The 144,179-nt window shown below is 44.5% G+C and overlaps 3 protein-coding genes, 1 long non-coding RNA gene and 1 other non-coding gene across 13 annotated transcripts; 1 reads left to right on the top strand and 4 right to left on the bottom strand.

Moving 5' to 3' along the window:
- Positions 1 to 30,422: 30,422 nt before the first annotated feature.
- On the bottom strand, positions 30,423 to 32,531 carry LOC143442887 (uncharacterized). Its single transcript, XR_013111471.1, has 3 exons — positions 32,385 to 32,531; positions 32,160 to 32,295; positions 30,423 to 30,563 (listed from the first exon to the last, which is right to left on the bottom strand). It is a non-coding gene; the product is annotated as an uncharacterized LOC143442887 (long non-coding RNA).
- A 48-nt stretch (positions 32,532 to 32,579) lies between these two features.
- Emp2 (epithelial membrane protein 2) lies at positions 32,580 to 64,734 on the top strand. The gene is made up of 5 exons (XM_034506692.2): positions 32,580 to 32,716; positions 52,864 to 53,026; positions 57,831 to 57,930; positions 60,638 to 60,784; positions 62,041 to 64,734. Exons 2-5 carry the CDS (start codon positions 52,949 to 52,951, stop codon positions 62,226 to 62,228), a joined length of 513 nt encoding a protein of 170 aa, XP_034362583.1. The 5' UTR covers positions 32,580 to 32,716; positions 52,864 to 52,948; the 3' UTR covers positions 62,229 to 64,734.
- Positions 64,735 to 81,488: 16,754 nt separating this feature from the next.
- On the bottom strand, positions 81,489 to 126,277 carry Atf7ip2 (activating transcription factor 7 interacting protein 2). 7 transcript variants are annotated; one of them, XM_076937409.1, is made up of 11 exons: positions 126,155 to 126,277; positions 117,593 to 117,747; positions 114,120 to 114,238; positions 112,032 to 112,166; positions 110,173 to 110,271; positions 108,515 to 108,675; positions 102,122 to 102,195; positions 100,509 to 100,570; positions 99,495 to 99,561; positions 87,052 to 87,203; positions 81,489 to 83,257 (listed from the first exon to the last, which is right to left on the bottom strand). In XM_076937409.1, exons 2-11 carry the CDS (start codon positions 117,735 to 117,737, stop codon positions 83,186 to 83,188), a joined length of 1,086 nt encoding a protein of 361 aa, XP_076793524.1. In that variant the 5' UTR covers positions 117,738 to 117,747; positions 126,155 to 126,277; the 3' UTR covers positions 81,489 to 83,185. The 7 variants fall into 7 exon arrangements, with proteins under 7 accessions (XP_076793524.1, XP_076793525.1, XP_076793526.1 ...); XM_076937410.1 differs by lacking the exon at positions 126,155 to 126,277 and adding an exon at positions 125,750 to 125,947; XM_034506858.2 differs by lacking the exons at positions 81,489 to 83,257; positions 87,052 to 87,203 and adding exons at positions 91,024 to 92,582; positions 93,717 to 93,802.
- Positions 98,700 to 98,804, bottom strand: LOC117712123 (U6 spliceosomal RNA). Its single transcript, XR_004607198.1, has one exon. It is a non-coding gene; the product is annotated as a U6 spliceosomal RNA (small nuclear RNA).
- Positions 126,278 to 131,020: 4,743 nt separating the features above from the next.
- Positions 131,021 to 138,402, bottom strand: LOC117711894 (large ribosomal subunit protein eL39-like). 3 transcript variants are annotated; one of them, XM_076937404.1, is made up of 3 exons: positions 137,617 to 138,402; positions 134,923 to 135,005; positions 131,021 to 131,603 (listed from the first exon to the last, which is right to left on the bottom strand). In XM_076937404.1, the coding sequence occupies exon 3, from the start codon at positions 131,572 to 131,574 to the stop codon at positions 131,419 to 131,421; it is 156 nt and encodes a 51-aa protein (XP_076793519.1). In that variant the 5' UTR covers positions 131,575 to 131,603; positions 134,923 to 135,005; positions 137,617 to 138,402; the 3' UTR covers positions 131,021 to 131,418. The 3 variants fall into 3 exon arrangements, with proteins under 3 accessions (XP_076793519.1, XP_076793520.1, XP_034363716.1); XM_076937405.1 differs by having other exon boundaries at positions 137,622 to 138,402; XM_034507825.2 differs by lacking the exon at positions 137,617 to 138,402 and adding an exon at positions 135,133 to 137,589.
- Between the last annotated feature and the right edge of the window lie 5,777 nt (positions 138,403 to 144,179).

Genomic DNA, 144,179 nt, shown 5'->3' with positions numbered 1-144,179 from the left:
CAACTGAGGTATCACCCCAGCCCCAGGATGAGCAAGAGGGTTCCATGCAGAGGGAATAGCAGGTACAGGCTGGATGGCTGAGGAAGAGAATGATTCTCTAGAAGGCAGGCCCAGCTACTGTGAATCTGAAGCTAGGGAAAGGGGCAGTTTTGGCAGAGGCACCCAGGGAGGTCAGCGGTGTCTTTCTTTTACCCAAGGGAGTGAGGAAATACAGACAAAAAGAGCCCTAGGACTTTACTGGGAAGAGATCTGACTTATGGGAGGGTGGGTCACTGAAAGGCTATGTCCAGCCAGCTTGCGCTCAGTCTCTGCCATACCTCCAACTCAACCACAGCCCCATTCTTCCTCTTCCTCCCGGAAGCCTGCCCCTCCCCGAACCTATTGTTCAGAGAGACCCTGAACCCTTTGGCCTCCCAACTCTTAGCTTTGAACAATTGCTGGGGTAAATGTGGTCTGGAGCTCACATGGGTTGTAGCATAGTTTCAGGAAGGCTGCATCCTGACCACACCAAGAGCAGGATGCCGTGCCCTGTATGAGGGCTGTGGACCTGGATGGGCAGTGAAGGATGGAACCTGGATGAACCCATTTGCTGGAGGGCTGAACAAAGACTACAGTTTCCCGTGGCTGAGCCTGCAGGGGGAGGAAGGACCTGGGGATACAGAAAGGTGCCACAGGAGACTCCAAAGGGACCACATGGAAGATTTGATAGGAAACGGTCCACTTTAAGTTGCCTGGACGAACAACAGCAACTAAGAATGGGTTGACATTCACCAGGCTCTGTGGGCTTTTAACTTGTATAAAGTGTTTACATGTTTGTGTATGGGTATGGGCATGTGGAGGTCAGAGGTCAGAGGTTACGTATCTTCCTCAGTCACTCTTCACTTTGTCTTTGTGAGACAGGGTCTCTCGCTGAACTTCTTGGTTCAACTAGGCTGGCTGGCTAGCCCCAGAAATCCCACCCACCAGTGCTGAGATTGTAGGTGTATATAATCGTGTATGCTTTTTAAAGTAGGTGCTGGTGGCCTGAACTCAGGCCAAGGAAATCTCCCTGCAGCCTGGAGATGGTACTTCTGTCTGATCTGAGACCATCACATCGTAAGAGTCGGAGAGATGAGGCTGGAGTAATGGCTAACATGCGTATTGTTCTTCCAGAGGACCAGTTTTGTTTCTGGCACTCACTTCCAGCAGCTCACAACTACTTATAACTGGGGGATCTAATGCCTTCTTCTGGCCTGTCTGGTAAGCTGAACTCACATGCACAGACACACACATGCAAATTAATATATATTATACACAAATGCCTTGTGCCTCCCACATCTTCTGTCTCCCTAAGGCAGCACCTGTCCAGGGAAACAGATGTCTCATCGCTGGTTGCTGCAGCCATATCCTGCTGGATACACACCACCCAGGGCTCACACTCATGGAGGAGACTTGCTCTGTAGACATAGACATAGGAAATAGGGTTAGTTAGGGTGCTGAGCTGGCCAGGTAGGTAACAAGTCTGATGACCCGAATTTGATCTTTGTGGCCTACATGGTGGAAAGAAAGAACCAATCCCACAGGCTGTTTTCTGACCTCCACAGTGTGCCATAGCATATGTGCACACACTGAATGAATGAATGAATGTTAAAGGAGAAAAGAAGGGGTGAATACTATTAGAAAGCCCTGTAGAAATGGATTCTAACAGGTTTTTTAAAACCTACATGGACACTAATTCCCAGAAAGGAGACAACCATGGTGACACAGTAAATTGCGTGCAGAAAATCTATATATGTGCCAAGTGTCATATCATCTGACTGTCAACTTGGGAACTAGCTAATGTGCAGCTTCCTGGGCCCTTTCTTCAGTGGGTTCAAGCCCAGGGATCTTCCCTGAGGGCCAGGAATCTTTGTCCCAGAGGTGTCCCCTCCTTTTTGGGAAACCTGTGCCATACCGGTTAGTCATCTCCTGAACCACACTTTGGAAAATGTGACATTTGTCCTTGGACACTCAGAATAAGCGTGGTACTCTTGCAAGTGATGCTGATCTGAGAGTTCAAGGCCCAGGTTTCATCCATGATTCCTATTGACCACAGCCAAATCTGACCAAATACACCCAATTTAAGAATCTTGCAGCTGGGCCCGAAGGATCATACCTGTAATCCCAGCATTCAGGAAGCTGAGGCAGGAGGATTGTCCATGAACTCCAGGCTAGCCTGAGCTGCACAATGAGATCCTGTCTCTCTCTGGAGGGTTCAGCCAAGGCACACACATCTGGCCCTAGCAGCTTTAAGGGAGGATCCAGCCTCTCCCTGCAGCTGAAAGTGCCAGGCCTGAGTGAAACCAGTCTCCCTGCAATCACAAAACGTTGAGTGAAATGGCTTGGGCTGGGCTTGATATCGGAGAGGAGAAATTAGCATTCATTCCTCCCAGAAGCCCAGCAGGCCACAGCTCACCACACAACACAAAGGGTTGGTTTGTGAAGCTTTGTAGAGGTGTTCAGGGTCTTGCTGTGGCTGCGTGAATTCAGAGGCAAGAAAGGAACTAGCTTGTCTGTCACTGGACAAAACACACAGAATTGCAGAGGAATCACATTGGGTGTGTGAGCTGGAGATCCAATCTCAAACTCTGAGAGCAGTGGACTGGACTCACAAGGCTACACCCTTGGTATTGTTCTGTGTTATTCTCCCGTGATCATCACCATGGGTCACCAGATAAAGCTGCCAGTGGAGGAGCTGGCACCTGGGTACAGAAGAGAACTGAAAGGCTCATCATTTGTTTTTGAGATAATATCTTGCTATGTAGCTTAGGCTAACCTCAGACTTAAAATCCTCTTGAGTGGCAAGATTGCAGTTGTAAGCCACCATGCCAAGGTAGAAGTCAAGATGTCACGGGGCTGCCTCCCTTTAAGTTGTCTCTCTGATCCTAGCCACTCTTGTGACCCTACCTTAAGGTCTACAAGTCACTGATTCTTAGTATTTTTTAATTTTATCTTTAATAGTGTGTGTGTGTGTTGTTGTTGTTGTTGATGGAGGTGGAGTTATAACAGTTGAGAGCCACCACATCATGCCAGCTTGAACAGGATGCACTAATGAGCTCCCTCTCCTGATCCTCTTCCCCCTCCCTCAACTGTGAGGTTGTCTCTCCTAACAACAATTATTCTGAAGGCTATTCTTGTGTCAGCTCCTTTCTGAGCCTACATTTGATACTTGTAACATTTAGGGTTCACATGATCTCAAAAACAAACAAACAAACAAACAAAAATACCCCAGGGGGGTATTGGAATCACCCCATCTCACGGATGCGGAGACAGGGTACATAAAGGTGACAACTAGGTTTTTAATTTAGACTCTTTTATGTCCTAGAGAGCTTTGTTTCAGAGGATCTGGGTCTTGACACCCAACCTTGGTCAAACAGCTGGGTGTGTCCGAGTTAGTTTGGAAAACTTTTGGCCCTGAGGTAGAAGGCTCGGCTATCCAATATGGGACACTCAGCCACACAGCTATTCATTTGGAATTGCCATGCACTCTAAGTGCTAAGTAAACACCAGGTTTTCAAGTGTTATTCTTCAGCTAAAAAGAAAAATATTTCTGTACTTTTCTTGCTATAATGATAACATGTAGGATATAATGAGCTAAAGAAAACATACTAAAATTAATTTTGAATCTTGGGATATAGCCCAGATTGGCCTTGAACTTGCTGTGTAGCTCAGGTTGGCCCCGAATCTTTGACCCTCTGGCCTTAGGCTCTCAAAGTGCAGGGACTGAAGACAGCTTACGCATTTGCTTATTTGCTGTGACTATTAGAAAATATAAAATGACATTTGTGATGTCACTTTCTTCCTGGGGACATCTCAGTTGTTCCTTCACCCCATGGCCCTGGAGCTCTGTATGGAAAATGTCCTAACTACAACCCTGGTTGCCTTGAAGTGACAGACAGCATGGGAGAAAGGAACACAGTCCAGGTTAGAAAGACAACACCTACATTGTCTTTGGCCATCACTTAATAAGAAGGAACAGGCGTTGGGGTTACGAGCCAGTGCTAGAATGCTTGCCTTGTGTATGAGAGGCTAGAAGAAAATTAAAACAAAGAGGCTCAGCTGCTGTAAGAAGTTTCTACACTCTGAGCGACTGCCGACCAACCCAGTACTGGTGTTATAGAAAATTCTCTGTTCTTGTCTCTTCACACAAAAGAATTCAGTCCAGAGACGCAGGCAGTTTAAGTTTAAGGAGTTTCTTTGGCAAAGTGTTCAGAGACTAGAGTGGGCTGTGCCAGGATGGGGCAGCAGGGTGGGCTCTGTGTTGCGAGTCTGCGGATTAGAATGATTTTATGAATATTTATTAGGTGGGTGGCATATTCCCAAATCAGGTGGACTGGATCACCCTTTTAGAGTGTTTCTTCCCATGATCCTCTAGGAAAGCTTGCTAGGAGGGTCAAAATCTCAAAGTAAATGATACTGTAACAAAGCCGGGGCCTTTGGGGGATACAGACCGTATTCTAGAGCACCTGTGTGGGCGAATGTCCTGGCACTGTAGTTTCTGACATGGTAGGGACAACTAGTTTGCAGCTTCAAGGGTGTTTAACCACGAAGGGGCATTCTGAGCGCCGGCAGACAGCTGCCAAGGTGCAGCTGTGGTTTCCCTTACTGCCTCCCAGCCAGCCCCTCTGACACTCTCCCAGGGCCATGAGTGATCTCCTTGCTGTCTGATATATCCACAAATATGTACATATACACAGAGGGATGCATGTAGGAGTAACTATATATTCTAGATGTGTGTGTAGTGTGTGTATGTGCACACATGTTGATATGTGAATGTTTGCTCAGACACACATCTATAACGGCAAGAAGAGGACACTGTGTGTCTTCCTTTATTATGTTTTACTTTTAATGAAGAATTTATATGTGTGAATGACTGCGTGTATGCATCTTGTCTTAGTCACTGTTCTGTTGCTGTGAAGAGAAACCATGACCAAGGCAACTTATAGAAGAAAACATTTAATTGGGGCTTGTTTCCAGCTTCACAGGGTTATTATTGTGATGGCTGGGAACATGGTGGCAGGCAGGCGGGCAGACAGGCAGGGTGTTGGAGAAGTAGCTGAGAGCTCCTTCTTGATTTGTAGGCAGTAGGCAGACACTCACACACACATACACAGAGAGAGAGAGAGAGAGAGAGAGAGACAGAGACAGAGACAGAGACAGAGACAGAGAGACAGAGAGAGAACTTGGTGTGGACTTTTGAAACCTCAATGCCTGTCCTCAGTGACACACCTCCTTCAATGAGGCCACACCTCCTAATCCTTCCCAAACAGTTCCACTACCTGAGGACCTAGCTTTTAAACATATAAGCCTATGGGAGCCATTCTCATTCAAACCACCACATATGTGTACCATGTGCATGCCTGGTGTCCAGGGAGGCCAGAAGAGAGTGTTGGATCTCTTAAAACTGGAGTTACAGATGGTTGTGAGCCACCATGTGGGTGCTGGAAACTGAATTCAGCGTTTTTACAAAAACAGTGATTTCTCTAACACCTCACCATATTTATTTTTTATTTTTGAAACAGGTTTCTCACTGAACCCAGAGCTCACTAATTGGCTTGGAGTCCAGAGGCTCCTGTCTGCACCTCTCAGTGCTGAGATTACAGTTGTGTATCACTACACACCACTTTTGACATGGATCCAAACTCAGGTCCTCATGTTTACACAGAGAACACTACCCACTGAGCTATCTCTCCAGGTTGCTGTTGCATTTTACATTGACACCAGCATGTAGATGCACACCCATAACTATACACCCACACACATAGCCACACACAGACACACACACACACACATACACACACAATCCACTGAATTTGAGGTGTGGAGACAAGGACACACATGGGAGATAACTAGAAATGACACTGTGGCTATTCTTTGGTGATAGAATACATCCTATTGTTCCTGCAGACATGTGAGTTCAGTTGTCACTGTTCCCAAAGCCTCTGCTACCATGTTCACCAAAGGACAAGACAGCATGAGCAGTTGGTCTGAGAAACTGAGTTCTGAATTCTTCTACATTAGCAAGTACAAGGTCACATGACAGTCTCCCAGGGAAATCCTCAGAGACAGAAAGATGCTTTCAAGATGAGCAGCTATGTTATGGGACATGCTCCAGACTTTCTGATCTACACAGGAGGAAACAAAAGCACAGAGAGGTTTCATGACTCCACCAAAGGCAGCACAGCCTGAAACAGAGGAAAGATTAAACACATCACCTTCATGCAAAGCCAAGATGCCACACAGAGGAGGATCTGCCTACGCAGAGATGGGAAGAAGGTAGGGGCCTCAGAGGGTGGAGCAAGGTCTGGAAAAGCAGGCAAAGAGGTTGCAGGCCCTAGCAATCCCTGCTTCTGCTGTGCATCTAATTATGGGGCTCCAGGTCTGGATTGGGGTTCTCTCCTGGCAGACACAGAAGGGGGCTAGCAGGTCCGTGTGTGATCTGTTCTTCTCCATAAGCCCTGTGATCTTCAAGAGACCTCAGCTGGATCTGGCTGTCCGCAGAACCAGCTGACATTGACTGCAAGCAGACACATTCCAAACCTGGAGGAATGGTAACAGTGTAAGCCTGAGATGAGGCTGGGGAGTGGGGGATGTCGGGAGTCTAGCTAAAACCTGCTGGAGACTGTAGTGTCCTCAGCAAGTGTTTTCAGTACTTACTGGGGGTGGGACACCTTACTTTGTGCAAGACTTGGGGCTGAGACCTTCCTGAATTCTGGCCTCAAAGCCGCGTGGCACTGGGTGGACCCACTCTTTAAGAAGTGGAGGTGCTTTTACCCTCCCCACCCCGACCCTCACCTCACCTCCGCTCCCTTCCTTTTGGGCTCCTTGGGACCTGGAAGGGGTAGGGTCAAGCAACCTGAGCTGCTATCTCTTGAATGCTGGGCTGGGACAGTATCACCACCACACCCCTGTCATCACTCAATCCTGGCCTTCTGAGGCCAGCTGTCCCCAGGCCGGGCCCGCAGACTTGGGGCTCTTGACACTGCCCATTGCTCTTAGAGTGCATTCCTCTCCGGCTGGAATCTGCACCACGAATAAGACAAACATCTCCAGAGAAGAGTAGGCCAAAGTGGCATGGTGGTGACAGGTGTGGCCCTGAGTCAAGCGAATTTCCCCTCCCCCAGTGAGGTGATCCTGAGCAAGAGGAGGTCCGGGGGCCCAGGTACAGGGTAGGTCTTCAGTTCTGCCTGCCTCCCTCAATGGCTCTGTGGCCCAAGGGCCCTTCCATTCCCGATTCCCAGCCTTGGCACTTTACTATGGGGCACAGCCTTTGCCCTGGTGTCCCTTACAATCTCTGCTCCAACAGTTGGCCTGCGGGCAGGCAGCTGGGCCTTGTAGCAGGCAACCCTCATGCACCCGTCTGTGACTTGGTCTATCTCTCCGTTGTAGACCCAGAGAAAACCCGCTTCGGAACCTTCATGGCAGATGGGTATAGAGGCTCAGGTCTGTCTTCCCAGCATTTAGGAGGCAGAGGCAGAGGGATTGTGAGTTCCAGGCCCATCTACCTACACAGTAAAATTCTGACTCAAAAGAAGGAAAAAGAAACAGGAGAGACCGGGAGAGGGAGGGGAAAAGGGAGGGGGGGGGAGGGAGAGTCTTTCATTGTGGTTGGCTGTTGTAGTGGCACCTTCGTTGGGATTGGCTGTTGAACTGATGGTTGAGGCGCTGATGAACTGATGAGGCTGTTGAACTGATGGTGATTGCTGTGACCTAGTAGGGAAGAACTACTTCAGGAAGACGTGGAATTAAACACTGACAGATGGTCTCGAGCCCTTCCCTACAAATGATCTAACAAACTGCTCTACAGAACTTTCCAACAGGAAGCAGTTTCCAGAGCTGTATGGAGCAGTCCTGGCCACTGCCTTTGCCTCTTTTTGTCTCCCAGACCTTGACAAGTACTGGGAACTTAACCAGAGCTTCCTCCTAGGGTCAAAGTATGGGTGTGTCCCTTTTGAAGTCCTGGGAATCCCAAGCATGCTTCAGTGAAGCCAAGGCGCCTGGACTGGTACACAGAGGGGATGTTCCAGAAGAGAACTGTCTCCTTTCCAGTCACCCTACCCAGAGTGCTCCATGCTGCAGACAGACAGATCTGTGTCTTTCCACAGTCAGAGAGAGTATTGAATTGAGGCAGAGACCGGAAGCTCCTGCAGGTGAGAGTGTCCCTCGGGCTGTGACTCATTGGTAAAGTGCTTGCCTAGTGTGCATGACGCTCACTCAATTCCATCCCTAGTGGACCATGAACTGGGTGTAGTAGCACACATCTGAAATCCCAGTGCCCAGGAAGCAGAGGCAAAAGGATCATAAATTCAATGTTATCCTTTGATTTAAGTTGTGTTTGAGGTCAGCCTGGACTACACAAAACCCTGTCTTTAAAAAGAAAAAAAATATCAAATCAAAACTCAAAAAGAGTCACTGAGTGGAAACATAGTGTTGAGTCCAGTTGAGCTGTGGAGGCTCACAGAGCTGAACTACAAAGGCGCAGGACAGCTGAGAGAAGGTGCAGGCCCAGCTCTAGATGGGCCCTGGACAGACAGAGGCAATTCAAGCAGAGGGATTTAGCTGAACTGAAGCCCCAGGGGGAGTAGATTGTATTACTTGGTGTGTGTGTGTGTGTGTGTGTGTGTGTGTGTGTGTGTGTGGTGTGACAGGTCCCTGGGACCATTGTCATCGGTGTGAATGACAGCCTCGTTACTACTTCATAACTGTAATTTTGCTACTGTTATGAATCGTAATTTAAACATCTGTGTTTTCCAATGGTCATTCATGGGTAACCAGGCTTTGGCTTTTTTGGTTTTTTGTTTGGGGGGATTTTCAACTTCTCTGGGTAGATGGAGGACTTTGGTTCAGAGATCTGAGGGTGAAGATCCCACAGCCTTCTTCAGCTATTACTAGTGCATAGATGGCTGCATAACAAGTCCCTGCAGACAGCAGCATTCTACAGCACTGGTGTTACCTCACAACCCTGAAGGCCTCAAGTCTGAGTGCTGTGCGTGGGTGGCTTCAGCTCTTTCCTCAGAAGGCTTCTCGGGGTGTCACTGGGCTGTCCTCTGATCCCTTGGATCTGGAAGCAGATTCTACCAACACGGCCATTAGAGCATAGACTGATGGCACAGGTTCCTCATCCCTGCCTATAGCCTAGACCGATGGCAGAGGCTCACCATCCCTGCCTCTGGGAAGTGGGAGGATGGCAAATTCAAGCCTTGCCAGGACTGCAGCATAAATTCAAAGCCAGACTGGACAACTTAATGAGACTCTAAAGATAAAGTCACAAAAGAGGGCTGGGGCTGCAGGTCAGTGGGGGAGCATTTGCTTAGTGCATGCAAACCCCTGGGTTCAATTCCCACTGTTAAAAAAACAAACAAACAAACAAAAACCAAAACAACAAAAACCCCAATCATCTGACTGTTGGAAGGTTCCACATTCACTACAGTTACCTGCTTCCTCACTTGCTCTCAGTGGGAGCCACTCTCTGTCCCTGGAACCTTCTAGAATTCCTTCTCTTGTGGGCCTGCCATCTTCAGAGTCCTTCTCCATTCTCATATTCTCTCTTTCTATCTCCCCCCTTTCTCTCCTTCCTTCCTTCCCTCCCTCCATACCTCTCTCTCTCTCCCTCTCCCCTTCTCCCTTCCTTCCTCTCTATGTACATGTTCACATATGTAGCCCAGGGTAGCCTCCAGCTCTCAGTTCTCTTACCTCAGCCTCAGGAATATCGTGTAATACCTCAGCATTACATAGCCACCATGCCTAACCCCCTGTGTTCTGCTGAACCTGTATTTCACTTCTTCTCTTCATCAACCAAAGAAGATATTATCTTCCCCTAGTCCCAGCTATACTGACTCAATTGATACATAAAATAGTTCACGTTTTATCCTATATTTTGAATTGCATGTATATATTGGAATAGCAAAGTCTAGCTGTAAATTCGCAGAGTCACTGATTTTCGTGGAAATGGTTACCTCTACTCCCTCAGCATGTGGCAGGAATTTACTGTACTGAGGCAGGGCTGTGGCTCAGGCCTGTAGTCTCGACTGAGACAGAAGGATTGGAAGGTCTGTGCTTGCCTGGACTACAGAAGGAACTCAAGGCCAGAGCAAGCATTGTGTTGAGACCTCTGCAAAGTGGAAATTTCTGCTTTCTTTGGAAACTCAGTTGTGTTATATGTTTTGCTGGGGCAGACAGGTGAAAGGATGTCTTGCTGAAGCAGACACATGAGAGGACTCGTGATGTTTACAAAGAATAAACATGCCCCACAGACAGCGGGAGGAGGTTGTGGCGTTGGTTCGCCTTGCTCTGCCTTGCCGATCTTTGCTGTGACTCACCAGAGAACTTCTCGTGATGTTTCAGCGGCTTCTTGCTGCTTCTGAGGACTCTGGCCGATTGTGGGAGACTTGTGGTTTCTTCTGGATAGAACTGCTGTTGCTGATTCGTGAGCAGTGATTGACTAGTGAACCAGACTGCTGAGAACTATTTCTAAACAGGTCCACAACCCCGTTTCCTATTAACCTTTCTTTTCCACTACCTTTGTGGGGGTGGTAGACCAGAAGGGAGGTTGAAGCATCAAAGAACCCTTATTAAAGTAGGTTTTGAAAAATCTAAGCCTACACCCCTCCCAAAGTTAAAAAAAAAAAAAGAAGAAGAAGGTGGTGACAAGATCTAGCAGCGCTCTCATCTAGGGCATGCAAGGCCCCAGGCTCAGTCTCCAGCACCCAGCAGGGAAGATGTAAATTAAAGAAAGAGAGAAGGGGAGAAAGAAAGAGGAGAGAGAAGAGAGGGCAAAGAACGTGTTTGCCTTAACTAGTTGCTGCTCTGTACCACAGCTCTCATGTTAGTTTTTAAGACAGTGACTGATCTAGTCCAGGCTGCCCTTGAGCTCACAGTGGATGAGCTAACCAAGGATGGCCTTGAATTTCTGATTCTCCTGCCTCTACCTCCAGAGTGCAGGGTTTACAAATGTGTGCCCCATGCAGTTTCTGCAGTGCTGGGGATGGAATCCAGGGCTTTGTGCATGCCAGACCAGTACTCTACCAACTGAGGCCCATTCCCAGGTCTGGTACCAAACATCTCTCAACCTTATTTTTCCTGTCTCTATGTACCCCGTGACTAAAAGATCCCCAACCATCCTCCCGTCTAACCACCTCTGGTTCCTGCTCTCTGCCTTCTGATAAAACATCCTGCTCTAGAGCCACACCTTCACCCCACCTGCAAGCTCCACCCACTCCAGGGATTATACAGGGTGTCAGTGGGAGTGAGAAGCATCTTCTTACAGTTCCACCTCTGCAGCCAGTAGCTGTGCTTCTATGTTCACACTGCCCAGTCTGACACCTCCCCACTAGGGCTGAGCTAGCCTGGGAATCTGAGATTATAACTTTGGACTCTGCATATCCAGTAGCTAGTCACAAGACCCTAGACAAAATTACTTCATTTTTTCTAGGTCTCAGTTTCCCTATTTGCACATCTAGGAGACTGGAGTATGGGAGTTTCTCTACTGTGGTCACCTTTGCATGCTTCAGGAAAATGTAGCAGGAAGCCTTAGAAGCCAGGCTACAATACTGGGGGGTGGGGTCTGGGCATGGTGTACCCCAGAGCCATCCAGGTGTCTGACAACTGTGAGACTGGAAACTTCCTAAAGTAGCCAGGCAGGATCGTGGCAGTCATTAGGGCCATCAGGGAGATGGTTTCTAAGGTCCTGACCCAGCTCTTCTCCCCAGGGCCTGATGGTAGTGGCCAGAAGTGACAGACACTTCAGCAGATGTGTTTTTGTTTTTGTTTTTGTTTTTTTCAACATCTCCCAACCCAGGTGCTACCAATGTGCAGCCAGAGAGTTAAAATTCCCAACTCCTGTAGATTGGGGACAAGAAAGTACCAAGAGGAAGCCAGGCATGGCGATGCATGCTCGTAATTTCAGCATATTGAAGGCTGAGACAAGAGGATTGCTGTGGATTTGAAGCTAGCCTGGGCTACCATCCATGGTGAAAAAAAAAAAGGAAGAGGATGAAAGAAGACGAGGAGGAAAAGGAGGGGGAAGAAGAGGAGGAGGGGATAGTCATGTGCACACTTGTAATTGCCAGTCTGAGCTGCATGAGGGGTGTGTGTGTGTGTGTGTGTGTGTGTGTGTGTGTGTGTGTGTTTGCGCACGCATGCACAGGTACCCTTACCTGTGTATGTATGAATGGCGGCCAGAGATTGACATTAGGGTGTCTTCTCGATCACTTCCCCTTACTTGTTTGAGATCTGGACTTTTTGGCTAGACCGGCTGACTCTCCAGTCCTGGACACCTGCCTTCTGTGGATGGGTTTCACCTCCACCACCACCATCACCCCGACACTGTAACTGAGGTTACAGGTGTACATAGCCACGCTTTCCTCCTTATAAGGGGTCTGGTGCAGTCTGGCATACTGAGGGTTTGTGCCTAAGCCCCGCTGGACCAGGGAGGGAAGCATCCAGTGTCTGTCTCTGTGGCAGAAACCAGACCTGTGTGGCCCCTGAATGCCCCCTAGAATCTCAGGCCCGGATCATGCGCTGTGCCCCCAGCACAGCCCGTTTGACGCTCAGCTGTGCTCGCCCTGCACAGTTTCCTTCCAAACAAACAGCTTCCCCTTTACAGGGGTTATCAGGTCACAGCCAGGTGGGCAGGGCCGGATTTCTGTCCTGGGTCCTCCCCGGAGGTGGGACAGGGGCCAGCCAGTGGGGTTTAGGCAGGGCTGTCCAGGCCCGGATGGTCTTGGCCTGGAGTTCCAGGTGGGGCAGCTTGGGCTGCAGTTATCTGCCCAGAACCACTGCATTTTGAGGAGCTCTGGAGCCACTGCTGGCCAGTGAGCAGGACTCTGCCACTCAGGTTATCAGGTTATCTTGCCTATATGCTCTCTGGGTACCCCAAGTCTTTCCTCATCTGAGTCTGGCTGAGGTTGGTAGTGTTTGTTGAATGAATGAATGAATGAATGAACAAAAGAAATGGACAGATCACCTTAACAACAATGGATGACACTGCAGCAGTTCTGAAATTACGTGTCACTATTCTGAACATGATATGTGACAATTGTAATTGTTCCTAAATGCTTCTATTCTATTCTAAATGTTTCATGGTTGTAGACCTAATTGTGAGCTAGTTAGGAGTATTCCCATTTTACAGGTGAGCAAGTGAAGGCACAGAGAGGTTAAACCACTGGTGTAAGTGTACACATTCTATCCACAGCTTCCTGTGTGGGAGGAGCAGGGTCTTAGGCTCACTGCTTAGTTGAGTGGGAAGAGAAGATAAAGGCTGTTCCATTCCATTAAGTTGTGGCCGCACTCACATGAGGGCAGTGAGGCTGGGGAGAGACAAAGTGTCCCTCAGAAATTGTAGGTTCCTAGCCTGTCTCAGTTTCCTGTCCTAGCATAACAGGGTAACAGGATGGGGTTGTGATTCTCCCGAGGGACAAATGGGTGACATCAACAAATGTCCCAGAAAAGTTTGTGGTGTGTAGGAGGGGCAATGGCTGAGAGTGGGCCCTGACACCAGGAGGGTAGACCCAGGAGACCGTGGTGAACCGCAACCATCCATGGACTTGTCACCTTCCTGTGCAGCCTGTCTTTCTCTGGAGCCCAGTCTCATTTGAGGACTACCCTTTGCAGATCTGGGAGTCCATCCAGCGGGGTCTGTTGTCTCCCAACTTCTCTCCAAAATAGATGGACTCTCCAGACAGTTCCAAGAAACTAGCCGAGAGAGAAGAACATATCCCGACATTGCCACCCCCCACCTCCTGCTCCCCACCCCCACCACACCAGAGGCCTACAAGGCACTGTGGCTGGCAGGGCTGAGAGCCCACTGTGCTATGTGACTGTCGGTGGTGGAGGGCATTCCCTCCAGGCTGCTTTTCCTTTCTCTCCATTACTAGCCCTTTCTGCCATTCTCAGGTTTTGTTCTGTACAAGGCAGAACATTTCCTACCCCAGGACATTTGCACATGTTACTCTGATAGCTGGAGCAGGCAGAAGTCCCATCCTGTGGTTGCTTCTTGACATTGCAGATTGCACGTGTCCTAGAACACCTCTGTACATCAGGACAACCACAGCTTCAGCTGCATTTCACTTAAGTCAGTTCAGCTTAGTTTGTTGAATGACTTAAAAAAAAATATGTTGGCTGGCTGGGTGTGGTGGCACACACAGGAGACAGAAGCAGGAGGATTTCTATGAGCTCTAGGCCAGTCTAGTCTACATAGTGAGATCCTGTCTCAAAAAGAAATTACATCTTTTGTGTGTGGTAGGTGTGTACACCATGGCCTATGCGAAGGTCAGAGGACAATTTACAGGACTCAGTTCTCTCTTCCTACCATGTGGCTCCTGGGGGGATCAAACTCAGGGCATCAGGCTTGGCAGCAAAAATCTTTACCCACGGAGCCATCTTACCGGCTATGTTGATTGACCCGTCTTGTTTGACATTGTCCTATTAGGGTCACTATTGCTGTGGTGAAACTCCAAAGTAACCTGGGGAGGAAAGGGGTTATTTGGCTTAAGCTTCTACGTCACTGTTCATCATCAAAGGAGGTCAGGACAAGAACTCAAATTGAGCAGGACAGGAACCTGGAGGCAGGAGCTGATACAGAGGCCATGGGAGGTGCTGCTTACTGGCTTGCTCCTCATGGCTCACTCAGCCTGCTTTCTTATAGAACCCAGGACCACCAGCCCAGGGATGGAACCACCCATAATGGGCTGGGTCCTCTCCCATCAATCACTAATAAAGAAAATGCCCTACAGGCTTACCTACAGCTCCATCTTATAGAGACATTTCCTCAGTTGAAGTTCCCTCTTGTCAGCTTTGTCAGGGTGACATAAAATTGTCCAGCACAGACATAGACCCCTGAGAGTCTTTCTGTGAGAGCTTTGCCTTCTGTCGCCTCCTAGGGCTGGGCAGAGTTCCTGACATTTGGCTGATATGAGGGTGGGGCATTTGTATGAGTGAATGAATGAAGGGATGGTGGAGCCTGCAGAGAATCTTTCAATAGAGTTTGTCAGAGCGGCATCGAGGGAGACAGGCCTTCTGGGACAGTTCACTGAAGCCCCTCATAGCAAGTGTACTTGGGCTCTGGGGTGACTTCCCCCAGTTTTGAGAGAGGGAAGGCCCTGATCAGCATGCTTTATCCTGCACAGTGCTTTCAGAATGGACAGCCTGTGCTTCTCTTTCTGAGGTGCACAGAGCACCCCCATGAGTGGACAAATGTGCCCTTCTTTGCAGTTCTGAACCTGGAGGCCCTGGGAGGAGGATGGGGAGGGCAGGGAGTGGCAACCCAGGTATCAGACAAGCTGGGTCATGCCTTGTGCCCGTCCATTTGGATCTGGCTGACACATGGGTGGTGTAGCCTGACTGGTTAGGTGAGTGTAGGGTGTGGCTGGTGAGAGTAGAAGCCAGCGAGCTGTGACACTCACACTCTGCAGATGGGGGCCTCAGTACTGACACTGCCTCATGCCCGGTCTCTAGTTCTTATCAGTGCTGACTCTGGGGTTGGGATCATCCACTCCTGAGCCCCCACAGAACCCTGGCATCCTTCCAAGCCCCGAGGAGGTGCCAGGAACAAGGTCACTCCTTGAGGATTTCCCAACAGTGTTATCCTCTGGGTAGAGGGTGAGGTCAGTGTGCAGGGCTAGGTGGGCAGAAGCTTGGTCAAGAAATGGGCCTAGAGGAGATAAGGAGAGGATCCCCAACAGGTGGTGAGAGCTGGGTGTAGTCATTAGGGATGTGGGGACCACAGTCTGTGAACTGTCTCTTACTATCCATTTGCTTAGCCTGTCTGAGTTCTGGTTCCCTCAGATCATGGTATCTACCTCCTAGTGTTGTGAGGATAAGAACCCGGCCTGTAGGTACTTACTATCTAGTAGGTGTTCAAACTTTCTTCATGAGGGGGAGGAGCTGAGGGGCAGTGTGGGGGGCAGTGTGCTTGCCAAGTTTCACTTTCCTAGAAAATGCACAAGATGGTGGAGCAGCGAGATGCCTCAGTAGATAAAAGCACTTGCAAGCAAGCCTGAGACCTGAGTTCAATTCCCAGGACCCAACATGGTGGAAGGATCCAACCTTATTTCTTCAAGATGTCTTCTGACCTCCCTCATAGATAAATCCAGTAAAATAAGAGAAGAATAAAAAGGGAAAAGCACAGCTGGGCCAGTCTCCTCTAGACCAGTGGTCTGTTAAGCTGTTACGCTAATTTAAAACCTGATGGAGAATGGCCTCAGCAGGCCAGGTATGGCGGCCATGCTGCTAATCCCAACACTTGGGAAGCAGAGGCAGGTGAATATCTGTGAGCGTAAGGCCAGCCTTATCTACACAGTGTGTTCTAGGCCAGCCAGGGCTACATAGTGAGACCCTGTTTCAAAATAAATAAGTCAAGCTGTGAGAATGTTTCTAGCTAAGGTATTAACAATGGCTGCCTAGCAGCTAACAGAACATCAGTAGCTTGAAAAGCCAAAGGAACACTTTTTTGTAAAGAGTAAAGGGGGAAGCGGATACAGTATGAGAAGGAAGTGAGTCCCCTATGTCTCCTAACGACCTTTTCACTCACCCTTGGTTATATTAGATGGACCACTATGGGACACACCCTGAAAGAGGGGAGGTGGAAATTAAAGAAACCCCTAACATCCCCTTGGGGATCGATCATTAGACTCTCTTTGACCTCTGCAGAAGGACAGGGTCAACAGAGGCTCTGTGTGGGAGGAGGCCTCAAGGTTCCTGGCTCATTTCTCTGTGGTTTTTGCCTTGTGTCATATGATGTTTCTAGAAGAGGACCCTTGAATATGCCCACCTCAGTACCATCTTCAAGGTCACTGTCTATGCTTCTGTGTGTGAGCCTATGCATGTGCATGTGTGTGCATGTGTACGCTCATATGTCTGGAGGCCAGAGGTTCACTTCAGGGGTCTTCCTGATCACTTTCCATCCTATGTATTGAGGTGAGGTCTTAGCTGAACCCAGGTCTGTCTGTCTGTCTGTCTGTCTGTCTGTCTGTCTGTCTCTCTCTCTCTCTCTCTCTCTCTCTCTCTCTCTGATTGGCTGCTCTGGGGCTCTCTCTGCTCTGGAGTCTGGAAGGTTTCAAAAGACTTGAGCCATTCCCAGTGTGCTCTCTGCCTCCTGCTTGCAGATGAAGATGTGAGTTCTCAGCTCTTCTTCTTTTTTTTTTTTTTTTGGTTTTTCGAGACAGGGTTTCTCTGTGTAGCTCTGGCTGTCCTGGAACTCACTCTGTAGACCAGGCTGGCCTCGATCTCAGAAATCCACTTGCCTCTGCCTCCCAAGTGCTGGGATTAAAGGCGTGTGCCACCACTGCCCGGCTCTCAGCTCTTCTTGCTGCCAGGTTCTGCTCCATCATCATGGATTCTAATCCTCTGGGACTGTGACCCAATTAAATGCTTTCTTTTATAAGTTGCCTTGTGGTGGTGTCACAGCAGTAGAGAAATGACTAAGACCTAGAGCTATGGATATGTACTGCCACTGCTTTGTGCAGTGCCGAGGATTGAACCTGGGTCTCTCTACCAGATGAACTCTTCCTCAGGCCTGTAGTATTGTTAGACCATAACCACCTCCCTCCTTCATAGCTGATTCTTGGTTTTACCTCAACAACAAAACAAAGCTACCTCTGTAATCCCCATACTCAGGAGACTGGGAGTTCAAAGTCAACCTGGCTAAGCAGTAAATTCAAAGCCAACCTGGGCTACACAGCTAGACCTTGTCTCAAAACAAAACTAACAAACAAAACAAGGTAGTCGAGTGTGAACAAAAATCCCAGCACTCTGGAGGTGGGGGCAGAATAATCAGGATTCAAGGTCATCCTGAGATACATCCCAACTTTAAGACTAGCCTGGACTACATAAGACACCGTCTCAAAATACCACCCTGAACCAAGGAGAACCAAAGCAAAGCAGCCCCTTTTCTTTAAAATATGATTTATATCATTTTAAAAGAGATTTTATTTTGTTTTGGTGTGTGTGTGTGTGTGTGTTTGTGTGTGTGTGTGTGTGTGCGTGCATGCGTGTGTGTGTGTGTGTGTGTATTTGTATCTCTCGAACTTGTATTGTGTGCAGTGCCCATAGATGGGGGGTGGGGGTGGGGGAAGCGCAAGCCTCTGGAGCTGGAGTTCTATGTAGTTGTGAGCCACCCTAAGTGGGTGCTGGGAACACAACCATAAGAGCAGCAAGGGCTCTTAACCACAGAGCTGTCTCTCCAGCCTAGCTTATGTCTTTAAGGAAACAAAACAAAACAAACAAACCAAAAAAAACCCAACTAAGCAAAAAACAAAAACAAAAACAAAAACAAACAAACAAACAAAAAAAAAACAAAACAAAACCACTTCACTCTAAAATGAGCTGTTTTCTGTTCGTTATAGAGAAGGCGCTGGGTCTTGCCTATGCTTTACTACGGAGCTGTAATGCTAACCCCAACGTGAAACCTTCCTCATGGTTCCACATAGAAGTCCAACCTGAATGGGAGGAAATCGGAAAGTAAATACAGCCGGAGCTAAACAATGAGCCGCAATTCTGAATGGAGGCTGCTGGCCAGCCAGCTTCTGAGCTGAGGCTGCTGGCTCCTTCAGAGAAAATCCCACAAAGCTGCCAGAGCGGGTCCACAGCACTAAAGCGCTTGTCTCTCACATGGCCCCTGCCCTGCAACCTTGAGCAAGGGAAGCCCTGTCTTTCTCTGGGCTTCGTCTCTCCATGTTAATATTTATCCCGTTCGCTTGGTCACAGGATCCCCGGGGGGGCTCCATATGCTAGTTGTAAAACATGGTCACTTCTGGTGCCTGACTTTAGTGATTGTGCGGTGTGAGGGGCGAGCAGTTGACCACTCCGCTCTCAACCTTACCCAGATGAATCTTTCCCGCCACCCCTCCAGCCTCACTCAGAACTGAGTGCATTCTCTCAGAACTGAGTATCACCTCCTGCCCGACACCTTGCCACTCTGGGGGGAGGTGGGGCACAGGGGAATTTGAAGTAAGCAGAGGATGGGGTTGATTCCCTCTGGGTGCGGAGGTGTGGCAGGTGTCTTAGTCTTCCATGCCCTGTATTATTCTGTGAGTATGGCATGTCCTCCACAGGCTCATGCTTGGTTTTCAGACTGCTGAGCCTCTAAGAAGTGGGGCCTGCTGGGAGTAGGTCACTAGGACCGGCCTTCTCAGAGGGTTAGAATCTCTGAGTTCTGGCCACTGTTGACTTTTCTGCTTGCGAAGAGTCTGTGTCACACACTTCTTCTGCCATTCAACCATGCCCTCATCACCCACAATGAACTGAAACACTGGCCTCTCAAACTATGAACCCAAATGAGTCTTTGCTCCCTTCAGCTGTTTCTGTCCAGTACTGAGCACAGGGATTAAAAACCAAACAGTACAGGGCTGCAGAGTCGGCTCTGCCTGGAAAGCCCTTATAAAATGGCTGGGTGCAGTAGCATGTGCCAGTATTGCCAGCTCAGAGCAGGCAGAGACAGGAGGCTCCTTGAGGTTTGTCAAGCTAGTCTACTTGGTGGCAGAGACATTCTCTCAGCAAGCAAGCAAACATGCAGCAACAACAAACCCACAACGACTACTTGTTAAGACGACTCAGCAAATAAAGGGACTTGCTGCCAAGCCTGAGGACCTGAGTTCTAGTCCAGGGAACAGCACCCACAACAGTTAGCTTACAATAGCCTATAATTCCCCCTTCAGATGTCCGGCACTCTTCTGGCCTCTGCAGGTACCTGCACACACTTGCAGAGCCCATAAGAAGCTGTGACTAGACAATAGATAGAATACTTGCAGAACTTCCTCAAGCTTTTGCATGCACACTAGTCAGCGGAAGATCTTATTGAAATGCAGGTTCTGATTCAACATAATGGGGCTGGGAACGCTGCTCTCCCACGGTGGGGGGAGGGGGGATCACACCTTCACAGGACATGTGGCAGTAACCTGGGTGACGTTTCTCTTAGCTGGCTATCCATCTCACCACCTCCTCTCTCCCTTCTCAGCTCAGGAGAAGGTTTGGGATTTCTAGATGTGAGTGGTGGGCCACTGAACCCCCATGGAGTTAGTCAAGTAGCAATAGACTCTACAGGACACAACGCCCACCAACCTTCCAGATCCAGAGCTGTCCTGGTCCCGCATGCCCCAGTTTGTCTGGTTCCAGGAGCTAACAACGATGGTCCCACTGTTTGCGTTCAGATCCTCTCTTAGATAAAGATGAGCCGTTCTCAGGGCTGGAAAGTCTGGGTTCCCCTCAGTTAGCAGTTCATCTTCATCCCTGTGCCCGGCTTACTGTGTACAGTCCAGCATCTGCTTCACACAGCCCCACCTCATCTCTCTCTCTCTCTCTCTCTCTCTCTCTCTCTGTGTGTGTGTGTATGTCCCTCCCTCCCTTTCAGACACACCCAGTAACCATGAAATTCAGCTGAAGTTAAAGGTAGCTGGATTGAGGGGACGATGCTCCTCCTCCCCCATGACCTGCCTCTGTGGGGATGTGTAGTGACCTCTCTTCCTCCAAGAAACCCTTCCTGCACAGAATTCTAGCTCCAGTGTTAACCCCCCGCCCCGCCATGTCACTTTTGATGCTCAATCACTGTGCCCGTATTTGTTTGAAGGACCAAAGCAAGATTTCCCCAAATGTGGTTCCCAGGGGCTGGGAAGATGGCTTGTGGGTAAAGTACTTGGTCTGCAAGCTTAAGTACTGGAGTTTGGATCTGCCTTAAGCTTCACTTTGAAATCCAGATAGGAGGAGTGAGTACATGAGCCAGCACCCCAGAAAAAGTCAGGGGGAGGCATGTGCCTGAAATCCTGGTGCTGGGGGTAAGAAGAGACAGGGGGATCCCTGGGGCTGTTGTCCAGCTCAGTGAGGTGGAGAGTGATTGGGGGAGACACCAGATCTTCGTCTCTGGCCTTCACATGTACACTTATTCACACATGGCCTTACACACACACACACACACACACACACACACACACACACACACAAGCACACGCACACACAGGCTCCTGAGCTCTGCCCAGACTCTTGGAAGTTTCCCCAGCGTCCTTGGAAAGAGTGGCAAGTTTGTGGGGCCAATGACTCGGGAGCATGTGCGGATGTGTACAGCTTATAACTTTCCCCCCTGCTCTTCCATTCAGCTTGTGTTCTCTTTGTGTCCACCCTATTGTGTCAGTGTTTTTGAACATAAGCTGCCTTAAGCTTCCCTTTGGGATGTAGCTTCTCACGTGATCAGGTGTTGAAGGGACACACCCTGCACTCTGGATGCTGTTGTCATCTCACCCACTGCCAAACACACCTCAATATACAGTTGTCCAGACAGTGCATCCAGAGAGCCTCAGCTGAGCCACTGGGTCTCCAGACCTGCATCCAAGAAGCATCCTACCCCATCAGACATGCCCAGCTGAGAGCCATGCCTTTACATTGGGTCCTAGAGAAGTGTTCATTGCATCTGACCCCCTGTAAATAATGATTTTTCTCTAGACATCCTATCATTGGAAACTTTGAGTTTCTTTGGGTTTTTCTTTTCCCAGACCCAGAATCATCCCAAAGTGTGAATGGAGGCTAGGGACTTATCTCAGCTGGCACAGTGTTTACTTCCTATGCAGGAGGCCCTGGGTTCAATTCCTAGTACCATATAAACCTGGTGTGGTGGTGTTTTCTGTAACTCCAGCACTTTGGAGGTGGAGACAGCAGGATCGGAAGTTCAATGTTATGGTCAGCTACATAGTGAGTAGGAGGCCAGCCTGGAATATATGATGATACCCTTAAACCTAACCAAACCAAACCAAACCAAACCAAACCAAACCAAACCTAAAGTAAGCTAAGTAGAGTGTGAATGGACCACATATTCTAGTGTGCTGCTGTTTCACACATTCACATGTTTCCATCTGAGCTCAGGCTCCCTTGTTCTCCAACTGATGGCAACAGTTGGAACTGATGCCAACTGATGGCCTGACTCTCAAAAGGCTGAGTGTTGGAGAACATGAAGACATATTCAAAAACAATCACATACTTCCAAGAACTTGAAATCTACCTATCAACCATCCATCTATCTGTCCATCTGTCTACCCATCCATCCATCCATCCATCCATCCATCCATCCATCCATCATCCTTCTACCCAAAGATGAATGGGACCTTAATGCTCACTATGCATCATATTATTGACTAAGAGGTAAAAAGATAGAGAAAGCCTCTGCTCTCAAGAATTGCATTTCTGTTGGGACTGAAGATGATACATGTAGAAGTGTGTGTGTATAAGTGAGTATGTGTGTATGTATCTGTGTGCGTGTGCATATCTGTAAGAGTATGAGTGAGGATATGTGAGTTAGTGTGTGTATGTGTGTGTTAGTGTGTATGTGAGTGTGTGTATATGTGTATGAGTGTATATGTATGTTTGTATGTGTATAAGTGGGTGTGTGTATGAATGTATGCATGAATGACTGTGTATGTGTGTGTATGCGTTAGTGTGTGAGTGTGTATGTATGTGTATATGAGTGAGTGTATGAGTGTGTGTGTATGTGTGAGTGTCGTGTGAGTTAGTGTGTATTGTGAGTGTGTGTGAGCATGTGTCTATAAAACATATAGGTAATTACAGGCTGTAGACAGTATTACCATGATTTCACGGTTCAAATGTGGTCTGTCCCCTCAAAGGAAAAAGCGATACATGTTCTAACCCCAGTGTGACATTGTGAGAAGTTGGTGGGACCATTAAGAGGCAGGGCTTAGGGCATGTGTCTGGGGCTCTGCCCTTGGCAGAAATTGGGATTTTTCTCCTGGGAACTCTGACTGGGAACACACCTGGCTCCTCCCCTCTTGCCAGCCACATTTCACCACCTGTCTCGCTCTCTTGCGCAGGCTCCCACGTTGTAAAGCCGGCGACCTAGAAGACTTCACCAGAGTTGAGCTGATACCTACATGAGCTTCCAGTACTGAGGGTCTTCTATGCCCAAGCTACTCCAGTGTTGAAAGACAGTCTCCTTCTGCTGCCTCCGGATCGAGATGGAAAACTCTCAGCTCCTTCTCCAGCACCTGCACACTGACATGCTTCTCACCATGATAATAATGGACTAAACTTCTGAATATATATATATCCCTGAGGTTGGGAGATATATATATATATATTTTTTACAGTTGTGAAAACTGAAGGAATACAACTGTTATGAAAGAGAAGTCTTTTGAATGGGCACGTTGTATGTACTGGCTGCTGGAGACAGAAGCCTGAGTCTAGAGACCAAGGCTCCCTAATCTTGATGTCTAACCTCACCTCTAGGTGGGGTTGGGGAAGAGGCACAGACTATAAACAGAAGTCTAGGAATGGAGTACCAGGCTGCCTGGGTATAAGGCTTTGCAGATCAAGGGTTTAGTTTGCCATACGGGTTTCAGTAGCTGTCTATAAATGTGGGAATAGCTTCACTGAGACAGTATAGGTCTCATCCAGCCCTGAAAATTTTAACCTTTGAACTCTTGACTAGGTTGGGAGAGTGACTCCTCTTAAGAGGTAGAGGCTTCCCTTCTGGCTGGTTTTAGTTAGATTTATAAATGCTGTGATAAAAGCAGCTGATGGGAAGGGTTATTTCGGTTTACACTTCCAGGTCACAGGTCATTGTTAAGGGAAGTCAGAGCAGGAAGTCAGGGTAGGAGCAGAGGCAGGGGGTATAGAGAAAGGCTGCTTATCAATCTCAAACCCACCGTCCCAAGGCAACTACATGGGCTGATCCTCCCATGTCAATCACCAGTAAGACAACCTCTCACAGACACATCCCCAGGCCAATTTGATTGTGACAATCCTTCAACTGAGATCCCCTCTTCCCAAAAGAGTTTAGTTTGTGTCAAGTTGACAATAAAAAACTCACCAGCAGGCTGCCCACACCCAGAGCTTCATGAGGGTTCCTGAGTCCAGCCCAGATCTCACAGTTAGATTTGCCCAGTGAGGTCCTGAGTCGGTTGTTTGAGGGGGATTTCCATGGTCTTATAGCCTAAGAGACAATGTTTACACAAAGCTCTCTAGTGATCTTGGAAAGAAAACACATGTAGCAAGAAAAAGAGTAACAAATGGAACTTTTTCAGCATCAGTTACTGAGTTCCGTAAGAAATGCAGGGACAGAGTTATCCACTGCTGTGGTCTAGGACTTCAGTGTGGGGTGCACTGAAGAGTCAAAGTAAATATAAATTTAGTGAATGGCTAGGGGGAAATATTGTTTCTTTGAGACATTGTTTGACAGAAGGAAAGGATATTGTTTTGAAAAATTAGAAATATTTAGAGAACACAAGGATGCTTCTCACAGGCTGAAGGAAGTAGATTCATGATGGTACCAAAGCTGTCTAGATGGCAACTGTCCACCTCTGAGATGTTAGTGACAAGGACTTTTTTTTTTTTGACAGAATCTCATGTATCCCAGATTCTAGACTAGATACAAACTATATAGCTTAAAATGTTCATGGATTTCTAATCCTACTACCTGCATCTCTGTGCCCTAAGATTACAGGCGTGCACCACCACACATAGCTTATGGGGTGTAGTACAGGCATGCACTACCACACACAGCTTATGGGGTGTAGTACAGGTGTGCACCACCACACACAGCTTATGGGATGTAGCACAGGTGTGCACCACCACACACAGCTTATGGGATGTAGTACAGGTGTGCACCACCACACATAGCTTATAGGATGCAGGGCTCAAACCCAGGGCTTTGGGCATGCTTGATAAAGACTACTAATGAGCCACATGGTATAGGAATAAATTCCCCTTCTCTCTTTCTGGGCCTTTCAGTACCACGCTGTTCTCTGCTCTTTCACACTGGGCCTCCCTTAGCCACCCTGGTCTCTATTGGGGCATGGTGAGGTTGGTAGTGAAGGATGGGACCCCAGAGACCCCTTCTTGATCCCTGCTATCCTCTTCTCTACTTCAGAGAACTTGAAATCAGAGAGCTATGTTGCAGTAGATTTCCAACCCAAGAAGGCCCGACCAATAAAAACACAACTCAAATGATATAGGTACAAACTGCACACCTAGACTGGGCAGATTTACCCCTTCACTTCTCTATTCCCATCCATGAGAACCCTTATAACGTGTGGTTTTCCAGGCCACGTGCCTCCATTGTCCTTCTACCTCTTCCTCGTTGTCCTCCTCTCTCTCCCAAAACTCTTCGATCCACCTCCCCTTCTACTGCTCTAGCCTTTATTCCAAAAATGAAGGTGTGCAGAAGGGTCACGAGTCACCTGTATACTGATTCACTCCTCTTCTGCAGCCCCTCCCAGGAAAGAGGAATTAGCACCAAAGTACAAGACCAGGGCTATCCACAGCAGAGCTAAGCTTTGGCCCTATGGTACCAAAGATCCTGATAGATGTGGGAACCGGAGTCAGAGCAACAGGCATTTTGAGTACATGGAATGACAGTGGGACAGCCCTGATACACATTTTGTATTTCACTGTAAACATGCCTCTTGGATTTGTTTGTGTTTGTAGCTTTAAAATACACAAGCCAGCCCAAGGCAGCATGCTTTGAGGCTATGTCTCCAGGGGATAGGGAATTCTGAGATCATTGTCTTTGAAAATTATCAAACTTCTTTGTCATAAGCAAGCAGATGATACCATAACATTAATCTTTCAGGTTTGATTTCTGAACTTTATGGGGAAAAAAATTATCACAGACAGCCAGTCAGAACCACACTTTGACAGTCACCCCTTATCCATGAAGTGCCCTCCACCCAACCAGGTCTAGAATCCATCCCAACATGGTTCTTGAAGTGCTGATGGTTGGTACGGTGTTTTCCTAGCATGCACGAGACCCCAGTTCCAAAACCAGCACCACAGCCCCTGGGAACAATGATGAATAACTGCAACCCCAGAACTCAGTAGTTAGAGGCAAGATGATCAGAAGCTCAACATCAACCTTGGTTATTTAGGGAGTTAGAAGCCAGCCTGGGCTACATGAGTCTCTACTCAAACAAAACAAAACAAAAAAAAAAAACCAACAGCAACAGCAAGCCCAAGCAAGCAAAAAGCAAAGTCCTGATGATCTCGGGTGCTGTGTTCTGAAGAGATCACAGCAAGGTATTTTTTTTTTTTTTTCAGGATCTTCTGGTAAACAATTTTATAATGCGCAGGTGAAATGAATGGACCCAGAGTGGAAGGGTGGCAGCCCATCTACCGAATTAGTTCCCTTATCTGCAGGAAGCTTCATGGAGATGGGGTTATAGGTATTTCTGCCATTCTATTACAGACAGAAAAAATCACATCTTGCAGGTGTGGCCTGGTGCCCAGCTCACAGGAAGAATCCATGAGACCCAGAGCTCACAGCTTGAAGCCAGTGCCTTGAAGGACTTGTATCTTCTAGTCTCTGCTGGAAACCACTGTCTGCAACCTGCCCCTCCTAGATGGTGGAGGTAGGTGTGTGATAAAGAGGAAAGGGTCTTAAGACAACATAGCACAGCAGTCTCGAGTCTATGTACATCAGGACCTGGAAGGGCCTGTGTTCCTACCTGCCAGTCTTTCATGTGCCAATGGACAGCTAGATGAACCACACTGAGATGAACACTGGGCCTTGGTGTTTTATGGTGTTTTGAAGCAGTGTCTCATGTAGCCCAGGCTAACCTCAGACTTACTACAAAGACTTTCCCCACCTAAGTGTTGATCACACCTCAGATTTTTCTGTGAATTCCTCATCTGAGGATCCATCTTCATCTCTGAGAGAGTAAACAAGAGGTAGGATTGCACAGGAAACTTGGAAGGCCTTTGTTCTGTTCCTGTAACTAGAAGCACAGAAAGCTATAAACCAAACATAAAGCTAATGTTAGGTAAGGCAAACTGCCACAGTGCCACAGCTAGCAGGAGACCTGTGCAGTGTAGCTAAGGAAATGTTAGTCTGCAGAAGGTGACTTAGCCCAGCCCCGCACTTCCCTAAGACTGGGCAGCTTTCAGAGGGAAGTGGCTCCATCAGGTGATAATTGATATCAGTTGTCAACTTGACAGCATCTAGAATCATCTAGAGACAAACCTCTGGGGAGGCCTGTGAGGAACTTTCTGGATTGAGTTAATTGAAGTGGGAAGAGTCACCTTAAAGTAGGTGGCCCTGTCCCATAGATGATTAAAGAGGGAAAAGGGAACAGAACACCAGCATTACTTCTCTTGGTTCTGACTGTGGGTGCAGGGTGACTTGCAGCCAGCTCCTGTTCCAGCCAAGGCGGACTCTGGCCTCAAGCTGTGAGCCAAATAAACCCTTCCTCTCTTAAGTTTCTCTGTCAGATGCAAACAGCAAAGTGATGGACACAACCAGCCTTTGTTCCCGAGTAAAGATGACGTGGACCATGTGTCTCATTCAATCCATGATAGACTCATGACACACAAGAGGTACAGACACTTGTAAGCTGCTGGAGTTAGGATGCTAGGTCTTACATATGTTAATGGATGCAAAGGCCAGGACTGGAACTCAGTCTTCAGATCTGAGTGATCCAAAGTTTATTCCATTCTTTGTGTGTCAGCTACCAAACTATAACAAACTACCCCACAAATAAGCAGCCCCAAGCAACACGTGTTCATTATTTCACAGTCTGCGTGGATCTTGGTTGTGAGCAGGGCTTAGCTAACCCTCTACCTTGGTTTCTCGGAAGGGTTCCATCAAGATGTTGGCCACACCTGGGCCACACTCTGGAGTTTCGGCTGGGGAAGCATTCACTTCAAAGCTCACATGATGTTGGGGTATTGTGATTGTTTATAGGGCAGGCAAATCTGTGATCAGATTTGTCACAGGCTTAGCTAACTCTACGCATTCCTTTTGAGAACAAAGAAGAGCCAACAGAAACATTGACAAGAAACTGACAGGAATCTGAAATGCATCTGCTGGACCATGGCTAGTGAGAGGCTGGGTGGTGGTGGTGGCACACGATTTTAATCCCAGCACTCTAGAAACAGAGGCAGGAGGATCTCTGTGAGTTTGAGGCCAGCCTGGTCTGCAGAGAGTTCTAGTACAGCCAGGGCCACACAGAGAAATCCTGTCTTGAAAAACAAACCAAAAGGGGGTATGGTGTGGAGCAAGCTGAAGATTTTGGTGTTGGCTGAAGCATCTGGCAGTCTTTACCAAGTGGAATCATTAATAAGCCAGCTCACCACACAGAAGAACACAAGCCTAGAAGGCAACAGAGAAAGTTGGCTGGTGAGACAGATGTTACGGTGTTTCGCAAGTTAGTCAAGTGACACACAATACATTTAGTAAGCCCACTAGAAGTAAGTTATAATATCCAGTCTGTTGTTGGGGAGGACAGATGATGAATACCAGGCACCTCAGGCATTTGAGGTCAGCACAGCAGCCTAGACATCAAACTGTTCTCCAAAGAAACAGTCCTGGAATGGAAGTCAACAAGGCATCTGTGAGGTCTCAACGCCCCAACTACGACGCTTGGACTACACTCAACTGTGATTAGTTCCTAATGACACTGTGAACCTAAATCACAACTGCCTTAAAATCTCCATCCTTTGGACAAGACTCCATGCTGACTTCAAGACCTACTCTGCTAGGCTGTTGTGTGGTGGTCTAGAATCGTCTAGGATACAAGCCTCTGGGCATGTCTGCCTGAGGCTTTCTAGATTGCATTAACCGAGGTGGGAAAACTCACATTTGACTGTAGGCAGCACCTCCCAGTGAGACCAGCCGCTGCACACTCCTGTTGTCGTGACTCCCCCATCATGATGGACTGTACTCTCACACCGAGAACCACAATAACCCCTTCCTTCCTTAAGTTGTTTTGTCAGGTATGTCATAGCCACAGACAAGTAACAAACACAAGCTGCTTACGCCTGTGACCGGATTTGCCCCAGGCTTAGCTAACTTTGTGCCTTACTTTGGAGAACAAAAAGGAGCCAACAGAAACATTGACAAGAAACTGAAGGGGTTCTGAAGTACATCTGCTGGGCCATGGCCAATGAGAGATCATTACGTTCTCTACCTCTCTCTCTTTCTCGCTTCTGAGATAGGGTCTTACTACATCTAGCCTGTCTGGCCTGGAACATGTTATATAGATCAGGCTGGACTCAAAGTCATGGAGATCTGTCTACCTCTGCCTCTTGGCGGCTGGGATATGAGGCATGAACCATCAAGTCCAACTGGTCTCTCTCTTTAAGAAGAAAATATGTGGGGTGTGTGTGTGTCACTCTATGTATGTGCACAAACATGTGCACATACACATATGGAGGCCAGAAGAGGGTGTCAGTTGCTCCCCTTTTGTCATCTTCACCGATTCCTTTGAGGCAAGGTCTCTCCTTGAGGATGGGGCTTTTGCTAGGTTAGAAGTGAGCATTCCCCAGCAATCCTCCTGTCTCTGTCCCCATCTGAGCTGCAGTTATAGGTATTTGCAGGGATACCTAGTTTGTTACATGGGTGCTGAGACCTAAACTCCAATCCTCATAACTGTGGATGAAATGCCCTTAACACTGAGCTATGTCTATAGACGGTCTATCTCTTTCCCAACCCTGAGCCAACCCCTCATGTAGCCTTTCTCCATGGCGTTCCATGTCTTCAGATGCCGTCTCCCAGCAAGATGATCCTGTTACTAACTAGCTCTTGACAAATAGTCAAGAAGCCGCAGTGGCATACGAAATGGTCATGCGGATCTCCCCAACCTCGCTGCAGCTCTGGGGCCTCAGGGCAGGAAATCCTGCAACTTACCCAGTGTAGCTCTGACCCAAGGAGCTTTCATTTATCTGAGCCCACTTGGGTACCAGAATGCTATTTTACTGATTTCAAATGGCAAAAAATGTGACAGGAGCCCAAAGGCTTCCAACTTTCACAAGTGCTTTGTTGTTAATTACTCATTGGCTGAATGAAGGAAATCACGTGGTCCAGCCAGGGCTCCAGCTTGTGAGAGAATGTGCCCTGCCCACCTGGTACCTCATAAAAGTTTTGGGAGTAAGAACTCCATGGAACACACCTTCCCTTTCCCACACACCATGTTGAGGTCTCAGGTTCATTATTGAGAGGCCAGGAGTAAGCGTACTGCATATACAGGGCAGGCTTCTGCCTCCCCCTGAAGAGAGCAGTATAAAGGAAAATAACCAGCAAGCACAGGTGAAGGGAACAGGTGGGTGAGGCTCAATCCGCCCATTCCTTTCTTCAGTCCTGTTCTTCCCAATTCAGTACACACCCAACAGCAGGAGGCCACACCCAACTCTCTCGGGGTGAGGTCTTGGTCCTTTGGCAGCCATTTGGCCTGAGGTCTGAGAGCTGTCCTCTCTAGGCCGGCCTGTGGTGGCCACTTGCCATGGATCTTTGCTGTAGACCTTAACCCCTGGGCTTGTAGCCCCTTCAGTCAACACCGCACCTGGCTTCAGTTTGCTAACTCTTTTATTTTGGTGGTGTTTATATTTGTAAGTTTATCTTCTATTTTTGGAGGATGGCTCTGGCTTCCTGTTTGCAACACGGGGCTTCCTTTCAAATAAATATATTTAAACAAACAGGGTGTGTTATTTGGCAAAGAAAGAGTAAAAAGGCAAAGAAAGAGTAAAAAGGGGTCGATGCAGTCGGCCTGGGTTTAAATCCACGTGGTCATTCTTATAGGGCTGTTGTGCAGGGTCATTTCATATCTTCACGCGTCTCAGCTTCTCTGTCGATAAAATGTGGCTGTCTTTTTCAGGGCAGTTGTGTAACATTACAGCTAATATGTGTCAAGTAAGAAACTTGACTAATATCCCGGAAGCCGTGGGTTCCATCCCCAGCACCACAAAAACTGAGAGTGGGGTACACACCTGTCATTCATGCACTTTGGGGTAAAGGCGAGGAATCAGAAGCTCAAGGTCATCCTTGGTTACTTAATAACAAGTTGGTGGCCAGCTTAGGCTACATGAAAACCTTGTCTCAATAGCAACAATAATGAGGTAATGTTGGTAAGGTATTTGATATGTGGCTAATGGTTAGTAAATAATAGTAGCCACTGGAACTCTCCCTTCTTGCAAAGTTTTTGACTTGTTGTTGTTGTTTTCCAGATGACCATGGGACAGATAGGCCTTTGCTCAAAGTAATGTCTCCTGTCCAATGACTTGAGGAATGAGTCTTGATTTGCCTTCACCATGCAAGTGAGATCCTAGACTAATTGCATCAGCTGGTGGCCTAGGGGAGTGACCCTTTGGATTTGGGAGTGTCATGTCCCCCAAGGAGTCTCTAACTTAGACCCAGTGAGAGCGTCCCTCTAGAGAGATCTGCAACTGGAGTTTCAAATGATGCCTGTGAACACTGAGATGCAGTGGCCTGGCTTGGGGTGGTAGGGGTGATGGTATTTGCCACGTGTACCTGTTACCCTAGCACTTGGCAGGTTGAGAGTTTAAGGGCCTGGATCACATGAAAGACCTCGTCTCAAAAAACAATAAGTAAATAAATAAAATAAATCAAGGGCTGGCAAGACGGCTGTCATAGTTAGCTCAGCTGTCAACGTGACACGAACCCAGAGACACCTGGGAAGAGGAAACAGATTGAGCGATTGCCTCATCTGACTGGTCTGTGGGCATGTTGGTGGTGTATTTTCCTGACCATCATTGGGGGCAATGCCATCCCTGGGTCCTTTCCCAGGTCCAGGTGGACCTGGACTATATAAGGTATTGAGCAAGCCAAGGGAAGCAATCCAGTAATCAGACTTCCTCCACAGTCTGCACCAGTTTCTGCCCCAGGTCCCCACCTGAGCTCTGCTTTCCTCAGTGAGGAGCTTCCCTGAAGTGTAAGGTGCAACCAGTGCTTTCCTCTCTAAGTTGTTTTTTGGACCTGGTGTTTATCACAGCAACAGAGACAGAGGATAATAAGGACACTTGCCACTAGGTGGGACAACCTCAGTTCTGTTCCCAGGACCTATGCAGTAGAAGGTTCTCTCTGTGTGCTCTCCATGCACACGAGCGAATAAGTAAATAAATGTAATAAAAATACCGAAAACAGAAATAACTGAAGCGGCAAAATGGCTCCCAGGTGAAGGCACTTCTTGTGCAAGCCCGGCAAGCCTCAGGAGTAACACAAAGAAGAAAGGAGAAAAATCAGCTCTGCAAAGTGGTGGTGGTGGGGGGCGGGAATTGCTCAAGAAAAAGAGAAAGCAAGAATACGATGCCCATTTGAGGCCACAACTTGGATCCTCTACCTCCGACTTCTCGGTAGTTAAGATTACAGGCCTGGCCAGGCTTGGAGAGATTTTAAGACTGGTCCAGACAGATGGTGGTCTTACCTCAGGGAGGGAACTGTGGTTTTTCAGTTATGGCTTGGCTCGTATCTACTCAGCCTCTCCTGGAGGCACGGTGTGAGTGTGGCCTTTAGGCCTCAGGGCCAGGTCCCCCCAGGCCTTCCGTTTCTGTTTTAGGAAACTGAGGCAAGAGAGATTAACCACCTGTTAAGTTAGTAAGAGAGGCAGAGAGAGCTGCTAGTTAAGAAGGGGGAATCTCATGGTCCTGACCCTGCAGTCAAGAGAAGAGGGGTGACATAGATGAGAAGGGTAGCGACGTTCTCAGTAAGAGACTTCCAGCTCCCTTGAACTTTGCGGAGTGCTGCTGGACCGCCCGGCAGGGAAAGGGGCGGGGGGTCCCCTGCAGCCTCTCATGGTCCCGCCCCCTGGATCGGCGGCTCTTGACATCATGGGCAGGGAGGCGGGCTCGGGAGAGGGCGGCGGGGAGGAGGCTCGGTGGCCCGGAGGGCGGAGGACTCCGCGCAGTCCCAGCCCGGAGCTTCAAAACAGCCGGCGCCTCGCCCCACGCGCAGCCCGCCACTGTGTCCAGACGCCTGCGCTTGGTGAGTTGGGGGCGCGCCCAGGGACTGCGGTGACGTCGGGGTTCCGGGATGACAGAGGAGCGGTCTGCCCTCTTTAGGAGTCGGGACAGGCCGGGGGATCCGTGGCTTACAGGGAGGGGTTGGGGTGCGGTCCATGCGACAGCCCCACTGCTCCAGACCTCTGGGGCGCAGACTTCCCCTTTGATGTCCCCAAGGCCACCGTGCCACTCCTGAGTGGCATTCGCCGCCTTTTGTGCCCAAGCGGGCGGGAAAAGTTTGGGGAAGAGTCAGGGCGGATCCCCTCTCCGCCACCGCTGGCCCAAAGCTCTGAAAGTCCAGAGTAGCCCACTTGTCGCCTGTGGTATTCAGTATCTGATTCCCAAGCAGTACCAGTCAGGCAGGACCTGGTCCGCGGGTCCCTGAGGGCCGCGCGCTCCTCCGGGTCTGGGCTCCGTGGCGCCCCACAGCGACGAGGGGCAGTTTCCTTGGGTTCTTAACGGTGTCCCAGCCTGAGGTGTAAGCTCCAAGGATGGCCCTCCTGCCTGCTCTTGACTACTGTGGCAGATCTGTGGGCTTTAAAGGGAAGGAGGGATGGCACCCATGATTCCACGGGAGAAGGAGGTATAACTGAGTGTGCATGCCAACCTTGGAGAAGGACTGAAGCTTCTAGGTTCGGTTCAGCAGGGCCCCACTACTATGAGGTACCTAGAACCTGCAAGTTCAAAGACAATCTAGTGGGGGATGATCGTTGCCAGGTGATAGAGATGGCTGGGATTTTGAACTGTTTAACAGGTACAGATTTAATTGCGGATGATGGAAAGTTTTGAGTCTAGATAGTGGTGGGTGTTACTCAACATTGCTGGTTCATTTCAGGCCGTGTGCTTGTAGAATTACAAATGGTTTACATCATAAATGCTATGTGTATTTTACCACAACGAGAGGCGCAAGAGACACTTCTAGCCGCCTGTGCTTGTGTACTTTGAATCAGAGAAAACCCAAAACCCAGGCATGGAGGCTGCCCACCTCTCCCTGGAATGTGACTTTCAAATAAGGGTAAAGGTTCTGTAGGATGGATCCATGCAGGTGACAAGGGAGACCCAAGGGAAGAGGATGTGGAAGGCCAATAGGGATATGAGCTCCGAGTACTTCCTCCTCCCCTCCCTCCGGAGAGCCTTATTCTGGGCTGTCCTGGTACAGCACACCCTCCTGTTGAAGGTGGAGAAACCTGGCCTAGAGACCTGGCAGAGTTGGTATTGAAGGCTGCTGAGCCACACCTTCTCCCTATTCCCACCATGTCTCCCATTCCCACCAGGAGATACCTAATTGGGCTGCTAGAAATTCGGAGAGTCCTTTTAAGAGGTGTGGGTCCCCACAAGCTATTGGGCAGATAGATACGGGGCCCACAGCCTAGGGAGGCACTAGGGGTGGCCAGAAGGTGCAGAACCTGTTTTTCCTCCAAGGGGTTTTGGATCTTTACCACCTCCACCCCCACAAGAATGGAGAGTCAGAGAGCCGGTCACACAGCCTGGAGCCTTCTCTGTCCCTCAAATGCAGAAGCTGAGGTTGGCCTGTAATCTGGGCAAGGGTGTTTGTGTGGGAAGCTGGGGAGGGAGCCAGTAGGGAGGGGAGGGGAGGGCAGGGCAGGGAGGTGCTGCCTCATCAACAAAGGAGGCCCCCCTCTCAAACTCACACTGCCCCAAGGGATAATTTAATTGTAAATACAGCGCATATCTATTTAGCAGCCCCCCCCCAAACACACACACACACCGTCCTTAAGGTAATGACATCTATCTAGATTCCTCTCTGTCTTATCTTCCCCATAGGTATTAACCACAGGGAGGGCCAGTTTACCAGTGTTTCTTGCTTATGCTCAGGTACATACTGACACTCTACCGCCTGTGGCCTCCTTCCCTCTTCTCACAGCCTCCCTGTTCATCAGTGAGGTGCAATGGAAGTCAGTATTTTGTCACAGTGAACTTACTCCAACGGACACCACAGGAACTATATAAATACCTTTCCAGGGCACATGGAATGGCTTGGGACCTTGAGGCTGGCCAGGAGTCAGAAATCCAGCCACCTCTGGGGGGTGGGGGGGGGAGCTAATTGTATATGTGCATGTTGCAATGTGTGACTGATGCCCATGTCTGTCAGGTGTCAGGTTGGGGCTCTGATACTCTGACACAGGTTTCTTTCTTTCTTTTTTTTTTTTTCTTTTTTCTTTTTTTTTTTTTTTTTTTTGGTTTTTCAAGACAGGGTTTCTCTGTGTAGCCCTGGCTGTCCTGGAACTCACTCTGTAGACCAGGCTGGCCAAGGTGGGACAGCTCCTTCAAAAGCCATGGGTAGCTCAACTGGAGCCCAAAGGTGGGATTGGGGAGCAGAACTCTCTTGGAAGAGTGAATTAAAGTTTATCAGAGAGACACTGGAGCAGGAACGTGTGCTCCTCTGTGCTAGAAGGAACCGGAGTCCGAGCCTGGGGAAAGATGGGGGTCCCTTTTGAGAGGGAGAGGATGGGAAGAGAAGGTTCCCCTGCCTCACCCCATCACTAGTGAGGTCGTGTCTCGTTCCCTGCAGGTGTTATTCTTAAGACCATGATTTAGGTGGAATGTAGCCTGCCTTTTTGCATCAGGGATTGAACACATCTGACTCTTGTTAGAGCCAGGCCCAGGAGAGCTCTATAAATATCAGAGGCAGGGCTACCACCCAGCCAGAGTGCTCACTGGTAACCTGACACGCCAAGTAAGGCTGGTGGCCAGGACAGATAGTGATGACAACGTAGGACCTCTGGATTCTAGAGACACTTGAACTCCACCAGGCAAGCCAACCTGGAGACAGATGCCTGCAAATGGGTGGGTGGGTGGGTGGGGGCACTCTCTGCATTCACTGGTGTGGGCAAAATAGTGAATTTCAGGACTTAAAGAATTTAGAGAGCTTCATTTTTGACAGAGAGTCACATGGTATGAGTTGGTGGCAGACCTAGGCTTCTCTCTGGACATAGACCCCAGCTGAGGAGCTCAGTGATCAGGAATGGGTCAGTGGGATCACAGCCTCATGCCATGAGGGACTCTTGAGGCAGAGGAATGTTAGGGAAAACACTCAAGAACTGGGTCACTTTCCCTAGAGCATCTGGGGGTTTTCAGTCTCGGCTGCTGGGCTCTTGAGAAACTGGCTCATTTTGGGGCAGGATGTAGGGAGGAGGGAGGCTGGAAAGAAACCAAGTAGATGGTCCTTCCTCTTCACAGCTGAGATGCTGTCTTAGTAAGTTCTTGTCTGAACTGAGCTCAAAGCCCAAATTTTCCTTGAGCAGCCATGCTTCTGTATCATGGGGACTGAGGGCTCCTACAGCTGCTCCTTTCTTGCCAGGATTGACTGCACCGGCTTCTAGAAACTTCCTAAGACTTAGGGTCCAGAGCTGAGTGAGGGATCACCAGTGTGGTTCATTTATTAATACCATTCTTGGAAGTCTGGGATGCTAAATAGCAGTTATGACACAGGCTAGAGGCGGACAGCTTAGACCTCATTACAAACTGCTACTACACTAAGACCCTGTGGGTCCTGGAAAATAGACTCAGGTCTTTGGGCTTGGCTTGGTGGCAAGTGCCTTTACCCACCGAGCAATCTTGCTGGCCCTCGACATTTCTTCCTGATGTGCTGTCACCTGTCCACCTTGTCACCTTATCTTTCTTTAAAATGAAAAAGTATTTTTAAACATTGCACTGAGTAAATGTGGCATGAGGTGATTTTCCTCCAAGCGTTATGCATTTCTGCTGGTGCCCAGAATGATTTTAAAATAAAAGGTCTATGGCCTGACATAGAAAGAACAAAGACTGAGAGTATATTCTCCTTGGTTGGCATCTGAAAGAAATCATAAGCAGCACATGAATCTGTAGCTTCACAGATGCTACACGATGTCAAATGAAAGGTGGTATTTTTTTTTTTAACTCTAAACACTTTTTAAAAATTAAAGTAGTTAATAAACACAGGTGATTTTCAAGTTTGGCAAAAACCTTATTGCCCCATGACTGCTTTTTCAGAAGGTCTTTGTCTAATGGGGACTGGAGTGGACACATTTTACACATATTTAGTATAACATTTTAAATTTTATAATTCATACAATGTATTTTGATCATTTTATACTTTAAATGATATATTATTATTACTAGTGTGTGTGTGTGTATGTGTGTGTGTGTGTGTAGTCACATACATGCCATCATGTGCATATAGCAGAGGAAAACTTTTAGGAGTTGGTTCTCTTCTGCTACCGTGTGAATATTATTAAGCAGCAGTCTTCTATGAGCAATCTGGCAGGGGGAATCCCCTGTCTTCCAGGGTGACTATCAGGGGGTGCTGAGTCAAGGTGTACCTGCCAATCCAGAGAAGCTCGTCATATGATGTACTAGGATTTTCTTAAGCTTATGGGGCCGGACCTATTTAGTATACTCCCAGTAGCCGTGCTTCTGGGGACAGTAACTACAATATCCTTAAGGCATTTTGCAGAATATTTTATAGCATTAAGAAAAACAAGTTCAGGCTGACAAGATGACTCATGGGGAAAGGTGTTCTACCACAAGGCTACATTACTGATCTTTGTTTGTTTGTTTTGTTTTGTTTGCATCTCTCTGTATAGCTTTGACTGTCCTGGAACTCACTCTGTAGACCAGGCTGGCCTCAAACTCACAGAGATCTGCCTGCCTCTGCCTCCTGATTGCTGGGACTAAAGGTGTATGTCACTGCTGCCCAGTGCATTATTGAATCTTTTAAATAAAATTATTGGGATGTGGTGACAGCTCCATCAGAAAACAAAAACAAAAATAGACCTGAGTTTGACTCCCAAGACTCACATTAAAAACAAACAAACAAACAAACAAACAAACTGAATGTGGTCACCTTCCTAGTGCTGGCCAGCAGAGATACTGGATCCCCTGGCTTCCCTTGGTTGGCTAACCTAGCCTATTGCTGAGTCTAGACTAGTGAGAGACTCTATCTCAAAAGAAAGAAGTAAAGTGTACTGAAGTCCCCTGGCTTCACACATACATGAGCCACTTGCATCTGCACACACATTAACATATACATAAATACACACACACACACACACACACACACACACACACGATCAGAACATTATGCAAGGAATAGCAAAATGGCGGACTGGGTAAATAGTCCTTGCTGAGGAAGCCTGACACTCCGAATTGGGTTCTAAGAATCCATGGTGGAACAGGGGAACCAACCCTGGGAGTTGATCTCTGACAACACATGTGTGCCCATGGTCACCACACACACATACACACACACATGAAGCACAATAACCAATATATATATATATACATACATATATATACACACACATACACACACATATATACACACACATATATATATATATGAAAGCATGTACTATTTATATAAAAATAAATAAAACTCTCATTACATGCTCTGTGCCCTCATATGAGTTGTGTTGGTTTAAGGAACAAAGCCTAGAAGTAAGTATCGGCTAGATTAACCACTGAGGAGAGGGGAGGCCAAGGAACTGGTATAGCCTGAATGAGTGACGGGCTTCCTGTCTCATCTGTAGCAGGGACTCTGTCTGAATCTTAGTTACAATGACTTGTTCCTTCCTGCACAGGGGAAGCAGTAGGGTTTCACAGGTGTGAATGTGGGAGCTACACAGAGTACTCATGGCTCTGGGGCCTTGGCTGGACCACAGGCAGCCATAGGCAGCCGGAAACAAGATGGTGAGTTGAGCTGTCATCCAGCCCTGTGGGCATCTCTTTGGAATGGTGGATGCCCAGTGAGTAAGATAAGTTCCGTTCTGGCTGCCGTGGATGAATGCTAGCAGTGGTTTGGAGAAGAAAGACCAACAAGTACGCTTGTGGCAGTCGTCCAAGCAGGTGACAGCATCAGGACTGGGTGTCCAGGGCTTGGCAGAGATCTCAAGCAGATGGGTGAAGACCTGAGTCTCACACTAAGCATTAGCTTGACATTACTTAGAGCAGGAGAAAATGGCCCCTACTTAGCAGTGTTATCAGCAGTAATGACAGTAATTACCGTTGCTGCCTTTAGAGCAGTTTGCAGGCCACGTGCGGAACCTCCCTGCACTCATTTAAAGGTAGGGACTGTTATTATCTCTGTTCTCATGAATGAGCCTGTTAAGGAACATGCTCCAATCTCACAGCTTGCAGGTTAGGATCTGCTGCTGGGGCTCCCGGGCGCCATCAGACACACCAGTCCCCTTGGATTCTTCCTGTCAAAACTCAACATACACTTTTTCCAATTGAAATTATCTGGTCTTTTGGGCCCAGAATGTTCTTTTGGTCTAGAAGTCCTAATGGGCATCCTGGATATCAAATATAGGTGATCTCAATCCTTTAAGGCTCTCTATGACAAGATGACACGTCACCTCTTTCCTTTGCACCTTAGTGTACTATGTGTGTGTGTGTCACCTCTTTCCTTTGCGACTTAGTGTACTCTGTGTGTGTGTGTGTGTGTGTGTGTTTTGTGTGTAAGGACCAAAGACAAACTCTGTGGTAGCTCCTCAGGTGTTATCCACCTTGGTTTTAGAGGCAGGGTCTCTCACTAGTTTGGAACCTTCCAAGTAAACTGGCTGGATAGGCAGTGGGCCTTCCCAACACTTGGATTATAAGCATGCACCAGTATTCAAAGTCTTTTTAAAAAAGAAATTCTGGGGATTTGAACTCAGGTCTTCCTACAAAAAGCAACTACTCTACCAACTGAGCCATCTCCAGCCCCTCCTTCAGACGCATCTATGAATAAAGATAATGTCATTAGATGACATGCTCTTTTTTTAAGTCCAAAGGTGGCAGGGAAACCTTTTTATCACTACAGAATGTGTCCCAAAGTCCGGCCAGATGACCATGAAACCAAGTGCCTAAAGGAGGCAGAGAATGAGTTTCCTAGCCCTTAGTGAACCCACCAACAGCATCACCAATGTGTTATGGCTGCCAGGACCCCGCCTTTCACTTTTCCCTGCAGGCCCTATTTATGACCCCTCCTCCTCTTGCTCACCAGGACCACCACCATCTTTCTCCTTGATGGACTTTTGATCCCCTTCTCTCCAAACTTTTGATTCCCTTCTCTCCTTTGTCTTAGCTTCACAGTAGGCACAGGTGGTGCCCACTCCACCGCTCTGTCCCTGAGAGCCACCTTCCGTACTTGCCCAGAAGGATCAGGCAGAGGCAAAGCTGGCGGGTGGCGCTCACCCGCCCTCCTGAGAGACTGAAGTGGTTTCGATTGCTTCTAAAATAAAGCTCCCACCACCACCCCAAAAACACACACAAAGAACTGAGGCTTTGCTTTGCATGATCTGGCTCCAAGGTCCTTGGCTGGCTGCCCATCAGAAACCGCCCAGGGAGCCATGATAAAATGCAATTCCCAGTCCCCACTGGCAAGAGTGACATCAGCCCCTTGGGAGGGTGGGGCCACCCACAGGTGGTTTTTCAGGTCCCCCAAGAGTGCTGGGCACAGGACTGTCTCCTTCCCTGAACTCATCAGCTTCTGTTGCTCCTTTGCTCTGGTCACCGGGCTTTACTTAGTTTCTCTGACTCTTTTTGGTGGTGCTGTGGACTGACCCCAGTGCGCCTCAGTGCTAGACAAGAGCTCTGTCACTGAACTACATCCCAGGTCTCTTTCTTCTTTTTTAAAAATTTGACACTGGATCTAAATTGCCCAGGCTGGCTTTGAACTGACAGTCTCCTGCCTCAGCCTCCAGAGCTCCTCATAGGGTACCCTGTAGTCTGTAGTATCCTGGAATGCAGCTGGAGAGCAGACTGACCATAAATTCCAATGTATCAGGAAGATGGCCTTGAACTGGTCATCTTTCTGTCTCCATCTCCAGAGCAGTAAGATTACAGGCATATACTACCATACCTGGGATATACTAAGTAGGCAAGCAGTCTACCACTGAGTCACATCCCAAGACCCTACAGGTCCCTGCAGGATCCAACTTTCGGTTTGCTTGGGGTGTTTTGTTTGGTTGTTTTTGTTGTTGTTGTTGTTTTGTTTGAGACAGGGTTTCTCTGTGTAGTCCTGGCTATCTTGCAACTCACTCTGTAGACCAGGCTGGCCTTGAATTAAAGGCATGCACCACCAACAGGCTCCAGCTCTTAACCCCCTTTTACCATTGTTTCTACTGTTGTTAGCTTCCCTTCCCTTCCCTGCCGTGAGTGGTGTGTGCTCAGTTCTTTCAGAGGAACACATTCCTTAAGGCACACTTCCTTCCTGGTCACTTTCAGTGACAGTGTGTTAAGAATGACTAAGGATGGCAGGCACAGGGACTTTGCTTCTGTGTCTTCAGAGCTCAGGTTGAATCCCCCAGTCAGCATAGGTACTCCAGCCTTCTTGGGCCCCTGGGGAGGAGTCTCAGAAGGAGATTCTGTGAGCTGAGTGTGTATGTGGGAGCTGCGGCTGCAGGGGTTAGAGGGGAGGTGGGAACAGGGCAGGGCATGGAAGATACCAGAGATGATGGCCAGGATCAGGGCTGTTGACCCCTCCTGCCCCCCCCCCCCCATACAAACACTTGTCTCTGCTGAGGTTACAGCAGAGCAAGAGATACCTGTTTATGTCCTGGAGACACAAGGTCACTCTTCCAAGCCAAGGCCTAAAGGGGCTTAATCACAGACACAGCAGGGTGAGGTCCAAGTGCCTGAAGCCACTTAGAGATGATTTCTGTAATAAACAAGAAAGGCTCAAAAACAAACAAGTGACATGTCATATTTCCTCTGAAGTGTTTCTTAAATGCTGTGAGACTGGCACAGTAGAGGGGTACACCTGTAACCCCTCACTTGGGAGGTGAAAGCAGGACTATCAGGTCACCAGATTTCTGAGATATATAGCCAGATCAAGGCTAGCCTGGGCTATGTGAGATTCTGCTAGGGGAAAACAAAAGAACACATGTAAACGTAATCTGTTTTAAAGGGAAATCTGAGCAGTAAGTGGTACAGGGGTATGTTTGACACTCATGGTGTCTACCCTAGATTTATCACTGGCTGAAATCTGTCTTCTCAGTTGCCGAAAGCACGGAATGATAGTACCTCAGATTCCCTGCCATTTATCCTTTGAGAAGCTGTGCTGTCACCCACTGTCCCAGGTCTGTCCTCCATAGCTGTCTGCTGAACACAAGAGTAAGGCCCAGGCACTGGGTCTCAGGGTTGGACAAACCTGTGGTGCTGTTCCCCTTCTGGAACCCGCTACAGGGTTGGCAAAGGTGGGACTTCAGAAGCCCACCTGGCTTCCCTCGCTTCCTGCCACTTTTCACCAAAAAGCTACCATCAGAGGAATCTCATAGGCTGCCCCCATGGCGCCCAGTCTTTGCTGCCACTCAGGGACTGACATGTGGACATACTGCTTGCCTCCAGACGTTCAGTCTTCTGAGGATTCCAGGCCCACTTAGCAGATGCTTACCTGCCCCAGGATGCTTGGAGAGTTGGAAGGAGATAAAGGAAGTGAAGTCAGGCCAGATAAAGAGCTTGCCTTCCTTGACAGTGTATACCAATGGGGTCTTGGTATAAGAAACATAAACCAAGCCACGCCAGGTGGTACAGACTTGTAATTCCAGTTGTTTGGGGTTCAAGGCCAGTTTGGGCTACAGAGAAAATTCCTGGTCATCCTGGATAATGTAGTAAGACAGAAAGAATAAAGCTGCAGATGCATGGGGCAGTGGGCAAGGACCTGCCTGGCATGGGGACAGCAGGCAAGGACCCACCTGGCATGGGGGCAGCGGGCAAGGACCGGCCTGGCATGGGGGCAGCAGGCAAGGACCGGCCTGGCATGGGAAGGCCTAGAATTCTATCTGGTGTAGTGAAAGAAAAAAAAAAATCTCCCAGAAGGCAGCATTCCTTCCTAAGTCTCAAAAGAACACTGTGCCTGTGAGGTTCAATGTCTTTTTATATATAGTATATAAAAGTACAAACTGTTTATAGAGTGTATGTATATTCTAAATTCAACCTCAAATCACAATGTAAGGCAACTGGTCCTTAAAATATTATTACTTAAGAACCAATGGGATTGCACTGTGGGTCAAGACACCTGCCGAGCAAGCTTGGCAACCTGAGTTTACTCACTGGAACCCACAGAAAGGTGGAAGGAGAGAGCAGACTCCATACAGTTGACCTCTGACCTCCACATGTGTGCTGTGTGGCTCTTGCATACACATACACAATAATCAGTGTAATAATTCTTAGGCACGGTCAGAGGACATCTTTCAGGAGTCAGTTTTCTTCTCCATCATGTGGATCCTAGGGCTCAAACTCAGTCTTCGGTCTTGTTTGCCATCTCTGTCTGCAGATTCTCTGATTTTGGGGGGGTGGGGGGGTGGAGATCGGCCTTTTGAGCTACTCCGGCCTTCAGCTGATCAGACACGACACGACCTATGTATCCACGACTGGAAAGGCTATCTGTTTGCTCCAAAGCCCTGGGGTTCAAATGTGATCTTATCCCAAGTACCTCTCAGCAGCACCAGACAAACTGACCCATGAGACAGTCCCACTGGACCTGGTAGCTCTGGCCTGAATTCTCCTACCCAGGAGGCTGAAGCAGGAGAAACACTAGTTTTTGTTCAAGACTAGCTTGGGTAGCTAAGTAAGACCCAATCTCAGAACTTATATTTTAAAGTGGAGGTATAGTTCAGTGGTAGGTTGCTGACCCAGCGTGCAGGCAGTTATGTCCTCAGTACCACAAATAACAGCAGAAACACGGTTCCCACTGGCTGCTTATTTGCTTTGATTACTCTTACTAGTATCCATCTGTGTGGATGTGTCTGCGCACAGGTTTGCCAGAGTACATGTGTGGAGGTCAGAGAACAGCTTGTAAGAGCCAGTTTTCCTTCTCCTGTGGGTTCTGAGGATTGAACTAGAATTGTCAGACACCCAACAAACCATTTTACTACCTCTGCCCCTAACACATGGGACCAGACCCATGGCATTAAATAAAGCAAAATCCTTTTTCAAGTCTCCTTGGACCCTTCAAGAGGAGATCTTGGCTTCACGCTAAGACATTTGAAAACTTCCCATCCACACACGGCATCTTGCTTTAGCAGAGAACTAGCTTGCCTGGTACTTGGACTTTCAGCAGTGCTACCATGTGACTCCCCCAGCACACTATTGAGGGCTTCCCTTAATGAACTGATGCTTCCTCTTATAAAGCTACAGGCTTCAAAAGTAAGCAAATGTCTGACTGCTCTTTCCCCAGTACTCGGGCATTAGGGACAAGATGCCCTGTAGGCCAATGTCCATGTGGACCCCCTAGGATAATTCCTAAACATCCCTGTTGTCCCCAGGACAACTGCCTGTTTCTCCTCCTCCTAAGGGCAGCCCAGGTGGTTTACTCTCCTGGTGACTGCCCTGCCAGGGTGCTGGGGGAGAGAAAATTGGCAGTGGGGAAAAGATAGAGATGGGGGAGGGGATTCCAAGGAGTTTATGCAAAACACGGCTCTGGTCCAAAGTGAATGAGAGCCCTGGCCCAGGGGGAATGAGCTCTGCTTGCCCTGAATGACACATTCCAGTGGAAGGGGTTACATGAGCTCCTTGTAGTCACAGAACAACAGAAGGTTACAGATCAAGGATTTTCCAGATACACTGGTGGCAGGTACATAGTGGAGGTGATCTCTGCAAGAGGTCTCATATGCTGTCTGCTGACATTCTCGGCTTGCGTGGTTGGTGGCTGCCAGTCTGGTAAGCTTGCATGTCCCAAAAGGATTCATCTGACAGTCACAAGATGTTGGGTCTAACCCTGGTGAATTGCGGTTAGTTAGAACTAAAGATAGAGCAAGGTATTCTGGACTTGTCACATTCCAATGCCCTACGACCAAGGTGTTGTATCAGTCAGCCTCGTAGGATCTTTAACCATAGGTGTGACCTTGCTTTGGGTACCTCTGCTCACAAGGGTCTACTTCCTGACTGGTGATAACCACAGGCCCATAGCATCCGCCATGAGCCAGGTCTGGTAAAATCACTTTCATTTAACTATCTCCCAGCAGCCCCAGAAGTGGGTATATCCATGTCACCCACACTTTTTTTGAATGGAGAAACCAAGGCACAGCACTTATACAATAGACCCATCCAGTCTACCTTACTCCAAATCTGTGGCTGTCTTTTTATTATTATTTTCTGGACAAGTCTTCAGGAAACCTTGGCTGGTGTCAATCTTGCTATACGGTCAAGAATGCCATTGAATTCTTGATCCTTTTGCCTCAACTTTCCAAGTATTGGGTTCTCGGACATGTGCCACTATGTATGGCCAATCTTATGTGGTGTTGAGGACCAAACCGAGAGCTTTGTGCACGCTAGGCAAGCCCTGTACCACCCGAGCTACATCCCCAGCCCAGCCTGGGTCTGTACCTCCTTTTGTAGGAATTACTTCTTGTCCCTGGACTGATTTATGGCTCCTTCCTCTATTAACTTACTAGTTAATCAGATGGATACCTGGTTTCCTAGCTGCCTGCAAAATCCATCTACAGAAGTGACAGCTCTTGTCCCCTATGAGAGAGAAGTGGCCATTAAGAGGAATTCATCTGGGATTACTTCCGAGTCACTAATATGAAGTGCTCTAGAGTGAAAAAAAAAATATTGCTGATGGGTGCATGGACTGGGAGCACCCTGAGTCTGGAACCCTCCTCACCCGTAGCAACCCCTTCCAAGCCACCCCCCACCCCCACCCCCACCCCCGACACCCCCGTCTGTGCTGTAAGCGCCCTCTCTGGGATGCCTGTTGGGTTTACTGGATGGTGTTAATTACAGGGAACTCCTTGGATGATGACAGCCAGGGGTGAGCACTGTCATTGTCTGGGGCAGGAAGCAGTCACTGGTGGAATAACAGTAATTATTCAACCTCCAACAAATACTGTGTGTGAGGTCATCTGCCTGTGATACTTGTCATCCTGGATTTTTGAGGGCCCCTTATACTCCATGCCACAAGCATTAGAAGAGGGTTTTTTTTTTCTGTGATAGAGGAGGGCTGGACTCCACACTCGAGGGTTTAGAGTAGCCATGCTCCCTGCTAGAACATCCACACAGGCTCAACAAGTATCTGCTGAGCAGCCTTGCCACTGGGGAGATGCCAAGTGGTTTCTGCCCTTGAACTCTGACTATAATAAAGCAGTGTTGTCTCTGGGTACCGGGCAACTCTTGCTGTATACAGATCTTCCCAGAAGGTGACAGCTCCCACAGAATCACCACTTTAGTGTATGATTCTCCAGGTGGGCACTCGGTTGGACTCTGGGAAGAAGAAAAAGTTGGGTGGGTTCTGAGTCTCTGTGTTCAGCTAGGGTAGGGATGACTTTTCCAGAATAGCCTGTCTGTGAACCAGCTAGCCAATCTGGCCTTGTCCAGGCCCTCAGGACAGAGGGCAAGGAGTGGGGACATATGTATCTCTGAAGCTGTCAGTCAGAATCTGGGTAGCTTCCTTTCTGCCACCTTTTGTAGATAAAACAAGTAGCAAGGTGTGTATGTGTGTGGGGGGTAGGGGTGAGGGGGGGCGCTTCTGCCGTGTGGGATGGGTCTTGCACAGCTGTTACTTTTACATTCCTGACAGGAACAACTGAAGGGGAGAAAGGTCAGAGGGTGATGGGGAGGGCGTGGCAGTGGGAGTGTGGCCCCAGCTTCTCAGTCTTAGTGGACTGGGAGGCAGACTCTTATCTTCAAAGACCTGCCTCCCACAGCTCACCCAAACAATGTTACTCGCTCTAATTTGCTGAAACTGTTAACCCTTTTCCTTCATGCACATGAAGGATTCTGGTCTGTCCCCCCACCCCCCGTTTTTTTTTGAGAGTATAATCAAATTACAATATTTTTGTTTCCTTTTCTCCCTCCAAGCCCTCCCATATATGTCTCCTTGTTCTCCTTCAAATCCATGGCTTCTTTTCTCACTAATTGTTATTGCATGCATGGATATACATATTTAATTCCTAAATATAACCTGTTCAGTCCATGCAATTTTACTCGTATGTGTTTTCAGGGCTAGCTCTTCTTGTAATGTTGTCCGGCCATGTTGGCCTTACAAACTGACTAGTGGTAGGGATGGTTGTTGACCTGTTTGGCTTCCTGGAATTGGGGTTATTCCCCTTTAAATGTTTAGCTGAATTAACCAGTGAATCTATCTGGGCCTGGAGCTTTTTCCCCATGGCTACTCCACAGCTTTTCAGGTCTGTTAAGCTTCTGTCAACAGGAGGTTCAGCTCCTGTTGGGCACACGCTCCCCTTGCATAGGTACATCTCAGCATCTTGGGGCATTGTCTGGTGCTCACCTTGGAGACCAAGCTTGGCTGTTATTTATTTCACCGAGGGCCTACCACAGCACTGCACACACTGCAAGCCACATCTATTTATTTATATACCCTTGGGCCCACAAGCTCCTAGAATGCACAGAACCCACAGTATACAGCAGGTGCCCAATCAGTGTTCATTTCATTAATAATGGCTCCTTTGGGAGAGTCTGGTATACTCAGGCAGTGCACATTGACTGCCCTTATTGCTGATGTCGTGGTTATTATACACTGGGCTGGAAGACCTACAGGGTTGCAGACAAGCCATTCAGTCTGTGGCTTCTGCACTGGGGCTCTGCCAAATTCCAGTGTCCCGCCTGTGGCCATTTCCGGACAGAGCCAAGTACTGGCCTTTAGCCCAGAGCCCCAGAGTGAAGCCTGAGCATGAAACATGGACTGTCCAGGGACCGTGGGCTTCCACTGTCCCCAAGGCATCACCAGAAGCCTCCATATTCCCTTCTGGGTGGTATCCAGACAACAGCCGGAGAGGCTGCGTTAGCCTCTGTCTTCCTGAAAGCAGAGGCCAGAGCCACTTTCGGCTGCCATGCTAAGGGAGTGTAAGAGGCCTGGGCTCTAGGAGCCTGGGGTGGAGGCACCAGCTCCAGGGTGGGTACCAGATTTCCTCAGTCGGTGTGGCCCAGCATTTCCCTGGCTCACCCTTCCCAGTGCTAAGCCAGTACCCAGGGAACAAGGCTATGGGTGGAGGGGTTTGGACTAGAGGACTACCCAGAGCTCATCAACTAACTTAGGTCTGTCTTGGAAGGCCCCATACCTCTAGCCTGCCCTTGTGTCTGTCCTTCTGGGAATGGTCCTAGCCCAGGCCTAGTGGCAGCTGTAGGGAGGTGTGGGAGAAAGCAGCTGGAGGGACAGCAGCATCCAAGCAGTAGACCCTCCCTAGACGCTTGGTTTCTCTGCACGGATGTAGCCTGTGCCAAAGCCACTTCCTCTTGGCAAAAGTTGAGGTCCTGGGCTCCTGCCTTGGGGATTATGTGAAGGAAGGACAGGAGGGGACCCCAGGCTGCCTGTAGTCCAGTCCTGAGCCCTTCCATCAACAGCACCCTGCTAACAGTACCCCACAATTCTTGGCAAGGTGAGAGTAGTATCTGGAGAATGTGGTGTCATTGGAGGGCCAGTGAGTTGACAGCCCTTCTGTGCTTTCCTTAGTCTCTGAATCTGTGAAGGAGTGGGAGAGAGGAGGATAGAGAAACACAGAGAAGGACCAAAGGGTGGGTCTTGCACTGATGTCTTCAGAAGCCTCAGTTTGTCATCTGTGAAATGGGGCTAATGAGCCCTTGCTCAGCTAGCTTCATGAGGCTTGACACTAAGACACGCTGTGTAAACACAACTCCACTCTTCATGACAGGGAGTCTGGTTTTCATGTGGGGTGAACCTTCTGGGCACCCATCTCCTGGGTCAGTTCTAGCTCCCATAGGTCTTGGAGTTCTAGCCGCCCACAGCGGGATTTGCTGGTCTTCCCTGAAGAATGCTGTGTGTGGATGGCTCAGCCTGGGGGTGGCAGCAGCTGCTGAGGCTGTGCATGGGAAGGACCTGAGGAGGCCAGAGCCAGGAGAGGGACAGGGAGAGTGGGAATGCCCTCTGAGACCAAGGCCTGGGTTATTAAAAAAAAAAAAAAAAAATGTAGGAAGAACATATAAAGAAGCATGGAAAATAGAAGGAACAGAGACAAAGAGATATGGGGTGGTGTTCTCCCAGAGAAAAGAAGACAAAATATTTGCATGATGACCAGACAGGGATGGCAGGTAGCTACACAGAGACACTTAGGTGACAGGAGGTGGGGGAGGAGTGTTGTGTGTAAGGGAAGGAACCTTGAGTGCAGTGGAAATGAGACAGAGCTACCTCAGCGCAGTGGAGGGAGAGAACCATCCCTGAAAGTTGGCTCTGATCAGCATAGTGCACCCCAACACATTAAATAAACAAGTTAGGCTGTCAAGATGGCTCCGCGGTAAAGGTCCTGACCACCTGCATTGGAGCTCTGGAAGGAGAGAGAACAGGATTCCCGAAGTTAGCATCTGATGGCCACCAGCAAGCTGTGGTATGCCCATGTCCACAGTCACAGGTAAAATAAATAAACACAGTAGCATTTTAAAAGGAAGTTAATAAGGGGCTGAGGAGCCAGCTCAGTGGTAAAGTGCTTGCCTTGCAAGCAAGACAGCCAGAGTTCAAATCCCCAGAATTCATGTGAAAAACCAGTCAGGAGCTGTAATCATGGTGTTCAACACCTTCCTCCCCCTTCCCTCCCCTCTCCTTCCCTCCCCTCCCCTTTCCTCCTTTCCCCTTCCCTCCTCTTTCCTCCCCTCCCCTCCCTTCTACTTCCACCCTCTCCTCTCCTCCCCTTCCTTTCTCTTCTCCCCTCCCCTCCTATCCCTTCCCTCTCTCATTTCCTCTCTCATGTCTTTCCACCCCCCACCTCTTTTCCTTTTTGGGACAGGCCTTCTTGTAGTCCAGGCTAGCCTCAGACTCACTATCCATACCAAAAGCTGGTTTTGAGCTCCGGATCCTCCCTCATCTACCTGAACACAAAGCTTTAACATAGTCATTGTTTCCAATTAATTGCTTTAAAACCTGAACTGGCTTGATTGAAAGGATGTTGTGTATCATTACTTTAAATGGAATTATGAGAAAGAAAGAATCTTAAAAAAAAAAATACAACTAAAAGATGCTATTAAATTCTAGATCCAAGCAATGCGGGGCAGGGATGGGGAGGGGCAATGGAGACCAGGTAGACAGCCAGCTATGTCTTTTTCCATGGGGTGTTCAGAAAGGTTAGAATGGGCTCTTCCACACTATGTGAGGAATCAGTGTTGACTAAGCCATGCTGCTGCACAGCCAGAACCAGGCCTTGGCCTGGAAGGATGGTTCACTGAGTATAAGTGCTGGCTGCCAAGCCAGATGATGCTCGCTAAGCCCACAGCTGAGGAAGAGAACCAACTCCCAAGAGTTGATCTCTGATTTCTACACGCATCGTGTGGTACGTGTGCCCTCTCACAAATACACATACACACCAGAAATAATGAAGACATCAGGCTTTGTCTGAATACCATACCTTTGAAAAGCGGTTAAAGCTTTCACTCATTTTTTGGGAGTTTTCAGTCTTGTGTGTGTGCATGTCTGTGCTATGTGATCAGGACTCTGAAGAACACCATTACAATCTTGGAGTTTTGTCCTGGTGACCAGGCCTCTCCGCAGATGGCAGTGCTGTGGCATTCAGCCTGGCTGGTGAGCTTAAGGTCAGGGGTACAGTTATTTGGAGGCAGTGTGTGGCGGCACTGGGCGTAATGCAGCCTCAACAAAGGGGAATTTGTCCCTTAGTGGAGAATTGGAGGAATCTCTGAGTTGGTGAGCCGGCTGCTTCAGGAATGACTGCCTGGACCTCCCTGAATATCTTCTGTGGCTTTACATCTCCTGGGTCATGTGATCATTTCTAGTCTCAGTGACTAGCTCCTGTGTGAGCCCACAAGCCTCAGTCAGTCCCACAGGGAATAACAGAGGGACAGGGAGCACATTGGGGAGAGAGAACTGGCAGAGGGGGTGGAGCCTGTGTCCAGGGCTGTGTCCTGTGACCATCAGAGAAGGCAGCAGGACAGTTGGTACCAGAATCGTTCAGCCTTCCATTTCATACAATTCCATTTCATACCTGAGGGCACTCAAACTGATGAGGTGAGAGTTTCATAAAAGCTGGGTCCTCACTTTATCTGAGAATGTAGAAAGTACAGAGCTGAGTGGAGAAGCTAGACACAAAGGATCACAAACTGTTCCATTCTGTTGTCGAGTGTCCACATAGACCATTACAGAGACTTAGGGTTGGGTTGGGGAGGAATGAAGGCATAGTGGGTGTGTCTGAGGGTGGACCCCTTCACTGGTGTGTGTGTGGTATGTGTGTGGTATGTGTGTGTCTATGTGTGGACCCCTCACTGGTGTGTGTATCTGTGGGTGGACCCCTCACTGGTCCTCGTGCACTCTGTATGGCCAGAGGTCAGTATCAGTTGTCTTCCCCATCAGTTCTCCACCTTGTTTTCCAAGACAGGATTTCTCATGAACCTGGAGTTCACCATTTTGGCTAGACTGGCTGGCAGGAGCCCCAGGCTCTGGCTGTCTCCTCCCTGGTGAGAGGGGTGGGGGTGGGAGTTAACAGGTACACTGTGTCCTGTCCACTTTTCATGGGGATCTAGACTCAGGCCATCCTGCTTGTGCAGCTCCTGGCCTACAGATGGCTCTGGGAATATTTCCTTTTCTTCTTATGTCTCTGGTTTTCTTTCTGCCTCTCTATAGCTATCTCTTTCTCTCTATCTCTGTCTCTTTTTATCTCTCTGTCTCTCTGTTTCTGTCATACACACACACACACACACACACACACACACACACACACACATACACACACCAGTTCTGGGCTCAAGCTCTGGGATCTGGCACATCTAGGCCAGCCCTTTGTCACCGAGTTAGACCTCCAGCCCCCACAGTGCTTTGTGATTACAAAGAAAAGGTAAGTGAATGTGACAAACCATAACCAGCTGGCCCCACTAACTATGGGACAGACAGACACTCTGTGTCTGCTAGTGGGATGTACAGAAGCCACATTCCTTAGGGAGCATTGCTAAGAATACAGCCTGCACTGAATCATGGGTGTGGTAAGTCTTAGCTATCAACTTGATGAGACCTAGAATCACTGGGGAAGACAGATCTGTGGCTGTGCCTCTGGGGATTATCTCTCCAGGTTATGTGAGGTGGGAAGACACATCCACTCTGGGTGGCACCATTCCCTGGGATGGATTCTTCGCTGCATAAAAGAAGAGCTGACCACAGGCATCCATCCCTCTGCTTCTTCACTCATACATCGAATGCCTTCATACACTGAGTAGGCCTGTCTTTCCTGAGTGTGGTATAGGGCTTTGACTTCATGTCACAGTTGCTTCCTGTTCTATATTATTCAGATTGTCTTATCAGAGTTTTAAAAAATTACCCAGAAATCTCAGGGGTTGAACATCCAGTCTTGTCAATCATAATCTCAGTCCAAGGTATGAGGCTTCCATGTCACTTTGCTGTACCGGCCCACCCTAAGTGCAAGGGATTCTGGGAAGTGTAGTCTTCTGTAGGATCAGAGAGAAAAATGAAATTAAACCTATCTATCATACACTGTATGAATATTTCAGGAGCCAACATTGTTCAAATGTATATGTATGCTGAGTTCAGTGGCACAATTAATTCTAGCACTTGGGAGGCAGAGGCAGGTGGATCTCTGTGAGTTCCAGGCTAGCCTGGTATACAGTGAGTCCTAGGCCAGTCAGGACTACATAGTGAGACCCTGTCTCAAAGAACAAAAAGCACCAAAAATCCATATATGTGCACATATGGTGTATGATATGTCTGCATGCATAACACCACATATATGTGGTGGTCAGAGGACAACTTTGTGGAGTCAGTTCTCTCCCTCCACCTGGAATTCCAGGAATTAGGTTCCCATTGTTGGTGTGACAAGTACTTGTAGATCCATGTGTCTGGGCTCTGTTGCTTTTGAGACAGGGCCTCGTGTAACTCAGGCTGGCCTCTTGGACTCACTATGTCACTAAGGACTTGAAATTAGTGGACATCCTCCCTCCTCCACTTTCCAAATCCTGGGATTACAGGCAGGTGCCCCATGCATATGCAGTGGTGGGGAATCAAATCCCAGGCCTCCTGCATGCAAAGCAAGAACTCGACAGGTCTCAGCTCTGAGTTAGAGATTTGAATTGATCTTCGCCACCTCTGGTCCACCTACGTTCAGTACTGCAGAGCTCTCCAGACTTTGGTATGGTGACAGCTCCAAGCAGGAAGATGGGAAGAGCTGTTGTAAATTTTCTAAGATCCTGTTAAAAGTTGTTGATTTGAGTTTTGCTTGTTGACAGGTTTGGATTTGTCCCTTGCTGTCTTTGCTGCCTCATCCCTCTCTGGACTTCCCACTGCCCCTTTGGCCTTCACTGCCCTGTGAACATGTTGGTGATTCTTGCCTTCATCATCATCTTCCACATCGTGTCTACAGCACTCCTGTTCATTTCAACCATTGACAATGTAAGTTCCTGTTCCCAACAGCCACCGAGGAGTCCATAGATCAGGGTGGAGAACAGGGAGCAAGTGACTGTGATTGAGGTGTCCTCTCTCTGAGGCATCTCGTCCTAGGCTCAGGTCTGGATGAGGTCCTGTAAGGTGGGGTAGTTCTTGTGATGCTCGCCTCCCAGAAGCCCCCGAGGGTGAGCATGGCTCTCTTGCAGTTCTCAATCTCCACGCCATTGTCATGTGGAGTTAGAAAGCTCTTCTGTTTTTCTATTGAATATTTTATTTTATTCTTTGAATTTATTTGCTTTATTTTATGTTAATGGGCTTTTTGTGTACACCACCTATGCTGGTTGGTACCCAAAGAGGGAAGGATCTTGCTGCTCTGGAACTGGAGTTACAGATGGTTGTGAGCTGCCATGTGGGCGCTGAAAATTGAACTTGGGTCCCCTTCAAGAGCCGCCTGTGCTCTTGGCTGAACTGTCTCTGGACCATCTCTCCAGCTCCTATTTTACTTTTTAAGTTAGAATACAAAATACGTTCTCCAAAGCTTTGCCTGTTATACTTCAGTCAAGGAGCTAATATCTAAAATACATAAAGAACTGTAAAACTTAGACACACACACACACACACACACACTTACACACTCATGTACACGTATGTGTACACACGCGCAAACAGACACATAGACTCACACACATGAGGGCGAATCCAGCTCTCCTGTGGTTCTTAGTTTACACACACACACACACACACACACACACACACACACACGCACACGCAAGGAGTTAATAAATGGACAAACAAATTGAACAGATAGTTCTCAAAATAAATACATGGAACAAATAAATACTTTTTTTTAAGTGTTCAATATCCTTAGCCATCAGGGGAATGCAAATTTAAACTCCTGTGAGATCCCACCTCACCTTTGTCAAATGGCTCTAGTCAGGAAAACAAATGACAGCATTCTGCTCAGCAGTGTAGCCATTGTTAATTTGCCTGCATTTCAGTGAATAACCCCACCCACACTCATGGAGACATGACCAAGTAAACTCAGTGGGTCACACAACCATCAGGCAAGACTTGAAAGTACAAAGGAAATCGTTAGAAAGAAGAGGGGGTTCTGTGGGGAAGGAGGAGGAGGGCTGAGAGGGAGGAGAGGGCATCCACGTATGAAGTAGTCAAAGGAGTTACAGAAAACGAACAACAGGACCTCCCAAGGATTTGAGAAGGTGAAGGGGTTGTGGGGGGAGGATCCTAGGATATGTGTGAGGTACCTGCAGAGGGGAGGTTATGGTGTAGGGGATGGTCAGGTCAGGAGGAGGGAAGAGAAGAGCAGGAGAAGCAAGCAACACAGATTTACTTTGATAGTGCCAGTGAAACCTAATACTGTGGGTCTTGATTATCTATTTTTAAAAATAAGGTAAAAATATAACTGCCACTCGCCCAGCTATACTACACACCAGGAGGGTGTATTCCCAAAGGCCCTGTATCCTACTACAGGGATGCCCACACACCCATGCTTATTGCTGTTGTATTCACCATGGCTAATGGCATGGTAACTCATGTGAAGGCCATCTTGTGCCTGGCAGATGGCCTAGCAACATCCCTGGCTTTTGTCACTTGGTGTCAGTCTTGCTTCCACTCGGAGTTGAAGGAATGTTTCCTCCAGGTGTTGACAGCTGTCCTACAAGGAACAAAATCAGCCTGTATGACCTACCCAGGTCATCTCCCAGTCCCCTGCATCTTCTTACTAGCCAGGCACCCATGTTACTAGCTAGACCCCTGTGTTAGGAGCTTACTCGTGGACTCCCCATAGATCTCATCAGTGGAACTTTCTAAACTCTCCGCATGTAACTGGTTTCTTCAGAGTCCGACTGGCAGCTGTATTATTATAATAGCAAGAGAGTATCTAATACCCTCTCGGCCCCCAGCAGGAAGTGATACTTCTAACAAAGACCTGGTCCTGACCCAAAAGCTGGGCTTCATCTCATCATTTCAAACTGCAGACTGTTAAAGGGGAGAAAACTGCCCAGAAGGCCAAGTCAGTGGGGAACTCTAGGAGTGTGTGTATGTCTGTGTGTCTGTATGTGTGATGTGTGTGTGTGTGTGTCATATTGTCTGTATATGTGTGTGTGCTTGTGTGATGTGTATTTGTGTAGTGTGTGTGGTGTTGTCTAATATTTATGTGTACGTGTATTTTTGGTGTCTGTATGTGTATAATATATGCATGTGTATTTGTGTGGTATGTGTCATGTGTGTCTGTGCCTGGTGTTTGTGTGTCTTTCTAGTATGTGTGTGTGAAATATAGATTAGCTGACATGAGCTGAGTAGACCAACAGCAGCTGTCTCACACTGGAGAGGTTAAGGACCCCAGAGTTGCTCAGACTACAAGGCTGCTGAATGCCTCGGCAGCCCCGGTATGGCACTGAAGTTTAGAGGACTCCCGGAGAGCTGCTGGTATCCAGTCCATGATGAATGGCCAAGGACACTGCATTCCCATGTCAGCAAAGGTGCTAGAAGTGGTAGACACTATCACTCAGGAAAAAAAGGGCTTGCATGTTACGTGCACTTGTACATAGACAGACAGACACACACACACATCAGACAGATACACACACATCACAGACAGGCAGACAGACAGCCACACACACCAGACAAATAGACAGACAGATACACCAGACACACAGACAGACACACACACATCAGACAAACAGATACACACACATCACAGACAGGCAGACAGACAGCCACACACACCAGACAGCCACACACACCAGACAAATAGACAGACAGATATACCAGACACACAGACAGATACACCACACACACACATACATATACACATATACCACAGATAGACAGACACACCAGACATACAGACAGACAGATACACCACACACACACACACACACACACACACACACACACACACACACACCCTTCCTTCAGCTTCCTCCCATCCAGGCTACCAGCTCACTGGGTAGATCACTCTGCCCATATTATTCAGGGCAAGCCTTATTTTCTTCTGTTACTCGTCCTTGTCAGCCTTCTTTGGAAACATCCTCATAGACACATAGAAGTGTGTTTAGACTCTCCTAGTCATCTCTTTGTCTAACCAAGTCGACAGCCATGGTCATACATCCCAAGAGTTAAAGTGCACTGTGGATATGGCACCCAGTACTGCCCACATATCCACCCTGTTTAATCCTAGCAGTGGCAACATTAATCATTACACCTGTCAGTCCAGTGACTCCCTCATGTGCATTATCCTGAGTTGTCTGGGAGGTAGGGACCTGCCTCTGATGAGTCTCAGAGAAGGAATTGAACCACCAGTCGGTCCTGGCCCTAGCTAGGACGCGAACCATCCCAGAGGCTCCTGGTTCTAGACACTGCCAGGGGGGGATATGAACACAGCCTGCCTGTTGGAGGGTCTTGCCGAGCTACTGAGTGGCCCAGGCTGAGGTTACATAGATGTGTTGGCTTGAAGTATTTGGAGCTGCCAAGGAAAGGGCCCAGAGTGTGGGAAAAATTGTACTGAATTTTGTTCTGGAATTTTTGTTTTCGTTTCCTGCATCGAGTCTTTTGGGACTCCAGCAAGGTCCCAGGCCTAGTGAGAGGGCTGGACAGGCCCTGGGGCAGGAGTGTGCTCTGACACCCAGGTTTTTGTGTTAGCCTGACATCGAGAGGAGGACGAGGACGTGAGACAGCCTGCAAGAGTTCAGTACGGCTTGAAATCTGCTGCCCTATGGATGGCTGTGGGCCCAGTGGGTGGGCAGGAGGCCCTCAGGGCAGGGAAAGGGAAGGTACTGGGCTAAGGCAGAGAATCCCTCCGCTGGTTGCAGGATGCTCTGCTTTTAGTTTTTATTTTAATGCTTTTTTTGTTTGAATACTTTAACATTTAAGCATTTATTTATAGTTTTCATTCCTTTGGGTGGGGCACAAGCCGTGGCTCATGTGTGGAGGCCAGAGGACAACTTTCTGGAGTTGGTTCTTTCCTTCCACTATATGGATCCTGGGATCAAATTCAGGTCATCGGGCTCAGGAAGATCTGTCTTCATTCCTGAGTTGTCTCACCAGCCCCGGTGAAACTTTTTTTGAAATTAATTTTTAGGTTTACAGAGTAATGGGTTTAATAGTGGCATCTTCATACCTGTGTGATGTTGGACTTTGTTCTCGTGGTTCTCCCTCTATCTGACTTTCCTTCCCTTCCCTTCCCTCTGCCCCTCCTCCCTCCTCCCCCCTCCAGCTGGGTCTTTCTCCTTTCACACTTATCACCCTGCCTCTGCTCATCATAGGAATTCAGTTACATTCTATTTCCCACCTCTTTTGGGTTCTGATCAGGTCCTAGTCCCATGGCCTATAACTACACAACCCTGAGTCCAGTTCTTCATGGAAGAGAAACTTGAGCATTTGTCTCCCTGAGCTCACCCACTTTCCTCCACATGCTATGATTTTATTTTTTTTCTTATGTGTTCCATCTCCTGGCCCCTTGGTGTCACCCTTTCTCCTACCCCCCCCACCCCCCGGCCATTCTGGTGGAACTGGCCTCCACTGACCCTCAGTATATTTCTCCCACGGGTCATGAGAACATGAGCCACCTCAGATCCTTCTGAAGACCTGCAGCCTGCCATCCCATGGAACTCAGTAGAGACCCAAAACTGACCTGAGGCCTCTTGACTCACAAGTTTGCATTTGAACAGAGTCCCCAGAGGACTCACTTGAGAAGGGGTCTGCCCTTGAGAAGCAGTGAGCCCCACTCCGGGGCCCAGTAGGACTCTGGATCTTCATCCTTAAGCAGCAGCTTCCTTTGCCGTTGCAGGCCTGGTGGGTAGGAGACGGCTTCTCAGCTGACCTCTGGAGAGTGTGCACCAACAGCACAAACTGTACAGAGATCAATGACCTGACTGAGGTGTTTGAAGGTGAGTGTGGGTGGCTGGGGCTTCATCATCCCCACTCCCTTCCCTACTGAGACCCAGTCAAGCCTATCTCAGAAGATCCAGGCCTATCTGTTTGCTCTCTGTCCCTGTATGTCATGTCGACTGAGCCCCAGGAACAGCCAGCTATGGTGGTAAACTGGACCACTGCTGTGCCTAGAAGTGGTGTTTTGGTGCCTCTGCTCTTGGTGTTCCATGCCTCCATGTGGGAATCTCTGTATTACTGCCTTTTAAATCAGGGATCAGTGAACTACCAGCTAAATGCAGCCCAAGACCTGCTTTGGTATGGCCCATGAGCTAAGAATGGTTTTGACATTTTAAAAGAGTTGTAAAAAGAACAAAATCCCCAAAATGGAGGAGGAGAAGGAGAAGGAGGAGGAAGAGGAAGAGAAGGAGGAGGAGGAGGAGGAAGAAAAAGAAGAGGAGGAGGAAGAAGAGGAAGAAGAAGAGGAGGAAGAGGAGGAAAAAGAGGAGGAAGAGGAGGAAGAGGAGGAGGAAGAAGAAGAGGAAGAGGAGGAGGAGGAGGAAGAAAAAGAAGAGGAGGAGGAAGAGGAGGAGGAAGAGGAGGAGGAAGAGGAGGAGGAAGAGGAGGAGGAAGAGGAGGAGGAAGAAGAAGAAGAGGAGGAAGAGGAGGAGGAAGAAAAAGAAGAGGAGGAGGAAGAGGAGGAGGAAGAGGAGGAGGAAGAGGAAGAAGAAATAATAATGTGACCAGAAGTCTCCTGGAAAAAAAATCATTGTGCCAGCTCTTACTTCTTCCACATGTAAATGTATTTCTTGTGTAAATGTATCTGAGCTGTACTGTGTCATCAGTGGTAAACTGGTGTCACAAGCTGTGGAAACAGAAGAAAATGCTGAACTAAAAGCCAGAGACCCTCAGTGAAATCTGACCCAACTGACTCCCTCTGTCTCTGTTTGCCAGAGGCCATGGCACACATGTGGACAGCAGAGAAAACCTGTGGGAGTCAGTTCTCTGTGACTCCAACTCAGGTTGTCCAACATGGGGCAGATGCCTTAGCCAGTGAGCTTTCTCCAGCCCACCCTCTCCCTACCGCTTTATTGTGCTAAAGAAAACCAAAATCTAAGCAACCCAAATGCAGTTGCAGCCCCCGTAGCTGTGCAGGGACTGGTCTTGAAACCCCACAAGGATCCCCAAGGATGCGAAGTGATACAAACGCGCTTGGATTCTGCGCACGCCGCCTCTGTCCTGTAGTTTCTAGACTTACAACATCGAATACAATCTCCGCATGTCATTTTATTTTGTGGATCCAGTATGGTGCATGGCAAATTCAGATTTTGATTTCTGGAACTTTCTGGGTTCTCCCTTTAACTGACACATCTCAAAAATGGTTAAGTCCAAGAATACAGAAGCTGCTGCTATGGAGGCCTGGATACCTTAGCAGGTATTATGAGGCTCTAACCCTGAAGTGAGCCCATTCCCGAGGCCTCCAGAAACCCCGAAACCACAGCAAGGTCACATCCCTCCCCCTGACTGACTTTCTGCTTTTGGTGCCCTTGCTGGGCTTCACCCACACTGATGTCATGGCCACCAGGCACACTCTGCAACTCGTCACCAAGGAACCTATTCTAAAAGCACAGAGCCATTTTTCCTCACAAAACCAGTTTCTACATTTGCTTCGTCACAGGATATGAATCACCTGGGGTACTTGCTAAAAATAAAGCATCTTGGCACCCACCCCAGAGTGCCGACTGACTGAGGAGTCTGCATTTTTAAATGAGCCATCCTAGGTGGCTCCTTGAAAAATTTAATAAGTAGTGTTCAAAGCCGTGGGGTCACAACCTTGCCCCACTTTGAAATTCCCTGGGAGACTTTAGAAGTGTTCTCAGTGCCTGATGTTCCGTTCATTTTGTCTCAGGGAAGTCTGGTAATAGTTTTTAGAATATAGCTATCATTTACAAACATGAAAATGCATACTTCTTAAGGACTCCTCTGTGCGTTGAGTTTTGACAATTGTTTATAATCCTAGCAAGCCACCACTGAAAGCAAAGCAGAAGACATTCCTAATACCCCACAAGGTCCTTTAGTCCATTCCCCTCAAGTCCTACCCAGGGAACCCTCCTCCTCCTGCTGGCTTATTTACCCCTGATCTTGGACTTTGAGGGGTGGGGTCAGGTGATTAATTCAGTTTGCCACAGGGAAATAGGAAGCAGGACCCTGATGTGCAGCTTAATGTGGTAAGATCCACTGCTGTTAATGCCCCATTGAGCCTTTATAGCTAAGCTCCCTCCAGCCATCATGCAAATCAAAGGTTGGGCCCTGGCTGTTGCTCTTTTAAGAGTCTCCTTTTCCCAAGCCAAATAGCTAGGAGCTGCAATCCAGAGCAGGGAGAAGCCAGAGTCTTGGTTCTGGCTCCATCCTCTGTTCAAACTGGTATTTGGTCCACTGCCTGGCTGGAGGAGGAGAGGGAGGTGGGCTGGCAAACTGCCAGGTAGCACCAACACTCGCACTGCCCAGGTGTATCTAGTCTGTGGCCCATGGAGCACAATGACTAGGAATGGGGCCCGACAGGATGTTGTAGATTCGCTTAAGACATGAGTTTACCTTGGTTGTGCAGATCTGTGTGAAGTTTATAGATGACAACTCTATGTCACAATGCCCAAAGGTTGCGTGGACATGCTTGGCTGCAGACAGTCCTATGACCCTCTGTGTGAAGCCTTCATTTTCTGCCCACAGGTTACTCTGTGATGCAGGCGGTGCAGGCCACCATGATCCTCTCCACCATCCTCTCCTGCATCTCCTTCCTCATCTTTCTGCTCCAGCTCTTCCGCCTCAAGCAGGGAGAGAGGTTTGTCATGACGGCCACCATCCAGCTCATGTCCTGTAAGTGAAAATGGAAGCAGCATGTACTACTTGCACACACACAAGACAGCCTGCACTGCCTGCACACACACACAAGACAGCCTGCACTGCTTGCACACACACAAGATAGCCTGCACTGCCTACACACACACACACACACACACACACACACACGAGACAGCCTACACTGCCTGTACACACATGAGACAGCCTGCACTGCCTACACACACACAAGATAGCCTGCACTGCCTACACACACACAGACACACACACAGATACACACACAGACACAGACACACACACGAGAGACAGCCTGCACTGCCTACACACACACAGACACACACACAGACACACATATGAGACAGCCTGCACTGCCTGTACACATACAAGACAGCCTGCACTGCCTACACACAGACACAGACACACATATGAGACAGCCTGCACTGCCTGTACACACACAAGACAGCCTGCACTGCCTACACACACACACACACACACACACACACACACACACACACACACGAGACAGCCTGCACTGCCTGTACACACATGAAACAGCCAGGAAGTGACTCTTTAGAGCATACGTTATTCAATAGCTGACAGTCTGCCAGAGCAAAACCTGTTTTCCTCATCCTTTTCCTGGGCTCCCTCTAGTGGAGAGCCAGGGCAAACAATAAATCAATTTCAAGGTCTTGCGTGGCAGGTTGCTCTAGTCTGTAAGATCTACCTTTCCTCCTCCTCATCTCTCTTGCACACATTAAGGCCACGGAGTCTTGCCTCTCAGTCACCACTTTGGATGGCTTGTAGACTTATAGTTAACTCAGAACAGACAGACCATTAGCAGGTGACACACGGGCTTTCCTGCAAAATGAAGCTCTTCTCCTGTAGCTTGTACAGCGCTTCTGTGTCACACCCCAGCAAAATCACTGGAGGAGGGAAGTTGGGGAATAACCAGAAAGGAGAAGCTGGCCACACTCCGTATGGAGGAGTTTGGATTTAGGGGAAAAGGGAAGGTGTCCCCAAAGCCTGAGCTTGGGTACCGTGTGTTGTCCGGGTGTGGAGTGGAAGGGACATATGCCAGGTAGAAGTCCTGGGATGAAGAAGCCGAGCTGTGAGAGGCAAAATGTGGAGGCCAGACCAAATGGGCTCTCGTAAGTCATGGAAGGGACTTGAGGCCTGTATCCTAAGCTGGTGGGAAGCCATTAACAAGTGTTAGGCTGGGTCCAGATTATAGCATGGTCTGCAATATTTCTGAACCCTGGCTTTGTTCCTGACAGGTCTGTGTGTCATAATCGCGGCTTCCATCTATACAGACCGGCGCCAAGACCTTCACCAACAGAACATCGGATTGTATTACCTACTGCAAGAAGGCAGCTATGGCTACTCTTTCATCCTGGCCTGGGTGGCCTCTGCCTTCACTTTCATCAGTGGTCTCATGTATATGATCCTGAGGAAGCGCAAATAGGTGTCAGAAGCCTGGGCAGTCTCCCATGGTCTGGCACCCACAGTCACATAACCATTTTGTATATAATCATTTTTTTTGTGGTTTTCCTAGCAAACATATTGTTTCCTTTAAAAGCTTTTATGAAGAGGAAGAGACAGAGAAGAGGAGTTTCTGCATTGTTGGGATCACAGACGAAAGCTGGCATTCAGATGCCTGCCTACTGAAAGTCTCAGAAAGGCCCAGCCAGATCAGCCATGTGGAAATCCACAGGATGCTTCTCACGGGTGGCCCTGTGGTGTGGGTGTGGCCAAAGGTGGGGAGAGCCAGTCTTTGGGAGCAGACTCTCTGTAGGTGTTTGCCCTGCCCCTCTTCCCCTGCCCACTCCACTCTGACAGCCACAGGTGGGATGATGAGGCCCAAACGCAGGACATCAATGCTCAGATATTAAACCTAAGTTCATGTAAGAAGTGGGCAAAGACTGGCCCTGGTTTGTCTGTAAGGGACCCAAAATTTCCCAACCCCCTTGCCATGAGTTAGGTCATCACACACATTTATTGATCTTTGCTTTAAGGATAGTGATCCTTTGATACAGATATAATGTTTAGGCATTGATTATCCATAGGTAATTCCATAGAGCATCTATTACTTGTAGACTCACAGTCTACTTCCAAGACCCTCAGAATCCTTTATCAAAGAGGTGATCCTGGGTGTCTGAATTTCTAGTGAGTTTCCTGCAACATGGTTAAATGCACTAAAACTGGGGTCCAGACCCCTGGAACCAGGGGAGCAGAGCCATCTTGTAAATGTTACCAGTCTCATCACAATGAGATGACCCCACTGCCAGCCACATCTCGGCCTTCACCATCTCTTCCTGCCTCTTTCACGCTGCTTACATCTGGGACACTTGTGTCCCATCCCCAGGCCCTAGGCTGGGCAACCTCCTCCCTGACCTACATGGGAAGGTCTCTCCTTTTCTTCCTGCCCTTTCTAATGTGGATGCTTCCTTTAGGCCCCTATTTCTGGAGCCTCGGAAGATCTGTCTTCCATTCATTCATCCACCCACCCATCATTCAACATGAGTGGGTCTTGTCACATGTCCGGTGCAAGGGATATTCTTTCAAAACAATCCCTCATGAGTCTCGAAATCTAGTAAAGGACACACGCCATAAACCGATTAGAGAAACCACCAACCATGATGGAACAGCAGGGATTCAAAGTGTACAGGGTGAGAGGGGCTCACTTTCTCCGTGTCTGCTTTTAAGTGCCTTGATGGATCTCAGTTGCTCTGAACAGAGGTCTACTTGGTCCAATGCCATTCATTGGGTAGTGCCCACTGGGTTTCACCAGAGAATACTTCTGTAGAGCATCCTATCCTCCCCACAGGGAGACAGGAAAGGATTCCCAGAGCCATGGCTCCTAAGATGGTCCTCAAAGGAAAATCCAATCATTTCCAAGTATGCCCCGGAACATGAGGTCGTGGGGAGGTTTTCAGCAGTGCTGGAGGAGTGATGTCCACACCCGAGCCCCAGGAGCTCTATGATGGCAGCCTTCTCCCTCTGATACCTCTTCCATTTTTGAGCATCAAGTTGGAGAGGTGACTCTGGGACAGGGTGTGTATATTTGTGTTGTTTAAACACATTTACATGCTTGAGGGGATATTTGCCACTAGCTCAGTTCCAGTAAAGTTGGGGGATGTTGGGTCTGAGTGGCTTTAGGGTCATCATTGACCTCTCCTCAGTACAAACTGACTTCCCTCCCTCCCTCTCTTCTATCCTCTCCTTCCTTCCCTTAGAGGGACCGCCAAGGTGACACAGGGCAGAGATAGGACAGGTGATCACCTGTTGCCTTGAACTTTCTGCAGCTCACTATTGGCTAGATTGGAGAGTTAGCTCCATGTCTTGTGAGGCCCAGGGAAGGAGGCCAATCTAAAGTGTTCTCTAGACCTTCCCCTTGGTGTCTAGACCTTCCCCTTGGGGGCTTTTCTATAATAGTTGTTTTAAAAATGTTCTGATGATCGTGATGGAAACAAACCACCTTAGAACCAGAGACATGAAAGGCTGACCTGAGCCAGCACAAATTCCCACCTCAGAAACCCTGGGGGGCTACAGAAATGTCCCTGTCCAATTGGAATAGCCCTGTGGGTTGTCTCTGCTTGCCACTGTGACCAGCATTCAGTGCCTACAGCCACATATGACATGAGAAGTGCCTCTCCTGCTCTGTGCCCTGCCTTTGGGATCCTAAGAAGAGGTGAGGGTGTGAGGGAGAACAGATTCACCCTTGTAAGTAGGATCAGCTCTCAGTTGGTGCTTATCACTAGTTATCAAAGAGGAATGGCGGCGGAGTCAGCTGCAATATCCAAGAAGCAAGCATTAGGACCAAACCTGTCACTGTATTTAAAGGAACTTTAGTTTGCATGTCTTACATTTTTATAAAGTACTGTAATTCAGGGGGTGGGGCATGTGGCAGAGACTGACTAACCCATGTTTGTCATTTGCATTAAAATTATTTTGGGTCTCTGTTTAAAGAATACGGATAATGTGTGGTGGTGTTTGTTCCTGGTCCTGGATGCAGGGGAAGCAAGATTATTCTTGTTCCTTCCTACCCTCTGCTAAAGCCTGTGGGCCTGGTATACCCAAGCAAACAGGTTGACATTCTAGAATGTTCCCTATGAACTAAAGCTGGATGTAGTCTGAGTGTGGACCTACTATGCCCAAATATAGACTACACACAACCACCCCCCTCCTCAGAAGCTATAACAGTAAACCCATCCAGGTGGGGTTATTGGTGGCTGGCATTTTTGGTGGTTACTTTGTGCGTTCTTCTTTCTTCCACCCTTTCAACCCCTAACACTAGATAGGAGGAAAAGGATAGAGGGGAAAGGGGTAGTGTGGTCATTAGACTACTTCCTGCTAATGAGGGCACGGAGTTCTTTGCGGGGAGCTTAATCTTCACTGTAAGAATATTTAATTTCTTTTTTCTTCTTTGCTTAACAAACTGTGACCAACAGCAACCAACAACCAACCAACAACCCACACTGCCTCACTGGGCCGTATTTATATACCTTCTGAAAACTCCAGAATTCCAAACACTACACAATCAAACTATTTAAGCACGCCTCTAACAAAACCATGCCTCTGCTAGAGCATGAGGCAAATCATAGTCAGTTGCTGTGGACAATCTGAAGCAGTGCCATATCCCACACCTGGCATTAAAGCAGAAACATATTTCTGTGTTTTTAAAAAACATCAAAATTCCAAAATTGTCACCACATAGCAAGGCAGTTTTGTTTCCCGAAAGCAGATGTGACAATAAAGTGTCAAGAGATTAGTGTTGACTCTTGTTTGGGGACAGGTATGATTTCAGATAGTAAGATACTGTCTACTTAATATTCCTTTAGGGTGGTCTTGCTTCTGTTTTCTATAACTCATGACTGTACATGAAAAACTGTACAACCAAATTCCCCAAAGCTACTGACTCTCAGCATTTACTATGGTGGTAGCCCCTAGAGTCATACTGGAGTGGTAAGGAGCTGTGGGAGGTCCCATCAGCACAGGAATGAGAGCCCTGCACAGGTGATTGCACAGGTCTAACATCCCAGTACTCAGGAGGCTGAGTTGAGTTCAAGATCTCCATGGGAAACTTGGTGAGACCCCCTGGAAAAATAAAAAGAGGGCTGGGGGTGGGGGGGGGCGGGACGTGTACTAGAGGCAAGGGCTTGCTTAGTGTACAAGGTGCTGAGTTCTGGTCTCAGCTCTGGGGCAGGGGAGTAATTAGATTGTGTGTCAAGCAACCAATGACAGCTCATCCTCATCACAGGCTAAACTACCCCTCCAGCTGCTTCCATGATGGGGTTGGGTTAGTGCCTGTACATAGTCTTGGTGCTTGGTAGATCTGGATGATTAAATACACTTTAAAAGTTCACAGTGTTCACATGAGATCCTTTCTCAAAATCAAAAAACTTAGTGGTCTTGGAGCAAATGGCCCCATATGCCCTTCCTTTCTTTCCCTGACTTTTTAACCAATTCCTGGAATCAAACTTAGACCTTTGTGTCAGCAAGGCAAGTGAGCACTTGGTCTACTGAGATGTAGCCACACCCAAGTTGAGGGGTTTTATTGTGTTTTGCTTTTCATTTTATTGAGAAAGGAGAAAGACAGTATGGACACAAAACCTAAAACAGTCTGGCGGGAGAGCCAGCAATACCCAACCCCCTCCCGATCGGTGCTGGTGACAGCTGCAGCAAAGACCTCTATTGAGAGCTTCTGCTCTGAAGCCTACTCCTCCTTGACATAAATCTGCTAACATCAGAATGCAACCATGTTCTGACTTATCCTAATCTCAGTGTATTCATCATTAGCCACGGGGTTTTTGTTCCTCTCCCCCGCCCCCCCCCACCCCCGCCTTGTAAAATATTGTTACATTGAGATAAATTTATAGCTTGTGATTGGAAACCAACTTAACATTTACTGAACAGTGGTCCTACTCATTTGTGGGTTCCATGTCCATGTTTCTTGGATCCAATCACTCCAGTAAAAAATATTTTGGGGTGTGTGTTTGTGTGCTGTGTGCACTTGCACTTGTTAGTGTGGTTGAGCACACCTCTCTCTCTGTGTGTGTGTGTGTGTGTGTGTGTGTGTGTGTAGGCCACAGGTGGATGTCAAGGTATCTTTTCTTGATTGGTCTCCACACCTTTATGTTTTAATTGATTTATTTTAAAGTTGTTTAAAGTGCATACTGCTCTTGCAGAGAACCTGAGTGTAGTTCCCAGCCCCCACAAAGTGCCACAGACTGTCTGTGGCTCCAGTTCCAGGGATCCAATGCTCTCTTCTGGTCTCTATGAACATCAGATACACAATTGGCACTCAGACATATCTACAGCCCCCCGCCCCCAAATCCATACTTATAAAAAAATAAAATTTAAAACTGCTCTGGATGTAAGCACACCTCTCTCTCTCTCTCTCTCTCTCTCTCACACACACACACACACACACACACACACACACACACCCCGAATGCAGCAGTTTTGGGTCTTGATGATTGCTTCATCTATTCTCATCAGGCATTTTCAAGGGAAAGATCTGCTTTTGGTGCAAACATCTTTGAAGTCATTTTGAGTGGGCACATTGTGAAGAGTGATTTGTGTATTTCTTGGGTGAATTTTCTTAGCAGGTGCTTCATGCTGCCCCTGCAGGCAGAGTTCTTAGCCTTGGCACACTGATACTGAGCATGGAGAATTGCCTGGTGTGTGCTGTGCTAGACAGGGCTATACTTTCCCCCAGCATCTGTGGCCTCCAGGACAACCACAGGACACTCTCCCATGGCACTGTGTCACAACAACACCATCTTTAAACACTGCTAATTGTCCTGGATGGCCTCTGCCATGAGGTGTGTCCCAGGAAACAACAATCAATGACCTCATTTTTAAATTTTTATTTTTCATGTCTATGTGTGTGTTTACATGTGTGAGTTAGTCCACACAGAGGCCAGAAGGTGTTGGACCTCTGGGACCTAGAGTTACAGGTGGCTGTGAGCTCCCTGATTTAGGTTCTGGAAGCCAGACCCAGGTCCTCTGTAAGAGCAAGTGCTCTTAACTGTTGACTTGTCTCTGCCACCCTGGACCACATCTCTTTACCTATACATCTATTGACGTAGGTCTCATGTTAGTCATGGGAGACCATTAACAACAGGATTGGTTTGAATGGGCTTCCTGGAGGCCTCACCGCTAACAGATAAGAAAACACAGGTGAGTATGGGGTGGGTGGGTGGGCAGATGCTGGGACCAAGGCACTGCCTCGGGGATTAATGAGAAGGCTGAATGAAGAGGACCTTCCAGCAGGAGCTGCAGCCATCTCTAGAGCTGTAGACAGCTCATAGTAGCCTCCACATCTTAAAGTGGCCTGGCTTGCAGACTGCATCCATGCCCGGTCGTAAGTAGATGTAGTTACCACCAGAGTCCCTATATAGGGACTTATCTGTGACCAGCTTACAAATAAATGATACTCAGACTGTGGTTATTTTATTTTGCTTTGACAATTACTGGGGGTATGTGTGTGTGTGTGGGGGGGTCACCTCTAATCTACTCTTCTAACTGCTGGCTTGGCTATCTTCCCAGCAGTGTACCTCAGATACTTGCTGTTTCTCCTGGCAACACCCTCATGCCCCATCTCCCGTCTCAGCAGCTTCCTCCTCTTCTCTTGTTCTTCCTTCTCCCAGGTAACTCAAAACCCACCTACCTCTAATCCCTCTAGTAATTGGCTGTCGCTAATTTTATTTCATCAATAGTTTTAAATAAAGGAATAGGGTTTGCACAACAAAAGCTGGTAAATATGAGAGTTCACTCGTAGGCCTAGACCTTCTGGTACAGAATTTGGTATTACAGTGCACAGCGACAGACCAAACCTCAACACTGACTACTTTGCGGGATTGAAAGCTCTGAAGCTGAGGCCAGTGGGCTCAAATAAAGGGGATAGTCAGGACTCTTCTCAGTCAAGTCTCTTCTTTTCCTCTCTAAGAACAATAGATCGTACCCTGAGGAGCTTTGAATACTTATGTGTGTGTGTACACATGTACACAAATATATGAGATGGGTTAGGAGGGAGTGATGTCAGGGAAGGAAGGGGCATAGAAACGGAACAAAAGAGATGAATGCCAGAAAGAAGGATAAATAGTTTCTTTCTCATGTCGTGTGTGTGTGTGTGTGTATGTGTGTGTGTGTGTGTGTGTGTGTAACATATGACATCAAAGCAGGAAATAAAATAAAAATGTGATGACTTAAGTGGTGGCATGTTGGGGCACTAACAGTTGGGGGGTAGAGGCAGAAGGATCAGAAGGTCAAGCTGGTGAGAAAGTTCAGCAGGTAAAGGTGCCAGCTCTGACAAGGTAAATTCAACTCCTGGAATCTGCATGCCGGAAGGGGAGAACTGATTCTTGCAAGTCGTCTCAGAAACACATACCATAAAGTGAGTGTGTGTGTGTGTGTGTGTGTGTGTGTGTGTGTGTGTGTGTAACAAATGTTCATGGTCTTCCTTGGTTATGTGTTGAGTTAGAAGCTGGGGTAGGCTACATGAGACTCTATCTCAGCACACACACTCAAAAAAAAAATGCCTTTATTCAATATTTTGGAACCAATGTTTTTATAAACATAAAGCTCACCTAAGAGTGTAAAATTTTTAAAATTGCATACTAATCCCCCTGATGCTTCATTTTGGGGCTGTTAAATCCTCCTTACTTTAGTAATTGAAGAATTGCCTGTCCCTTCATAAAGGTCATCTAATAGGTCAAGGCAGCCTATAGCACATGACCAGGCCTGGTGCTCAATCAACTTCTCTCCCAGGCTCTGGAGACGGGAGGTGATGAGTCCCAGCTCCGTGCTTTGAGTCTCTATCAGGTCCTGAACCTTCTACATCACACTCTGAGGCTCTATGGACTGTGCCCTTCACATAATTCCTCTTACTGCTCTGGACCCCTGACAACTTCAAAGCTTTGTTCTTTTACCCATGTCTGCTGCTATGCTCTTGTTTGTTCAGCTGGTTTAATTTTTTTTTTTTTTTGAGACAGGGTCTCAAGTTGCTCAGGACTGTTGTGGTCTTACCACTACCCCCCTACCCCCAGCATAGCTGTAGCCACTTTGTTCCATGCCTGCCAGATATTTCATATTGTTACTGTAATATGCCTGCCAGTCGTTAACACACATCAAAAATATAACTTGACTCAGAGCAGGATCATGCTGACTACATCCCCTGTGTGTTTGTTAATCTTAAGAAACCTCACAAAGCTTCACTTAGGACCCATCAAATTACAGGTCAATATGAACTGTTATATCTAAAAAGACTTAAGTTAGAGCTGACCACTGGGCAGCACTTCCTGCACCTGCACATGAGCACATTGTGGTTTTTTCCTTTATAAGCCTGTGTAAGGATCCAAAAATGGCTGAAGGAAGACTGAAGACTCAGATAGTATGCAAAACCAAAGAACATTTACTCTGCAGAAACAACCAGCAGATGAAGGTGACCCCAGATAAAGGCACGAAGGCCTTCTTATAGAAGGATTAGGTAATCTAAAATTTCATTGGTGGGTGCTAGGGGGTCACAGGTGATTAGTGATCTACATTCCAGTGTCATGAGAGCTCAACCATGTGGTGAAATAGGGCTGTCCATCACAGATGGCCCATTCTGAGATAAGGTATTTCCGAATTTTTGTGGTTATCTCAGGTTGTTCTTTGGGAGAGGGTTTTATGACCTTCTTCTGGATTTTGTGGTCTGTTCTTAGAGCTGGTGTCTTATGACTTAGCTTCTGGGACTTATGTTCTATTCCTGAAGCTGGTGCTTTATGGCTCCTTTTAAAATCAGGCCTGATCCTCAAAATAGAGACAAACGGGGTCCTTAAATGGGAACAAATGGAGTTTATACTGTCTTCTCATTCCCCTCTTGAGAAAGGCCCATCTTAAGTCCTTGAGATGTCTCCAGGGGCTGATAATACTGCTTAACAGTCATCAATTGGACCATAGAAATCTGTTCCCATATGACTTTGACTACAGCATTTGCCACACAAGGTCCACAAGTGAGAACAGTTAAGAAGAGCAGAATTGGTCCCACTAGTGCTGATATTCGTGTAGTCAGCCAGGGGGACCAGGAAAGTAATGATTCATCCCAGTTTTGATTCTGTTGCCTGGGTTTATCCCTTTCCTCTAGTCTCTGGTGGACCATGGCCAAGCTGTTTCTGATAATGCCTGAGTTGTTGGTATAGAAACAGCATTGCTGTCCTAGGGCCTGGCAGACCCTCCCTGTTCCAGGAAGAGTAAGTCCAATCCCCTTCTATTTTGTAATACTACCTCATCTAATGAGTCTAGCAACTGTTCTAAGTGATGGATAGATTTTTTTAACTGAGCTAAGTCTGAGTCTATAATATTATTGAGGACTTGAAGTGTCTCATCTGCTTTGACAAGGGTCATAGTACCAGTACCAATTTCTGTAGTTATGCCAGAATCTACATGCATCGTAAGTAGGATTGCTGAGGCCCCCAAATCTCATTTTCCCTGTGCTGGTCCAGAGCTATCTCCATTATAGGTATTGAAGGGGAGAGAGTAGACTTGAGGGAATAGTGTAACCAGAGCACATAAGCTAGAATTTCGAAGAAACTGTGGATGGACACAGGGGGTTAAGCCTGAGGTACATGCAAACCAAGTTCCATTGGGGGGCACAAGGTAGGAGTTGTTGGCTTCTACAGTAAAGGTGTGAGTGCAAAGGTGTTTAAGGTGAGGGAAGATATTTAATCTTCCCCCTTTTCCTATTACACATAGTCTCTTTCCAGTTACTGCTTGAATGGTGAGGACCTGAGTCCTTCCTCAAGAACACCTTGGTGGGCTTTCTAGCGGTGTCTATAGATTTTCTGTGGTAGCCCAACTAGTATAGTATGGGGGCCTGGGGTCCAAACAGAGCCAACAGTCTTCTCTAGTGAGGTTGGTGGTAGAGTTAATAAAATTGAAGGTGCATATAACATCCATGGTTCAGAGCAGAGTGGCTGGATTTAAGGTGGAGCGGGGTGGTATTTAATGTGGGGCCAGTTCAGGAGCAGGGACTGATAATGCACCAGCGGGGTCGCGGGAGGGCAGGGGGATTGAGTACTCCCTTGGTGACATGAGGGGTGGTTATAATCAATTCTTGTCCCATAGTGAGCTTATCTGCGTCCTTGACCAGCAAAGCAGCAGCTGCCACAATACATAGGCAAGCTAGCTACCTTTGTGCAACAGAGTCCAATTTCTTAGACAGGCCACTGGCCTCTTCCAAGGACCCAGGGTCTGAGTCAGTACGTACCCCTTTGGCTATGCCTTTGTTTTTGTCTACATACAAGTGGAAAGCTTTATAGATGTCTGGCAGGGCAAGTGCTGGGGCCTCAAGTGGTGCTTTCTTGAGCCTATGAAAAGCTTTGTCCATCTCGGAAGTCCAGTTCAAGGTACTCTCCTGTCCCCTAGTGGCCTTGTAGAGAGGCTTTGCAATCTCCCTGAATGCTGCTACCCAAAGTCAGCAGAATCCTGATGACCCCAGGAACTCATGAATTTGACACCAGATCTTGGGGTCTTGGGGTCAGGAATGTTGAAAATCGTTTCTTTTCTTGCCTGGAATAGAAGATGCTGCCCCCACACCCCCTGAGTATGTACCCGAGGTATGTTACCTCCTTTTGGCAGAGCTGCACCTTTTTTTTTTTTTTTTTTTTTTTTTTTTTTCACTCAATATCCCATCAGGACTAGCTCTGACTGAGCAAGGCATCAGTTGCCAAATGTATCTTCATCTGGGGCAGCTACAATGCTACAATGTACAAGAAAGTTATTTGAGGGGTGGGCAATGCCTCATCAAAGATAAGGTAAGTTCTTGTATCCTTGTGGCAGCCTGGTCCATGTTTGCTATCTGTTGAATCCACTCTCTGGGCCACTCCATTCAAAAGTGAACAAAAGCTGACTGGCTGGGGCTGGTGGCAAACTAAGGAATGCATCTTTAAGGTCCAATACGGGTATAGACATCTTGTTTGGGAGGCAGATTGCTCAACAGGGTGTAAGGGTTGGGTACCATAGGGTGAATCCCCTGCTCTCAGAGAACAGTTATAAGTGGCGCTATTCCCAGTCTTGCATGAAATATTGGCGGGCTCTGGCCAGGCTGGCATTGACCTTTAGCTACACCTGGATTGGGGCACTATGTATAGCCAGCCCCATGGGATTTCTCTCAGCTCATACCCCTGGGATTTCTTCCCATAACCTCTCTAGAGTCCTTAACCTCTCTAGGTTCTTATTAATGTCTGGAGGAGGTATGACAATTTATATTTTTCTAATGTCACAGTCAGTGCATGTATAGGGCCATTCTTGTTTAGGACCTGTACTCCCTTGGGGCTGAAATGGATCTGTGCCCCCATTTTGGTTAGGAGGTCTCAGCCTAAGAGCGGAAATGGGCAGCCTGGAATCACCATAAAAGAGTGAGTTACGAATCCTGTTCCTAGACCTATTTTTCTTTGGGTAGTCCATGAATATTGATTGTCCCAGTAGCCCCTTGGACCCATGATTTTTTATTGGATAGGGGTCTTATGTGTTGTTTCAGAATGGTGTGTTGTGCCTCGGTATCTACCAGGATATCTGTTGGCTTCCTTTCCACCTTTATGGTTACCCAGGGCTCCTGGAGGGGGTGTGAGCCCCGACATCCTCAGTCACTCGGTTCTTTTATCTCTGACACCTCTGATTCTCCTCCTTTGTGTCTCTTGGAGCATCTTTCTCCCAGTGGCCTGTTTCTGAACAGTATGCACATTGATCCTTTTGGAGACAGTGCCTCCCCTCTGGGTGAGATTGTCCATCCTATCTGGGAAGGGCCTACCTCCTCTTCCTTTTCCATATGCTGTATTTTTCAACTCTTGGGCAACAGATCTCTCTCTTCCATTAGCTGCTAGAAGCACCTTGTGAGTTCCCTAGTCTGCCTATCCTCTGGAGTCTCCCTGTTGCTAAAGACTTTTTGGCTATAGCTGGGAGTTCAGACATGCACTTACCTTCAAATCCTTCCAGCCACTGGAGTTTTCAGTGGATGTCTGGCACTGCCTAGTTGACAAATGCCGGGTTTATAGCAGATTAATTTTTCATTGCCTCTGGATCCAGAGGCATAGAGGTGTCATAAAGAGTGCCTGCAAAAGTTGCTGACAGTCATCCCAAGTGGGCCCATGAGTGACCATTACAGAGTCTAATAGTCTATGAGGGTGGAAGGAGAGGTTCTCTGGAAACTTAGGATTCTGCATCTTCCAGTTGTATAGCTCATTAGTGGAAAAGGGTGTGTGTGTCCTGTACTGTTTGTCCTGCCTGTGGGGTGGGGGTTGCCCATTTTGGTAAAGAACCCTAGGGGCTTTCACCAACCTTACACCCACCCGCCTCAGGTCAAGGTTAGGCCAAGTTCCAGCTTCCCACCTCGGGTCAAGGCTAGGCCAAGTTCCATTCTTCACCCACAGGAACATTCTTGAGTAAAACATTCTCAGAATATACTGACTGATAGTCCCTGACCCTCTGGAAAGTCCCAGGTAGAGTTCAGATTTGTGTCAGGCTTGCTAGCCAATAGATTTAAAGATCAATATGCTTAGCCAATAAGTTTGAACTGTAACCTTGCTGAAAAGTACAAAAACTGCTTGTAAAAGCCATTCAGGGTTGCATTCTAGTCACTCACCTTGAGGGACTGACTGAAGGTCGACCCAGAAGCCTCTTGCTTTTGCATCAATCTGCTTCTCAGTGTCTCACTCGGGGCATCTTGAAGTAAGTACCACTGACCAAAGGTTGGGGTCTTACAGGGGCAGTGCAATTGTTGTGGAATCTGCCTGCTTTGCTGTGCAGGATCATGTGTGAGGAGGGCTAACTAAACTCCCTCCCCCTTTCTGAGAGCCCAGATTGGCATCTGCCATTTGCAAGGGAGGGGCCCACACCAGGACTGAATAATAAGGGGGTGGAAAGGAGTCTTCTGCAGCTGAGGGGGTTAGGACTGCCAGCTTATGATTCTTTGACTGTTCTGTTACTTGTGAAATCACTGGGATAGGTGGTAGGAAAGGTCTTAGCCAGATAGGGGGATTCTCCACCAGATGTTGTCAGACAGTGATGTATGTATGGAACTTGGTCAGGGTGCCCAGGATTTCCATACACAATACCTTTAACAAAATAGATAGTAGGAAGGTGGAAAGTACCTCCTTCTGGCCATCCCACATTGAAAGCTGGCCATTCTTTCCTGCAAAAAGCAGCCAGTCTCCCCAACTGTACAGTTAAGTCCCCACCAGGTATTTGAAGTTCTTGAAGTGTGATTGGACCAGGTACAATGGGGGTGGGGCTGGTGGTCTGTCCCATGGTTGTTCTCAAGAAAATAAAAAAGAATAAATAAAACACAAACACAGAAACACAAAAACAAGCCAACAGTGGTCCAGGAAAGAAACCAAAAAGAAATCGATGGCAGCCTGTCCAAAAAATGGCCTCTGCCAATCAGGAGGGTCCCGCCAGTCTCCATCAAAGCCTGTGTTGGACTAATGTTCTCTGACCCCAACTAAAAGGAGTTCAGAGATGGATCCCCAGAGCAGGATCCACCAGCTGGGAAGAACCTGTTAGCTTCCACCAAAGGAGCCATCTACAACTGAAGGGGTATGGGGAGTGTCCTCCGAGACAGAAAGTATCTCAGCAATTCAGGGAAGGGCCAAGAAAATACCAAGGCAACCAGGTAACTCTTGTCCACAAAACCAAGGTAGGAGGCACAAAGAATGGCAAAGCTCTTCTTGGCTGGTCCAAGAAGCTTGAATAAGAGAACACATGAAGGTATGTGCATAAGGCAAAGTCCTGGTCCACAATGCTGTTGGTGTCTTGAGTGTCCGTGTCTGTCTCTGATTGCTAAGAAGTGCCTGACATATAACACCTCCATAAGGGAGCTGGCTGGAAATGGATAAAGCGTTTGAAATCAGAACAAAGTTCTGTTGCAGGAGGTCAACAGAATGTGAGAAGCTGAACCTCTGATAGCTTAGTTTCTGTGATGCCAGGATGGGAAATAATTTAGGGGGGGAAAGCTTTAATAAAACAGACTCCCCAAATTAAGGGGAACAACAACTCCCCAGGCTGGTCCAGAGGCTCTCAGACTCCATTCGATATTCACAGATCCATCTGGTCCCAGTCCATGTCATTCTTGGGTGGGACAAAATGGCAGCAAGATCACTTTCTCCTTCCTGTTTCTTTGCCTTTCTCTAGCCCACATGCCTAGACCATACCTGCTGCCTCCTCTCTCCATAGCACTTATGCCCCAATGGGGGATTGGCTCACTTTATCATAGAGCTGAGCTCATCATAAGGAAAAAGTAGCCATGTTGCTTTGTCACCATCTTAGCAGAGTATCCATCAAGGTAGATCTGGCCCTGTCACGTGGTCACCATCTCAGTTAGTGACATCATCAAGATGGTGGTGATCATGTGACTTCACTGCTATTTTGGTTAATGTACCACATGACATCAACCCCATAAACCTTGCTGGTACTGCTGAGAACTTCCCACACCACAGTAGTACAGTCAACACCTCCTGACCTGCTTTTTCCTTTCTGTTTTTCAATTTGTGTGGTAAGATCATGGAATGGGAGACCCAGAAGAGGCTCCAACCTGGGTGTGTATCTCCAATGCCAAGGTCAATGCATTTTTATATTAGACTATAGAGGTAACACCAGACCTCACAGGTGGGTTTTCGTTTTTAAAATTTTGGCATATTGTTTTACATGATGTATTTCCTGGGTTCTAGAGGGGGCTCAGGAGTTTTACCAGTCCATGTGCCCCCAAAACTAGCCTACTGTCAAACGGAGCTGACACTTTGAAATATAGACTTGGAGCACTCCTGTGAGTTTGCAGCAGCCCGGGGAGAACTTGGGAAAGTACAATCCCAACTGGAGCTCGAAGGACAGGTAGACAGGTGCCAGACAAGCTGCCACTAGAGGGCGGCCACAACAGTGGAGGCCCCACTGTGGGATGAGAGAGGCATTCTTTACCTATGTCAGGGATAATGACAGAGGCCATCTTGGTCCTGCTTGCTCTCAGTGTTTAGGTTCTGAAACACCCTTTTTACAAAAAAAATTGCCCTCCTGAATTTTCCTTTGTTCACTGCTGCCACGATTGCTCTTCCCCAACAAAATGGCTGATGTTGTCATCTCTGGGTGACTGTCCACAGGGAGAGCTTTCCTCCCTCTCACAGATGCAGACCAGCTTCCACGGCCTCACTGGATCTGCAGTGAACTGGAGGAGTCTTGTTTTCCTTTAGGCATAGATTTCTTGAAAAGGCAAGGACATAGTGTGGCCTGACGCTAAAACCCACCAGCTCTGAGGACTCATTTCTGTGCGGAAGGTTCCTCAAAGGAAGCTGCAGTCAGGAAGATCAAGGCAAGGAAGCTACAGCAAGATCATTCTAGGCAAGATTCGGGGTGCAAATGACAAACAAAGCAACAGAGATCTGTGTGGAGATCTGGGGAAGAATAAGGCCGAATAGAGACTTCAGCTGAGATACATGCTCCTTTAGTGTGATGGAATTGGTTAGTAGTTATGGCACTTAGTACAAAAGACAAAAATAAAAAATAAAAAGAGCAATTTTATTTCAGCTGCAGAAATGGGATACTTCTGCCACCTGGTGGTCATGTGCTAGAATGTTCTCTGAGGTAAAGAATTTCTGTCCATCCTTGTCTCCAACTCTGGTTAAAAGTTCCTGCCTCTCTGCTCACGGTCCCCAGACCACACACTGCCCAAGGTATCTTATGTGCGCTTTTTACTTGTCCTACCCTGATTTCTCAGAAGACGTTGGGCCTGTCTAGTGTTCTCCACATCAGTGCCTGCTGCAGTGTCTGGCAAAGATATCCCATAATCCTTTAATGAATAAATCCATAGATATCTCTCTGAAAATTTAACAAGTGGGTGGTAATATAGCTTAGGTTGCCTGAAGGTTTAGGTTTGTGTGTGTGTGTGTGTGGTCTTTAGCATGTCATAATTCTTTCATCTCAGACTGGCAGGAGGGCTCAGTGACTGAAGGTGTCTGCTGTCCAGATCTTGGTGTAGGCTGGACCGGAAACCACAGCGCCACCTACAGCATCTGGGGAGTCTCCCTGCTACAACTCATATGAAAATGGGGTTCTGGGGGGGGGGGTGGCGCACACCTTTAATCCCAGCACTTGGGAGGCAGAGGCAGGCAGATTTCTGAGTTCAAGGCCAGCCTGGTCTACAGAGTGAGTTCCAGGACAGCCAGGGCTACACAGAGAAACCCTGTCTTGAAAAAACCAACCCCTCCCCCCCCAAAAAAGAAAGAAAAAGAAAATAGGGTTCTTTCCTTTTTCTTTCTACATCTTTCTATGCAGCCCTGACTGGCTGACATTGAACTCATAGAAGCCTACCTTGCCTCTGCCTCCTGAGTGCTGGGATCAAAGGTATTTTCCGTAGTTCTGAGCCAGCTCATGTTATTTAGGTCAGTCCTATTTAGGATTCTGGTGCAATTTGATGTTATGATCCTTGGGTGGATTCTGATAGGGTTATAGTAGGACACAGGAAGGTACACAAGATCTTTACTATGAAGTTTTATTTTGAGAAAAGAATGAAGCCCCTACCCAAGGTCATAAGCATCCAGTCCTGAGGCCAGGTCATTGCCCTTTGAACATAAATGTCTGTACATAAAGGGCATACTCTATGTCCACAACCTTTTCAGCAAGGGTTTGTTGTGCTGGGGTCTCTTTCTCAGCTCCTGAGGGGCTTCACTCAGACTCCTTTCCTAGCTCTGGTCCCTCACATTCTTTCTATCTGTCCCTACATCCCTGCATTTTATTTAGGAAGTTGTCTAAATGCTGCTTTTTTCAGAGAGATGGCTCAGCTCCTCTTTGTCTGCAATGCAGCCAGACATAGACCTTTCTTTCCAATCTTTCCTCTTACCTTTCAAATGGGATTCTAAATAATGTTATATCACATGAATAAACTTACAGAAAACAATGCATTTGAAAAGAACACTAAGGTGACAGGTGGCAGGAGACCAAGGTCCAAGGTCTGGGTAGACTTTCAAGAAAAAGCAGAAAGATTGAGCACTGGAGAGAAACTGCCCAGATCAGGATTGCCCACTCAGTCTTATTTAGCCCTCTACATTCCATAGAGGTTTTTAAACACCTGACTGTCCAAAGATGGGAGATTGCAGCTACAACAGTCTCTTATATGTCCCTCAGAGCCAGAAATACAGTCAGTTCCTTCTAAGACTGGTAGGCTGGCTATCACCAACCAGGAAGATCTTTGGTAGTCAGAGTGGTTTTTTTTTTTTTTTTTTTTTTTAATGTGAAGGTGGCCAACTTAGAGGGAAACAGGTGGCATCTGTAGGGCCATTCCAGGATGTATTGTAGAGTGAAAAATTATAAAGACCATTTTGTGAATTATATGCAGGCCTTTTCTTTGCCCTTAGACCTGAGCAAAAAGAGTGCAGGTTCCAGAAAGCGGAACTCAATGTAAGATTTCAGGCCTTCACTGCCCTGGGATACATTCAGGGAAGAACAACATTCCTCAAGCCTCAGGGTGGGTAGGGCCCAAAGCAAGAAGACACATTCCTGACCACAGAGAAAGATGCAAGTTATCTGGGTGGTTCCAAAAACTAGCTAACTTTCCACTGTTCTTGGTCCAACCCCCCCACCCTTTGAGGTTTTCCCAGTGTTACAGCCTGCTGATGTTCAAAATTTGTAAAACAACCAATCATGTGTAGCCGTGCGAAAATGTAACCAATTATGTGTAACCACTCGAAAATTCCTCCCTTTCCCCACCCCATGCTATAAAAAAAGCCCCTCAGCTTGCTGGCCTTTTGTCAAACTTTGTTCCTGCGTGGACGAGCAGTTTGACTGTTGGCTAGCCAACTCTCCCCAATAAACCTCTGCTGATTGCATCCAGGTACGGTGTCTTGTGATTTTGGGGTGTCCGTGATTTCCTGAGACTTGAGTAAGGGTCTCCTGAGTTTGGGGGTCTTCAGTATGTCCTAAAAAAGCTGCTTAGTAAAGAGAAGAATCAACCCTGTTTCTCCATGGGAAATCGGGCCAGCAGTTTACAATGGCCCATGTAATTTTAAATATGAAGTAAAATGCTCCATGATCCTAAGTCATTACTGCCACGTGTGGTTCCTACAATGCAGGCAACTGCCAAAGGCCAGACTAGCCACCATTCCAACATGCAATAAAAAACCAATGGGGAGAGGCAGAGGGGAGGGTAACTCATGTGGCCACTGTGGGAAGAGGTACAGATAACACACTCTAATGACCCCAAGTTACCCTCTAAGTACTGACATAAGCTCTAGGTTTGAATAGAGGGGTAAGAGTTGTGCAAAATTGTCTGGGTGAGCTCTTCCTGTCCATCCTTCCAGCTTCCAGCTTGCAAGTCTGAAGAAGTCCGTACTGCTTGGAGAGATGAGGTATTTTAGGTACAGGATGTTATTCCTGCTCCAGGGTGCTGTCTCCCCCTCATCGCTAAGTGACTGATCTGGGGAGGGTGATGTCCATTCTGCAATGTTTTGTATGTCCCAGAATCTAAGATGACTACAGGTTTACAACAATGACTTACCTTTGTGTCTTCAAAAGATGGGCAGACTCATGAGGGCATGAGGGCACGGGGGCATGAGGACATGAGGGCAAGCCTTTATTCTTCAATTAGAGCCCAAATCCATGAATCTATGCTTTTTAGCAAAAGCACCTTCAAAGTGCCTGTTTCAACTCTCCCCCTTGTGTTTAAAATCATCACAGTTTTGAGGGAATTCAGGTGTTGGTTCATCTGGCTTTGCAGTCTTTTCAGCCCGCTGATAAACTAGTACACATGAAGGGGACAGGTGATAATGACAGAGGCATATAAGTGAAACAGCCAGCTGTTTAAACCTAAAAGCAGAAGCACCACTCTAGAACAAAATACAGCAAGAAGCCAAACTTGGCAGACATGCAGTTAGACAATTTTCTCGTCTTTGCTCTCAGATAGAACTGAATGAAACACAAATGACTTCATTTGTTTTTTCTTGTTGTTGTTGCAACCCTTGAGACAGGGTTTCATAGTGTAGCCTAGGCTGTCGAACTCATGATTCTCGAGTTTCAGCTTCCTGTGTACTGAAGTCACTGTGTGCCACCACACCCAGCACGGCTTCACCTTGATTCTGACTAGTACTTCCCTTGTGACTGAAAACCCCTGGTTAACTACCTTGTAATCTGGTCTGGATTGTCCCAGCTGCACTTTTCTGATTCCACAGTATAAGCTATGTGGGGAGAGAAGCAGGTGGGAAGAGAGACAGATGCCAAGGAGTAGGTGCTAATAAACCTTCTGGGAAGGACAGGATTCAAGCAGGTAACTGATGTGAAAAGAATGGTCCTTAGGCCTGGCTTCCCTGGGGCCCATTCTCACAGTTTATTTTGTTTGTTCTGTAGGTGATGTTTTAGCATCTTAAAAATACTGTTTATGGGCTGGGGGAAACAGCTGAGCAGTTCAATGCTTTTTCTGTTCTTGCAGAGGACCTGAATTTGGTTCCCAGCATACACATGGTAGCTAACAGCCATCTGTGACTGGAGTTCCAGATCTGTCACCCTTCTCCCCACCCCCACCCCCACGAGGTATGCACACACATTTCCACAAAGGCAAAACATTCATACATATAAAATACAAAATTTTAACTCCTATCAGATTACATTTGTTAGTGAAAGTTCCCCGAGAGAGGAGTCCCTTACTCAAGTCTCGGGATGTCACGGCCACCCAATAATTCACAAGACACCGATCTAGATGCAATCATCAAGAGGTATATTTCGGGATCAACTGGCTGATGGTCAACTCATAACTCATGCAGGAGCAGAGGAATTGACAAGACAGCCTCGATAGGGGAAGTCTTGTATAGGGGAACCCACAAACCCGGTGTGAGTGTGTGAAGGGGTAACTAAGGAAACATAAAAACAGTGGAAAGTCAAAAAGTCAGAGTCATGCGGAAACATCTTGTACACTCATCTTTCACAAGAATGTAACCTTGTCCAACCATCTGTGCTTTGGGCTTTCCCCACCCACAGGTGGGTTCTCTTCCCTGAGGTCTGAGGAATGTTAATCAGCCTCTCCCTTCCTATCCTGAATGTTAATCCAGCAAGGGTCCTCGGACTCAGGGATAATGTTCTCCTCCTGGAATGTAGACTGTATCCTGGGGCAGTGAAGACCTAAAATCTCACATTTAGTTCTCCTTTCTTGGTGGAACTAGTGAACTGGTTTGCCTGCATATTTTTTTTTTTTTTTTTTTTTTTTTTTTTTGCTCAGTTGTAGGGGTCATAAAAACTTTCTATACTTTTCATAAGTTTTCTATACCTTTCATTAGGAGGTGTACTTCTACAGAATGACAGCAGGGAACAGTTGGGAAGTTTTTCATAAAACACCATAAGAACAGATATTTAAAGAGCTAGTTTGAAAAATAGCCATTTGAGCCAATTTTTCATGAATTTAATTGTAAAACAAGGATCAAAACTTCAGATGATGAAGGCTGAACACAGCCATGGCTAGTCTTGCAGAAATCTCAGCAGCAGACAAACAGTTGTTATTTCCATAGCATTCAATACTTGAAGAAAATGATTATGATTGACAGTGTTACGCTAGGTCCCCCAAGTTGTCCTTATTTCCTTCCCAGCCATACATTTATATTCTTGTTTCAGGTTAAAGGAAGACATAATTTGTCAATGACACTTTAATGTTCAAATCTCCAAGCACAAGCTGCCCAGATTTGATTCTTGACATCAAGAGTTCCTTAGCTACACAACAGAATGTGAAATGAGTCAATGCCAATAGATACAGCCAAAGCTGAGCTAGTCAGGCTGGCTGGTGGTGGGTTCCATCAGAATGGTACACAGAACACAGGAAACATCAAATTTTGTATTGGCCAATTCACATGTTCAGTTATATGTGATGCAAAGTTTAGAAAGGAGAACATGGGGGGGGGCAGATGTGTGCATTTTCACACACACACACACACACACACACACACACACACACCTCTCAAATAGGGCATTTATTTGCTCGGTATAGTAGCATATACCTGTAATCCCAGCACTGAAAAGCTGAGGCAAGAAGATCAGGAGTTGAAGGTATCTTGAGTACATGGTGAGTTAAGGCACTGAGTACATCAGACTCTGTCTCAAACAACTAATCACTGAAAGAGCACCTACTGATCGGTTTGCACATATCCAGCTCAGATGCCTCCAACTATTCAATGTTTGTATAATATTTCAGTTTAGACACACAACTACCCATTTCTAGTCATAGCTATAGAGCACGTTCATTGTACTAGAATCACTGTAGCGTATTTAATTAAGTGGTCTTCTTTTAAAGGCTTTGACATGGACATACACAGTTAAGCAACCCTGGTCAAGGTAAGGTCTGGTTCTGACTTTGAAAGATGGTGTTGAAACCTTTCCTGTTGTCACTGCTTGAGGGACTCGGTCTAGTTCTTGTAAGATCTAACTTCTGTACCCTGCTGCAGCCTGCTCCTCCTCCTCTAGGGGTTTTCTCTGTCGGAAGATTTTCTTTTTCTGGAATTCAAAGCAACTGTTTAGAACAACAACTCATCTCTCTGCTTTCAGTCAATATACAGGAGACAGACAGACATGATGAGGAAAGAGATGCCATGCTCCCCAAGGAGAAGTCAATACTTCTCAGTAAATAAAGCTTCTAAGATCTGTTTTGACTGTTCGAACACTGAGAGAGGATCAACTTCCTCTACTCTATCTTTGACTAGAGTCTGTTAGTGCAAGGTAATGTATAGGATAACCTGTAACTACAGGAGCTGAAGTCACAGCCAAAAATGTTCTCATTTGGAAATACCTGTGCTGGTTTGAATGGAAATGTCCAAGGAAGGCTGATACATTTGCATGCTTAGTTAGTGGAGGTGCATTCTTGCTGGAGTAGGCGTGGTCTTTGTTAATGGAAATGTGTCCATTAACAAAAGCCTGTGCCAGGCCCTGCATCCTGTCTGCCTTCTGCCTGTGGGTCAGGACATAAAGCACAATAAAGCACGAAGCCACTGCTCCAGTGCTGTGTCTGTCTTCTTCCTGTCATGAAGTCGGTCGTGGACTAACCCTTTAAAATTCTAAGCAAGCCCCCAGTTAAATGCTTTTTAAAATAAGAGTTGGTCATGGTGTCTCTCCACAGCAATAGAACAATAACCAAGACAACCATAATTAGCTTTCCCCTTTTTAAAGGACAATATGGGTGCAAAAACTGATTAAACAGACATGTATCTGGGGTAGAGGAATTGCATGTGGTTAAGGCACAGAAGGCCTTTTCTTGTTTGGAAGTATGATAGAAAATTCTCGGACTGTAGGAAACAATATTGTGAATAAAACAATGGCACAGCCCCATAAAACAGTGATTTTATGGCTGGTGGAGGACTGAGGGAGTTACCTGGAATTTAGAAGAAATAAGGCTGGCAGGAGTTGAAATTTGTGGGAGAGGTAAGGGGAGGGACTGGGCATGTAGACTAGGCTTGCCTTGAATTTCTGACTTTCCTGCTTCTACCTCCAGTGTGCTGGAATTCCATACTCATTTTATGCAGTGCTGGTGAGCAAACCCTGGGCCTTTGGCATGCTAGGCAAGCACTCTAACACGTGAGCTGCCCCTTTAACCCTGAGACTTGTTGAAGTGAATGATCGAATGTCATAATACTGAACTTTGCCCAGCACTGACTGATTAGTCAAGCTTGGAAACTGCAAGAGTGAAGAAGGCGATGTATTTGGGGCTTGGAAATTGCAAGCAGACTAAGTGTTCCCCAAAGGCTTGGGTTGTATGGAATGTTTAAAGCAAAGAAAGAAGACATAGGAGACCCCACCAGTTACAAGGAAAGGAAAGCAACAGGTTCAGGAAAGCCACCTTGACACTCGGCTGCACCTGATGAACTGCTAGGATTCCAGGTGTAACATTTGTTCTCAGCAGTTATAGTTTTAATAAAATGGCTTCATGAATAATGAAAGAATTCACGCTGAGATGAAAGGTTTCTTTGGAATACTTGCAGCATCCTTCATTGTTAATTTTGTAGCCTTTGCAAAGTCTCTGGCCTTGCAAAACTTATCCCTACACCTAACCTCAAGACTTAACCCTGCTCCACGTCCCCTTCCAGACTCAACAATTCATATGGCCGGGCTGTGGCTCAGGCTGTGCATGATTCTTGAATCTTGAGCTTCCCTGGTTCTACTCTGAGATGCTCTCAAAATGTTGTTTTTCAACACAATTTCCTTCTAGACTCCTCTTTACTCTCAACAATTTAATTCTCCCTCTAAAAGACCTCTAGGGCCAACAAGATGGCTCAGCAGAAAAAGTGCAAGACAAACAGGCAGAGATCAACCTCAAGAAAACTGACTCTTGAGGGTTGTCCTCTGACCTATACACACTGAAAGGCCAGGCATGCACTTGGATCAGCTTTGATCCAGGTTCTTCCTGTTACAAAGTCTTCTTGAATGCATTCTCTCCTTCTCTAAGACCACATTTGTTTTTTTGTCAGACATGAGAGATTTTATTATGTTAATCTTTCTCCCATTGTATTTTCAGTAATTCCATGATAAATACAATTGCTATTTGAGGAAAGTCACTAAAAATAAATAAACAAAAATAAGAAAAAAGAAGTACTGTCAGAAAAGCAGAATTCCAGAAGGGAAGAGAAAAAATACCAAATGACATGTTACAGATGAGTCTCTATACATGTCAGCAGCCACCTGGAATGACACTTGACAAACCTATTGGAATAGAGCAGCATCAGCCAGCTCAGATGTCTCAAAGATCCCAGAATGCTCAGCTTCTTCTGACACAGGTGCTTTAGAACTTTGGGGGATCTGAACTAAGAAACTTGTGGAGGTCTGATGAAGTACTCTCTTTACTGAGGACACATTCAGAAAAGTAAAGTCACTTATTCTAGTGTGCATTTTGAATGAAATCCAAGGCCAAGAAGAGATCAGTGTTAGAATATTTGCCTGGAATGTGCAAAGTCGTAGGTTCAATCATTAGTACTGCTAAATACAACTACCCAACTGACCAATCAGTCAATCAATCAATACCCAATTAATAGAAATGCCTAAATCAATCAATACCCAATTACTAGGAAACCTCCTCCCTACATCTAAGATGCCTGGTTTTTTTTTTGTTTTTTTTGTTTTTTTTTTTTTACAGTCCAACATTAAGATTAGTCTAGGGATATGGGTATAGTGACAGATTCCTTTAATCCCAGAACTTGGAAGGCAGAGGTAGGTGGATATTTGAGTTCAAGGTCAGACCCTGTCTCTAGATTGACTAATTAACTAATCAACCAACCAATAAGCCAATCTAGAGAGTAAATGCTAAAAGTTCTCAATCATGTTTGGAAACTAAAACACATGGATCTCATACAGGCAGAGAGGATGGTAGTCACCGGAGGTGAGGAAGAACAGAGAGAGCCCAGTTAAGAGGTAGGAAAACAGACAGAACAATGTGTTCTAGTGTTGTACACTACAATAGGGTGATTGGAGCTTGTGTCAATTTATTGTACATTTTTATGAATATTTAAGGAGATGTTGATGTTGACTAACTACCGTACTTACTGATGTACATTGCATACATATATAAAATCATCACATAAAGACATATAATTACACATCAATTAAAATTATGAGGTGATTCAAGATTTCATCAGAATTAAGATCTTGCCTCCTCTCAGGAATAAGAGACCAGCACTGCAGATAGTGTTTGCAATGCTCAGCTAGAGGTGTGGCATTCTATAGGAATAAATGCCATGAGGTTCTGAACCTCATGAACTGTTAAAGCAATGCCACTTTCACAGACTGAGTGTGGAGTGCAGGTGTTAAAAGACTTCCAGGGCTTTGTCTGCAGTTCCCACCAGGACAATGCTCATGTATGATGTGTTTTTTGTTTTTTGTTTTTTTTTGTAAAAATAATGTTTTGTAAGCCAGGTGTGGTGGTGCATGCCTTTAATCCCAGCACTCAGGAGGCAGAGGCTCTGACCTACAAAGCAAGTTCTAGGACAGCCAAAGCTACACAGAGAAAAGGGATCTTGAAAAAACAAATAACAATAATACTTTTCTATCCAGATGGCCAAAGCTCGTGGCCTCCTTGTCCCAGTTCACTGTTACTAGGAAACAAGGCATTTCTACCTCCTTAATTCCTGCACCCCACCTTTGCTTCTAACCATCACTACTAGTAAGGGCTTGATTTTTCCTTGACAGATCACCACCCCACTGTCACCTCCTCTAATCCGCTCTTGAAGTCTCCCTGGAAAGGCTACAAACTCCAGCCCTGGTCTGAAGGGGCCAAGGGGTGACAGTCATAGAACTTTATGGTGTACCTTCACAGGAAACTTCTTTCTCCTGGTGGAGGGCTTGGTCCCTATCTGTTGCACTCTGGATCTGGAATAGCCCCCAAAGGTCCCTGTGTTGAAGGCTTGGTCCTCAGCTGATGGTGCTATTGGGAAATGGTGCAATCTTGATGAGGTAGGGCCTGATAGAAAGAAGGGAAATTATTGGGGCATGCTCTTGAAGGGGATACTGGGACCCTGGCCCCCTCTTCCATCACATTTGATTACAGATTTAAAAAGCAACCATACAGCAGACTAGGGACTGAAACATCCAAATCAATCTCTTTTCAAGGCTACCTAAGGTATTCTATCATGGCAAGTGAAAGATGAACAACAGTGTCCAGATGTCCCTTTAACAGGAAGCTTGTGTAGGTGGGCAGACACCTTCGTGGCTCTGTACCACAACCAGTTTCTTACCAAGAGAGCCAAGCTTTGATTAGAGCAAATTAGGTTCAACTGTGGACCAGAGGTAGCAGCACAAATAGCACGAAATGTAAACATTTTATTATTCACAGGTCTGTGAGAGAATAGGGGCAATCACAGAACTTGATGAGAAGTCAGGAGCTCAGCCAGTGGGTGGCAAGGGCATGTAAATTCAGAGGGACTAAAGCCATCACCAGTGTCCAGGATGTTACTTAAGCAGGTTCCCTGAAGGTGTTCTGATAAGCAGCTTTCAAGCTCTATAGGTCATACCAGGAGACTGTGACTGCCATGCATATCTACAGTTCATACAGGTGCAGGGCCCATCAATCCAGTTGTATCTTGTTGTCTCATGTGAACAGAGGTCACAGGAGGCAGTCATACAGAACACATGTAGGCCAGTCTAATAAATCCTTTTTGCCACCCACATTCAATCAGTTCTGTTCTAGAACAGAGTAGGTTTCAACTTTCCTAATGCTGTGATGCTTTAATACAGTTCCTCATGATGTGGAGACCCTCAGCCATAAAATTATTTTTGTTGCTACTTCATAACTGTAACCTTGCTACTGTTATGAATCATAATGTAAATATTTTCTTATGGCCTTTCTTTACATAATAGTTTATTGATCATTTGGGAATTTCACATAATGAACCTTGATCACCTTCACTTCCCAGTCCTCTCAGGTACACCTCAACCTTTGAGCAAGAAAACAAAGGCAGAGGAAGAGGAGGAGTCCAAATTGTTACCCACATACTCACTGGAGCATGGTAGTTAGCTCCTTAAAGAAAACCGAGTTCTTCCCCACCAATTCGCCCGCCCGAAGCCATAAATTGTGGAAAGCTATCCTTCAGCATTCTTTTTTTTTTGTTTGTTTGTTTGTTTTTTTGAGACAGGGTTTCTCTGTGTAGCCCTGGCTGTCCTGGAACTCACTCTGTAGACCAGGCTGGCCTCGAACTCAGAAATCCGCCTGCCTCTGCCTCCCAAGTGCTGGGATTAAAGGTGTGCGCCAGAACCGCCCGACATCCTTCAGCATTCTTATAACAATTTTTAAGAGTTCCCTTTGATGACTTTCTGATTAGACTTTTAATTTCATTTTATTATTTTTTTTGCTGGGAGGGGAATAGGAAGCTGTCACAGAAGCCTTCTATGTCCCTCTCACTCAGCTGTGAGTCTGCAGACATTGAAAACAATGCAAAAAGTAGTTTCCTTGTCTTTTACAGTCAGCAGGAACATGGATCATGGACTTCCACATGGTTTCTGGTGACAGCATGGACTACAGACATCCACATGGTCTCTGTTGTCAGTACATGCCTCAGAATGGTCTCTGGTGGCAGTACAGACACAAACATCAACATAACATGGCTTTCTGCTGCAGCACTGGCCATGAACACCCTTGGCAGCAGCTCAAACCAAGGGCATCAACATGGTACCCAGTAAAAGTACCACCAGCATGGCTCTTGGCAGCAGCGGAAACCAAGGACATCATCAACTTGGCGCCTAGTAACAGCATGTCCTACTGACATCAATATGGTTTCAGGCCACTGGGCACAGGCCAGAGACATCAATACAGACATCCATACGAACCTTTTGAGATGGCCTGGGGCAGTAGACTATGGTTACCAACATGGGCTCTTGGGGCAGCAGTCCATTGAGGTCTTTCCAGGAGATCCAATCCAGAAAACGAAACATTCTTCATCTTAAGACATCCTGTTGTTGCTCAGAACCAGGACAATTTGTATGGCTGGGCAGTGTATTCAGGGGGTGACTCCTCACAAGCTTCAGCTTGCTGTACACCAACCTGGTGGCCTGACTCAGCAAGGACACTGCAGCCTTCTCTCACATCTGTCACTGCTGTCACCTTTCTAGTTCTGCCTGTCTTCACTGCATACTTACTGCTCTGTGTCTCAATTCTTCCCATCTCTCTATTGCATAGTCATTTGTTGTAGTGGGATTGGAAACTACAATGTCACACAATATGGTTTTTTGCCCAAACAGCTTTATATGCAAATATTCATTGCTAATCATTGGTCTGGTTCAAGGTTTCTGAAGCACCATATATACTACACCATTGCTGAGACTTATCTCCGATGAGATATCCTGCTGTTGCCCAGGGTCAAAGTGATATTGCAGTTAGGCAGGGCATCCAAGGGCAGGTTCAGTGAGAGCTCCTGGCTACCACACACCTCCCTGTCCTGAGACACTAGGAAGGGTATACATTTGTCATTCTCTGCCACGTGCAGCTCTGTTCCATCTTCTTTCTGATTTCATGAGTCCACTTTTTAAAAGCATCTTCCTATAAGACTAGCCTCACCCCACTTAGTTATTCCAGTGCTATTGTGGGCACTGCAGACTCATTTTCACTGCTTCATCATCCTTCAAAGCCTCCTTAGAGCTCCATAGCAGGTGCCAGTGGTGGCTGCCATCTTTATTTTTCCTTTCAATGGTTTTAGGTGACCATTGAAGTCTTTTGTGAAAGATCTTTTGACTCCCAAAGAGGGTGCAGCCCACAGGTTGAGAGCTACTGTTCTACAGAACCCAGCAGCACATACTTGACTTGCATTTTTACTTCAGTTTCTATAGCTGGGCTTTAACATGGGACCCTAAGGTAGCAAAGATGACATACGTCTTGTTCCATCTATCCATCTCAGTATGGCATAAACGTTGTGGAGCTAGGAACCAGGCCCTTGGCATTGAATCTTGGCTCCAGATTTTTGTGGGGTTAGTGGATATGACTTCTTCTGGTATAATTTCCTCATCTAAAAAAAGGTGTGTCAAAACATAATTTTTATAAATCATTACAAGTCTAAAGCTATACAGGATGTTGCAATATGCCATTTTCTATTGGCTATTGTCCAGGCCTGGGTCTGAGATTCTGAGCCACCAGCTGCCATTACTCAACATTCAGTTTTGGCTTTTTGGCAAGTTGGGAAGAAAAAGCATTTTCCTCCAAAGCACTTTCCACTGTAAGTGCAGGAAACTTTTATGAGGTATTAGTTTTCTGTGCTGTGTGGCAGAAATGTTCCTGTTCTTAAGTTAGCTCTATTCTGGTGCCACTGTAATATTAACATTTGGAACTCCACTCTAGGTTCCTTCAAAGGACAAAACCAGCAATGTTTAGCTAAAAGATCAGATGGTAGCCTTTCTCTAAGGCATCCTGTGATCTTGTCAGCTTTCCAGATAGGCTGTCTGCACACACACAGTGACCTCAAGTCTTGCTATCCACTACAATGCCTGAAAACAGGCAGGTGATCACATCTGGAAATAGTTTCCCCTTTAGTTCTTTAAGACAGGTACTTGATATGTGGCCTTGGCTGTCCTGGAACTTGCTATGTAGACCAGGCTAGCCTCAAATTCATAAAGATCTACCTGGATGTGCCTCCTGAGTTTTGAGACTGAAGGCATGCACCACCATGCTAGTCCCAAACCTACTTCTTTCACAAACCATACACATCAGGCTACCCTTGAATTCACAATCCTTCTGCATCAGCCTCCCAAGAACTAAGATTTGTATATGCCACCACATCTGATTCACACACGTCTCATAAAGACAGGAAACCCCCCAAAAGTAACAGCTTTATTTGTGAAGATGGAGTCACCTCAAATACCATGGGAAACCGTTTTCTGATATCTCAGAACTTCCACTATATACCAGAAGAGTACCCCACTTGAAAATGATGCTGCAGTTTTGCTTTTTAACATCCCAGTAACTAGCTATCTAGTCTGTTTCTTTTGGGTAGTGACTTAGGCATCTCAAGTCTCTCCTGAATTGCTTGCACTTCATTTTAGTGCAAGGTATGCATACTGCTCTTTTATTTGAGCCTTTAGTGTTAATTTCTCTGAGTTCTGATAGAAGCCATGAAATTGGCAAAGGGAGGTATTTACAGAAATTAGGAATCAGCAAATTAAAGCCTCATGTTTGAGAGATTAACTCCATGGCTGAAATAGCAGGTTGAATGATTTTTTTTTTTTATAAAAAACACTGCATTTTCATGTTCGTAGTACACAGTCTAACAAAACCACTTTTTTTTTTTTTCAAACAGCCTGTTATTATGTAGCTCTGGTTGGATTGGAACTTCTATGTAGACCAAGCTGGTCCAAAACTCAAGAAATCTGTCTGCCTTTGCCTCCCAAGTGCTGGCATTAGAGGCTTGTCCCACAAAGTCTGATCTAACAACTTGTACTGTTTAAGCAAAATCTCCAAGCTATTTCTCTCAAATAATTGTCAGCCAAACAAAAACAAAGACAAAAGGCACAAATCAATAGCCTGCTTTAGAATGAAAACAACAGGAAAGAATTTCTGTATACTAGATGTGGCAGAGATGCATCAGAGGGTAACCTACCTTTGGCAAATGATTGGTTTTGCTTATAGCTGATTGTCAAGAATGGGAAAAATGGCTTCTTGTACCTGAGGGCTTCAGACACAGCAGCAATTTCATAGCCACCATAGGAACACACAGTGGCAACATGGGGCCATGATAGGGTATATATGAAAACATAGATAACAGAAGTATATACTGAATGCAATTAGAAACAAATAAAATTCCAAGACAATTACAAGACTGTCCCCAAACAAAGGGTTCACAAACTGCAACATAAGATATTACGATGTACAGTGTTAGAGAAACACTGTAAACAAAACATTCAAATATGAAAACACGACATGTATACAACACAAAATTACTGAGGACTTTTAGATAAGGTTTTCAGAAAATCCAGGAATAGATTTGATATTACAAAATGGTCCATATCTTCCATAAATGTCTTTTGATTGGACAGCAAAATAGTATTTGGTAGAAGCTAAAATCTGAGATAAGGTGCAAGCCATTGGGAGTGGTAAAGCTTTAATTACTGCAATTTTCTTCCAACTCAAATGACTGGTGTTCTCATAGCACAGAAAGAGGTGGTAACTCTCCACAGGAGCACACTTGGGGTTGACCTCGGGAATGTTCCATGTCAGGGCAATGCCTGTGGGCCTCAGCACTCGCTTCACTTTCAGCTCAGGCTTTTGGGGAGGAAGTGTGTCTTGGATTTTGTCTGCCATCTCAGGAAGTGGTGCTGGTGGCTCTGGGAGAGGTGGAAGGTGTTCAAATGAACCAAAACCCTACAAACACATTTGTAAGAAAGTTCACTGAGATCATTTGGTGAGTACAGAAAAAAGTGGTCAAGCTCAGGCCTATAAATCTTCTAATTCTTCAAACCTTCAATAAAGCAATAAAAAGTTATTTCAAAAGAAATGAGGCTAGACTCATGCTTTGTGTGTGTGTGTGTGTGTGTGTGTGTGTATGCACACACGCTGGTACTTTTGTCAGTGTATCCATACATGTAGAGAGGTTAGAGGACAACCTCACATGCTATATTCCTCAGGAGCCACTCACATTGCTTTCGTGAGACAGGAACTCTCACTGGGTTCTAGGTCTCACTGCATTAAACTAATCTGGCTGGACAAGAATGATCCACTTGTGATCTGTCTTCCCAGCTCTGGGATTAGAAGTGAGCACCACCTAGTTTGATTTAGCTAGTTTTAAAACATGGGTTATAGGATCAAATTCAGGTCTTCCTGTTTGTACTGCACTTTAATGACTGAGCCATCTCCTGGCCTCTAGATCAAATATTTTCAAAATAGAATGTTCTTTTGTGGTTGAGATCTGTTTTACTTTTAGTGATCCTAGGAATTGGACACAGTACCTTGCACATGCTGGGTAAATGTTCTACCTCTGAACCACATTCCAAGCTGACAGATGAATGATTTCTACACTGTAGAATATTACTAAACCATAATGAAAAATGTCTCAGGCATTCTGGAGAACCATATCATTTCAACATTGTGTTTCCAAATACTGCAGTAATTTCTCCAATTGCCTCATCAACAATGGTTATTACTCTTTTTTTTTTTTTTTTTTTTCCCCACGAGACGTGGGAAGGAACGGGCGGGATTCGAACACTCGCACAAGAGAGACCCACGCCCTCTGCAGGCGGACGCCTTAAGGGCTGCCCCACCGCCGGTTCTATTACTCTTAAAATAAATGAAAAACCATGTTTTTTTTTTTTTTTTCCTGTAGTTTCTGAAAGTTGTACTGAATTCCTTTTATTATATAAGTGGCTTCACAGAACACTTTATGAAAAGCCATTTCGGTGTTTGCTAAGCTGAAATGTGGCTCAGATGTTTCCAGAGTAAAACAGATAAACCCCACTCTGCTGGAGTGAGTATCCATTACCCAGCATTTCAAGTTAGTACCTCATTTCCATTTTCTGCCAATGGGATTATTTCTTTTGATCTTAAAACAGCTTTCGAAGTTGACTTCAGGGTGAATGATGGGCTTTCTGTGAACAAGACAGTATAATTTAGAGCTGGGGGTGTATCTCAGTGAGAAAGGACTTGTCTACCATTAGTGAGGAGGCTCCAGCACTACGAGAAAATGGAAATAAATAAGTAAAATTTACCTGGAACAAATCCCACAGTATTTAAGCAGTTGTACACCTTGGGTAGTAGATATAGTTACAAGTACAAAATTCATATGAATATACACTTTTAATAAAAAATACATAAAATTTTCCATTTAGGTGATAAAAATTCCCTCTAAGAATAAATCCTTCAACATGCAACTAGGAATTAGGTATTTACATGTGGGAAAGGGATCCACAGTAAGTAAGAGGTAGATTGTTCTGTTAGATCAATAAAGTCTACAACATGAAGCTACTTACAAACACATATAAATATGTAACATACATGGCATAAGAATTCAAACAAAAATATCCAAATGAAAATCTCACAAGCTAGGGCAACTTTTTCCTGAGACATGTATTCACATGGAGGGAATAAGATATATGATGTTGATTGTGGAAAAGGGGAGAGGAAAGGAAAAACAAACGTAACAGGAAAAACAGGTGGGGAGGATGAAGAAGCTTTAGTGGATCAGAAAGATGTAGTAAGGTTTGTGGACAGCTTTAAACAGCCAGGTAGAGAACATATGGGGAGGATTAAAATGGGTAGGTAACACTATAAAGTAGAAGGGCTAGATCAGTAATCACCACATGAGGTCTGTCTAGCTTGATTACCGCCCCCCCGACCCCATCGACACCACAATCCCACAATGATTTGTTTGTATTTCACTTTTGATATATAAAGATTATTAAGATTTTACATTTGTCAGTTATTTTTTTACAAAGGTGTGGGAAGGAGGGAAGAGGGAGAGAGGGAGGGAGGAAGGGAAAGAGAGGAAAGAGACAGAGACAGAGACAGAGAGAGAATATGTGTGTCTATATGTGAGACAAAGTCTCACTATGTAGCTTTGGCTGCCTTAGAACTTAGAGAACCACCTGCCTCTGCCTCCTAAGTATTGGGTTTAAATATCCATGCTACCATGGCCAGCTATTGTACAGGTATTAAGAAACTGTCTTAAAGATGTAATGACTTTTTTTTAATCTTAATTCTGAGAGTGTGTGTAGGTTTTCAATGGTGCTTAATTAATCAAAGCTGGGTTTGCTAAGATCAAAGTCTTCAAATAAATCATCATATAAAGTAATAAAATGACTGTTAATAGTTTAATAATAAGAAATAAATATAAATCCTAAGAAACACAATTTCACAGGAGTAACACTACTTATTTCAAAATAACAATCAATAAGCCCTAGACAAAGCAACACAGGCCTAGAGAAACTCAACTTTGTGGTGGTAAGAGACAAAGGATTTTTTTTTTTTTTTTTTTTTTTTAGTTTTTCGAGACAGGGTTTCTCTGTGTAGCCCTGGCTGTCCTGGAACTCACTCTTTAGACCAGGCTGGCCTTGAACTCAGAAATCCGCCTGCCTCTGCCTCCCAAGTGCTGGGATTAAAGGCGTGCGCCACCACTGCCCTGGCGAGACAAAGGATTTCTGCCAATTGGTGGTATTGTTATCATTAGTGATGACAATGTCTTAAGAAATACTTTCCAGCTCATTCATACATATATATGAATACACACACACATGCCTATCTACATACACACAAACACACAGACATACACATACATGCATATGAGATAAACAACAGTGCCATTACTGTTTTGTGTTCCCAAAGCAACAGTAGCCAGAACTGTTATTTTAAGGTTCTCATTAAACAGGTGAAAACTGTGGTCTCTAGTTTCAACTTGATTAAAAGGTTTTTTAATGTTGTATTTTTTGAAATGATCTACTCAGAAATGTAATTTATACCCAACAAGATACACCCTTTCTAAATTTTGATATATATTTTTGAAACCTGAAACCACCACTAAAACAAGATATAGAATACTGTTATCTGTCCACCTTAAAGTTCTCTCTTGTCTGTGCTTGTTTTTTGAGACAAGGTCTCATATCTCAGGCTGGTCTTCAACTCCTGATCCTGTTGCTCTACTTCCTAAGTACTAGAATTATGGACATACAATATTATGTCCAGTTTATCAAGAGAAGTTCTTTGGCATTCCTTTCAATATATCTCACTTCTGACCCCATAAAAATCAGTGGTTTGCTGTCACTAAAAGTTATATATAAGCTGGGCAGTGGTGGCATATGCCTTTAATCCCAGCACTTGGGAGGCAGCCTGTGGGTTTGAGGCAAGCCTGGTCTATGGAGTGAGTTCTAGGACAGCCAGATACACACACACACACACACACACACAGACACACACACACTCACTCATATGGATTGATTAGATTAGATGTATCTCAGTGACAGAGCATTGAAGTACCATACATGGCCAAGAGACCAATATCTAGCACTGAAAAAAAGATTTGGCTTTTCTAGAATTTCACATACAGGATTATTATGGTGTGTAAAATTATACATAGGCTACATATATAAACTTTTTATTTTTTTGATTAAGTTATATAAATAAGAAACATAATATATATTCATTCATTCATGAATATGTATGTATATATTTTTGATATATACATATATATTCATCAGCTGGTGTAGTATAGAGCTGTTTGTAGTTTTGACCTATTATAAATAAAGCTGTTATGAGAATTTATGTTTTTATTGTATGTAGCTATAATCCCAGCATTTGGAAAACTGAGGTAAAACTCCAAGTTAAGGGCTGGATTAGCTACTTAATGAGACCCTGTCAAATCAAGTCTGTTTAGGTGTGGGTTTTCATTTATCTTGGATAAATATATGAAACAGACAAGGCTACAATAAGACTATAAGTAATATTTTAAGAAACCGCCAAACTAAGTTGTTTAGCCATTCTCAGTTACAAAGAATCCCAAGTTGCAACATGCCCTTACCAATATATCATTTAACCTTCAGTTCATTTTGGCTATTTTATTGGATGTGCCCTATATCTCATTATGGCTTTACTTTCCCTAATGATAACACTACTTAGGACATCTCGTTTGCTCACTTATTTCCTTATTTATATCAAAGTAATGGTCTTCCTGCTTTGGATTCAGTTTTGTTTTGTTGAATGTCTTGGATTGAGTATCTTGAAAACTCCATTTTATTGCCATAACAGGTTTATTATTCTTATATTTGAAGTGTTACCATATCTGTCCTTACTGTATCACAATCTAGTTAACACTCTTTAATATGAATCTACTTTTCAGTTGTTATCTTGTAAAGAGGATGGTGTCTGAGACTGAGAAGCAGGAGATACATCCCCCCAGGGGACCTGCCATCTGAAATAAGGGACTGCCCACAGCAGGCTGGGATGGAGACATCTCAGTAGCCCGCAGCAGCTCTTTGTAATTGTATACTGTCCCCAGCATTATCTTATTTCCTTTAATGAACTTCCTTTAGGCCAAGGTGATGGTTCAGTGGCTAACGTGTTTGCTATGTAAGCACGAGGACCTGCTAGCACCCACATAAAAGCTAGGCACAACCATCCGCAATTCCAGTATCGGGGATGTAAAGATAGGTAGGTCCACAGAGCTTGCTGGGCAAGTCTAGCTAAAATGGTAAGCTCCAGATTTAATGAGCCTGTCTAAAAACTCCCTGATACAAACTTCTGGCCTCCACAGTATTCACAGGTGCATATGTACACAGACACGCCCCTACCTTATTTTCTGACAGTGAAGATCTGCTGGCAACAAATTTTGCTTATCTGAAAAAGCCTTAATATTGCTTATATTTTTGTTTTTGAGACATGGTCTGACATTGCCCGGACTGGCCTTAACTCCTAAACCTCCTGTCTCCAACTTTCAATTGCTGGAATCACAGGTGAACACCATTACTGATTCACTTTTTGAAAAATATTAATTAGATAAAAAATTTGAGGTTGATACTTTTTTTCTTGAAATTTCTACAGGTCAGAGTCATCTCTATGACAGGGCATATATTCCTCTATTGCCTCAATTGAAGCCATTTTTGATTTAACCTGAAACTATCTCCCTTCTTTTTCTATACCCACCATGCAAAGTCCTGTGGCAATGTGCCCCACCCTGTTCTAGAAACTCAAGATTGAAATGCCCCAGCCTACTGCATGTTTTTGGCTTCTGTGAAACTGCTTCCTTGCTTCACCCCTGTAACTGCCAACCAGGATGTAGTTTATCTATGTTCTTTGCTTCTAAAATCTCCCTATAAAATATATGTGAGGCTGTTCCATGAGAAAAGTTTCTCTCCAGACAGTCCTGGCTGGCTTAATTACAGGCTCTCAATTTGGATGGTCCTGCTGAGTGGTCTTTTGTGTCTCTATTTGGCAACATTCTCTTGAGACACTGTGTCACCATGACTGATTATTACTGAAATATCTTTGCCTGTCTTACTTTTGGCAGCACCAATGTTGGCCTTTGTAGCCACAGCCCCTTTCATCCCCCTTTCATCCAGATCTTGTATTCCTTTTGCTGTTTTTCTTGAGGCCTTTTTTCCCTCATATAGGCCATGTCTTCAAAAATCTTTATTTGGGTTTGTTTTTCTTTGCATAATCTAAAGATTCATAAACCATACTAAAGCCTTGTGGCCTCCAAAATGAGTTCTGAATAAAAATAAATACAAAGATAACATCTGGTGTGGCTTTGTATATATTTTGGCTGCTCTTCTGTTTTCAGTCCTGTTGTCTTTCTAGAGTGAAGGGCATTTGTTTGCTCTGAAGTAGATGGTTGTCATGAACTCCCTGATCCAGACAGGCTCATTCATGATGGAGGTGATCTCCCTCCTCCTGCCTTTTAATGATACCATCCAACTTTCTTTTAGCTTACATAGCTCTAGCTGACAAATCTGTGAAGTCTTCGATTCTAATTTGACTGCATCTTTTTTTTTTTTTTTTAAGTATGGAAACATCATGCATTTATTTGTATGCTATCCTTATACAAAGGCCATTCTAATCATCTCTGTATTGGTTCAATGCTAACATATGTAATTTTTAGATTGTTTTTAAGAAAACAAGCACATGTGTTGATATGCTATTCTCAGTTCTGATTCTGCTTGAAGTTGACTGAATTTCTTGGCTGTGTGAATTACTCTTCTTAATACTCAGAATGAGACTATACGATTGACTTCAAGTCCCAGAAAACTGTATCTTTTGGTTTAAATTGGAGGTACAGAAAACTGTTGTCACAATTCTTCATTTTCATATGATATATGAATAACATTCTTCTATTTCTGATCCTGGGCACATCCTCTCTGGCACTATTGTTATGGTGAACAACAATGTGTGACATGGGAAGAAGCGACTCATAGTATTCCAACAACCTAGGTGTCCTTTAGAGGGTAAAAAGATTATGATGTAGCCATACCTGGGCTATTACTTGACCATAAAAAAGAACACATTATTAATACAGGACAACATGAATAACCTGCCAAAGAACCACAAAAAAAGCCAATCTCATGATAGATATTTCATAATCACACTGAAATAATCTAATTATTGAAAAGAAAGCAGATCAATGGTCGCCAGGGCTTAGGGAATGGGATAGATGGTATGTATGCCTTTAAAGAGGCAGCATGAGGGAGCCTTGCAATAACAGAACAATTCTGTAATTTCTGGTACAGTCATATAAGCTCACATCATATATATATATATATTTTTTTTTAGAAATTAACATGTAAAAGCATCCTTTACCTGTGTTGTAGTTAGACAGGCCTTCTCTTGTCAAGTCAATAACAAAATCAAATTTCTTCTCTACAGGCTGAAAAGGTTTTATAAAAAGAATCAAGTTTAACAGCAGAAAAATGTTTTTTAAAATATGAAAACACATTTTAATTTTTCAGTGTTAAGGACTGAACCTTGGTCTTGTTCACATTCATGCTTGTCACTACTGAGTTAACCCCAGCTCCACCTAATAGTTAGAATCTGGATTCTCAATGTTCTCTAACTTGTTGGGGTTCATTGTGTGATGGTGTATCTTTGTATATTCAACAGTTATTTCTGTACTGGCAAAGAGTTAAATACAAGAATTTGCTATTGTTATTTCTATGACCCATCACCAGTCTCTTATTTTGCAAATATTCATTCTTCCTCACCTGCATAAGGCAATGTATCTTATTGGCTGTAATAAAGATCTGACATACAATAGCTGGGGCAAGAAGTAGATGGTGGAACTTCTGGGTAAAGAGAAGGACAGTAGGAAATAAAACAGACACAGGAGAGTCACCAGGAACACTCCCAGAGACACAGAGGTGAACTGACAGAACAAATAGGTAGAGCTGGTCATGTGGTGGGACAAACAGTGCCAGTATTAGTCAGGTTAGAGTACTTGGGAGACTGCCTAGTAAAAGGCCTAAGCTTTAAAATATTAAAAAGCCTCTGTGTCATTATTTATATTATTGGCGGGTCCAAGATAGTCCCACCTGAGAGACACTGATAAAATAATGAAGTGTCTGAAAATATGGTTAAGAATCTCAATGAATTGGTAAATGTGTATTTCTGAAATCTACATAGCTATTCTTTTTTTTTTTTTCAGTGTGCAAGTTGGCCTAAAATCTAGGCAGTGAAGGGACAATTCACTGAACACTTTCAGTGCACCCAGATGAAAGGTGGATAACCAAACTCATTCCATACAATATACTGCAACACTGCAGTTCCCATAGCATCAACATTCAGATGAAATATTCAGAGACAGCAAGTCTTACTCACTCCAACTTCAACATTGGTATTAGGTGAGTTGCTGAAATTTCTTGATGTATTTTTTCTAATTTCTGAAAGAAAAGAATAAAAAAAAATCTATTAAACTACTAAACATGGTCTTTGCAATACAAGATACCAAAACACAAATAATGACAGGGATACTACTTTACTATATAATAAAATAACTAAATTTATCCCTAAAACTGATAAACTAGTTTATAAATTTGACATGGAATTACAACCTATTTTCTTTCTGCAGCTTTACTATACTAGTAGCTCTTGTTTTCCAAAGGCCAAAACTATTTTAGCACCTGCAATTGTGACACTTAGCTATTCACAGTATCTTTAAGTAGAATTCTTGAGGAACACCTTCCTAGAATGTGTGCTTCCCCATTTCTTTGGTGCTCTTTAATTTACAAACTGTTGAGATAAATAGTTTTTATATGTGGGGTGGGGGAGCATTCTGATATTAAGATATAAACAACATTCCAACACAACAAAACATGACATGAACATAGGGAATTCTGGGTAAGAAATGGTGGGCAAGCAATATGGCCATTTTAAAGTTAGGAAAGCTAGAAAAGTTTTCTACAAAACGAGGTGTGATAGCACATGCTTATAACCTCAGCATCTGAAAAGTGGAAGAAAGAAGAGCAGAAATTCAGTGCTTCCTTACCTACAGAGTTTTTATATCTTGTGAATGAAATGTTACATACACATACAACATGCAGATACATTTTAAACAGAGTTCTATAAAGGTAACCTATGTCATTTAAAAAGTTTTTTTAAACAAAGAGACACAAACTCTAAAACCAAAAGAAATTTTTAAAAAAGTTAAAAATAGTTACTAAAGAACAAACTTTTAATCTAAAATAGGTTGTTAAATGATAGACACATAGACAAATTACCACTACCAATAATAAAAGGCAAACAAAACAGATATACATAAAAGTTTCATAATCATTAGATGAAGATGAAGATGTAAATCATTAGATCAACACAGTAATGAAGCAAAGGCTTTAAGCTGATAGATATAAGAATCTTAAAAAATGTTAATTTTATTAATGATTAAATTATGTATTAAAGTCTGTAATTACAGATATAATCTAAAAATTTTTTGAGTTGACAATTTTATACCTTATTAAGAGATAATGGGTCTAGAGAGATGACTCAGAGGTTAAGGGCACTTGCTGCTCTTCTAGAAGATTACCTATATATGGTGGCTCATAACTGCCTACTATTCCAGCCCCAGAGCAATCAATGTCCTCTCTGGCCTCCCAGGGCATCCACACATGAGGTATACACTCAGACAAACACACATACACATAAATGAAAATAAAAATCTTTTAAAGCTGGGCAATGGTGGCGCATGCCTTTAATCCCAGCACTGGGAGGCAGAGGCAGTCAGATTTCTGAGTTCGAGGCTAACCTGGTCTACAGAGTGAGTTCCAGGACAGCCAGGACTACACAGAGAAACCCTGTCTCCAAAAACCAAAAACCAAAAACCAAAAACCAAAAACCAACCAACCAAACAAACAAAACCACTTTTAAAAAGCCATTGTTCATTCTTTATTTTTAAGCTTTCTAATTTGATAAGTCATATTCTAATTATATTAAGATACCTGTTGGATCTGATGCAACTGAAGTTGTCAAATTAGGATTTTCCACAGAAATCAACATCACATCATCATTGTTACTAAAATGGTTAAAAAAGAAAAAAAAAAAAAAGCATGCATTACCAGGCTTAAATCTGCAGTTAATGGTCAGAACTCCTCTAATTTCTTATTTAATAATGCTATTTACCAAATTTATTAATTAATTTATCTTTGAGTTCGTGACAACATGTGAGAACCAGTTCTCTCTGTGGAGATCACTTGGATCTCAGGTGATCAGCCTTGGCAATAAGCAAGTTTACTTGCTGAGTTGTAGGGCCAGCCCTACCCGATTTACCTGAACAACTGTGTGAGGACATAAAATTAAATATTAAAAAAGACCATGTACTATCAATTCATTTATATGGTCCACAAGCACAGGGAGGGCTGGCAAGATGGCTCTACAGGTTAAGGCACTTGAGCCTAAACTTGATGGCCTGAATTCAGTCACTGCAACCCATATAGTAGAGAGAACTACTCCCATGTGCTATCCTCTGACATCCACAAGTGACATTGCACACACCAATACCCTTAAGTTTTTTTGAAGTACAAGAAATATTCAGTAATAGATAAGTAAAACTTGGTAGAAATATAGTCACAAACAATACTTACAATATAATATACCAGACACATAAACATATGAAATATCACTTTAATGCATATAGCTCTGTTCATAAAAATACTTATAACTAAAAAAGATATTAAGACCCTTGAAGACACAGACTCTTAAAGGACAGATGACCGAGGTGGGCATCCTATATGCCTATGGTCCCAGCACTCGGGAAGCTACGCCGGAAAAAACAAAAATGACTAGACCACTAATTCTAACCCTAAAGTCTGTATTTTTCTGCCATTTCAACCCATACTTTTATAACCTAGGCTTTTTATTAAGAACTTTGTTAAAATATAGAAACTACATTAAGTTTGTTAAAATGCTAGATTAACTTTCCATAAAAAAAAATCATCTTATGAGATGTCATATTTTTAGTATTTTTAGTATTTATATTCAGGATTCACTTTGATTCAAATTTTATAAATAAAGAGCTGAGGGCCGGGTGTGATGGTGCAGGGGGCAGAGACAGGTTAAGGCCAGCCTGGTCTACAGAGCGAGTTCCAGGACAGTCAGGGCTACACAGAGAAACCCTGTCTCAAACAAAAGAAAACAAAACAACAACAAAAGAATCCAAAAATCAAAATGAGCCGAAGTTTACCTTTTTATAAATATTAATTTTATTATTTTGAGCAAGCATCTAACTGGTCTCATTATGTAGCTAAGAATGACACTTTTCCCTTCTAACTATCCCAAGGAACATTTAAAAAAAAAAAAAAGAAAAGAAAATATTTTCTTTATAAATTACCATGGCATCTTTCTTACAAATCAAAGGACTCCATGGGTCATATTAACATGCTTCTCCATAAAACCACTGTCTAAATTACTACTGCTCCAGTAGGTTCTGAATGAAGTGAGTGTGCCAACCTTGCTTCTGTTTTAGAGCATTAGTTATCATTTAAGTCTTTTTATTTCTGTAAGTTTTAATCAGTTTCTACATTCTACAAAATATCTGCCATGGCTTCTTGAGATTACATTAAATATATATAAAAATTAGTGTAAAGCAACATCTTAACAATAACCAGCTTTCTAAATCACAAATGTGACATATTCCATCATTTATTTAGGTCTCCTATAATTTGGCAATACTTTGTGGTCTAATTAGGGTTTACACATATTTTAGTTCACTGGAAATACTGCAAATAGTACTGTTTCAAATCCCAATAGTTTTTTTCAGGCCAGACATGGTGGTGCAGCAGATAACTTCAGAGGCCAGCATGGTCAATATAAACAAGTCCCAGCCCAACCAGCTATACAGTAAAACCTTGTCAAAAAAAGAGTTTCCCATGTGTATTAGATATAAAACCAGAATATACTTTATATTTTACCCACACTTGTCTACCTCTGGAAGTCTTTATTATTCTTCATATATCCAAACATTTTCTCCAACCTGTAACCAGTCCATATTACTGTGGACTAAACAGATTAATCATGGTCTGTTAATACAAAGACATAATTCAGCAACAATGGATAACCACTGCAGTTATGCAACAGTATCTGTGGATTCTGCACCATAATGCTGTGTAAAGAATCAAGAAATAAATTACTCATGAATATGATCCCATGTGTACAAACTGAAGAAACAAGCAAATGCAATTCATGGTGCTGGAATACCATCAGTGGTAAGTAATAGCAGCAATAGTCAGACTAGTGGTAGGTCCACAAAGCATAAGACAGTTTAAGGCACCACTGATGTTTCCATCTCTAGTAGCCTGGGCTGGTGTGGGCTAGCTGTGATTCCTTTTTTCTGCCTCCATTTTCTCACTACTAGCATTGCAGGTGTATACACAGTCCTATGCTCAGCAACCCCTGGTATTTCTCAATGGTTTATTTTGTGAAAATTCAATATTCTTGTTACATTTGGCTAGAATTCAATTAATGATATGTACCTTGGGCCAGTGAGATGATCAGAAGGTAAAAGGAACTTGTCACCAGGTCTGACAACCTAAGCCATATCCCGAGACACACATGATTAAAGAATAAAACTCCCAAAAAGTTTCCTCTTAGTTCCATACATGTGTGAGCATGCATGATGTCATGGTCTGAGTGAAAATGATCTCCATAAACACATAGGGAATGGCATTATTGAGGGTGTGGCCTTGATGGAGGAAATATGTCACTAAGGGGTAGGTTTTAAGGTCTCAGAAGCTCAAGCCAGGCCTAGTGGCGCGCTTGTTCTCTCTCTCTCTCTCTCTCTCTCTCTCTCTCTCTCTCTCTCTCTCTCTCTCTCTCTCTCTCTCTCTCCATGCTACCTTTCTATCTGGATTTAGTACTCTCAGCTACTTCTCCAGCACCATGCCTACCTGCATGCCACCATATTTCCCACATTATGATAATGTGTACAAAATTAATAATTTCTCCAGGAAATGTTATGATATGGTAAATAAGAACACTGGTTCCAGAGATTGAGTCTCTGGATTTCAATTTTGACTTGCCAACTATTAGTGTGCTTTTGTTTGTCTATAAAACATGTATAAATTGTATAGGGCTGGAGATGTAGCTAAGTGGTGGAGTGTAGTGGGTTTGGCCTAATGTTGCTTGTATACTAATGTTAATTGAGTCCCCAAAACTGTTTGCATGAGAGAGTCTGCACATACAAACACTAAGGGACCCTGCCCCCAGGTAATTCTGATTGGTAAATAATGATGCCAGTAGCTAATAGCCGGAGAGAAGAGACATAGGCGGGGTTTAGGATTACCAGGCTCGGAACCGGAAGAAAGAGATCCATCATGCTGAAAGAGTGTGGAGGAGAGGAGAGGGGAGGGGAGGGGAGGGGAGGGGAGGGGAGGGGAGGGGAGGGGAGGAGAGGAGAGGCAGAATGACTAAGAAGAGTGCAGGACAAAGAGGCATGACCACCGTATGAAGGAGCTAGGAGAGCATGGCCTAGTTAGCCCTCTGGATCCACAACAACCAAGACAGAACATGGAATAAGTAAGTACTAACTCGGGATTAACCATGTGGAGGTTAGGCAGTGGCCCAGCTATTGAGCTGCTTAAGGCATATTAAAATATAAAGGCTGAGTATGTGTCATCCATTCAGAACCTAAACCACTGAGGCAGGAAGCGAACCTACTACGGGGATTTATTTTGTAAATATTGAATTCAACAGTAGAGCACTTTGCTAGCAACAGCAGGCCCTTGGATCTGCCCCTAGCAAGATGTGAGGAAGAAAAGGGATGAACTGAAAGAAAACTGAATTTAAAATTGGTATTTTTAATGCTTTATTAATTTTATTTTTAAGTTTTTTTTATATGTGTGTTCTACCTGCATGTATGTTTATGTACTGTGTATTTCTAGAACTTTGAATGCCAGAAGAAGGCATTGCATCCCCTGAAATTAGAGTTGCAGATAGTTCTAAGATGCAATGTGGGTGTCGAAAACTGAATTCAGATTCTCTGAAAGGATAGCAAACATTCTTACCTGTTGAGACATATCTCTAGCCCTAAACCTTATTATTATCATGTAAGTACATGTGAGTGTGTGTGTGCCATGGTGTATATATAGAGAGAGATCAGAGGGCCAACTCTGCAAAATGGATCTCTACTTCTTCTTTATGTGGGCCCCAGACATTGAACTCAGATCATCAGGCTTTAAGGCAAGTTTGTCTTCACTTCCTGGGCCATTTCACTGGCCCCTACTGAGCAGCATTAGGTTTTAGAGACAGGGCTACCTAAGGATGTAGAAATCATAGTGGACTGACTGGCATGAAGACCAAAATCACAATAAACCATCTCAGAGGTGGGCTATAGGGGAGACTTGAGAGTCTACTTGAGACTGGAGCTGTGTCACAAAAATAGGGGGAAATAAAAGATTGTCTTATAAAGATCATACAGATAAGTTTCTGCTCAGATCCTGATACCTGAGTGTTGTACTACTTATCCGATGTTATGTAACAGCTTATCTAAGACACAGTTGACTTTTAAACAAAACAAAAGAAAAACCCAAATTCTTATTGGGAGATCCTAACTTAAGGTATTCTCTTATGAGAAGGTTAATGCAGGCTAAATCTGACAGTTTGACCAGTACCAATCAACTTTTACAGATTGCTCTATTTACTTTAGAATACATGAATCTATTGTGGGTAATTCTTCATATAAACAATATTTTTAACACTGATTTTAGTGTCAAGGTTCATGTCTCATAAAATAAATCGAACAAGCATCTTTTCATATTTTGGCAAGAGTTTACTTAATGCTTACATTTTTTTTCCCTAAATATTTTTTTTATAAAACTCACCTTCTGAGGCAAAGTATAGTGGCACATGTCTTTAACCTCAGTACTCCAGGGGCAAAGGTAAGATGATTTCTGAGTTTGAAGCCAACCTGATTTACATAGCTAGTTTCAAGCTAGCCAGTCAATAAAACAAACACAAAAAACAAAACAAAAAAACCAATGACGAAACACAAAAATCATCATGGCCAAGTTGCATGTTTGTCCCACTATCTACACTTTATAACGGATGCTTAACTGCCTGCAAGAGCTACATGAACTGCAGGCTGTTCAACATAAAGTATACAACATAAAGTAAGTATCTGTGTTAGACAGGACCCACTGTTGCGTGAACATAGTTACTATGAAGTGCCAGTACTGTGGATCTTTGGCTTCTTCACTTGTCTCAGCAGCACTGGCTTTCCTTTTTGTCACTTCAGTGGTTTCAGGACATGCTGTCAACAAGTGGTAGCAACAGACTCATTGACTGATGACTCCTGCTTTTATCAATTTAATACCTTCTTCATAGTTTCCTCACATAACACCAAAATACAGGCCTCAACACATAATTAATTAAAAACAATAAAACTGCATCTTAAAAAGAGGGGCTGGCCGGGCAGTGGTGGCGCACACCTTTAATCCCAGCACTTGGGAGGCAGAGGCAGGTGGATTTCTGAGTTTGAGGCCAGCCTGGTCTACAGAGTGAGTTCCACAACAGCCAGAGATACACAGAGAAACCCTGTCTTGGAAAAACAAAACAAAACAAAACAAAACAAAACAAAAAAAAAAAAAAAAAAAAAGAGGGGCTGGAGAGATGGCTCAGAGGTTAAGAACTCCATTCCTGACGCCCATGTTGGGTGATTCACAACTACCTAGAATTCCAGCTCCAAGGAGATCTAACATTCTCCACTGAACTGCGTTTATGTGCACGCAATTATACACATACATACACATAAAATTAAAAAATAATAAAAATAAATGAAAATGCAGTACTAAGTAACATGGGATTACTAGGATAGCTCTAGCAAAGTCAAAACTGTATGTTACATTCCAAATACCAGACGAGCCAGGGTAACATAGACCCCGTCTCAAAGAAATAAAAACAAAAGACTTTATCAATATGTTCTATTACACCTCTTAGAACAGCATTGATCTAAGCCAAAACCACCAAGCATGCTTCTTTGGTTCTAAGAACACTGTTCTTCACCAGTTGCAATCCCTCAGGCTAGACCAGTGCTTTATGATATAATTAGATAAGTAAGTACACCCCAGTTGGATGTTATCATAATAATACTTTCAAAATGGAGGGAACTAAATGTGATCCATTAATCACTGTGACAAAGGTAGAAAGCAGCACAATGACCCATTAACTGACCAGTTCAAGACCAAGTGTAACTAAAACAAAACAGAAGGTCAGAGAATCAACTGAATTCCTTCAGATTGTTGATGTGAATGTGATGTTTTAAGCTATTTTATATTTAACTAATGTAACTATAAACATATATTTAGATAAATAACTTTATATATTTTTATAGAAATGCATACCTTTCAGAAACAAACTCAACACAAGCCGATGGCAAATTAACTTTTCTACTTGCTTTTTCTGAAGAGTTTAAAAGGGTATGATTCACAGAAGACATTCTTTTACTTCGACTTTTAACTGACTTTTGGGTCACACTCAAATTTACACCATCTGAATTTGTAACCTGTTAAGTGGATGAGGAAAAAGCAGGTGAGTGGAAGGTAAAATTTCACATGGAAAAGTGTTGAATATACATGTTAAAATATTAAATGGTATGTAATTCAATGGCTGATGACCATAAAAGTGATTTCTCTGCCAAAATGAGTCAAGGAATTAACAATGACATTACAAACCTAGACTTTGAAAACAGGGCAAACTAATACTGAGATACTCAGACAACATCTTATTTCTAGTAGTTTAAAAAACTAAAGTGAAAAGAGTGATTTTTAACTTTCAATTGTTATATTCAAGCCTTGAAGTTCAAGTTGACCTCATGCCTCAGTGGAGAAGTAACATGGCCCTTTCTAGGAGGTGGCATGAACACTGAGGTAGACACATTAAGGCAGAACCCTGAAGTGCTATTATACTAAGTAAACCGATGTTGTATATAAATATGCTCAAGCAGCATTGGGAGGCAAAGCAGGTCACTGATGGCCTTTCAATTCCAGGACAAGGTAACATGGATCCACTTTCTTCTTCTTCTCTACTCTAACTACAACTTAACAGTCTTGTAAATAATTCAATGAGTAAGCATAAAGCAGCTGAAAAGTTTAATGAAAAGGGGAAACTAGATACAGACCTCATGACCACAGTGAGTACTCTCTATATATCCATACTAGATTATAAGAATGGCAGACATCTATCTATCCATCCCTCATTTCTAATACATAGTACTGGTGCTGATGCCACCCCAATAACAGAAGAATCAAACATTCCATTTCATAAACCATAGTGGCAGCTGGGTCAAAACTTGGGGCAGAGGAAGTGACTGGTGTCAGCAATAATAGCAAGCACAGTCCAACAATGGAGCAACCCTCAGAACTCCACCCAAGATAAGCAGCCAACCAACTCTACTTCAAAGGCAATGTTGCCATCTTCCCATACATAGGCCAGTAACAGGATGGAGACTACTGAAGCAGCAGCAGCACTCAGCACCGCAGAGAGCCAGCAGGCCAATCTACTCTGTGATGGTGAACACAGGCTAATAGCAGTGAGGATTGAGGCAGCACTTGTATGATGATCATAGGTAACCATATGGAGCCCAAAGAATGAAGCCTAGCAGAAGAGCACACAAAGACAATTTAAAGAGTTGTTGAAACTACAGCTCAGAGGAAACCAGGATGCACGTATTACCCTAAGTGGAGTAACTATAAAGGGAGTAAGTGGCAAATAAGGGGGTGGCTGTACATATCCTTGTACCCCAGAGCTGTTTTACTGTCCACAAACCTAATTTTAGAGATGTGCTCGGGATATGCTGAGAATTTCTCAGATCATCAAGTAAGTCCTGGCTCCTTCTTGTTACATGGTCCCTTCCTTCAGTACCATTTCTGTAATTTTTTTTTTCAGATTTAAGTTTAAAAACCAAGAAGCCAACATTGTATCCAAGCTTTCTTTCCTTGTTTAGAAGTATATTCACATCTTATGATCCAACAAGCCAAGAAAACTATGTGTTTATACAAACCTTACAGACTGTATTATTGGGTAATGTGTTTGGTCCCAAACGATTTCCTTGAGATGATAATACTGTTTTGATACGTTTTTGAAGTCTTCTTATTTTTACCTAGAAGAAAGAAAACTAAGTGAATACCAAACCAAGGTTCCAAATACTACAAAAGAATGAAAGCAACTAGTTGACTAAGTAGTCTTGTGAAATGCAGGCATCTACACAAATAAATGAAAAGGTCTTCTTTTACTTCATTACTTTTCATGACTCTAGACCCCATGAACCCCCAGCAGGCAATGCCTTCTATTCTTCCATCCTCTTAGCTAGCATCTTTACTCTTTAAATGCATTTATTTAGTTATTAATTATTTGTAGGTATGGCCTTATGTATTTCAGGGTGGCCTTGATAGGGTGTGGGCCAAAGATATCTTTGAATTCCTAGTTTTCCTGCCTCTATCTCTGGGTAATAGAGTTGTACATCAGCATACCCTGTTTAAATTTGTTGGGGACCAAACTTGGGACTTACTACTAGCTATTTTAGATCTACAATTTAGCTATATCACCAGCCCCAGTGATAAATTCTTACATGGTCATCATCACTTGCTATTCATGGAGGAATAGTACCAGGTCCTATAGACACAAAAATCTACAGATGTTAAAACCATACACACATCCTCTTGTTCACTTTAAATTATCTTTACTTACAGTGTTCTAATACAATGGGAATGTTACTACAGAGTTGTTATACTGTACTGTTCAGAGAACACTGACCAGACAAAAAGATAGTATATGTTCAATACAAACACATTTTCCCTGAATATTTTCAGTCTGTCTGTATTGGTGTATGCCTTTAATCTCTGGATTAAAGAGGAAGTGACAGGCAGGTCTCTATGAATGAGAAGCCAGCCTAATCTACATAGTGAATTCAAGGACAGAATTCCAGGGGTAGTTAGGGCTATGTAATGAGACTCCATCACATAGGAAAAATATGTCTGCTGTTAGTAAGTACAGATACAGAACCCAAAATGTAGGAAACTGATAAGTGACAATTGGCTACATAAGACAGTTAAGAATGGAAGGGGCTTGTTCTGATGACATGGTTGCAATTCCAAAATTAAGGGGACTAAAGCAGAAACATATAGAGTTCCAAGTTATCCTAGACTACATATAGCTAGATCCAACCTCAAAAAACAAAACAGCAAACTTAATTTGTCTGCAACAAAATTGATGTAAAAAAGGTCAGACCAAAAATCCTAGAAATCTTAAACAAAACAAAAAACCCAAACAAAAAAAGAAGGCAGAGAGTTTGAAAGATCTTAAAATATATTATGTAAGTTCTAATATGGCATATATCAGAATGGAAAGAAAATGCTTACATACCACAGATACCCCTCAATGAATACAGAATGTCTATTAGAACTAAGACTATGGCCGGGCGGTGATGGCGCACGCCTTTAATCCCAGCACTTGGGAGGCAGAGGCAGGCAGATTTCTGAGTTGGAGGCCAGCCTGCTCTATAGAGTGACTTCCGGGACAGCCAGGACTACACAGAGAAACCCTGTCTCAAAAAACCAAAAAAAAAAAAAAAAAGAACTAAGACTATTTCTCAAACCGTAAATTAAACTAGTTGGTCTTCTTTTATTGCAGTAGTTTTCAATCTGTGGGTTACGACATTATAACGGTAAAAAATTACAATTATGAAGTAGCAACAAAAATAATTTTATGGTTGGGGGTCACCACAATATTAGGCACTGTACTGAAGGACTACAACACTAGGAAGGTTGAGAACTACTGTTTTATTGCTTCCTTTCCCCAACATACAGCATATAACCACATTCGACACATATTAAAAGGAAGAAAATGAAATTAGAAACTTACAAAGAGTTCACCAGCTATTGCTTCATGCTTACTCCTGCACTGGGTCTTCCCAATGCGTTCATTCAATTCATTCAGTTTTTTATCAAACAAATTACAGTTTATCATGCAGATCTCCTGTCGAATCCACTGTTTAACCTAAAATTTAAGTAAAAGCCAAAACACGCAAGTTTCACATTTTAAAACAATCTCACTCACTACTTTTTATTTTATGCTTTGTGTGCATGTATGCAAATGCTACACTGCAGAGGCCAGAAGAGGGCATCAGATTCCCCTAGAGCAGAAGCTAACACATAATCATCGGGTGGCATGTGGGTGCTGGAACTTGAGGGTCCTCTAGAAGAAAAGTTAACGTTCTTAACTTTAGAGCCATCTCCCCAGTTCGCTCCTAGTTTTTTGAGACAAGACTTTTTCACTCTGTAGACCCAGACTAGCCTCAACCTTAAAGAGATCCATCGGCCTTTGCATCACAGGTGCTAGACTAAAGGTGTGTATCATGTGCAGTCTGTTTTCTACTGCTTAAAAGTTGCTTTACTCTTTCCCGATGCTTTATAATGAAAAATTACTATATTACTATACCAGTAAATTTTATAAAAATTGACATTAAATTTTGCACAGCAATCTAATATTTAACACATAAACATGTTCAAAATTAAATTCATCTTCAAAATGTTGACTTCAATTCATTAGTTCCAGTTGACTACTGTTTTCAATAATATACATCAATCACACAAATAACAATCAGACTCATCAAAACAGAACCAGAATACAGTTATTCCACTAGAATTAAAGATTATACTCACCTACTCACCCCTGGCGTTTTGTTGTTTGTTTTTGTTTTATTTCTTTGAGACAGGGTTTCTCTGTATAGTCCTGCCTAGCTGTCCTGGAAGTCACTCAACAGACACGTCTGGCCTCAAACTCAGAGACCTGCTTATCTCTGCCTATCTCGAGTACTGAGAATTAAAGGAATGTACCACTATGCCTAGCCTGAAGTTATATTTCATTTCATAGTTGATCAGACAGATAGGCCACATAGAAACACATAATTGGGCAAAAATGAAAACCAGAAGTATACTTAACAGTGTTAAAAAGCAGTTATCCAGGTTAGTTTGGAAGAAGAGGTATATAACGAGAATGGATCAAGATTCCGAAATGGACTACAAGGTTGTCTGAGTCTACGAAATAGTGAACAACTGTAGGGCAATCAATAAACAGCTATTGCTGCTGATCAAAAATTCCCATGACCAATACAAAATGTTGGCTTGTGAGTAAAGCTCAAGGTCATCCCATGTTTGACTCACACATTTGGCAACCTATTAAATAAAAACTCCATCTCTTTCTATGAGACATTTGCAGACATGTAATTCAATAGATTACCTAGACTAAAATCATTCCTGAAAACAGAAATATATTGGTAATGTAAATCATTTATTTCTTATTGGTTTTGTCTGAACTATGTCCTAGCTAGTTTTATGTCAACTTGACATAGCTAAAATCATCTGAGGAAAAAACCACAATTGAGAAAATGCCTCCATAAAATTGGGCTGTAGAAGCCAGTATGGGATTTTCTTAATTAGTGATTGATGGGGGAGGGCCTAGTCCATTGTGGGTGGTGCCATTCCTGGGCTGGTGGTTTAAGGTTCTATAAGAAAGTAGGCTGAGCAAGCCATGTGAAGCAAGCCAGTAAGCAGCACCTTCCATGGCCTCTGCATCAGTTCCTGGTCCCTGCCCTGACTACTTTCCCCAGTGACTTACTATGATACTGAAATATAAGCAAAATAAATCCTTTCCTCCTCATGCTGCTTTTGGTCATGGTGTTTCATCACAACGATAACCCTAGACATAGTGTTTTATATGAGAGAGAAAGAAAAGGTAAGTTTGTGTGTATGTTGAGGTATTTGTACATGAAGGCATCAGATCTAGAGCTGAAGTTATAGCCACCACACATGGGTGCTGGGAACTGATCTCAAGTCCTCTGCAAAAACAGCAAGTGCTCTTAACTTGGGCTATCTCTCTAGCCCTTTCAATATTTTTTACTAATCCTAATTATATAAGTTCCTAAGGTAACTATTTTAAGCCAAACATTACCTGATCTAGCAGTGCTGTATGCCTTTCCAGACCCTCACAAGCATTTTCATTAATTTGCTCTGAAGTTTTCATGACCTTAAGATTTTCTTTGTTTTCTGAAAACATCTTCTGATTATGACCTTGGAGAGAGAGAAAGATGATAAATAAAAACATTCCTTCTTAAGAAGGAAATAAATAATTTAGGGAGTATAATCAAGTGAAAAAACTAAAATGTGACAACAATGGTACTTAAAATTTTTTTAATTAGTACTTTAGCTGGGCATTGTGCATGACTTTAATCCCATCACTCAAGAGGTAGAAGCAGATAGATTTTTGTGGGTTCAAGGCCAGACAGTGCTACATAATGAGCCTTTAGCTTAAAAAAAAAAGTAACTGCATAAAAATTTTTCCATAAAAATGTTCTTTAACAAAGAAATCTTTGGTAGGATTCTGGTCTTAGATATAAACCTTTTTAGTCTTGTTTTACAGGATACCCACTGGACAAGGTGGCACACAGTTCAAATTACAAAATTTGGGAGATAGTAAAGATCAAGAATCAAGGCCAGACTGAGCTGTATAATGAGGCCTTTCTCACCAAAACAAAACATGAGAAAAAACAAAAAACAAAAAAACCCAAAACCCTGCCAAATATATAACCAAAATATAAAAAACAAAATGAACAAAAACCCCAAAACACAACCCTAAGGAATTCCTATAGGCACCTAAGGAATCTATTACTTTGATTAAGTTATTCAGCAATTTAAACTATCTTGTTAAAAATAATTATTCCATACTTTAAACACAAACAAAAATTCTATATAGTGTGTGCATGTATACATAGTACATAATACATATTTGGGAACATGTGATCACATTAAGTGTGGAGGTCAGAGGACATCTTTGTGAAGTCAGTTCTCTCCTTCTACCTTTATGTGGGTTCCTGGAATTAAACTCAGGTCACCAGGCTTTGAATGTGCACCTTTATCTGCTGATTCATCTTGCTGGACCTAATCAGCATTTTAGTCAACCAACATAAATACCCTACTTCTAATGAAATTTATTTTGTTATTTTATAACTCCAGAACTTCCTCTCTTAATTACTTGTTTTCTCTCCTGGTAGCTCTTTGTAGTTGGAGATATAGATAGATAGATGATAGATAGATAGATAGATAGATAGATAGATATAGATATATATAGATATAGATATATATATATATATCCACATACATACAGACACTTATGAATTAACTGAATCTATCATCTCTTATTTGGCATATGATCTACAAATCAATTCTATGGAAAGAAATACACTCATCAACAACTTAATGTACCTGTTCTCTAGGGGGACTTACAAAGCTCTCAAAAGGAGCTATTGGCAGTTAATGTTTGCAGAAAGAGGGGAGACACTTAATTTAGTAGTGTATCCACTAGTAATATACCCATGTTCCTATAAGCAACACTAATTAAACTCACTGAATCACAACAAACACCCATGAAAATATAAGAGAGATTATTTAGTTTCAACCCTCTTCCTCTTTTGTTGTGTTAGAAATCAAAGTCAGGGTAGATCTATATTCTCAGCCTGAAGAGGAAGGGAATCATCAAAAAGAGGAGTAGAGATGGTAATAAGGTTGGGACCAAATATCATCAAAATACTTTATGTATGTATAAAATGTCATAATGAAACCTGTTATACAAATTAATAAATGCTAATAAAAATCTATAATCTAAGAAACAAAATCTTAAAATAACAAGTGACACAGTTAAAATGAACTACCTTTTGAGATTTTCTATACTTTCATGGAAAGAGTGATTAATCCCTTTTTTGGGGTAACATTTCACTTTCCTTTAGATATAGTGGATATCATTAAATTGAATCAAGGTTGCCCTGCCCTAAAGCTGCCTGCATAGGTATTTGTAGTTTGGCTTTGGTGTCTCTCTCTATGTGGTAAATCATAATTTAACTTGATATAACAGACTATAGCTGACTTTTTTGTGGAGGGGGTGCTGAATGTATATATCATCAGTGTATCATGCACCTGAAAAGGGCATTAGATCCCCTAGAACTAGAGTTATAAATGGCTGGGAGCCATCATCAGAGTGCTGGGAATCAAACTGCATCCTCCACAAGAGCAGCCAGTGCTTTTAATTGCTAAGTCAGTTCTCTAGCTTGTATAACCTACTTGTATGGAAATAATCTCAAAACTGCTATGTAGCTGAGGATGACCTAAACCTTCTGTCCTTCCTCTTTAGTGCTCTGGATTACAGGCATGCACCACAATGCCCAATTTATCTGGTGCTGGGGACTAAACCCAGAGTTTCATATACAGTAAGCAAGCACTCTGTCAACTGAGGTACATACAACTCCAGACTCCAAAAAGAGCTCCTTTCAACAGTATTTGGTCTTGCCTGTTGACCACTCGAGCAATGGGAACAAAGCCATTGATTACAGTGACTAGCCATAATTTTCTCCTTTAACAACATATGTTTCCATCTCAGAATCAAGAAGAGTTTCCAAGCAAAGCAGCGTGAAAACACAGCCATTTACTTTTTGTCCTATCTATATGTACCCTACTTTTTTCTGTTTCAGACTTTAAAATCCCAAGGAAAGTGACTACTTGAATTTCTTTAAAGGACAAAGAGGCATACACTTACTGGTACCCCTATCAAGGCCAAGTAAGAACTGCCACTTTGAGTATGCACATGTTCACAATTTAAAACGCCACAGTAACATAACAGATCCCACTACATTCTTCAGTTTTCAAAATGGCACCAGCACAATTACTAGAGCAGACTGAATTCGCCAAGTTAGGTGCTTTCTCAAGAGTCTAAACTTAAAACATAACTTTTACTTTTATCATGAGACTCTGAAGTAGCGTTCACTTCTAAACTAGAAACCAGTTTTGTTGATTCTCTTGTTATTCAAAGTATTCTGAGTTATAGCACTCAATTTAACAGATGGCCACCAACTTTTTAGTATAAAGTTATAATTCTCTTCATGTCCAGAAGATCTTGATACATTCAACCCCTGTTAAAAATGAGTTTCAGACAAGTTCTGTATTTCTGCTGCCTCTTGTGTGGAGTATTTGCTGGAGGAGTCAATAGCTATTCTTGGCTTTGTGTAAAGCCATACAACCTGTTCATCAGTGTTTCCTGATCTTGTTTCTGAAACAACTTCTACTGTTTTAACTAAATTCTGGGAAAATGTTATACATTTTTGTGAAAATATTGACTTTTCAAAGAGTTAAAGGGGGAATCAACATGTTCAGAAGGAGTACACTTGCTAGCTATAAACCTAGAATTTTTTTTTTTTTTTTTGGTATGGTTTTTTTGAGACAGGGTTTCTCTGTGTAGTCCTGGCTATCCTGGAACTCACTCTGTAGACCAGGCTGGCCTCGAACTCAGAAATCCGCCTGCCTCTGCCTCCCAAGTGCTGGGATTAAAGGCGTGCGCCACCACCGCCCAGCTAAACCTAGGATTTAAACTCTGATTACCATTTGGAATAATAGTTCCAACTGTTGTTTTTGTAGCTTCAACATTCTTTGACTTGTTCAGGATCTCCAACTGCTTCCGGCAACTTGTAGCCATTGTTTTCTTGGCCTTTAAAACCTTCTGTCTTTTTCTGTCAGGACTTTCCATATTTCATATCCTAGAATTTAAGGTATATATGATACTTTGTCTCGAAAAACAAGATTTAAATGTATTTTACCAGTGAGATAGTTATTATAATATTAAAATAATACTGAGACTATCTCTCCATATTTATTTCTATTTGGAAGTTATTTCTAGAAAGAAATAATTAGATCTAAGATTTTACGTAGGTCATACTATAATGAATATAGGATCAAAACCAGAAAAAAAAAACTAACATACAACCATTTGATTTGTCTCAGAAGTGTCATCTGGACAAAGGAGAAAAAGACTAATATGAGTATTAATACAGGAGTCAGGCTTACAACATAGGTATAAGAGGAAAAAAACACACTTTAGTCCTTACCCCATACCTTCTCTTAAAACCAATAGCAAAACAACATTAGATGGGTCACATGATAAAAGTTTTTGGAAGAAAACCAGACTACATATTCATCTGTAGAAAGGTCTAAGGCATAAGTAAATGTAACAATTAAAGTGTGTCCATTGGGGCTGGAGAGATGGCTTAGCATTTAAGAGCACTGACTGATCTTCCAGAGGTTCTGAGTTCAATTCCCAGCAACCACATGGTGACTCACAACCAATAATGGGATCCAATGCCCTTTTTTGGTGTGTCTGAAGACAGCTACAGTGTACTCACATACATAAAATAAATAAATATTTTAAAGTGTGTCCATATATTCACTGAAAATCAAGTACATGGAGTAAGTTGATAAAAAAAGAAAGTAGGAAGCAGTGTACCTGTTTAACCTAGCTCCCCAGTAGGTAAGAAACCTCAGGCACAGAACAGGTAGACATGGTGACACCAGATTTGTGGGACAGTGGACCATGCCAGGAAACTTGGTAATGCTGAGCTGGTCCAGAGTTCCCAGCACCCAGGCACCTACCTGAGACAGTAGGCGGCTCCCTGCTACCTACTTGATTCCTGGCCTGTAACAAGTACCATACTTCCCACATAGGAAATATGCCTTTGGTCACATAGCCCAGAATAGAGTTCTCTATGCTAATGAGTTATCTAGAGGCCCTGAAGGTTTAGTCAATAAGCTTCCCTTCCCTATTATTGGTTTAGCCAATAATAAAAAGTATTTAATCTCTGCTCCACCCTGAGGAGGTGGTATGTATCCATTTTCCAAGCTGAACAATCAATAAACAGTTTGGAACCAAGGACTGTCTGTTTCATCAAGAACTGCCATGAAGAACATGGAGAAGGCTTTGGTCTACAGAGCTGAGCCATCTAAGCCTCCCACAGAATGCTCCTCTGAACTCCTAGACAACTACTGTTAAGCTAAGGCCAATTGCCAATGAGCTAAGCCAGAGTCCCCATTCCCCCACCCCAGGCTTGTCCTCACTCAAGGGCCTAATTCCATTCCCAGATCCTCTAGACCTTGTGCTGTCTGGATGTCCAGGAGTTTGGGAGTCCCTGGCCCAGGCTCTTCATGGTAGGCCCAGGCACCCCAACTCTCTGTTCCTGACTTCTTTGTGTGATTTTCCAGAGACAACTCGACTCCCAGGAGTCAGGGAACCTCAGCTTCAGCCTCCCACATTTTAGGCTTAGGTTTCCCCACCCCATGAATAGTATCAGCACTTCCCTAAAGCCCAGCACCCTACTGCTGCAGAGCAGGATAATTGCAGCCTAGTGTCTCAGCTCAGTGTCTCTGCATTTTTGTCTGCCCAGTGGTGTTTCCATACCCTAGTGGCAGGGTGAAATTTGGAACCACACAGACTGACAGGCATCTTAGCTACAGGAGAAACAAACGGGCTAGACTGGCTGAGAAAAATTTGGGATCCTCCTATCTCCTTTTTCTAGTACTGGGGTTACAAACATGAAACACCAGCAAAAACACTGATGTGGTGGTTTGAATAAGAATAGCCCCCCATAGGCTCATTTTTGAATACTTAGTCCTCAGTTGACAGAAAGTTTTGGATAGATTAAGTAGCTTTATTGGAGGAGGAGTATCACTGGAGGTGGGCTTTGAGATTTCAAAAGTCCAAGACATTCCAAGTTAGTTCTCTCTGCCTCTTGCAGTGCAATGGCTGCTGCTTGCATGTGCCCATGCTGCACAGTGATGGACTCAAGGCTCTGTAACTATAAGCTCCAAATAAACACTTTTATAAATTGCCTTGGTTATGGTGTTTTATCATAGCAATAAAAATCTAAGAAAAGTTGTTACCAGGAGTGGGGTACTGATGATATAGGCCTGATCATACTGCTTTTTGGAGGACTTTGGACTAGGACTTCAAGTAAATGCTGTAAATGGAGCTTAACAGACTATCCTAGTAGGAACCTGGAAGATAATAGTGCTGAGAGCAATGTGGACTACTGGAGGTTCATATGATGAGGTTTCTGACAGGAACAATATTAGCAACTGGGTCAGAAACTACGCTTATGATAGTTTGACAAAGAATGTATCTGCTTTTTGCCCATGTCTTAAGAATCTTCCTGAGGCCAAGTTAAAAAGCTCTGGACTCGCTTCCTTGGCAGAGGAAATTTCAAGACAGCCTAATAATAACCACTGAGTGGTTATTTGTCATCACTCTTAGGCAGGTTTACAATGAAAAGGTACAAGCCAGGCAAGAAGAAATTTTAAAAATGTACTGTTTGAATAAAAAAAGAAATACAAAATGTAGCAGGGAATTCAATTTTGGAGCCAAGATTTATGCTGAAAGAGATTAAGACCTGCTGTGAAATGGAATAAAGGGAGCATGCCCTCTTCAGGGCAAGACCCCATACAGCTAATCCTGCAACTTGTTAAAGGAACAGTCTTGAGTTTTTTTGCTCCTAAAAAGAAACAACAAACACAAAGATTATGTACACTAATTATGTACACTAATGATTCATTTCAAGCAGGCAGCTGAACTTGGCAGTTTTGGCCATGTGGTTCATTATTTAGGATCATGAAGGAAACAGGAGATGAGTGGGGAAGGAGGTTGGGAATCTTCCTTTGCTGCTAAGGAGAATCACTGATGCTAGACATTTGGCAAAGGAGTCCCTACATGGAGGCCTTAGAGGTCATTTTGCAAAGCTATGAAAGGGAACCCTGAAATGTACTGGAAACTCCAGGATATTAAGGTGTCAAAGCCATGAGCTATCTGCCAAGGAAAGCTTCACAAAAGGAAAAGAACCTGCCCAAGAGAGAGAAGTATGTGTGTAACTGAGACACCTTGCAAATAAATATCACACACCAAACTGACCCAAAGTCTACACAACCTAATGACCTCATATATAATCAGTCCCCTTTAAAAAAAAGATATAGTAAAATTTTCATGAAATAATTTGACTTGAAGCCTTCCTAACTCAATCTTATCCATTATTAGAGCCCTATGCAAGTTTTCTTTTTTCAGTCAGTTTTAGTAATTTGTGTCTCTTCGGGAATTTTTCTATTTTATGTAACAGCGTAGCACATAGTTGTAGTTATTTCCTTGGAATAGTTTTTTTTTTTTTAATTTTACTTTTACATATATGAGTGTTTTGCCTAAATAAATGTATGTGCACCATTTGAGTGTCTGGTGCCCTTTCATTCTTGCCTTACTTAGTAATGAGTCTGAATTAGTTACTTTTTTGTTGCTGTAGTCAAGATCTGACAAGAAACAATTTAAAAGAGGAAAGGGGTATTTTGGTGTAGTTTCAGGGGTGCAGCAGATTGTGATGAAGAGGGCATGGAGGTAGGAGGATAAAATAGCTGATCACACTGGCCCACATTTAGAAAACAGACCAAACAGAAGCTGAGTTGGGTTATAAACCTCAAGGTTCATATCCAGAGACTCTGGTTAATCCTACAAGACTCTATCTGCTAAAAGATTCATAACCCTCCAAAACAGAGCCAGTGGGTGGGGACCAAGTATTTAAATACAAGAGCTTATAAGGCAAATGGTTCTCAATCCGTGGGCCATGATAGGGGTTACCTAAACCACATACTCATTATGATGTATAACAGTAGCAAAATTACAGTTATGAAGTAATGAGAAAAATAATTTTATGGCTGGGGGGTCACTACAATATGAGGAACTGTATTAAAGGATCACAGTGTTGTGAAGGTTGAGAATCACAGCTATAAGGGACATTACACATTTCAAACAACATTCATTCATTCCCTGGCCTTAGGTTATTTCATAATATAGAATGTACTTAAAATCCCATAGTCTTTAACAGTCCAAACACTGTTCAAAAGTCCCAATTTCTTCTGAGACTAGAGCCAATCAATCTTTTGTTTGTTTGTTTGTTTGAGCCAGCGCCCTGACCAGGATGGAACTCACTACATAGACCAGACTGACCTTAAACTCAAGAGATCTACTTGCTTTTGCTATACCACCATGCCCAGCTCAAGGCAATCTCTTAATTGTGAGTTACTGTAAAACAAAACAATAAAACCAAATAAATTACCTTGCCACAAGACTTCCTCTATTCCTATAAGGACATGTCCAGCAAGCACCTAGAATTCCTCTTCATGCACATGAAGCATTCCCAGTACCCCAGTCCCAGCCAAGATATACACTCACTCTCAAGACTCGTACCTACTCCCCAAGGTTTATACAGCCCTTGTGCACTTCCAATAAAGAAAGCTGTTTCACTGAAAATTACCTCTGGAGATAGCTATACCTCCCCTACTCAAGACTGACAAGATCCTGCTAACCCATCCTCCTGGCTAAGCTTCATTCTTTCCAGTCCAGCCCAGTGCAAAAACAGTGCCTGGATACCCTGAGGGCAGAAGCAGACCCAGAGTGTAGTATCAGAGAAGATCAGAAGAGATCATGAGATTCACTTAACTGGAGTTGATCCCTTGGACAAGAGGTAGTTATAAAATACCATGTAGGTACTGGGAACCAAATCCAGATCTACAAGAATACTCTTAACCACTGAGCCAGCTCTTCAGCACCTAAAACTGCATTTACTTACTTATTCACTTAGTGTGTGCACCAATGCCAGGAAAAAGTTTGAGTGTGTGAGTGTATGTATGCATCACGCCCTGAGTACACCTAGCAGTCATAGGACAACTTGTGGTAGTTGATTTCCTCCAGTTACAAGATATTTGATTACTGTACATAGAAAACCTAATTGTTAGCAAAATATAAAAGCTTAAATAGATATTGTATTTTTCAGATGCCTCTCTTTTTGCTCTGCTTGACCTCAAACTAACGCTGGCAATCTGCTCTAACCTTCTGGCTCCTCATTCTCTGGCTCATTCTGTCTTCACCTGTGTCTAACTTGTTCTTTCTTCAATCTGCCTCTGTAAAACTTCCTCTTTTCTCTCTCTCTCTCTCTCTTTTTTTCCTGGTTGTTCTTATCAGAGTTGGGCATATCCTGTCTCTGACTCATTCTGTCAAATCTTTCTCTGATTCATCACTTTGTCTGCCACTCAATTAGACATCACTTCCAAATATGGCTGCTTCCTTCTACAAACTAAGTTTACCTTTATTGTTTGGGATTAAAAGTCTGTACTAAAGACTTGTGTGTATTCCAGTCAGAGAGATTACAGGTGTGTGCTAAGAGCTGAAACACAGCACAACCAGAAATAGTTTTTGTTTTGTTTTCAGTAAATAACACAATCTCAGGGTTCATATCATGATCAAAATTCCTGCTTACAGGATGGCCTTGAATTCAGAGATTTGACATCCTCTACCTCCTCAGTGCTACATCATCATTCACATTTCTTCAGTTACAATTTCAGCTGTATCTCTTCATTTTTCATATAGTTAGCCCTTCACATACCTGTGGGTTTCACATCTATATCTTTCCTAATAGTTTGGGGTATATATAAGACTGTATTTCCAAAGAATAGCTAATCTGCAATCACAACCTCAGGAAACAGAGGCAGGAGAGTAGCTATTTCTGAGTAGCATGGAGGAACTCATTTGTTTTGTTCCTGCATCTTCTATTTTTGAGACAAGAGTTCATGTATGATGGACTACTCTAGAACTTGAACAGACCTGCTACACATTCCTATTAAGCCCTGGTTTTACAGGCATGAGTCACCACTCATGGGGCATTGGGGTTTGGTTGCTTTTTCTTTTTAAGACAGGGTCTCATTATGTATCCCCAGCTGGCCTGGAACTTGATATGTAGAATAGGCCTGCTAGGAACTCAAGAGATCTGCCTCTACCTCCCAAGTGCTAGGATTAAAGAGTGCCACACGACACAGGGCCCACAATTAAAACAGAAAAAAAAAATTTTTTTTCTACCTTTTGATGATTAGAGCACAAAGAAATGGAGTACTAGAACAGTCCTCAGCAACTTTTACCATGGCTATATCAAGCTTTTTCACAACAGTACTAAACACAGTACTGCCTCAGAGGTTTATTAATGGAAATTAAATTACAGAAGTGAGTGCTCTATTCAGCTGGTGACTAGACTTAGAACCACAAACCTCACTCGCACCTGTAATTACTCACAGTCAAAACTTAAAATCGTATCTGATCGTCTTCTCTCTTTAATTTGGTGGAATTTGGTGGGAGTGTTTGTGTAGGGGGGATGAATACACAGCCTCATTTATGCTAGGCATTTACTCTATCACTAAGCTAAATCCTCAGCTTTTTCTATTTTGAGACAAGTCCTTACTATGATGCCCAAGTTGACCTTGAACAAACTCTGGAGTGTTCAGGTAGGTCAACTATATGATCCTACTGGTTTATCCTCCTGAGTAGCCAGATCTACAACCCTTAGCACCTTTAAACTCATGTTTTCTTTTTTCTTTTCTTTTCTTTTCTTTTTTAGATACTGTATAAGTACAGAATGGTTTACCTATACTTATAAAGATGAGGAAAAAACTATCCAGTTCAATTGTTATGTGTGCTATAGGATAGGTCCTGGTTTAATTCTCAGAAAGATAGCTCAGTAGGTAAAAGACCTTACCTTGCCTGATCCCTAGAAATCAGAAACAGCAAATCCCAAAAGTTGTACTCTGACTTCCACACATGAACAGGGACATACATGCCCACACAAACACAATACTTTTATTATTATGTATATATCAGAGAACTATGGTATAAATGCATGCAGAGATGAAGGAATTATTAAATTTACCAAAATTCAAAACATTAATTAGCAGGGAAATATAATGGAATTGAAGACTGACATGGTCAATAAAGCCAAAATAACCAAGTTACCTAAATTGCATTAGTTGTTAAATATATTTTTAAAATGTACTGCTTACGTATTTCTGCTAAGAGTTAATCTTAGAATATAGCTATCTAAATCTATGCTAAGTTAGGAAGACTAACCTTAAGGTTAGATTCATCTTTTCTAAAAATATTGAGGGATAAAGAAACTAAGATAAAAGGCAACAGTCACAGGATGTCAGTGCATGCAATTAATCTTTCATATCATTGTGTTTCACGTTTGATTGATTGCCTCTGCGTTCTAAGTGCTGGGATTTAAATCGTGCCTGATGGAAGTCATTTTTTTAAGTAAAGAGACCATTGTTGTTTCCTTTGTTGAGACACATTCTTTTACTTGTTTGCCAAATTGAAAAAAAGATAAGAATAAGAAATTACTACTCTTTTCTTCTGTTTTTAGGCACCCTAAAAATCAACCTCTATCTGAAAGGAGTTCAGCATATCAATTCACTATGTCCTATTGTAGTGAACTACTGAACACACCTAGTGAGCGTTTTAAGAAAAACTTGGCTAAAATTATCTTGGGTAAACTGGTCATGCAGACCAGCCATAAATTTCTATATGGTGTGTCCAAGACCATAAGGCTATGCGAACTTCCTGACAGCATGGCTGTTGTTTGTCTGCTTCTGTAAACAATGCTTGCTTGCCCCCAGCCAACACCCGTGCCTGCTGAGTTCCTCTTTGCCTTTACATTTTTAAAACAAATTGAAGGTCGGGCTGTCCCTTAGTTCCTCTGCTTGGGGCAGCCCAGCGGGAGGTGAATAAAAATTCCACCGAATTTGAAGTATTCAGGCTTGATGGGGTGGGGGCGGGGTGTCTTTCTTCAGTTACTCCAGACCACCACCTAGCAACCTCCAGAGGCCAGTCTTAATTAGCAAATTGGTCCAAACCTGCTACTCTTCCTCTGCTGTCTGTCCGCCTAACACGATCCAAGACGGCAAGCTGCAGTTTCTTTTCTCCAGAGCAAAATGACCCCATCACCTAACACAGACATCGGAAATGGGCTGCACCTCAGCAGTTCACCTGTGGTACCAGGGAGAGCAAACAGCACAAGCTGGTTCCCCCGCCCCCACCCACGTCGCTCTGCCTCAGGCGACGGCCCGCGGACGCTTCCGGCTTCCCGACCCCCGGCTCCCCCTGCGCTCCACAGGGCCAGGTCCCTTCAGGTCCGGACGGGCACCAGGGTGCACACTTCATCCGGCCTCCGAGGGCCGAACGCCGCCATGAAGCCGGCCGCTCCGCCAACCGCCTCCGTCTCGGAGCCATCGTCGGCCGGCCGGCCGCCCGCAACGTACCTGGAGCGACGGCGTTCCTCAGCCGTCCTAAGCCGCCCTCAGGCGGGGCTGAGACCCCCAGACAAAATGACTCGCCTGTCCGACTGGAGCTAGACTATATCTCCCTCGCTCCGCCCCCGGGCCGGCTGCCAGCCAATGACAGCGCGAAGCTCAGAGAGCCCGGCCAATCACAGTGGCGGTGGGCGGGGAGTAGCGCGGCAGAGGGAAAAGTAAACTGACTGGACGTGCGCCGCGGTCCGGACTTCAGACCAGATGTTTACCCGGGCCTGTGAGGCGAGCGGGTGAGGGAGGCGCGACGCGAAGATTTCGATGGTGCTTGGGAAATTATTACTAATGAAGCGTTCTCCACAGAAACAAGCCCCAGAGGAAAAGGGTTGTAGATTCCAACTGTGACAGTTCGGCTGGCTTGGAACACGAGATGGCGATTGGCCAGTGACCTGTGAATTCCAGATACCACAGTGGACTCAAGACTCTGCTGCTTCAGGTACCCTGCACTGACATTCTGTGGAGCCTTTATTTCCATAGTTCGGTTCAGAAAAGGGACTGAAGAACCATCAAGAGCAATGTTCCTAAGCAATGGCTTAAGAGACATAAAATCTCACAGCCAAATGGGGGCTGTTTGCAAAATGTCCGTGACTGGGTAAGCTGCATTGTGGAGGTGCAGGAGGAATCAACTTGCAGGCTGTCACAGTCATCTTTTACACACAGCCCACCGCAGGAAAGTATGGGAAAGTCCATTATTTGCTTGCTATGCCTAGATGGTCCACTTCCTTAATCTCAGCAAGAAGAATGTAGGGAATGGCTGATCTGGATGGGTTAAAGGTCAGTCTGGGTGAACTCCAGGCTCACCTATCACAAAATAAATGAATAAAAATCACATTACAAGCCGGGCGGTGGTGGCGCATGCCTTTAATCCCAGCACTTGGGAGGCAGGCGGATTTCTGAGTTTGAGGCCAGCCTGGTCTTAAGAGTTAATAATGTGTGTGTGTGCTCCAACATGATAGATTTTTCTACTTATCCTTAATAAGCCAACTAAGGGAACCAAGTACATATAGAAGAGTAGAAAAAGATTTATTCAAATGTAAATAAAATATCCAAAAAAAATAAATAAAATATGTAAACCTAAAAAAAAAAAAGATTTATTCAATATGGCCACATTGGGAAGAGGGACAAAGAGATCTCGAGACTCCCCCAAGTCAGTCTTCAGGGTATAGTGTGGAAACTGCTGTGTTAGCTTAGTTTGTTCTGTGGAACAGGCAGGAAATTGACTGACTGGGAGAAATAAACAATATATGAAAAAGTCGTAGGTCTACAAGTCAGAAAGCTGCAGGAGACAGGCTCCTAGGCTGAGTGAGATTTGATGAAGCCTGGTGCTTAATAATGTCTTCTTGGGGAAGAATATGTCCTTAAGGCCTGCTGCCCTGCAGTTGTGTAACAGTTTCTTCCAAGACTTAAACATTCCATTTTGTTGAGAAGCTTACCAAACAGAATGTAAGCAAATCAAAATAGTTTCAGGAAGTCCCTGAAACTGACTAGATTTACTAGGCCCCTCTCTGCCAAAATAAGCATTAAAAGTTAAGAGTCCCTGTGAGACTATCCAAACAGAATTTCAAAGAAGACACACAAAAAAAGCTCTTTCCAGCCAGGCAGTGGTGGCACAAGCCTTTAATCCTAGCACTTGGGAGGCAGAGGCAGGCGGATTTCTGAGTTTGAGGCCAGCCTAGTCTACAGAGTGAGTTCCAGGACAGCCAGAACTACACAGAGAAACCCTGTCTCAAAAAACCAAAAAAAAAAAGCTCTTTCCAATATCCCCTACATAACTGATTCCTAATAAAAGTTCTATTGTCCCAGCACTTGCGAGGCAGAACTCTGAATTTGAGGCCAGCCTGGTCTACAAAGCCAGCCCAGGGCAGCAAGGGCTATTACACAGAAAAACAAAACAAAAAAAGCTTCCTTTTGTAAGAGTTGCCTTGGTCATGATGTCCGAAGGGATTGGTATCACCCCGAACACTCCAAGACCAAGTTCTCAGCACAAAGGAGATTTATTTGCTCCAGAGGGACAAAAGACTCGGAAATTGAGGGTGAGGGAGAGGGGGAAGGAGTATCTATCCTGGTGAGGGGTGTGGGAAAGGCAACAAAGGACTGCCTCCGGATAGAGGGAAGATAGATGTGGCCCATAGGCAAATGGTGGTTTATAAAAGTAAGGGGGGAAACCCCATGTTAGGATGAGGTGTTAAATTTTAATTGGCCATGTTATTTAGGTAAGCCAAAGGGGGCTTTTGATTGCAGGACTTCAGTACTTTGAAAGCTAGACCTTAGTAGTCAGCCTTTGGAGGAAAAATTAGCCAAATAAAAGAATAGTCCTTGGTGGGCTTGTGTTAGGAATGCAATTTAAGGGATTTTTAGCAAGGAAGAGGGAATGGGGGAGAAGGGCAAGACCTGCCAGAGCCAGGCTTGCCACAATCAGGCTGCCTAAAGTTTCTTCTTCACAGCAATAGAAAGTGAGAGGTTTTTTTTTCTGTTGTTGTTTTTTTTTTTTTTTTTTTTTTTTGAGACTCAGTTATGATTTTTTTTTTTTGAGACTCATATGATTTTTTTCTGGAAGCTGTCTTGTGAGAGGATGTTTTGGCTGAATCATACACGTAGGAGGATGTTTTGCTGAGAACAGACATGTTTTTTGTTTGTTTGTTTGTAAGCAGCCTAGAAAGGGGGCATGTGATATTTTGATAGAACAAAATGATGTTGGAAAGGGTATAAATATAGCCCAATGGACCGTGGACACTAAATGGTATTGTTTCACCTTGTCACTCTGCTGTTCATCATTTGTTGTGACTTTGTAGAGGGAAGTGCACTAAAAAAACTTCTCATATTTTGGCAGTTTCTTGTGGCTTCCATGGACTTGGGCTGATCTGCAGAACCTTGGAGTTTCTTCTTAATCAAACTGCCATTGCTGATTCATGAAAGGTGTTTGTGAGTGGATCAAGCTACTGCTGCTAAACCTCATGAATTGAACTGCTAATATCCTGACAACACAGCTTGTATTTGCTACAAAATCTATTTCTAAACAGATCCACATCCTTCTTTGCCCTATTAACCTTTCCTCTCTAGTACTTCTGCTGAGTCGTTGACTAAAAGGGAAGCATTTAAGTATACTTATTAAAGTAAGGTTTTGAAAAATATAAGGCTACAGAATAGAACAATAACTAAGACAAAGTATGATTGTTATGATTAATTTTATATTCCAGCACCCATGTTACTGGTTTACAATGGCCTGTGTGAAAAACCATTAAATGATAGCATAAAGTATGATTATTATGGTTATTTTTATGCTAAAAAGATTATGATGTCCAGATATTACTATGAAATAGTACTATGTAGACTATCTATGGTCATCCATCTCTTTTGATTCAAGGAGATACTCCTCAATAATGTGGGTGAGCCTCAACTAATTAACTCAAGGCCTTAATAACAGAAACAGATTTGCCAGATTTCCAGGACTTCCACCTCCACATTTTGCTGAGTTTTGCTAGGCTGCCATACAAAGCTCAAAAGACCACAGCATCCATTTTTGGGTTTTGTTTTAGTTTGATTTTTTTTTTAAATCAGGGTCTCACTATGTATCTCAGGCTATCCTCCCTGTTTTTTGGATCCCTTAGGCACAATAATTAAAACTTAAAACAGAGCTTTGGCATTCACAAAAATTGCAAAAGTCACTAAGAGATTAAAGGGTGTTGAGTATCCACGTTGGGCGGCAAAATAATGTTGGGGTCCACACTAGCCCCACGTTGGGGCGGCCAAAAAATGTTGAGAACTGCACTAGTCCCACGTTCGTTCGGGTGCCAAAAATGTCGCGTTACGAGCAAAATGTTGAGGCCTGGGCCTGCTACTGTATCCCGGCCCAAGCTGCCGCTCCGGTCCGAGGGTCGGGGTTCAGCAAGAGAGTGAGGGCAGACTCGAAGAATGAAGACCAGAGTGCATTTCAATCCCGTTTATTCTTCAGTCTTGCTTCTTCTCTCCAAGTCCCTAGTTCCTAGTGCCTCCAAGTTCCAAGTTTCTTCTTCCAAGTACCTGCTACCTAATGCCTAATAACTAACTCCAAGTTGTTCTCTCTAAAGTGTCTGATTCTCTATCTTCTCTCTGCTGTGTCTCCCTAATGTCTGATGTGTCTGATTCTCTCTAAATCCAGGTGTCTTCTACCTAATGTCTGATGTGTCTGATTCTGTCTAGAGCCAAGTGTCTTCTCTCTAATGTCTGATTCCCTCTTCTGTCTCTGCCTTTTATATGTCTTACTTCTAAGCCACACCTCTAAGTTACACCTTTAATCATGCCCTTAGGTCTTATCTCTAAATCTGATCTCTACACTTCTAAGTCATACTCTTAAGTCATACCTTTAATCTCATACACCTTTAATCTCACACACCTTTAATCTCACACACCTTTAATCTCAAGGTATCTAAACCAAGATTATCGGAGTGTGCTCAGCTGTTGTAGGCTATTGTAATCCAAGTCTCATGTCAGGGTATATGGCTCAAGATGGCTGCAAAGCTGATAGCCGCTTTCTGCTAAAAGTTGGCCCCCAACAAAAGGGCACCAGAAGCATTTACAGAGAAGTCAGAAATGTGCCAAGAGACAGTCTTATAGCCCTGGCCTGGAACTAGCGTTGTAGGACAGGCTATCCTCAAAGTCACCGAGATCCACCTGCCTCTGCCTTCTGAGGCAAAACCACTTTTTAACATTTGTTAAATAAAATATAGACAAAGGACCAGAGAGCAATTATTGATTGAAAAGGAAATAATCTAATTTCAATAGTCGCATGAAATAATAGAGAAAATAAGTCTTGACAAGTAAGTTTCTTTTTACTTCTGTCACTCAGGTTTGGAGTCTTCCAAGCATTCCAAGGCTGAGGAAGGAGGATCCTGAGTTTGGGGGCAGTCTGGACATGTCTCAACCCCAAACTACTCAAACAAGATCCAGGATATAGCTCACTGGGAAATCTATCTCACCAGGATATAGAATACTTGTCTATTATGCAGATGTTCCTGAACCACAAAACAAACAAAGTAAGTTGTAACACACAAGCAATTTTCTTTTAAACAAAAGGCTTCACATATTTATTACTAAAGTACTGAATGAAACCACAAGAGCGTAGAAAGAAAACTTATATTCCTAATAAACACACTCAGCTGTCCAGACAATGGTAATGTTCTAAACTTGATACAGTAAGTGAATGGTAACCTTCAAACAGCATAAGTACATGTGGTTCCTTATAGACCCAATTTGGTTCGTCTCCAGTGTCTACGCTTGGAGTTGTACATGATTTTATTGCCAGTTTTCATCTGAATCCATTGTGGAATGGGACAATTTTGCTTTTGTTTCTTGGCCAGGAATCGCTTGATCCTGAAGGTCTTATGAGAAGCCATGGCGAAGAACCAAGTCAGACAGGCACACACTGAGAGAAAGAGATGGGCAAAAACTTCTGTCATTAAAACAAGACAATGAAAGAGGCAATCAAAAGAAGAAGCAAGTGAAGCACCCACAACAGTTGATCCAGAAATGGTGGTCACACACCCAAAAACTCTACTAAGATCCAACCAATAAATAAGCATATAGTCCTCAAGGTCCTCCTGTGCTGTGAGACCTGGCCTAAAAAAAAAAAATCAAACAAAACCAGAGGGAGTGGGGAGGGAAAAGAAGCTTCAAATTAGTCAGGCAAAGATTTTGATAATCAGAAAAAGGTTTGTACTAAGTATTTAATTTTCTTCAGGAATCAAGAAACTGGCAGAAATATACTCTAAGAATGACCTAGAAAATTTGTCCTATGCTGTGTAGGTTAAAAAATTTTATAACTTTATTCATTTTAAGTACTTTCTCAAACAGTATTACCTGCATGTGTATTATTTTTTGCTAGTATTTAAAAAGATTTTGAGTGCTAAAATGATCAACTATTTCTTTTTTTTACTTTACTATACCAAAATTAGTTTAAAAAATACGTCAAACAATCAAACCACTTAATTTTGATAATGCAACGATTCAATTTTACTTGAATAATTCAAGAATACTACAAAACAAAAAGATGAGCCAGACATGGTACTGTATGTATGCCTTTAATATCAGTATTCAAGAAGCAGGTGTAGAGGCAGGAGGATCTCTTCTGAATTCAAGACCAGCCTGGTCTATCTATGTAGCAAGATTCCAGTCATCTTGCCAGTGAGGGCTATAAAGTTAGAACCTGTCTTTGGGGGTGGGGAGGAGAAAGGTCATTTTTCTTTTGTTATCAACATAATAATAATAATTTGGTGGTGTAAAGGATAGTTGAAAAATAGGAGAGTACTTGTACTTGTTCTTCCAGAAGACCTTAGTTCAGTTCTCAGCACCCACGTGGCAGCTGACAAACATCTGTAACTCCAGTTCCAAGGGATCTAACACCCTCTTCTAACCTCTGTGGGACCAGGCACAAACAGTGCATGTACATATATGTAAGCACTCATACACATTAAAATGTAAAAACAAAAATTAAAGGAGACAGAGGTGCTGAAATTCTCCTTTATCACAAAGGCACCTTCACCTAAATAACTTTTCCCACATTGATATCATGATCTATTTTATCTTTGAGATTTTATATTCATTTCCTAACATTTTCCACTGGAAAAGAAAACTGACTGATATACTGAGCACAGACTCCCCTAATGTGCCATCTGTGGTAGTTTCACTAAGAATTCACCCCACCCAGACATCATAATATATTTGAATGGTTAGTCATCAGGGAATGGCACTATTATGAAAGTGACTGGGAATGGCTTCACTGAAGGAAGTGTGTCACTGTAGGTGAGCTTTGAATTTTAAGCCCACACCAGGCCCGGTGTCTATCTCTGCCGATAGATGAGGTTGTAGCTCTCAGCTACTCTTCTAGCACCATGGTCATGATGGTCATGATGATAATAAACTAAGCCTCGGAAAATATATGCAATTCCCCATTTTTATAACAGTTGCCTTGGTCATGGATCTCCTCACAGCAATAGAACAGGACTAAAATGCAGCATTTGAAGAGTCAGGAAGCTCAGGGACCACAGGTCAGGACGAGCCTTGTTAAATTAAGTGGAATTAACAGCTTAGCTTGGTATATTGATGTTTATATGTAATCATAACCCTTGGAGATAGAGGTGAGAGGATCAGTAAGTGGTTCAATGTCTGGCTGGACAGTATGAGATTTTTTTTTCTTTCTCCTATACCCAAATACGGAAGGATGGAATTAAATTTCACCTTTCATTGATCTTAAGAGATCTACTTATCTTTTGCCTTCTGATTGATAGGTGGGATTAGAGGCACATGCTACCATGCCTGGCTTATGGTTTATTTTGAAACTAACATAAATCTAGTCATTGTAGCACTGTTATTGTTTAAATTGCTTGTGAGAGGGTCTCATGTAGCTGGTATGACCTCAAATTCTCTAAGTATGAAAATACCCTTTAACTACAGATCCTCCTGCTTCCCTGTTCTAAGTTATTCCCCATTGTATAAAATAGTGACTTTCAGCCTGTCCCTTACCTGGTGTGCCATCTGAGCGTAACCTCAGTGGCATCTCCTTTGAACACAAAGATACCCCCTACCATTAAACTATAAAAAAAGATAACAGTACATGAGGACCATGTGGGCACAAAGGCATAACAAAACTGTCTCAAAACAAAAGGCCCCAAACACACCAAACAAAAGCTTTAACGCCTTCAACTGGACCCCATTTAAAAAGCCTGCCATGGTGACAGTACCACTAACGTGTACCAAGCATGTGGGTCCGACAGGGAACTTCCAGCCCTGTGTACTGACCAATCAGATCTGGCCCTCCATCTCATCTAAAGTCCCATGCCTCTGTGGCTTGGATTAGTTTATCCTGCAAGCCTCCAGCAGTTCTCCAGATGTGCTCCTTAATATTTTACCTGACCAACTGCAATGACTGTTTGCATGTCTGTCAGTCATTGGAGTGATTCTACTATGTATCAAAAAGTATAAAAAGTTGTCTTCTCTGCCTTTATTTTCTGTTTTACTTTTAGACTCCTACTTGATTTTCAAAGGCATGGTAATCACTCAGAGTATCTTTCTTCCTGTATCACATCTCTCAAAACTGGTGTTGGCAACTAGGTAAGTTTAAAACACTTTGGAGGAGACTGGAGTCAGGACCCCCAAGATGCACATAATCAACCTTATATAAAGCCAAGGACTGAAACTGTAGTACTCTTTAAATACTAGTCACGGGAACAGGACCTGAGTCATATCTCTGGCCCCATGGGAAGACATGTTAACCTAAATTGTGTAGAAGGTTCTAACCAGGTATCTAAATCCTGTTCAAAGCCCCAAGCATTATAACTGTCAAAGAGACTCTTAATACACAAGGGGCCATCACTAGTCCCTTCTGTAAGATCAATCCAAATGTGGCTGCAGGGCTGAGGATGTAGCTCGGGTGGTAGTTGTGTAGCACACAGGAAGTCCTAGGTTCAGCCCCAGCACTGTATAAACCGGCTGTGATAGGAATTGTAATTTCAGCATTGCAGAAGTAGAGGCGAAAGGATCTTTCTCCTCTGCATAGTTAAAGTAGAAGTGGATCAAAGGGCAAAATCATCATTGGAAATGTCTGTAAGGGGAAACAAAGGGCTGAGGCAGGGAGAGGTGGGAAGGGACTACAACCTGAACTCAGGAGATAACTAGCTACAAAGACCTAAAAGGAGATTGCTGGGCTTTGTAAAAACAACTAATTGCCATATGGTGTTTCCTCTTACCTCCTCCCGGTGAGTCTAAGCCGGTGGGTTAGAATAACTTGGAAAGGCAGAGTGGAGTTGAGCGCCCGACTCTGCCAGGTTTCCTAAAAAAACAAAAACAAAACCGAGTTTCCTTAGCAGTGAGGGGCAGGCCTTGAGCCCCAAAGCTGAGATGGTGGCACAGGCCCAGGCCGCAATGCCACACAGCAGCCCCAAGTCCACCCTACCCACCTGTGAGCCCTGCACAGCCGGAGCCTGGACCACGCACCAGACCAGCTGCGCCGGCTTGGCAGTTAAAAGAATGGCGAACACCGGAAATCCGGTAAGGCCTCGTGGCTAGGGAGAGGCATTGCGTGTTGTAAAGTACGCAGGCGCAGATTACGTAAAGCAAAGTCTGTAGCGCTAGCTTCCGGGTAAGGAGAATTCTGGGGCTGAGTCTTGGTGCCTTGTGCTTGCTAGCCTTCCCAAGATAGCCCTTGGGATCCAGACTGCCACATACTATTGTGCAGGACAGAAGTACCCACCTCACTAGTATAACAGGAATGCCCCTCTCCACCCCCAAGACTCAAAATGTTTACTAGTTGTGAATAATCTGCAGATAAAAAGGTTGCAAACATGAAAGGAGATAGAAAATAATATGTCCTGTGCCGTGGTGGCTGTTATTCATAATCCCAACATTTGAGAGGTTAAAAGTGAGAGAAAGAAAAGTTCAAGGTCACTCTTGGCCACACATAGCAAATGCTAAGTCAGCCTGGGCTACATAAGACCCTGCCTCGAAAAGTAAAATCACGTGTCAAAGCCACATGTACGATTTGTGCCCGTAACTGTAACTAAGTCCAGGAACAAAGATTGACAAAGCTGGTGAAGAATCCGGCAAAGGCTTCTGACCTCAAATTCATACTTACATGGAACCCACATAAAAGTGGCATTCTGCCAAGAATAAGTCTACAGTAGATTCAGTCACTGTTGATTTGGGGAGGGGGCTCTATGGACATGTAATGTCAGGCACTTTGTGCTAAGTTATAGCTCCTGTGTCCAGTGTCAGCCGTATTTCCTCTGACTCACACCATCTTGTCTAAAGATACACCAGTCCCTATTAAAGGATAAAAATATCTCCATCTGACATGGAAGCTTCCCACACTCAATGGTACCTGATAGCACAGATGGTTCCTATCTGAAACCATGACTCAAAGATAGATTTCAGCACAAATGCTCCTTATCTGAGACTGTGGGGTAGAACCTAAGCCAGTAAGTTTTCCACTGGACCCCATCCTGATAGTCATTCCGGCTTTCAAAGCCCACAGAGCCTCACCCTGCTGTGCCTCAGTGCACAACTGTCATTCTCTTGGACAGCGTATCTTTCATTGTCTCTATTAGAGGACAGTCTCCTGCTGGTGAATTGTAGTTATGCTCATGTTTCTTTGTCACATGGTCCCAGGGTTTCTTGGTGAGTAATTTCCAGGATGAAGATTGGTGGGATTTCAAGCCCTGAGTTTGGGGCAAGCTTGGTGATTGGTGGATTTTGTTGGCAAGCTCAGGGATTAGTAGGATTTTGTTTCTTGGCCCTTGTGCCTGGGGTCAAGTCAGGATCAGGGTGGATTTCCCCTTTGGCCTTTTCCCACTACACTGCTCAGATACAGATCTAAGCCAATAGAAAGTCTTTCTTAGCTAGCTGGTGACTATGCTGAGTGTTCAGGGTTCCAGTGTGACCCCTAGTCTTTCTCAGGATGAGCTTTTAAGCACAAAAACCATATCCTGGGTTGACATACTTTAGTTAACAAAAACAGTTAGCTGGAAGCAGAACTACAGAATCAAAAAAGCAAGGTTATACATTTAGAGACTGTCCCAGAACTATGGACTTTGATGGCGTAGGCCTTTATTTTTGTTTTGGAGGGTAGTATTATCTATGTGCAGAATTTTACAGCCTGAATGATACTTCCATTCTGGAGTCAGTTGTGCTAAGGTATAGGGACCTACAAAGTTCAGGGAGCCCGTTACACCTCCTTCTTGTACTAATGTACTTTGTAGCCTATTTCCTTAGCCTGCATGTCCTACAGACACATCCACTGGTCTCCAAACAATGCACCTAGCCTCTTACTCCCATCTTTGAACATTTGTAATGATTAAAATTAAATAATTTCTATTCAAGTATACTCTCAGGATATCTAAGTATATAGAATAATGTTAGGTCCAAATTAGGCCACCAAATGGCAGTGCTGTTGACAATATCCTAAATAGGACTCTGACCTTGTAACAGAAGGATTGATACTGAGTAAGCAGAAGGCTGCATTCAGCATTCCTAAGGACCAGAGTAAGGCAGGTCTCTATTTACCAGGTAAACCACTACTTCCCTTATCCACTGTCTTAGTTTGGATTTCCATTGCTGTGAAGAGACACCATGACCAAGGTAACTCTTATAAAGGAAAACATGTCATTGGAACTAGTTTACAGTTTCAGAGGTGTAAGTCTGTCGTGAGCACTTATTCTCCTAGACTGCCAGTTGGTTCTGACAGGAGGTGCCCTTGGGGTAGACGATAATGCAACGAGCAGCCGTCAGACTGGTTTTCTAATGCTTTAATTCCACACTCAGGGTCACACACAATTGTTGTGGTTGAGGAGCGGACCTCCTCTTCCACTATCACACACAGACAAAGGAATGTAACTGCTGTGGCTAGTATTCCTAACAGAAGGATAGATAACATGTCATTACAAGACCTGACCAGCGTGTCTCAGGCTCGGGCTCCGACGTCTCGGGATCACCTCTTTGTATTCAGCGAGTCTTGCTCCGATGGCTTGGGTCAGTTATCTGGGCCCACTGATGATCAGTTGGTGGTCTGTATCTCGTTCATTCACTCGTCGGGCTGAGTGGAGTCCAGACAGGCGTGGAGTTCACAGGCAGGTCATTTTGAACCGACTTTCCTTCTCTGGTCAGGGTTCTTATACTCTATCCTACCCTTATCCATCCTTAACACTTTACTGCAAACGTCACACTTCTTAATCTATACGCAGGGCTCCTCTGCTGGTTATCTCCTCCCAGCCTTGGCTGGGCTGGTCTTATCTCTTAGCCTGGATGTCAGCTGCTTCTCCTAGCTGCTTCTCCTAGCCTGGCTGTCAGTAACCGCCTTCCATGTTCACTACAAAGTCCATCATCATCATGGTGGGAAGCATGACAGTGTGCAGGCAGACATGGTGCTGGAGAAGGAGTTGAAAATTCTACATCTTCTTCCAAAGGGAACCAGGAGAAGACTCTCAAAGCCTACCAACACAGAAGCACACTTCTTCCAACAAGACCACACCTATTTCAACAAGGCCACACCTTCTAATAGTATTCCCTGTGGACCAAACATTCAAACTCATGAGTCTATGAGGGCCAAACCTATTCAAATCACTAACTACATCCACCTAATGGTCAACTCTCTTGGGCAAGGGCATCGAGTTCATGATTACCTCAGTCTGCACTAACTTCAAGGTTTTTCTGGTCTGTACTTCTTCTCCTGGTGCTAACTGTCCCCTTAAAACCGGCAAGCCTTTCTCCACCTCCTGGTGTTTTTTGGTCTAAAGACAGCCCAGGAGTTTGATTATACAAATAAACTTTCCTTTCTACTAACAGAGTGGTTTACTTCAGTGCTTTTACTACACTCTCTCAAATAGAAAGGCTGGTTTGTCTTGAACTCAGCTGTTGGTTGTTGCCAAGACAGGCAGGCATTCACTATTGCACACTTAGAGATACCTTGCCATACTGGTCATTGTTGTGCCTCATAGGCATCACAGCTGGGTAGGATTAGAAATTTAACCACTGTTTGTTCAGAAAAACAAACAACAAAACATTATAATACCTCACAGTACAGAGTCCAGACAACTGTGGTTTGTGCCAGCCTTGTCTTCCCCTTTTGTAACAGCTCTTAGATTGGAAATGAGACAATTACTGCAGCATGGCTAAAAATAAAAAATTCTTCTTTATCTTTTAAGTTTTGTTTAGTTTGGAGGCTGTTTCCCTGGTGCTATCAAACTCTACAACACACACACACACACACACACACACACACACTCACGCACACACCCCTTACATAATGTTTGGCAAATATAAACAATATGATTCCTGAAGGCTTTTCAAGCTTCCTTCATGTTACTTGTCCCCCTTCCTTTCTCTCTGTCTGTGTTAACCTCCCCAACCCCAAACATGATGACAGTCCCCACCGCACATTTGTTTCATTTCCCTGTTCATATCCTCTGTGCCCTGCTCTTCCTGGTCTCAGCATTGCTCTCCATTCTGAAGATGCAGAGTTGGGAATCACCGACAAGACAGCATTTATCATTTGTCTTTCTGCATCTAGGTTACTATAAGGGTTTTTTGAGCACAAAAGTATCTTAGCAATCAGGAGCCAAGGAACAGCACAAAACCACACCATGCAACACACCTCAGAGATTTACTGGGGAGAACATAGAATGCAGCTGCTTCTGAACAAGAGGAGAGACAGCAAGAGGGCTGGGTGAAAAGAGAGGCTTTTATAGGGTTTTTGGGTCACTGGCAGTGAGCTGGTGGAAAAGTACAGCATGGCTGGTTTGCCCTTCAAAGCTGAGCCACAGGGATAGGGGATGGGGTGGGGGAATCAGGGGCAAGGTGTTTTCCCTTGGCCCTGGTCCCTATAGTCACCTCACTTAATGTAATATTTTCTAGTTTTATGTAACTGCAGATTTTATTTTCCATTACAACTGAGTGTATATGCATCAAAGTTTCATTTTCCTCTCATCAGCTAAAGGATATTCAGATGTATTGTGAAAAAATTTCCTCCAAGAGTGAAATATTCCACCCTGCAGAGAGTGTTCTTTAATCCAGGAGGTAAACCACTCAAAATAGCTTCAGGAAGTTCCTGAAACTGATCAGATTCTCTAATTTCTCCCTTCCAGCAATTGAAATGGAGAATCCCTACCAGACAAAGGAAGGCAAGCTGGAAAGACACCTCTGAGGACAGCCTGGAAGAAACAGAAACTAGCCAAGCTGCCTGGAAAAGGTTCAGACTAGAGTCACTTGGAAAGGACACTCTCCAGCCTGTTGGGCTGCCTGCAGGCTGTTCAGTGTGCTCCAGATTCCCAAGCTTTTGTCAGCTGTCACCATGCTGTGGTGGGCCTTGGTGATACACCTGTCTTTAAGTTTTTTCTGCTCCTGTAGGTAATCAGCCCCTCACCCATATTCCTGCAAGTAACCCCAATGAAACTCATGAGTTCACCAAGTTGGACTTTGATGGGATCTGTACTTTGGTTTGCCATGGGATCCCTGTTATGAAAAGGCAGCCCAAAGCAAGGTGTACCCCTAAGAAATTACACCATGTAACAGATCTGGTATAAAAGAGGCTTATTGGGGGAGGGGAGAAGTGTGGGGAGCCGACAGAAGGCAGATATCATCCTTGCAACCATCTTGAGCCATATACCCTGACAAGAGACTTGTTTTCAACAGCCTACAACAGCTGAAGCACACTCAGATAACATCTTGTTTTATATACCCAGGATTTTCCCTTGGGTGTGTGTGACTTAAAGGTGTGACTTAAGAAGTGAGACTTATAAAAGGCAAGAGGCAGACAGAAGAGGGAGCTGGAAACTTGGAACTTGGAGGGACTAGGGACTAGGAACTCGAGACTTGGGACTTGGACTAGGAACAAGAAACTTGGAAAGAGAGAAGAGAGACTTGAGAATAAACAGGACTGAATCACACTCTGTGGTCTTTTTTCTTCACGTCTGCCCTCACTCTCTCTCTTGCTGAACCCTGACCCTCGGACTGGAACAGCAGTACGAGGTGGAACAATTTAGCCCCCAAAGCTTGGGGCAGTGCGGGCTCTAACAATTTTGGCCCCCAAGCTTTTGGCAGTGCAGGTTCCAACATTTGGCAGAGCGGTCCCCAACAGAGAAGAATGGAAAAGGGTTAGAGGCAGACAAGTGGACAGACAGACAGAGAGACAGACAGATGGGGAGCAGTGAGAGAGCCAGGCGGGCAGAGAGAGGGCACACATGGGTGGGGGGAATAGTTGCAAGGAACAGAGAGAGGGAACAGGGAGGGAGGTCTGGTGTTACTGGTTGTCCTTTTTTCTGCGGCACTCCTGAAATCCTGGCAGTAGTGGCAAGTAATAGCTGCAGTGATGATGTAAGCAGTTGCTAGGTCCCTGAGAGCAGGCCAGTGGAATTGCCTGTACACTAACAGTCCTCCCTTTTTGTTTAATTAAAAAATGGGAGCCGGGCGGTGGTGGCGCACGCCTTTAATCCCAGCACTTGGGAGGCAGAGTCAGGCAGATTTCTGAGTTCGAGGCCAGCCTGGTCTACAGAGTAAGTTCCAGGATAGCCAGGGCTACACAGAGAAACCCTGTCTCGAAAAACTAAAAAATAAATAAATAAAAAATGGGGAATTAGGAAGGGGCAATGAGGCAGGAATTTGGGCACTGTGATCTTTAGACTGCTTCTGGGGGTATGGACATCTTTGGGGACCCTAAGGAAATTAGGATACTGGCCAACTCCAGTGAGAGGTGGTTGTTTCAGTTGTTGTCCAGGCTCTTGAATGAAGCCAAGTTGTTAAAATAAAATCTGAGTCCGTGGAGGAAGAGATGGAAATGGAGATGGAGAGATCTCTAGATCGATAGATAGATAGATAGATAGATAGATAAACTCACAGGCTTAGCACAGGCTGACTGCAGAAAGCCAGGAGGCAGGAAGGGCACGTGGTTCACATGGGCAGGCTTTGAAAGCCAGAGGCACCTGTAGGACACAGAGGGCTAAAGAATCAGACCCTAGAGTCAGGAATCACATTCACAGACACATGATTCGCACATACCTCCAGAGCTGTTCTGAGAGCAGATGCTGTAGGGCAGGCAGTATGTGTGTGCTACAGCTTCTTCTCCTATCTGGCTCCAACTTCCAGTCATTGCACACCTATAGACAAAACATTCATGCACTGTGGGGAGGGAGACCAAACAAACCAGGCTTGGAGCAAGGAAAAAGGAATAATGGAAGTATATTTACATGTTCTACTGATCGCTTGAACAGTATTTTGAAGCCAGGTTTGATAAGTATAGATCCTGTGAGGATGCTGCTCCCATGTCTGAGGAGAGTAATACCTCGCCTGGGTCTGAGGCATCTTAGAGACCCAGGGGAGACTGAACCAGGAAGGCACAAGCTGTCTAGTAAATCATCCACTGGACAGGGGCCAGTACTAAAAGCACAAGCAGACACAGTTTACCTCGTACCAGGATTCTCAAGAGAAGCCAAGAAGGTGAGAAGCCATGCTGGAAAAACAAAGTCTTATCCCGGAAAATGGTCAGACTCAGAGAAGCATTTAAATAGAGTTAGAGAGAGAACTCACCAATTGTTTGTGTTTGCCTAGTGGACCAGAAAACAGATCTGTTGCAGGTATAGTAGGCAGATGGGCTCCCAGTGTGGCCAGACAGAAGAGAGTTCCTTAGAGATCATGACACCAATGTCATGAAATATAATGCACTGAGGGGTTATCTTTGGCAGCCAGAGCCAAGGTGTACTGAGAAATCACACATGCAACAGATCTGGTGTAAAAGAGGCCTATTGGGGGGAAGGGAGAGGAATGGGAACGTGGGGAAGAGATGAAGGCAGACAAGTAGACGTAGACAGACAGACAGACAACAGGTAGGAAGCCATGGGGGGGGAAGAGAGAGAGAGAGAGAGAGAGAGAGAGAGAGAGAGAGAGAGAGAGAGAATGAGAATGCAGAGGGGATGGCATGCAGGAAACAGAGAGAGAGGTCTGGGATGGCTGGCACTTCTTTTCATCCTCAGCACACACCTGACACACCTGGTGGCAGCTGCAGGTGATGATATAAGCAGTGGGTAGGTTTCTGAGAACAGGCCAGTGGAATCACCTGTGTGCTAATACTCCTTATCTGGGGTGAGTAGACATGTGTTGTATCTCCCCAGGGAACGATTTCTCACTCAACAGGTTGTTTCTATGTCCTTGCTGTTGTGAATAGAGCAGCAATGGACATGGCTGAGTGCCTGTGGAGTGGGATGCTGAGTCCTTTGGGCAGATGTCAGGGAGTGATATAGTTGTATAATATATGGTACCTAGATTTTTGGTTTTTGAGAATTTGCTACACTGATTTCCAGAGTGGCTGCACCAGTTTACAACCCTACTAATAGTTACTAAGGCTTAGCCTTTCCCCACACCAGCTCCAGGTTTTGTCTACAGTTGGTTTATTGGTCTAGTTATTCTGACTGGGGTTGGTTGAAATCCAAAGTTGTTTTGATGTGCATTTCCATAATTGCTAAGGATGATGAACATTTTTGAAAATTCTTTAGCCTGTTTGTTTGTTTGTTTGTTTGTTGAGACAGTGTCTCTATGTAGTTCTGGCTGGCCTGGAACTCACTATGTAGATCAGGCTGGCCTCAAAATCTAGATATCTACCTGCCTATGCCTCTTGAGTGCTATGATTAAAGGCATGAACCATATTGATCTGCTTTATTTCTTCTTTTGAGAATTCTGTTCAGATATTAGTCTGCTTAGTATTTTGTCAACGGCACAAGCTAGAGTTATCTAGGAAGTGGGAATGTCAGGAAAATGCTTCCATCTGACAGGCTTGTAGGCAAGACTGTGGGGCATTTTCTTTGTAGTGTGAGAGTGCCCAGCCCACTACTGTGGGTGGTTCATCCCCTGGACAGGTGATCCTAAGTTATATAATAAAGCAGACTGAGAAAACCACGAGGAGCATGCCAGTTAACAGCACTTCTCCATGGCCTCTGGTACAGATCTGGCCTCCAGATTCCTGACTTCACTTCTTCCTGTCTTGACTTCCCTCAATGTTAGAGTTACTTGGAAGTAAGAAATACAACAAGCCCTTTCCTCTACAAGCTGCTCTGGTCAGGGTCTCTAGAGCAGCAACCGAAATCCCAACTCAGACAGCCCATTTTTTGAATGTGTTGTTTTCTTGGCACTTTGTGTTTTGAGGCTGTATTAAAACATGACTGTATTTTAGTCATTAATCCTCAAACAGGTGTACAGAAGACAAAGATTCTCTCCTAGTCTCTGGGCATCCTCTTCACTTGATTGCTTCCTTAGCTCTGCAGAAGCTTTTTAGGCTTCTGAGGCCCAACTTATCAAATCGTTGCCCTTAATTCCTGGGCAGTGTGGAATATTATTCAGAAAGTCCTTGCCTACACCTAGTTCACCTTTTATTCTGGCAGTTTCAGTGTTAAAGGGTTTCAAAATAAGGTTCTTGATCCATTTGGAGTTAGGTTTTATGCAAAGCGATAGGTACAGATCTAATTACATG

This window comes from Arvicanthis niloticus, chromosome 6 (genome assembly GCF_011762505.2).
Source record: "Arvicanthis niloticus isolate mArvNil1 chromosome 6, mArvNil1.pat.X, whole genome shotgun sequence".
NCBI lineage: Eukaryota > Metazoa > Chordata > Mammalia > Rodentia > Muridae > Arvicanthis > Arvicanthis niloticus.
Note: the sequence above shows the minus strand (reverse complement) of the source record. Positions and strands in the feature narration are given on the sequence as shown.

Coding starts and splice junctions, on each gene's coding strand:
- Emp2 (XM_034506692.2), top strand. CDS start 52,949: ATGTTGGTGATTCTTGCCTTCATCATCATCTTCCACATCGTGTCTACA. Junction 53,027..57,830: donor TCATTTCAACCATTGACAAT/GTAAGTTCCTGT, acceptor TTGCCGTTGCAG/GCCTGGTGGGTAGGAGACGG. Junction 60,785..62,040: donor CACCATCCAGCTCATGTCCT/GTAAGTGAAAAT, acceptor TGTTCCTGACAG/GTCTGTGTGTCATAATCGCG.
- Atf7ip2 (XM_034506858.2), bottom strand. CDS start 117,737: ATGGAAAGTCCTGACAGAAAAAGACAGAAGGTTTTAAAGGCCAAGAAA. Junction 112,167..114,119: donor ATACAGCACTGCTAGATCAG/GTAATGTTTGGC, acceptor CTTAAATTTTAG/GTTAAACAGTGGATTCGACA. Junction 102,196..108,514: donor GTTGAGTTTGTTTCTGAAAG/GTATGCATTTCT, acceptor TAACCATTTTAG/TAACAATGATGATGTGATGT.
- LOC117711894 (XM_076937404.1), bottom strand. CDS start 131,574: ATGGCTTCTCATAAGACCTTCAGGATCAAGCGATTCCTGGCCAAGAAA.